The 144,179-nt window shown below is 42.4% G+C and overlaps 2 protein-coding genes and 1 pseudogene across 2 annotated transcripts; 2 read left to right on the forward strand and 1 right to left on the reverse strand.

Annotated features, from left to right (window-relative positions):
• Positions 1–313: 313 nt before the first annotated feature.
• LOC149443281 (vomeronasal type-2 receptor 26-like) lies at positions 314–93,330 on the reverse strand. The gene is made up of 7 exons (XM_089655681.1): positions 93,239–93,330; positions 91,662–91,741; positions 28,878–29,070; positions 21,315–21,606; positions 5,204–5,425; positions 2,928–3,051; positions 314–1,215 (listed from the first exon to the last, which is right to left on the reverse strand). The coding sequence occupies exons 1-7, from the start codon at positions 93,328–93,330 to the stop codon at positions 314–316; spliced, it is 1,905 nt and encodes a 634-aa protein (XP_089511807.1).
• Positions 93,331–97,687: 4,357 nt separating this feature from the next.
• On the forward strand, positions 97,688–98,619 carry LOC149443282 (olfactory receptor 13D1-like; annotated as a pseudogene).
• A 38,051-nt stretch (positions 98,620–136,670) lies between these two features.
• LOC149443283 (olfactory receptor 13D1-like) lies at positions 136,671–137,603 on the forward strand. The gene has a single exon (XM_089655682.1). It carries the CDS (start codon positions 136,671–136,673, stop codon positions 137,601–137,603), a length of 933 nt encoding a protein of 310 aa, XP_089511808.1.
• The last annotated feature ends 6,576 nt before the right edge of the window (positions 137,604–144,179 follow it).

Here is a 144,179-nt window from a genome sequence, read left to right on the forward strand (position 1 = left end):
ACTGTACAAGAGTTTACAGTATAATATTTGAATGTTGAATTTGATGTTTAAACATTTACATGCACATAAAAGTTAAATATGTTAAGGCAAACATGTGTCCAAGCTGCAGTTCTTATGCAAAACACCAGTTTAGAGCCTCTTGAGGTTTTACTGCTTTCTGTAACCTTATTACAAAAACGTAATCTAATATCCTGTCGTTTGGTTAGTAGTTAGTGCTTATAAAAGTGCCTGATTCAACTTATGAACAAATTCGACTTATGAACAAACCTACAGTCCCTATCTTGTACGTAACCCGGGGACTGCCTGTATATATTTATTTTTTTCTTTGGGCTACAGTTTCCTTCACATTCAGCTTTGGTCTGATCAGAATGATGTAACATTTGGGAATGAAGATACAGCCCATGAGTCCAGCATTGGAGGACAAGATGGCAAAGACCTCCACAGCCACCATGTATTTCCTTTTGGTGCTGAGGTAGGCTGGGATGAAGGAGATCCAAACACTACAAAAGATCAGCATGCTGAATGTGATGTACTGAGTTTCATTGAATGTGTCTGGAAGCCTCCTGGCTAAAAACGCTACAATAAAGCTCAACATAGCTAGACCACCCATGTAGCCAATCACAATGTAGAAAGCAGTGACAGAGCCCTCATTACATTGCAATATCATCTTTCCCGCCTCTACTTTGATGTTATACTCTGGGAATGGTGGGGAGAAGGTCAACCAGAAGACACAGATCAGAAATTGCCCAAAAGAGCATATAATCAGGATAAAAATAGAAAAATGTTTCCTCATCCATTCATCCAATTTACTGATAGGTCTGGTAACATGGAAAGCCAAGACAACGGTAACTGTTTTAGCCAGAACTGAGGAAACTGCAATAGAAAATATAGTCCCAAAAACAGTTTGTTGGAGAACACAGGACACCTTTGTGGGACGTCCGATGAACAGCAGAGGACATAGAAAGGACAGGATCAGTGAGATGAGGAGGATGAAGCTGAGGGTCCGGTTATTGGCTTTTACTATTGGAGTGTCTTTATATTTCACAAATATTCCAAACATGATAATAGTTCCAAAACAGAATAAGAAAGCCAAAAACACAAGAGCAATTCCCAATGTATCTCCATAGGACAGGAATTCAGTAGCTCTTTGTGTACAGTTGTCCCTTCTGTCGTTGGGCCATTGATCCTGTGGACACTCATAACACCTTTCCATATCTGAAAGAGAAAAAAAGTTATTTTATTAAAAGGTCAATTTCAGGATATATACTGTATCTGCAGTAGCTCGCAGCATGAAGGGATGAGCCGGAGAGCCGCCAAGCCACACGTTGGCAGGAATGGGGAGGCGTCCAGAACCAACGTGGTACAAAGAATCGAAAGTGATGTCAAGCTGGGGGACGATGCTTAGGTAACACATTTGGCTATCCTATTACATCTATTGAAGTTGTCTCTAATACTGCACTTAGTGGTGTCCTCTTGTGTCCTACTCACTGTAATGCTGGGCATTGGAGGGGGAGGGAGCGGCTGGCTCTGGCTCCCAACTGATCACTGAGAGGCTGAGCCAGGTGCCAGTGAAGGCTCCTGGGTGGATCCCAACTTTAAAGCCTGGATTGACTGAGTGGTCACAGGCATACAGAACGAACTGCACTCCTGTGATCCAGAGCTTCGGCTGTACTTCTTTAACTGCTTCCCACCCGCCCTATAGCAGAAGTATTGCTACAGGGTGGCACAGGTGCACAAAATAATAAATATATATATATATATATATATATATACATACTGTATGTGATTATGCATGCCCTACCCATGTCACCATTCGAGGCTGTCAATCACAGGGTCCTGGCCAGTGATTACTTGTTGGCGCCCGCTGATTGCCAAACATCTCCAATGGGGGGTAGAACTGTTTGTAAACAAAACAGTTCTCCTCCCTGTCAGCTCCTACACACACACAGCGAAGCACAAACACACAGGGTCTAGTAAAACAGCACACAGTTAACCCTTTGATCGCCCCAGATGTTAACCCCTTCCTGCCCAGTGTCGTTAGTACAGTGTCAGTGCTTTTTATTAGCACTGATCACTGACATGGTGTCACTGGGGATGTCAGGGACACCATGTCAGTTCCCCCCAGTTTCAGAATGCCTGCCGCAGTCCTGCTATAAGTCACTGATCACCGCCATTACTAGTAAAAATTTAAAAACATTTTTTTTTAAATCCCAAGTATATATACCGCCATTTGTAAATGCTATAACTTTCATGTAAACCAATTAATTTACACAGATTGGGATTTATTTTTAGCAAAGACATGTAGCAGAATACATTTTGGCCTAAATGTATGACAAAATTTGATTATTTTATTTTTTTTACTGGACATTTTTAAAAGCAAAAAGTAAAATATATTTTGTTTTTTTAAAAAAAAAAATTATTTTGTTATAGTGCAAAAAATAAAAAACGCACAGGTGATCAAATACTACCAAAAGAAAGCTTAATTCTTTGGGAAAAAAAGGACATAAATTTAATTTGGGTGCAGCATTGCATGACTGCATAATTGGCAGTTAGAATAACGCAGCACCATAAAGCAAAAAATGGCCTGGTCAGGAAAGGGGTAGAGTAAATCCTCTGGAGGGCAAGTGGTTGCTGTGCTACCATTTTATGTTAACAGGGTTTATGATGTACAACAAACACATTCCACTTATAACAATATATCCTACAAAAACAAAACATTATTGTATATATTATATGTTGTGAGTTATTTATTAAATCAAGAGAATTGCTGATTAAATCAAGAGGATTGCTGGAGCATGCCCTTTTCAGCTAAAGTCAACACTGGAGGCAGAATCCATCAGGGAGATATGGCAAAGTGGAAGTACAACTTATACATTATATAATTAAGGAGTAAGAATAAGGAAGGCCATATTATTAATGGTACCAACCAGTTTTGTTGGAGATTTCATTCTCCGGGCAGGGCACACAGTAATGACAGCATGGTTGTCCTCCTTTTTGTTGAAGCTTCTGGTATCCAGGGAGGCAGCTCTCAGAGCACAGAGAATGTGGAGTCTGAAGACAAAATCCAGTTAAAGTGATACTAAAAAGAGAAGTGTTAATTGGTATCATTCATTCACATACATCATATATAGCATGCCACTGTATTTTTTTTTCTATTTAATCCTGTAAGTACCTTATTCTTGGAGCACTGTTGTGTATCTGCAGGGTAAGATCTTTGGCAGGATCTCCGCTGATGTATGCTCTGTATAGTATGACTCTGTGGGGTTGATTTACTAAAGGCAAATAGACCAGTGCATTTGCTCCAGAGCTTAGTAAATGAGGTAACACTTCTTCACTTCAATTTTGGACTGAGCGACCCCAAGCCCGGGGACCCTTTCCTTGGAACCCAGTGACGGCACACCAGAGCTTGGTCGCAAGATTGACCTTTGCGATCCTGGTAGTTCCGCGACTAATGTCAGTAGGTTTTTATTTTGAATTAATTTTTTTACAATTTTATATGTTCTTATTTTTTTTACATTTGTAAGAAAGAAAGAAAAGAAGGGAAGGAAGGAGGGAAAAGAAGGAAGTAGGGAAATAAGAAGGGAAATAAGGAAAAGAAGGAAGGAGAGAAAAGAGGGAAAGAACGAAGGAGGGAAAGCAGGAGGAAAAGAAGGAAGGAAGGCGGGAAAGAAGGAAGGAAGGAGGGAAAGAAAAAAAGAAAGAAAGAAAGAAAGAAAGAAGGAGGGGAAGAAAGAAGGAAGGAGGGAAAGAAAGAAGGAAAGAGGGAAAGAAAGAAGGAGGGAAAGAAGGAGGGAGGGAAAGAAGGAAGATGGGAGAGAAAGAAGGAAGGAGGGAAAGAGGGCCTACATGTGCGGACCGGACCTTTTACTATTAATATATTTGAAGAATTCTTTGGGGTTGGTCCTGCTATCTTTTGCAATCTGTGGTTCGTTTTACATTTTTGCAGCCTTTATTTCCTTTTTGCATATTCTGTTATATTCTTTGTAATGTTTAAATGATGATAGTGTTCCTTCATTTTTATATTTAATTAAAACTCTTTTCTTATTATCTATAGCTTTTTTAACTTTGGCCGTAAGCCACATAGGTTTGATTTTTAGCCTTTTAAACTTGTTGCCCATGGGAGTATATTTTGCAGTGTGTTCACATAAAGTCTTTTTGAAGAACTCCCATTTCTGTGTTGTGGTTACTGATGAAAATATTCCCTCCCAGTCTAAGTCTTGGAGAACAGCCTTGGAAAATTAGCTCTCTTAAAATTGAGCGTTTTTATTTTTCCCATATGTGCTTGTTGTCTACAGCTAACAATAAATTAAATCATGTTATGGTCATGGGTCTCTTTTTTTTTTTTACTTCTCTGGTGCTTGTGATGCTATCAGGCCAGCTCTCCTGGGTGAGAAGCTAAGAGCTATGCAGGTTGACATTTCCCTTGTGTCATTGATTGTAGACTACTTGATAATCATCTGTATCTAAATGTGACAAAGGAGCTGGTTGTGGACTTGAGAAGGAGAAAGGCACCAGCAGTGCTGGAACAAGGTCATCCAGTGCCCAGGGAAAAGATGCCAACTGCGCTCCCCCCATTCATGATGCACAAGCTTAGGGGATCCTATGCCCAGCAGTCACTTGCTTGTAAAAATCACTGAGCAACTCAATTGTAACATTGGACACATGCTTGTGTCACCTCTACTCATGGCTTTCTCCTCCACTCGTAGCTTTCTCCTGGACATTTCTGTGCTCGGTGGTGTGAGCTGTGCGCTCTCTCCCACTCATCCTTCCTCCTTGTTCAGCTCCTGTGTGTCTGTGAACACTGCCACCTGCTTGGTAATACAGAAGAACTGCACTGGCTAGAAGTAGGAGGGGGAGCGGGAAAACAGCACATTCTGGCTCCCAAATCCTCTTCTTGCTGCTCCCAGCTCTGGGCTGACAGAAGTAGTGATGCCATTTTCACTACTCCTTTCAGCCTTGTAACGGAAGGAAGGTGCCCCCATCCCTACAATAAACCATTGTGCCCTATGCAGCTGCATCTCCAGACCACCCCTTGTCCTAGCTCACGCCACCGGCAACTCGTGTCTCCATCCAGGTAGCGGGCGTGGATGTAGTAGAGAACACAAGTATCTGAAGGTGCCCATAGATAATACCTGTCATGTTACCTTGAATATGAGTTTAACATGTTACTAAATGTGAACTTATCCTTTAAATCTCTGGATACCTGTTGGAATTTTGGATTCCATTGAATTGCACTTTCATTAAGTTGAAGTCTCAGTTCTCTCCCATCATTGGAAAAATATCCAACTGTAATCCTTGATAAGGATTTATTAGGTTTATATAGAATGTTTAATAGGTCAAATCTGGATGAGACTTTTCCTTTATTAAACTGGATCTCCTCTCCTCCTTTACTTGTAAGGTGCGCTGTCCTCAGATATCTGTTCATCTGAAATTATTAAAGGATACACATTTATTTTGCACTCCTCTCCAAACTATTTTCTTTTTCCTTTTTTGTATAATCTGCCATATGTAAAGCAGCTTAGCCTAGTAATTATATAAAAAAAATTCAGAGGTGATAAATATGAACTATGAATTTTGAGTAGTGTAGAATTGGGCCACCACACATGCGTCTAGGGATATTGACCCGAATGTATGAAGAAGGTATGAAGAAGGTATGAAGAATATGAAACAGGCGGCAGGTGCACTCAGTGGCACTTGCAACAGGGGGAATTTCCAATATGGCTTTAGCAATTTCAAAGTTTCAGCGGGGTAACAAAAGAACTACCATTGTATTGTGTAATGAGGCATATTTTTACTGCTTCTATTCATGGCAGCTTCCTGATGCCTCCACATGCCGCATTCCTAGCATCCAACACTGTCATAACTACATTGCTTACATGGCTGGGAATTGCTGACTATGTAAGCAAAGGGGCAGGGATAGCAATAACATCACTGCCCAAAAGTGGTCATCACCCATTGTAACATTGTGAGCACATGTCCATGGCCAATAATGTCACAACTATAGTCACTTTTTCCCTTATATACTGCAGCTGATGATTGGTCATGTGTGCCAGGTCCATCTGATTTTTCATTTCAGCAAGTTTGTGGGCATCCTGATTTATGATGTATTTACAAAAAGGGACATGTTTTGGGGATTTTAATTTTTTTTACAAAGTACTTGTCAAATGTTTGGGTGTCTTTATTTCTTGCCTACATTTTTTGTGTGCTCCCCTCCCCTCATGTCCCCATGTGCAGTATCCAGCTTCCTGATGCACCTCTAAAAAGGGTACCAAGAGTTAAAAAGAGCCTAGCGCCCATAAGCATTGGGTACCAGTGCTTTATGAGTGGGACCCAAAATATTGGGGGAACATTTCCCAAAGTGACCCCCTACGTGGACTAGTATCCAAATAGTAGCAGCATCCCTATTCTAAGCACTATTTCAAGAGCGGTCAGTTTGGTCTTCTTCTTCATGGAGGTCATGGCTCAGGTGAGTTTTCTTGGCTACTTTGACCCACTTTACATTTCAAGACTCAAGACTGTTTCTCCAGAATGAGAAACTTCAAGAGCTGGTGGAAGAGTGTGAAAAGGCAACTTTCTGAAGGAAGAACAACCATGGTCCATTTCGGTCCTTTCAACCGCTACAGGAGGTTTGTGAGATGACCCCTTCCCCCCTCAAGCTAGTGTGGCTGATTCAGCACACAGATGGTAGAGCACATTTTTGAGATCCCTGGGTGCCTTCTATGATGAAACTCGATTACTTTTGGTGGTTTAGACATTGCCCTCCAGAATTATTCTTCATCCAGACCAGAGTAACATTTTCTGCTCAAGATGTGGATGTCCTCTTTCAGTACATCAATACTATGACTGCCAAGGACATTGATTCTAAGTTCTCCCTCAAAGACTTTATTCTCTTCGGTGTCTGTATGAAGAAGACTGAAGATTCAACTGCTGTTGCGTTTAAAGAAACTGAGTCTCAGTGGGGGATTGACCATTCCAGTTTACATACATTCCTTCATGACTCTCCACTTCCCAGATGACCTTTGCAAATGTCCTAATCTCTGTGTAACCCCTCTGAGGAAATGGGGTGCTTTGCATTCATCATTACTTGGATGGTATTCTACTGTTGGCCCAGAGCCCAGATCACCTACTAGTTCAAAAGGGTATTTCATATGGCCAGCCTGAGATGTTTTGGCTGGATTGGAGCTGTCAAAACAATGGGTGCAGACCCATCTAGTCATCAATACAGAAGTCCAGTTCACTGCTTAAGTGAATACTTTTCTGCTCCTTCTCAGAATAGGCCAAGGAGCAGGGAGCATCTTCGGAATGTGAATGTGAACAGTTTTGTCAAGCTTCCCAATTCAGTGGTCTCCTGGAAACGATGATGTCTTGCATCCCTATGCTACCCTGGGCACACTAGATTCTCTGCACGTTCCAATAATTTCCTTTTGCAATACAGAGGTTGGCACTTGAACTGATTCAAAGTGCTTCTCCTCAGATGTGCAGGAGTCTCTGGTTATGGGCATGACAGGGGATCACTCGATCCTGCATGGTAGGTTCATTATCTTGGAATATTGTCACCTTTGATGCCTGTGCTACAGGGAAGATCTTCATCTGCAGTTACTATGTGCGCTGTCACCTTGCACTCAGGCTTGACTGGGTATTCTGCATGATGTTAACACAGCAGCAGTGTCATGTGTTTAGAAATAAACGAAACTCAACAGCAGGTTCCTGTGGAAGTGGAGCTATCATGTCCATGACCAAATGTAATCTTCAGAGGCTGCAGGCACACAGGATGCCAAAAGGGGCTGTGGCACCAGGTGTTTTTGGTTCCCAATGAATGGGTCCTTAATCGAAAAGATCTTGCCCATATCACTGAAGCATGGGGCCTCCCTCAGTTGATCCTGTTTGCATCACCAGCCTTTCACAAGGTGCCTCTCATGCTACCCTCACCTGTTGGTGGAGGAAGTGGATGCCCACTCAGCCAAGGAATAGTTGCCTAGCAAATGGATTTTCTCTACTGAATTTGGTCATGAAGTTCCAGGGGGGACTGTTGTCCGAGAGTCTCATTGTAATAACACGCATGCACGATTAGCCTGCAGGGCTGGGATTTACCCTAGCCATGGAACAGGAGCCTGGACAAAGCACTTCAGCTACCAGTGTTTCCACAACACTTGGCTCAGGATGGATTGGAAATTGAGAAGGAAGGATTAGGGTTATCCTATTTCAGTGGTAAATCCTGCAGGGTTTCAGGAAGGATACCAACAAATGCCATTTACTCCGATGTCTGGAAAAAGTTCAGTCTTTGCAGCTGAGCAGGATTTTGATCCTAGCAACCCAGTGGTTGCCCAGTTGCTATAATTTCTTCACACAGATCTGAATTTGGGGCTCAGCCTAGTTCTGTAAGGGATCAAATTTCAGCCATTTTAGCTTCATCTGGGAATAAGAGCGTGTGAGCTGCAAGGGAAGCATTTCAGGAGGTTGGTCCTGAGAGTTTGCCCTGAGTAGGAAAAACATTTCCCTTGTGGAATTTTATTCTGGCACTGGATTTCCTTGCCAGGTCTCTGTTTGCACCAATAGAAAGGAGTCTTCGGCAGGACATCACTCAAGAAGCGGTGTCCCTCGATAACTTCAGGGGGGAGAGTTTTGGACCTGCAAATGCTTAAAGCTACAGAGTCCTACATCTTCTTTCTTCTGAAAAAGTTGGGGCCTATGCCCCTTGAGCACTTTTGTCCCCAGGTGGCTTCAATTTTCATCTAACAAATCGGTGATTCCATCCTTTCTGGCACAGATGGTACCTAACCTACACAAGCTGGATGTACCAGGTATCTAAGATGCCTACCTTCAATCTGATTCCTAGTTTAAATCTTCTGTGAGGCTGTTCATATTTCCATCAGGCATATTCAGAGGAGGAAGCTGCAGTAAGCCTTGTCATCTTCGAGTGTCAAGGTCATCCTGAAAATATTGTGCAACCAGGCAAGAGCCTCCAGAAGTGGTAGATGCTCATTCAGCCAGGTCCATCTCTACATTTTGGGGCAACGCATGCAGTGTCTATGAAGACTTTTGCAAAGCAGCAGACTGGTTACCACAATGCATCTGCCTCAGGCATTACTGGGAAGATCCAAGGCCTTATATATCAATGGACTTCAACAGAATGGTAGTCTCGGCTTCCATGTCCATTGTAATGCAGTTTGATTATACAGTTTACAAAACACAACTAAAAACCCTTGCGCTGAATACGTGCTTAAAGAAATTACTTCAAATAATTAAATAATGATCACTGCTGCCACATTAAATAAATACATGAATAAGCTATACATAAACCTAAATAATTCAGTAGCATTGTAATCAGCTATTAAGTGAAACACATTTTCAAGTGATAACATGTGAAATAAAACACTCATGTGATATAAATCAATCAATTAATGTGAGAATAAAGTCCATAACAACATATTAATGTCACTTTCAGTGTTGCAATCTTTTAATGTTCTCAACCAAAATGACCACATGCTCATGAGATTGCCTTCCCTTTTGGGTATGCACTCACCAGACCCACATGCCTTCCACTCTCATGGTCGTCATGTATTGCTTGTGAAATCTCCAATTGTGGTATCAGCAAGTAAACTTCATAATCTCCATAACTCTCCTGACTCCTGTCCAGCAGATATCATGGTTCAGAACTAAAGAGAATTGCAATAAAGATCTGTTCCTGGGCAGCCACAGATGTCAATCGCTTCAGATGACCTTTGTTTAGCCTTTTAGAACCTGTCTAGAAATATGTCCTGTGCAGCATTGTTGTCTTCTTTCTTTCTTTATTTTATTTCAAATGTTATCACTGGAAAATTGTATTTCACTTAATAGCTGATTATACAGTTTAGCTAGTTATTTATCACATGTATGATGCCATGTTGGTATCAGGAAAATGGAAAATTGTATCATACTTACTGTAATTTTCCTTTCCTGACACCAATCCATGGCAGCATACAAACCCTCCCTTGTTTGATCTTGATTGTATGGAGAATGAGGAAGGTTGATCTCAGTCAGACTTTTATAGATATACACAGGTTCTGTGGGTGGATATAGAGGCAGAGCTATCTCACATGTATTCTGCCATGGATTGGCGTCAAGAAAGGAAAATTACAGTAAGTGTAATACAATTTTTCATTTTCCTCCCACAACTCCAACACATGCGAAAAGGTATATTTTTCCAAGTTATCCTGAGTCATGTGTTACTGTGGTGTGGTCATTAGTGTAAAATCCTCTAATCGCATTCCTTACCAGTCTTAATCATTATAATTTAACTCATGAAAGATATGATCTCATCTAATTAAATAAATTATTAAGTAAATATGTCACACAACATTTTTCTGCATATACAATATGTATTAGGTATTTTAAATCATAATGACATACTTATTTCCCACATTGAGGTTGATCATTTTAAATTGGAAACCCTACTGGCTGCTTCAGTTTTTAACTGGAGGTAGTGCCCCCTTGGAGTTGCTGAGCTTTGGGTCTCCCTATAGTTCTGCATAGCCAGGCAACAGGCATTTTCCTCCACCCTTGCACACTTGAGTCAGTAAACTGTCCTTGAGCTTGGTTTTGTGGTTTTATTTGGGGTTTTGAATTTGGGTAGGGCTGAGAGGTGTATAGGATGCCCAAGGGAACTGCAAACCTGAGGAAAAACTCATTAACAACTATGTACAAGTCTTAAGACAAAAAGTCTCTCCATGAAGAGTTCTGCAGCCCTTCTGATGTACCACTTCAGACCCTATATGAATCCTCCTCTTCACCCTGCTGCCTGAGGGAATCCCTGGGCAAGGGGACCTGGAAGCTGCCACTTTACAAAAGCAGTCCCAAATGAAGAGCTAGTTGGATTTTCCACTTGACTGCCCTCTCCCCTTATTCAGCCCAGGGGGTGTAGGATTACTTACTCTGCCTCTCCTGTAAGCTTAGTGGGTTGGTGGCTGCCTTTAGGCCTTTTCCATGGAATGGCTCCTTCCCTGCTCCACAGGCTATCCTCCCTCTGGAGACATTGAGGTAGAGAGATCCTCCTTTCAGCTCCAGCCTGTAGATAGCCCCCTCTCCTGGGCCCCCTCCCAGGCCTTACACTCCAGCCTCTCACTCCATCTTCCACCTGACACTGACCAAGTCCTCCCAGGCTCTGCAATACTTAAGGTGTAACCTTGGTCAGCTTGCATTTGCCAGGGTATTGGCCAAGGTTCCTTTAAGTATGTAGATCTGAGCTTCCTCCCCTCCTCCATCCTTCATCCAGAAAGCTTTCAGGTTTCCGGAGAGGTGGGAGGGCTCCAAAAGCTCTGACCCTCAGAACTTCTCTAGCCTGTCCTTAGGTAACCTCACTCCCAGGCTGACTTATCCTCATGCTGCTACTCAGCTTTTATCCACAGAAAACCTAGTCTAGCTCCCCCTAGCTAAACTTGAGGGGCCATGCAGTAACATAAGGGTAAAATTGTAGGAAAACTGTGGGAGACAAAAACAAAAGAGATGAGATTTCATGAGAGGGAACAAACAATTCTGTGTCAACAAATGAAATGATGAGCCAAAGCCATTATAAAATGATTAAATAAAGGAAATGTTTATTGTCAGTTTCAGTGTACACTGTCTTACCTTCTGCTGAAACATATATATAAAGACTCACGTTCATCAGACGTGGTTCAGGTGATATGCGAATGGTGGGTACAGGCAAGCTATGTCAAGTGAGCTGTGAACAAGGGGTTCAGCAGTTCAGGTGAGCTGCCTACGAGGGGTACAGGTAAGCGGTGTACAGGTATGCTGTTGACATGGAGTTCAGGGATGCAGGTGAGCTGTGAGCAAGGGATTCAGAGAATCAGGTGAGCTGTAAATGAGTGGTCCAGAGGTGAGGGTAAGCTGGGGACAAGGGGTTCAGGGGTGCAGGTGAGCTATGGACATAGCCTTCAGAGGTGCAGGTGAGATGTTGATGAGGTGTGCTGTGGATGAGGGGTGCAGGTGCTACAAGTAAGCTGTGGATGAAGAGTATAAGTAAGCTATAGATGAGGAATGCAGAGGTAAGGGGTGGATAAAGAGGTGCAGACATGAGCTGTGAATAAGGGGTGCAGAGGCAAGCTGTGCTTAGTGTGTGTGTGGGGTTGGCGATGAGCTGGGGGTGACTAATGCAGAGGTAACTGTGGACAAGGCAAGCTGTAAATGATGTATGTAGATGTGAGTGGTGAATGAGCGTAGCTGTGAACAAGGGGTGCAGAGGGAACCTTTGTTTAGAGTGGGGGGGGGTGAGCTGTGAAAAAGGGGTGCAGAGACAAGTAGTTTATTAATCATGCAGGAGCAAATAGTGGATGAGAGGTGCAGAAGCAAACTGTGAATAAGGCATTTAGAGAAAAGCAGTGCTTAGTGGGGGGAGTGGGTGAGTTGTGGAGGTGTGCAGAGCACACCTCCACTGACCATTTGGAAGCTTGGGCACTGCCCGAGGGCCCGGGGTCAGTAGGGGGCCCAATGAGATGCCCCTGGTACCTTTTTTATAGGCTTTTTTGAGTTTGGGCAAGGGCACAGGGGCCCCATGATCCCCTATTGCCCGGGGGCCCCATGAGTTGTCAGTCCACCCCTGGTGCAGAGGCAATAGGCCGATTCGTTGTGCAGAGCCAGCAGTGTGCGGAGAATGCAGAGGTGAGCTGTGGACAAAAAGGTGCAGAGGCAAGCAGTGAAAGAGCGTCATAGAGGTGAGTGGTGAAAAAATGCTGGCCAATATTACTGTACCCACTGACACCAATGTTAGGAGGTATTGCTGCACCCATTGACTCCATTGCTGCGATTGTTATTGCAGTCACTGACATCAATACTGGGGGTTAATTTTGCATCACTAACACTGATGGAGTGTTCTTTCTTCCGAATTTTTACTCACTGTACCCCCAGGCACTATTATGTCTAAAACATAACGAAGAAAAGTGTAAAGGTGCTAAACTACAAACCACACACTGTGAAGTGATATCCACTTTATTGACCATGCATACGTTTTGGCCACACTCAGATATTGTCTGCAGCATATTCTTCTTGATGTCTTTAGGGTGTCCCTTCCAAATGTTGGCAACTATGTAACTTAGAGAGTATAGAGGCTGCATTTATTGTTCAGCATACTGTATGTAAAGCTAAACTGTTGAAGAAAATGGTGGTGAGAGATTGTGGACATGCTACAGATTTGTTTGAAGAATGGAGACATGCTTTAGAAGACAGAGAAAGACTGGAGACATGCTACATGAGGCTAGTAGAGATTACTGCTATTACCCCCTACAAACCACTGCTCCCCTTGCCACTACAGGCAGGCCACACAACAAGTATCAAAGGGTCACATATGGCTATTAGGCCACAGGTTGGGTGCCAGGACATTAGTTTAGCAGTGCCAATCCAGAAAGAAAGTGAACGGAAATCTACTAGGTAGGACACAAAAGGCCAAAAAGCTAAAAAAAAAAACCTAACAAGTGTTTAATACATTCCATAGTCTATCAAAAATAACACAAAACAAAAAAATCAAAAATAATGGGATCTTAAACAATGACGATCAGGTGCAGTCTGTTTTATGTAATTATTGCCTACTCCAGAGGAACATAGGCTGAGATAGATGGGAAGGGATTTTCTGCTTCTTTAGAGCTCTGATGCTCTTGGCCACAACTGTATTTCACATTTTGGTACTTGGCTGAGAGCTCAAAGGATACGTAATCATTGGGGGTTGTGCCAGTGTGGATGCATTTTTATTTGTTTAATATACCATTTAAATAGAAATTACATATATTTGGATTTTTTTTTTTGTTTAAAGCTGAAATACAGTTTTGTGTTTGTTTTTTTTATGTAAAAAGACAACAGAGTACATTGCTAAAAAGTAAAGGCATCTATAAAAAGGCATCGGGCAACATTATTAAAAATAAAAAGCATCTGCAGTGATGGCAAAACAAATATTGGCTCCCCTTCATTTCTGTCAGATGATGCACCACTTTGCCCAGAAAATTGTTGCAATTACAAATGTTTAGGCATTCCCATGTTTATTCCTTCTGTTTGTATTGGTATGACACAAAAAAGTGGAGAAACTAAAAGCCAAATCTAACACATTCCACACAAAACCCCAAAAATGGACTGGACAAAATTATTGGCATCCTTCATTTATTATTTGGTAGCACACCCCTTTGGAAAAAATAACTGAAATGAATTGCTTCCTGTAACCATCAGTGAGTTTCTTCCACTTCTCTACTGAAATTTTGGAGTACACTTCTTTCACCAACTGCTCCAGGTCTCTCAGATTGGAAGGGTTCCTTTTCCCAACTGCTGTTTTGAGATCTCTCCACAGGAGCTCTATGGGATTGAGATCTGGACTCATTGCTGGCCAGTTCAATACTCTCCAACGCTTTATCTGAAACCATTTCTGGGGCTTTTTGACGTGTGCTTTGGGTCATTGTCCTGCTGGAAAATCAATGACCTCTGATGGTGACCCAACTTTCTATCACTGGGTCCTACATTGCACCCCAGAATTTTTTGGTAGTCTTCAGAATTTATAATGCCATGCACACAGTCCAGACATCCAGTGCCTGAAGCAGCAAAGGAACCCAAAACATCAGTGAATCTCAGTCATGTTTGACTGTAGGGACTGTATTCTTTTCTTTAAAGGCCTAATTTCTATTTCTGAAAACAGTGGAATGATGGGCTTTACCAAAAAGCTGTATTTTGTTTCATTTGTCCAAAAGGATTTTGGCTTCCTCAGGTAAGTTTTGGCAAACTCCAATCTGTATTTTTTTATGTTTCTGTGTCAGCAGTGGGGTCCTCCTGGGTCTCCTACCATAGCGTCCCTTTTCATTCAGATGCCAAGGTAAGCTGACACAGTTGTACCCTGTGCCCTCTAGGTCATCTTGATCTTGTCTGGAAGTTGATCGAGGTTCTTTAACCACCAAGCAATCCTTTGTTGCAATCTTTGATCATTTTTTCTCTTTCGTTCACATCCAGGGAGATTAGCTACAATGCCATAGGCTGTAAACTTCTTGACAATACTGCGCACAGTGAACACAGAAATGTTAAAATCTCTGGAGATGAACTTGTAACCTTCGGATTGTCCATGTTTTTACAAAATGTTTGTTCTCAAATCCTCAGACAATTCTTTGCTGCTCTTTCTCTTCTCCATGCTTTATGTGGCACGGAGACACACAACAGGGTAAATTTTTCACCATTTTAACTGGTTGCCGGTGTGATTTCTATATTGTCAGCACCTGTTAATTGATACAGCTGAGTTTAATTATAAATTACTGGAGCATCACACACTTGGAATTCAGTTATTTCTTACAATTTTTTAGAAGCTGCTAATAATTTTGTCCAGTCTATTTGTGGAGTTTTGCATGGAATGTGTCAGATTTGGCTTTTTGTTTGTCCACGTTTTTGTGTCATACCAATACAAGCAAAAGAAATAAATATGAGAATGCTGAAACATTTGTAATTGCAACAACTTTCTAGCTGAATTGGTGCATTATCTGACAAAAATGCAGGGGTGAAAATATTTTGCCCATGACTGTATAAAAAAAAGGCATTGGACAACACTATTAAAAATAAAAGGCATTTTTTTGCAATTCTCACATTTAATCTGGAGCTGCCCCATGCAGTAATTTACTACTGGACGTTTCCAGCCTTCTGGGTTGATTGAGTGGTATGTCTGGGTATGTCATCTGAAACCAGGGTGCCATGGACCCACTCCTTGGGTGCAAGTCATTATGTTGGCCTGGGCTCAGAATGAAACTGCACAAAATGGTGCTCACAAGTCAAGTGTGCACTGTCTCAATGCAGGAGTTAGCCCTGCAAGAGAAATGAAGGGCATGTGACATCACTTGACTGGAAAGAAATCTTTGGATCAAAGTAATATATAAGGGTCAGAGAAATGATACTAAGATGTTTCATCTGGACTACTCTTGCTGTATTAGTCTCTGTTTTGGAAACAGGAGAGGGGATTAGAAGTAAAAGCTAGAAAGACCAAGTACATTCTAGATAACAAATAACACTGTTGAATTCAAATACAAGAAGTATCGGTTTGCTTTTTGGGGAGACAGACATATATTTTTTTTCAGATTTGGAGCAGATTGGGCCATGTTTACAAGGTTTGTTTTGCCTTTATCTCTAAATTGGTTTATGGATTGCTAATCACCTAGACTTCCACCCCTAGACTGGTGCCCCCCCCCTTCCCCCCCCCACTTTATTTTCACATCCCTATATCTTACCCCTTCAATATACCCTACCCACCTCATCAAGGTTCAGACTGAACAAATCTCTCACCTCATGTTTATGTGACATAATTATTATTATTATTATTATTATTATTATTATACAGTATTTATAAAGCGCCAATAGTTCGCTCAGCGCTGTACATTACAGAGGGGGACAGAACATGTGACAGAACAATACCAATACAATGCAAAACATGAGGGGAGTGAGGGCCCTGCTCTTTTGAGCTTACAATCTAGGAGGGAGGGGATGGTGGCACAGTAGGAGATAGCTGTGGGGGATGGAGTGGTAGGAAGAGTGGAGGAGGTCGGCAAGTTAGCAGGGGGTGGGGTAGGCTTCCCTGAAGAGATGGGTTTTCAGGGTGCGCCTAAAGGAGAGGAGAGTAGGTGATAATCTGATGGGTTGGGGCAGGGAGTTCCAGAGGATGGGTGACACCCTGGAGAAGTCCTGGAGGCGACATAATTAAAAACATAATTACACTGTTCAACAAATTTTTATTTTTTGCCAGTTTTGGAAACAAAAGGATCCATTTCTTAATGAATTTCACATTCTGAGTTCAAATATAACAATGAAATTTGTCAATTGGCTCTAGTTTTTCTGTAAACGGAAAGTTTTCTACTATAGGCGTAATGACTACATAATGCACAATAATTATATAGATAGATGTCTTTCCACAAATATAAAGCAAGTGATATTGACTACATAACAAAGCCTAAATGGCATAATATATTGCATAGGATTACCAAGAAAAATTATAGCCATAAGCTAAGTTGAATCATTTTAATACTTAGGATTCTCACTAGTTTTGTCTTCAGTTTGTGTCGGTTTTGCTTCTCTTGGCTTTTCTCTTGTATTCGAGGAAAGGGCTATCTCTTACAACTGCACGTGACTACACGCGTCAGGTTCTTCCTCACTTGACTCAACCACGAAGCATTCTGGTGCTTTAGGAATTGGTAGCCCCTCTCCATGAGGAACTGGACGTATTGCCGATGGAATATTTGGATAGTGCACAGATAACTTTTTCTTCTTATTTAGCCCTTTTACAATTGGAGGCACCATACAAAAGTAACAATTACTAACATGATCTGTTGGCTCTCTCCAAATCATTGGCACAGCGAAAGGCATAGATGCCTTTTTTCCATTCAACCATTGCTCCAGTGCCGTCCCACAAGAATTGCAGCATATATGTGGTGTCCAGCTCTTGTCCTGGTCTCCTATCTTGCAGCCAAAATACAAGTTGTAGGCTTTCTTAATCACTCCTGTTATCCTCCTTTTTTGTGAGATAAAAGTTATTTCACCGCAGATATAGCAGAAATTATCTGCTTTATTCACACAAGTTCGAGGCATTACTGAGTAGCCTATATAAGCATAAAACGAAATGTAAAGACGCTGTCGAACTACAATCAGCTACAGATACTGCAGCTTTTATGCAGTGAAGTGATGCAATTAAAGGCTAATATTGCATCATCTCAGTATACATGCAATTTTCTATTGGTCACCAGTATCAATTGCGCAATATGCAGCTGAAGTTGCATCATAATTTTGAATGGCTTACGTCATTAGATGGGTGAATATATCATGGAAACTAGAGCCAATCAACATTTTTTAGGGTCATTTTCGTTTTCAGCACCCCAAAATTATGTAAGATTAGCTAATTTTATGCCCAAAACTTTTTACCTGTTGAACAGTGTTATTCACTACCCCCAGCCAACTGGTGGGGCTTATAACACAATAATTTAAAATGGTATATCTGTATGAATCGTATTGAAATGCATTGTTATGACAAAATCTTTTCAATAAAAATATTGAACAATAAATTGGTTTATGGATTAACTGTTTTAGGGTTCTGAGAACAAAAGAAGGTTTTATTTTTATTTTTTTTGAACCATGCACCTGTCTTTCATCATAAGTATACAACGTTACGAGAGCTTCTTGGACCTGAAATTTAGAATTACGAGGTTACTATAATTTGACATCCTTTTATATGTTGTCCAAACATATTCCTTTTACCTGAAAAGGCTGCCAATTTAGCTTTCTAGTCTCAATGACCTCTTCCTTATCAGAAAAATATGTCTTATGTAGGGCATATGCCAGTGCATGAACTGCAGAGTACACGCTGAAAGTGTAGCAAAACGTTTCAACATCATAATAGGACGGATCCACGGAATGGAAACTGTAAGACTCTCTACATGCTGGATAAATTGAGCTATTCACCAAAGATTCAGGCACACAAGAGAACTGTTGTTCCCAAGCATTGAGTAACATGGGGTTATCAGGATATTTCTCAGGGTTGATATCAAGCAGATACTCCTTTAGTCCCTGAATATTCCCTCTGTGCAAATGGACCAGCAGAGAACCGTTTAGAGCAATGATAGGTTTGTAGTTGTTAAGTATCTGAAAATCCCCAAACAATATAAAGGTTTTCCTTAAAGCTGAAAAAGCTCTGATTGTATCGGTTAGGCCAAAAGTATTTACATTATTATACATTATTACAACGCTGCTGGTTGATCTTGAGAGGCTGTTAGCTATTTTAATAAATTTATTATCAAAATCATTAGCTAGAGTGACAGCAAACTCAACACATATATTGTTCTGTATCAGAAAAGTTTTCAGATCTGTATTGACCTTCTGACTGTCCTCATCATCTGAAGACAAAATGCCAACCCAATTCCAGCCAAAATGCTTCAGTAAGAAGAAGATTGCTGTAAACTGATCCCTGACATCAGGAACGGTGCGATACAATGAGGGAAACTGGAACATATTACTGAAGCTTGGGTTCATTGCACCGTAGCTGATCTGTAATTAAAAAAAACACCATATAAGGGTCAAACCCATCAAACCTTGGGCGTATTCACTCTTTATGCACAGTCACGGCCAAAAATATTAACATCTCAGCATTTCTGTCATATAATGCACCACTTCACCCTAAAATTGTTGCAATCACAAATGTTTAGGCATTCTCGTGTTTATTTCTTTTGTTTGTATTGGTATGACACAAAAAAGTAGAGATGACAAAAAGTCAAATCTGACACATTCCAAGCAAAACCCCAAAAATGGACTAGACAAAATTGGCACCCTCAATTTAATATTTGGACGCTCACCCTTTGGAAAAAAATAACTTAAATGAATCAATTCTTGTAACCATTAATGAGTTTCTTACACCTCTACTGAAATTTCGGACCAGTCTTCTTTCACCAACTGCTCCAGTTGTCATGTACCTGATGGGAGACTGAATTGATGAGGTCGGCCTCACTTGTGTCACTAGTCCTGACCCCGCTGATGTTGGAACAGAGGGAGTCTAGGGACCAGGGGGACAAGAGTGCCAGTGGTTGTTGCTTGCGACTCTTGCAGATGATGACCTTGGTAGGCAGAGTATCCTCTGATTTGGGCACCATAGAAATAGACAAGGCAGGTTCTGTGGATTGCCAGATGTGCAGCAGAACAAGGTAGGTAGTAAGGACACAAGACTGGAGCAGAGTCATAGAATAGCCGGGGTCATCAACAGTCAGGCAGCGCGGTACAGAATCAGAAGGAAAAGCCAAAGTCAGGAGCAGAGCCGAAGTCAGGAACTGGGAGCAGGAGAGTAATCGGAGTCAGGTCAGGAACAAGCCGGGTTGGTAACGAAGGAATCGTACGGGAACAAGCAGGACACGGGGGAGCTGAAGATCAGTCAGCACTGAACCTGAGCAGAGGCACCCCTTAAATGGCCCTTCTGGTGCCAATCTTCGGCGTGCGGGTGCACATGCATGTGCGCGATCGTGCATTCCTGTGCGCCTGCGCACAACCGGAAATTCTTCTGCAGGATCTCCTTTGCGCATGCTCATTCCCGATCGCGATTCTTCTTGCCAGAAATCCTTTACACCAGTTCTCTCTTGGAAGGGTTGCTTTTCCCAAATGCTATTTTGAGATCTCTCCACAGGTGCTCTATAGGATTGAGTTCAGTCCTCTCCAGTGCTTTTTCTGAAACCATTTCTGGGTGCTTTTTGACATGCGCTTTGGGTCATTGTCCTACTGTAAGACCCATGACCTCTGATGGAGACTCAACTTTCTAACACTGGGCCTTACCTTGCATCCCAGGATTCTTTGGTAGTCTTCACATCTCATAATACCACGCACACAGCCAAGACATCCAGTTCCTGAAACAGCAAAGCAACCCCAAAACATCAGTGAACCTCAGTCGTGTTTGGCTGTAGGGACTGTATTCTTTTCTTTAAAGGTCTCATCTCTTTTTTTGGAAAAAGTAAAATGATGGGCTTTACCAAAAAGCTGTAATTGTGTTTCATCTGTCCACATCACATTCTCCCAAAAGGATTTTGGCTTCCTCAGGTAAGTTTTGGCAAACTCCAAACTGTCATGTTTCTGTGTCAGCAGTGGATTCCTCCTGGATCACCTACCATAGCATCCCTTTTCATTCAGATAGCAACATATAGTGTGAGCTGACACAGTTGTACCCTGTGCCTGGATGTCAGCTTGAAATTGTCTCAAAGTTGATTGAGGTTCTTTATCCACCAATGAACCATCCTTCTCTGTAATCTTTGATCAATTTTTCTCCAAGGAGATTGTCTACAGTGCCATGGGCTGTAAACTTATTGACAATGTTGTGCACAGTGGGCACAGAAACATTAAGATCTGTTAATTGATACAGGTGAGTTTAATTACAAATTACAGGATCATAACAAACTTGCAATGCAATTATTTCTTACAATAATTTTGTCCAGTCCATTTTTGGGGTTTTGCGAGGAACGTGTCAGATTTGGCTTTTTGTTTCTTCACTTTTTTGTGTCATAGTGATACAAACACAAAAAAATAAACAGGAGAATGCTTAAACATTTGTAATTGCATCAATGTCCTGCGTGAAGTGGTGCATTATCTGCCAGAAATGCAGGGGTGCCAATATTTTTGGCCATTATTGTATGTGAAGATAGGGTTGGGGACAATCAAAATGAACCCGTTGCTTTGCCCTATACTTAGAAGTACATGATTGTTTTACTGTCTAGTATAAATTAGAAATTACTGTGCAAGCTTTTCGATAATGTCCTATTTTCTAGACCTATTTTCTTTTTTTTACATAAAAATAAAATGGGTGTTATTCACATTACTTGAGGGTATTGATAGACACTGGTCAGTGCTGCTGATGCCAAAGATGAAGAAATGCTCTTGTGACCTATGAATCCAATCACTTTACTCTTTTTATGACAATCATAGTTTGGAAATGGATTCTCAGACCCAGATAATATGACCAGAACACTCTGTACAGCTTCAAATTCCCTGTTACATGTATCATAAATCTGGAATCCCAGTGTGGTGTTCGGCAACAGGTCTGTTCTGTTGTTAATTTCCTCTATGGCAAACATGAAGGCCAGAAGATGTCTCAAATACCTGTGAGGATATCTGAAGAGAGAAAATTAATGTTTTTTATATTCAACAAAAATGTCTATAATAATCTGTACCATAGGAAATTTGCAAACAATATTAACCACTTGTCGACCATCTCATTTAGGAGTAAGTTGGTAGAGCGGCCCTCCTGCAATGGATCACATATCTAATGCGTGATCCCGTTTTCACAGGTAGGGGGCACGCTGATCAGTGGGTCCCAGCCAATGACTGATGGCTGGGACCTGTCGGTTGGTGAAGCAGATGACAGGACTAAGGTCGGTGAATTTAAAAATCACAGAGTTCTGTCCTATCAGTGGGGATGTGTTGGTTTTTGTTTCATTGCAAAACAGGGAAAAAAAAACAGGTACATCCCCTAGTAAAATCAGCACACAGTAAACACACGAAACACTGTTGATCCTTTGATTGCCCCCTAATGTTAACCTCTTCCCAGCCAGTGTCAGCGTATATTATTAGCACTAATCACTGTGTAAGCATCACTGGAGATGTCAGTGACAGCCAATTCCCACAAAGTGTCAGTTAGTGTCATATTTCCCGCTGTAGTATCACAGTCCCGCTATAAGTCGCTGATCACCACCATTATTAGTATTAAAAACATTTAAAATAATTAAAATTCCAGTAAATATCCCATAGATGCTATAACTTTCTCATAAATCAACCAATATACACTTGTGATTTTTTTTTTTTACCAAAAATATGTAGCAGAATACATTTTGGCCTAAATTTTAAGAAGAAACTTGAGTTTTAAATTGTTTTTTATTGGATATGTTTTTTTCAAAATTTTCAGTCTTTTTTACTTTATATAATAAAAAATACAAAACCCTGTGGTGATAAAATACCAACAAAAGGGGGCGCATGCATGGCCGGCTCCCAAGATGGCCGTGATCTAGTGACTCTCCATAGTCACTGAAAACGGCAGAGTGGCTACAAACCGACACAGGGGGACCGGACCATCAAATCTCAGGGGACTAGTTCCCTACACCCTCCAGTACAATGCCAAGGCTGCAGAAAACCCCAACACAGCCGCCAAGGCTGACGAACGTATATGCAGCCCGGGACCTGAGATCCCAAGATCGCGGCCGCAACTCACAGCATGGACATGCCAGCCCTGCAGAGGGAGAAACAGTCTACACACCCAATCCCAGACTACTTGTACCTCTATACGAAGGAGACCCGGGTGAGTCAGCTTCCCTTCTCTCCCCTACAACACGGAGCCCTGCAAAATCTAGGCCCAGAATGGAAGGCCCTGCTTATACTGACACACAGCCCTCTACCTATACACATACTCCTACCCTACAACTACAGTCAGCCATTGAGGAATTTCCAGCATCAGACCAACCTGTGTCTGAAGTAACTATGAAAAATATGCTTCTCTCCCTAAGAAGGTCATTACACCAAGATATTACCAATGTAATAACTCCTATTTCTAACGCCATTTCTGACCATTAAAGACATATTCAGCATATTGAAAACAAAATGTCTGACGTGTAAGGCCCATAACACTGTAGTGGATGCACATGCGGATCAGGATTCTGAGATCCATCAACTATGGAATAAAATAGTGGACCTAGAAGACCGCTCTAGGAGAAACAACATCAAAATACGAGGCATTCCAGAAACAAGCACATGAGAAGCACTCCACCCCTACCTACTACAACTAATGCAACACTTAATCCAGTCCATCAATACAATAGAAGCTGCAATAGACAGAGCTCATCGAATTCCAAAACCAGCATTCCTACCTACCTCAGTCCCAAGAGATGTCCTAGTAAGGATACATTTTTACCATGTCAAGGAAAAACTAATGGTGGCAGCAAGAAATACCTCAGCATCCCCGAACTCCCACACAGGCCTCAAATTATCCCTATCAAAAAGAAGAAATTGATTTTAGTCACAAAGGCACTTAGAAATTATAATATAGGGTACCAATGGGGCTTCCCGATCAAACTCCTTATAAAGCTCCAAAATAAAACTTACACCATAAGAAGCCTAGATGAAGGAATTAATCTGCTCAAGGAATGGAACATAATACCAGAAGATGTCCACTGCCGTAACCACCAGCAACCCCACCAAATGGAGGGTGACTAGTCATAACCTGCAATCCATCAAACATTGGTTCCCTGAGCTCACCTACTTTAAAAGAAACTGAACCTACCTAAATTCTTTAAATGCTAACTGCAAATTACAAGACTCTACTGGGAATTACCCGGAGTATGCACGTTCCTTTCTTATATAAGTTTCCGGTGTATTACCCCTTGATCCACCCAGTCCTCCTTACTCCACTACCAAACACCACATTTTTGGAATCCACATATATTCCTCCTATCCACAGGAAACCCCAATCACGATCTCATTTTCTATCAGCACTACAGAAATCAACCTGCCGCAAACCATCAACAAAAGTTTGATACATATCATATCCACCACAAAACTGCTGATCACGTGGTAAAAGGCCGTTGTGATTGGCCATTTACCTTATCACATGGTCAGCTGTGTTCATAGGACACAGTGATCACAGAGATCGCTGGATGCATGCTGCTGGAGGCTCGTTCTCCCAGAACTGGACAACCATGTTGTAGCCATCTTTCATCTATAGCGTGGTTGGTGAGCGGTTAAAAAAGAAATTAAACATTTGTGTATGGTAATTAAAAAAATTATAAACAGATTTTCTCTTTTTTTTATAAGGGATCCTATAACCTCTGTTCTCAGCTGAATAAGAGCTAAAGGAGGAGAAACAGCAGAACACTGGTCTTCCCAGTGAATGGCTGTGCAGGGGGGGTGTCAAGAAAAGTCTGGTCCTTGGAGGGGAGAAGACTGAGTACTCCAGTACAAAACTGACCACACTGTGCTCTTGTGTACTCAGTGTGGTCAGTTTTTAATAGGAAAGCAGAGGGACTGGCAGAAACACCAGGGCTTTCACACAAAGGCAATAAAGCAATGCACAGCAATACACAGGATAACTTTTCATTCAAGCTCATGGTACTGTAGAAACATATCAGGAATATGAAATGTAAAGCATTTAAGTCAAGTTAAGCATTTTTTTAAAGGGTGTGTTGTAGGGCCAGTTCTCACTGATGCGGTGTGATGTCCATCTGTATTTAACTGCGAGCTTGGTGCAAATTCACAGTACGATTTTTGTGTATCAGGTGCGATTCTGATACGAACTGTCCAACAGTTCAGGTGTAATTCAGATGAGATTCTGATAAGTCTCCCATTTACTTCAATGCAAAATCACCTCCCATTGTCTTCAATGCAAAATCGCCTTCCGTTGACTTCAATGCAAAAGCGCCTCCCATTGACTTCAATGCAAAATTGTTTCGACTTGACTTCAATTCAAAATCGCCTCCCATTGACTTCAATGCAAAATCGCCTCAGATTAACTTCAATGCAAAATCACTTCCCTTAGACTTTAATGCAAAATCGCCTCCCATTGACTTCAATGTAAGATCGCCTCCCATTGACCTCAATGTAAATCACCTTCCATTGACTTCAAGCTGCTGGATTTGCATTGTTGGGAACAAAGGATTGATATTTCAATCTGCTCCCCATTTTTGTTGCTATGAATATTTGGTGGCTTCTATAGCTTAGGTATTTGTTATATTGTTAGATTTTTTTTTGTTTACAAACGTTTTTATTGGGAGGCAGACTACAAAAACCGCACAACGGGAGGCAGACTACAAAAACCGCACAACATCGTGAGGTAGAATACACAGTAAAAAAAGGCACATAAGTAATGGACAGTAATATGAAAAGAATCATAAAAAAATAAAGATCAAGTACATGAAAGAGGTTGGCAGCAAGATAGGCAGATCAACTGCATAACTAACAAAGAACCAACACAAATCAGCATATGATAGACAATCAATCGAACATTAAATGTCTATGTGTTTTCCAACCATCCCATTTTCTGTTGAATAAATGCATCCTATCCAACAATGTATATTGAATACGTTGAGCATGACCTTATCGACCCTCTGCAGAGCCGAGGCCAAAGGGACTACCGGTGACTTCCAATGAAGGGCAATTGTCCATAGGGTGGAAACACAAATAGTGTGAATTAGCCTCATTAGGTTGGCTGGAACTCCCAGGATGGATGCACCAGATAAGCAAATTTGCATTGACAAATCCACAGGAGAACCTGTCAAGGCAGAGGCCACCTCCAAAATCCTACGCCAGATCAAGGAAAGACCAGGACTAGCCCAAAATATATGCACAAGGGTACCAGCAAGGCCACAACCCTTAAAACGGAGGTGCGACATTCCTGGAAACATGACATGTAGTCTAGAGGGGGTATAGTACCAACGGGTTAAAACGTTAAGGGCTGTCTCATGGACCGAGAGAGAGTTAGAGCCCCTACATATATTATCCACCATGGAGTCCCAGTCCTCATCTGAAAATGTAATACCACAATCAACCTCCCATTTCAGTCTATACAAGGGAGGTGAGGGATAAATGGCATTTGAAAAAGAGCAATATAAATCTGAGATAAGACCCCTGCCCCTAGGCGAATCACGGCTGATACGTTCAAAATAAGTAATCAGGGACAAGGGTGTCAATCCAAAGTGAGAGCTAAAAAAATGTTGTATTTGTCAATATCGATAATGTTCACGATATCAAAAAGCGTACGTAACATATTAAGGGGTATAAAAGACCCACTTCTCTGAAAATCCGTCTGACAAGAGCACGATCATGCCATCAGCAAAAAGCCTGTGGACATCAAAACCCCATGGCAAAATTCGGGTCACCGAAAAATGTTGAACCCAGCGGGACTGAAGAATAAGACCCAATTTTCGATTTGTAATGGGACCAAAGTGTCAAAGAGTGAAACACAATCGAATTGTAATTCAACAACAAGCGAGGGGGAATATTTGTCCATAATAAACCCAGTAAATAAAAAGAGCGTATGGCTTGGGATTCAAATCTGACCCAAGGAGTAGAGGAGTTAATAGTCGCCCATTGTGCAAGTTGAGAAAAACGGGCAGATAGATAGTAAAGCCAAAAATTAGGAAGGCCTAAGCCCCCTATTCATTGCAATTTATATAGAACAAGCGAGGTAAAGCAGGGGCATCTATTTTGCCAGTTGAAGTTATTAATCACTCATTGAAAATGATCAAGGAATGTTTTAGAGACCAATATTGGGAGTTCTCGAAATAAATATAGGAGTTTAGGTAAAATGTTCATTTTTAGCGCCGTGACTCTACCCAAAAACGAAATAGGGTACCCATGCCAAATCGTAAGCAAAGTATGAAGACGGGACACACATGGTGGGTAATTGACTGCAAATAGCCCAGAGTCCTTGGGCGTAAGATAAACACCCAAGTATAGAATCCAGTCCGTGGCCCAACGAAATGGGAAAGAACCACGGGGGGACTCCCCCAGAGGCTCAGCAACATTGATAGGCATAGCTACAGATTTAGAAAAGTTTACGGAGAGACCTGATATGGATGCAAAATCATTCAACAGCGAGTGTCAGGAATGGACTCGCCAATGGTGGTTGGACTCACCTGCCTTGTGCGCTGCAGTACCAAGGCTGGCCAGCGGGTGCTCTCAGCAGCCAGAATCTCACTCCTGCAATCAGGCCATCACCTGAGGCTGATTGCAGGAGGTGTATTTAAGCTGGACCAGGCCTGTGATCAGTGCCTTGGTGTATTGTTTCCCATGAGCCCCTGTATATTGTTACCTGTCCCTGATCCTCTGTTCTGTGAAGTACCCTTTGTTGCCGACCCTGCTTTGATCCTGCTGACTGTCTCCTGCACTGACCCCTGGCTCTTTACCTGACTACTCTCTGCCTGCTCCTCCTGTACCTACCTGCCTGTTAGTTGCTGAACCTGGCTCATGACCTGACTAATCCCTGCCTGCTCCTCCTGTACCTACCTGCCCGATAGTTACCGACCCGGCCTGCCTGACTACTCTTGTGTACCCGCACATATTGAGACTAGCTTAAGGTTTGGGTTGGTTTTGCACTGTGTGTTCTGTGTATTGTGTAACCTTAAATAAATGATATTACTTTTACATCATACTTGAAGCCTGCTTTCCCTGTGTCAGTCCACACATCTCTGGTCATACCCAGATCCCTGACAGCGAGCATAAATTAGGTAAGGATACAAATGGGTTAGTAGAAAGAGCATGACATCATCAGCATACATATATAACTTAAATTGAGAGATCAAGAGCGGGTACCCCAAGATATCAGGGTGTGAACTTATAGCAATGGCCAAGGGTTCCAAAACAAGCGCAAACAGTAGGGGTGAGAGCAGACAACCCTGTGGGGTGCCTCTGCCCAAGGTAAAAAAGTCAGAATTACAACTGGGAAGTCTAATCCTTGTTTGGGGGGAGTTATATAAAGCCCTACACCAGAGAGAAATTCATCACTAAAGCCCAATCGCTGCAATAGCGAAAACAAAATAGGGCCAGAGGACACTATCAAAGGCCTTATTAATGTCTAGGCTCAACAACATCACCTGCTTAGAGTGCAAGTTAGCATCTTAGATAACATTCAAAGTGAGACATATATTATCTTTAATAAGCCTGTCAGGAATAAATCCCGATTGGTCAGGTGAAACTAAAGAGGATATAATAGGGGCCAATCTATCTGCTAAGATACGGCTAAATATCTTTAAATCATTATTCATAACCGAAATGGGCCTATAGTTTTGTGGTAAAAGGTGATCCTTTAAAGGTTTAGGCAACAATGACATGTTGGCCAAAAGCATCTCATCAGGAAACCTGTAAAACCTTGTTGAACATAGAGACCAAAGATGGGGCTAAAAGAAGGGCAAAATGTTTGTAATAACTGGCCGAGAACCCATTGGGGTCCGGGGCCGTGGAACTTTTCAATGTGCTAATTACTCGTGTAATTTTCTCCAGAGTACACGGGGCATTAAGAGATGAAATCTGAGAGGGCATAAGAGCAGGAAGAGGTAATGAATCCAGCCAAGAGACAGCAGGGGGAGAGGGATCCGCATGTGGAGGAGCTAATAGGGAAGAGTAAAACGCTTTAAAAATTTCCAAAACTTCGTGGGGCAGAGAGGAAATATTACCGTGCTTGTTACGTAATTTATATATATATGTGGGAGATGAATTGAATGGTTAAGTGTCCGGGCGAACATGGTCAACGCTGAATTGCTGTGTAATAAAAAAGATGCCCAAGACCAACAAAAAAGCTTTTTCAGTTTTTTTGAGAAAGTAGGGTATTCAGTTCTAAGCGCTTTTGCGATATCATGCCCCTATTTAAAAGAGTCGGGTTACCTATTTGAGTTCTATAATACATTTCCAGTTCCCTGGTGAGAGTCTGAATTTGTTTCCAATGATCCCTATTTCTGGCTGCCGCCATAGAAATAAGGCGGCCAGTGAGAACCACCTCGTGAGCCTCCCACAGCATAGCCGGGGAGGTATCAGGGGTATTGTTCAGTTGAAAATACTCTTGGATTGAAGTAGCTACTTCTTGACGGGAGATGGTATCTGTAAGCATAGAGTCATTCAAACAGAGTAGGGAGTAGACACTAGGCCTATAAAGGTGACAGACAACACCTCAATATTATGATCCGACTAAGAACACAAGTGTATCCCAACATTCGTGGAGTTGGCCAGAAGGATTGGAGAGCAATATACAGTATGTAATCCAACCTAGCATAGGAGTCATGCGGATGGGAATAAAATGTATAATTCCTAGCTCCCACATTGTGAGCCCTCCAAGAGTCAACCAGCTGGAACGACTCTAAACATTTTGTAAGAGATTTAGGGAAGGCTAGGGAAGAGGGTGAAGGAACTTATCAAGAACATCAAAAAAATTTGAAAACAAGGTTGCCTGAGCTGAATTTGTTGCATAAACATTGGCTATTGTAAGTTCGCGAGCTGAAAGGGTACCCTTGATAATAATAAACCTGCTCTCTGGGTCACGATAGACCTGTTGCACCTCCAAGAGAAATGAGTTATAAAGAAAGATCGCCACCCCCCTGCTTTTGGTGGAATGTAAAGTATAAATATGCTTGCTTATATGATTTGTGGAAAAATGTAGGATGTTTATCTGCTGCAAAATGGGTCTCTTGTAACAAAAGGATCTTCGCCCCTAGCTGCCTATACTAGAGAAAGGCTGTTTTGCGCTTATTTGGAGAATTAAAGCCTTGCACATTATGTGAAAGGCAATGAATCACCATTTGTAAACACAAAGCAAAGAGCACATTATAACATTATCGTACCAAAAAATTCTGTATCAAGAGAGGTTGGTCTAAGTGGGTGAATACCCAGCTCTACAACCAGAAGGGTGTAGTTTGACCTTATCATTTTATTCAATATCCAAGCCACATATATGGAGCAAGGAGATCCATAAAATTGTGTATGACAACAATCATGTACCAAAAGAAAAAAAAACAAGAACATAAAACGATAGAAGCAGGGCCAGAGCAACCCCTATAACTATAGATATCAAAACAAACCATGGATCAGGTAGGCAAACTTCCTCACCTGAAGAGACAGAAAACCATAATTTTAAAAGGCCAACAGGGCCCAAACCCTGTCACCACAAAACACGGAAAGTAGAGCAACCACTCCACAACAGGGCAGCGGTGCCTCTGACCATGCCTGGCAACAAGGTGGGGTAGCACATCAACAGCACCCACAGACTCAACCTTCAAGCCAAAAATAAGGGCCTAAAATCCCATATAAAACAAGTTGTACATCAAGGTATATTGGGACATAACCAGAGGCAGACTGACAACTCATGGGGCCTCCGGGCAATAGGGGATCATGGGGCCCCTGTGTCCTCTCCCACACTCAAACCACACCCAAAAAAGCCTATGAAAGGTACCAGGGACATCTCATGGGGCCCCTACTGACCCCGGGCAGTGCCCAAGTTCTCCAATGGTCAATCTGCCCCTGGACTTAACCCAAAATTAACAGACACAACTAGTGATAATGCATCAATAGCATGTCCCAATAGGTGATTAAAGATGGTGGAGAATAGACAAAAGCGAGGATTGCCATCATCCCGCCTCCTGTCTAACTCTCCTCCTACCTGGCGATGGAGTGTTCCAAATAGGAGATATTCAGGGAGTTGAGGGTAGATGTTGAGGTGTAGGAGCATCTGCTAGACCCAATTTCACCAGGATTTCTTGACCTTCAAGAGGAGTAGTAGCGGTATATGTGCTTCCATTGTGTGGTATAATCAACTTAAATGGAAAGCCCCATTTGTAGCAAATTTGAGCCGAGGATAAGACAGATTTGATCACCCTCATTTTACGTTGTTTCTCCAACGTGGTCTGAAAGATATCTGGAAAAATTTGCAGGGTCGAACCCTGCAAGGATATCACAGGGGTATTGCGAGCAGCTCTAAGGATGTCCTCTTTAATCAGAAAATCTTTCATGCACAAAATAATGTCCCGAGGAATAATGTCCAGCACAGGAAATGAGATAACAAGGGGAGGGAAAGAGGACTTTTGAACGAGCCATGTGCTGAGACAAAGACAGAGTTGTTTTGGAGAGACAAAAAAGGACACACTTATTCTGAAGACTGAGCTGGAAGCAGCTGGAATTTGGAGGAACCATGAGAAGATCCCCTCACCAGGAGAGCCCATGTTAAGTAGCTGTTTAGTATATTTATTGCACACATATTGTACATGCTTTTTTGCCAGGAAGCTTGTGCATTTTGTAGGCATATTTTATTATACTTTCCATGCGATGATTTGTGTATCCTTACATAGTTAATCTGACTGAAAAAAGACAAAAGTCCATCCAGTTCAACCAAAAAAAAAAAGTTATAATCCTATACCCATGATTGATCCAGAGGAAGGCAAAAAAAACAGCAAAGTGTGATTCAATTTGCTCCTGCAGGGGAAAAAAATTCCTTCCTGATCCCCAGAGAGGCAATCGTATATTCCCTGGATCAATATTACCTACAAATGTTAGTATCCAGTTATATTCTGTGTATCCAAGAAAGAATCCATGCCTTTTTTAAAGCAATCTACGTAGCTGACCAGAACCAACTCTTGAGGGAGTCTACTCCACATTTTCACAGCTCTCAATGTGAAGAAACCTTTCCGTGTTTGGAGTTTAAATGTCTTTTCCTCTAGATGTAAAGAGTGCCCCCTTGTCCTCTGTGATGACCTCAAGGTGAATAACTCTACACTGAGCTCACTATATGAACCACTGATGTATTTATATATTTATACATGTTGATCATATCCCCCCTTATGTATTATACATGGAGATCATATCCCCCCTTATGTATTATACATGTTGATCACATCCTCCCCTTATGTATTATGCATGTTGATCATATCCCCCCTTATGTATTATACATGTTGATCATATCCCCTCTTAATCTCCTCTTCTCAAGAAAGAATAAATTCAGTTCCTCTGATCTTTCCTCATAGCTGAGCTCCTCCATGCCTCTCATCAGTTTGGTTGCCCTTCTCTGTACTTTCTCCAGTTCCCCAATGTTCTATTTGTGAATTGGTGCCCAAAACTGAACTGCATATTCCAGATGAGGTCTTACTAATGATTTGTATCGGGGGAAATGATATCTCTCTCTCTGGAGTCTATACCTCTTTTAATACAGGAGAGGATTTTGCTCACTTTAGAAACCACAGCTTGACATTGCATGCCATTATTAAGCTTGTGATCTACCAAAACTCCCAGATCCTTCACCATTGACCCCTAGATCCTTCTCCACCATTGACCCCCCCAGTTGTACCCCCCTAGTATGTATGATGCATGCATATTCTTAGCCCCCAAGTGCAGAACCTTACATTTATCAACATTAAACCTCATTTGCCACATAGTTGCCCAATTACACAGAGCATTGAGGTCGGCTTGTAAGTTGGAGACATCCTGTAAGGACGTTATTCCACTGCACAGCTTGGTGTCATCTGCAAAGACTGAAATGGGGTTTTTAATCCCAGACCCTATATTGTTTATAAACATATTAAAAAGTAAGGGTCCCAACACTGAATCTTGGGGTACCCAGCTAATAACCCTGAACCTCAGGGTACACCACTGGCAACCCTAGACCATTCAGAGTATGAATCATTAACCACTACTCTCTGAATACCATCTTTCAGCCAGTTTTCTATCCATTTACATACAGATTTTTCCAAGCCTGTAGACTTTACCTTACATATTAGCCGTGTGTGGGGATCTGTGTCAATCAGTTTTGCATAATCCAAGTATACCGTGTCCACCGCCACCCCTCTGTCCAAGTATACTATGTCCATAGCCACCCCTCTGTCCACGTATACCACTTCCACAGTCACCCCTCTGTCCAAGTATACCACTTCCACAGTCACCACTCTGTCCAAGTATACCACGTCCACAGTCACCCCTCTGTCCAAGTATACCACGTCCACAGTCACCCCTCTGTCCAAGTATACCACTTCCACAGTCACCCCTCTGTCCAAGTATACCACTTCCACAGTCACCCCTCTGTCCAAGTATACCACGTCCACAGTCACCCCTCTGTCCAAGTATACCACGTCCACAGTCACCCCTCTGTCCAAGTATACCACGTCCACAGTCACCCCTCTGTCCAAGTATACCACGTCCACAGTCACCCCTCTGTCCAAGTATACCACTTCCACAGTCACCACTCTGTCCAAGTATACCAATTCCACAGCCACCCCTCTGTCCAAGGTTTTGCTCACCTCCTCATAAAAAGAAATCAGATTTGTTTGACAACTTCTGTCTTCATTAATCCATGCTTTCTGTTACTTAAAGTGTTACTAAACCCCAGACCCTGAATTCACTATATCCGGTCTCCCCGGACCCTGCATTCACTATATCCGGTCTCCCCGTACCCTGCATTCACTATATCCGCTCTCCCCAGACCCTGCATTCACTATATCTGGTCTCCCACATTACACAGAACATGGAAATGCAATTATTTTAGTAAATATAAACTGCTAAATACCTTTTCTCATCAGCAGTTAGAGCAGTCTTGTGACTTCAGCTGAGCACTGATTAAAGCTTGTAGGAGGAGTTTTCTTTCAGAAAACTCTCTAGGAGGATTCAAAACCCTTGACCTTTATCTAGACAGTGCTGATTGGCCCTGTGCTGATCACATGCACTCTCCCAAGAATTAAAAAAAAAACCTCTTTAGCAATACACACTAAACTGAGCATGTGCAGAAGGGCTACGGGTTCAGTCTGTCTTATTAGCGTAGACATTTGAACAAGAAGAGGGGCAGAGAAGAAAGGATCAAACAGCCTTTTTACACAATGCAGAGGATTAACCCCTTAGGTTCCACAGTGAGTATAACAAGCATGCTTTACTGCATATAAAGACTGATTTTACTGTTGTGGGTTTAGTAACAGTTTAAAATATTTTTTTTCCAGCAAGAACTCATCCATGTGGTCTTTTATTAACCATTAGCCGCCCGGCCAATGGCCGTTTGGCGGCTTCAAAACAGTCTCTGCATTCCGGGTGCACGCCATTTGGTGTGCTCCCGCACATGCGCCGTTTGCGCTAATGCAGAGCCGCGCAGCGGTGCGATCTGTCACCGGACGTGTACCTCGGACACGGCCGATGACAGATCCGAGTACCGGCTCCCGTTGCTGGTACCATGTGACCTGCTGTGACCAATCACAGCAGGTCACATGACAGTTGTATACAATGGATGGCTTCATTCATGAAGCCATCCATTGTATACTAGTGCCTAGCTGTGAATGGTCACAGCTAATCACATGCACATGTCATGTGATTAGCTGTGACCAAATCACAGCTAAGCACAAAAAAAAAAAAAAAAAAAAAAAAAAAAAAAGCTGAATGAATCTATTTCATTCAGCTAAATGCTTGCTTATAGCAAAGTAATTCTTTGCTATAAGCAAATTGTGTAAAAAAAAAAAAAAATACTGATCACTTCCCCAAAGTAGTACAATGTTACTATGGTAACATTGTACTACTTTGGTCATAGTAAAATATGGAAAAAAATCTTAAAAAAAATAAAAAAAATGTAATAAAAAATTAAATATAATAAAAAAAAAAAGTAAAAAAAAAATATATATATATTTTTTTCATACTCTCACCAGTCAGTGTCCCTGTTCACCGCCATGCCAGTTATATGATGACGCTGTACTGCACTGGTGACAGTATGTAAAAAAAAAAATAGTGAAAATAATTTTTTTAATTTTTTCATTTTCCAAAAAATTATGACAAAAAAATACAACTTCAAAAAACTCGCCATGCCTCTTATGAAGTACGTCGGACTGTCTACTCTGCAAAAAGGGGTCATTTGGGGATATCTGTACTTTTCTGACATTCTTGGACCTCAAGAAATTAGATTGGCTGTCAGTACTTCAGGATTGATCAATATTCAGATCTATACCATAGTTTGTGAACTCTATAGCTTTCCTACAAACTAAAAAATACATCCTAATTTGGGTTATTTTCACCAAAGACATGTAGCAGAATACATCTCGGCCTAAATTTATGAAGAACAATTATTTATTTGTAAACTTTTATAACAGAAACAAAGAAAAACGTGTTTTTTTTCAAATTTTTGGTCTTTTTTTGTTAATTTAGCAAAAAATAAAAACCCCAGCGGTGATTAAATACCACCAAAAGAAAGCTCTAGTTGTGTGAAGAAAATGATAAAATTTTAGTTTGGGTACAGTGTTGCATGACCGCGCAATTGTCATTCAAAGTGTGAGAGCGCTGAAACCTGAAAAATGGCCTGGGCAGGAAGGTGTAAAAGTGCCCGGTATTGAAACGGTTAAACTCTCCAGTATCTTCCCAACTATAGAAGTTAAACTAACAGGTCTATAATTACGTAGTGAAGATTTTGATCCCTTTTTAGATATTGGCACCACATTGACCTTACGCCAATCCAGTAGTACTATGCCAGTCATGAACCACTTGCCTACCGGGCACTTTTAACCCCTTTGTGCCAATGCTAATTTTCAGCTTTCAACACTGTCGCACCTTGCATGACAATTGCGCGGTCATGCAACACTGTACCTATATGAAATTTGTAGAATATTTTCACACAAATAGAGCTTTCTTTTGGTGGTATGTAATCTCCACTGGGTGTTTTATTTTTTGCACTATAAGCAAAAAAAAGAGCAAAAAGTTAAAAAAAAAAGTTTTTCTTTGTTTCCCTTATAACATTTTGCAAACAGGTTATGTTTCTTCTTCACTGATGTTTGTTGATGAGGCTGCACTGATGGGCACAGATAGGCATCACTGATGGGCACTGATAGACTGCACTCATGAGGAGGCACTAATGATGCTGCAGTGATATGCAGCAATGATGGTCACTGATAGGCGACACTGATGGGCACTGATAGGTGACACGAATGGACAGCGCTGACTAATGGCACTGACCGACAGCACTGACTGACGGCACTACTGGGCACTGATGGGTGGAACTGGTGGGCACTGCTTGGTGCAACTGCTGGGTACTGGTGGGTTGCACTTCTGGGCGGGACTGCAGGGCACTGATCATCAGTGTCTTGATTAGTGTCGATCTGCTATGTGACAGCTGCCGGTTTTTGGCAGTACCTTCCTCACGCTGTGACAATGTGAGGAAAGTGCAGCCAATAACCGGTAACTGCATTTACTCCGTGATCTGCTGAGTCATTAGACACTGCTGATCATGTGGTAAAAGGCTGTTGTGATTGGCCTTTTACCTCATCACGTGATCAGCTGTGTCCGTAGGAACTGTGTCTGGGTGCGCGCCACTGGGGGCACACGGGAAGGCGGGTTCTGGGAGGTCATCAATCGACGCCCTCCCAGAACTGGACAACCATGCTGTAGCCGTTATTTGGCTATGGCGCAGTTGGCAAGTGGTTGAAGAGTCCATAAATATTAGAAACAATGAAAAGCCCTGTGGGTGTATGCCATCCGGTCCATGTGCTTTATTCCCCTTTATTCTGTCCAAATATTTCTGGATCATATCAATTGTTAGCCAATGTGGATCATCTGGAGCTGTGTCAATACCACGCCCATTATGGACAAGAGCTCCCCCATGCTCCTTTGTATACACAGAGCTGAAGAAGGTATTTAATAAATTTGCCTTCTCTTTGTCCCCAGTCACCCACTCTAGATAATTCTGTAAAGGGCCTACATGCTCGGACCGGACCTTTTTACTATTAATATATTTGAAGCATTTTTTGGGGTTTATCCTGCTATCTTTTGCAATCTGTCGTTCGTTTTCAGTTTTTGCGGCCTTGATTTCCTTTTTACATATTTTGTTATATTTTATGTAATGTTTAAATGATGATAGCATTCCTTCATTTTTATATTTAATAAAAGCTATTTTCTTATGTATTCTTATATGTTTAATTTTTAGCCTTTTAAACTTGTTGCCCATGAGAATATATTTTGCAATGTGTTCACATACAATCTTTTTGAAGAACTCCCATTTCTGTGTTGTGTTCATTGATGCCAACATTCCCAGTCTAAGTCTTAGACAGCAGCTCTCAGCCTTGGAAAATTAGCTCTCTTAAAGCTGAGCGTTTTAATTTTTCCCATGTGTTCTTGTTGTTTACAGCTAACAATAAGTGAAATCATGTTATGGTTACAGCAACCAAGATGTTCTTTTATATGGACATTCGTAATAAGCTCTGCATGGTTTGAGATTACCAGGTCCAGCAGAGCATCATTCCTAGTTGGGGACTCTATGAACTGTACTATAAAATTGTCCTGTAGTAGGTTTATAAATTTTTGCCCTTTAACTGTTCCTGCAGTACCATTACTCCAGTCAATTTCCGGGTAGTTAAAATCCCCCATTATTATCCCTGTCCCAGCCCTTGCAATCTGTGCAAGGAGCTGAATCTTTACCTCCTCATTAACACTAGGAGGCCTATAACAAACGCCAGTGATTGCCTTTATAGTATGCACCCCATGCGCAGTTCCACCTATAATGCTTCAGCCTCATCACACTCTCCATCAACTAAGTCATCTTTCATACTTGCACTGAGACCACTTCTAACACAGAGCCAGCTACCACTACCTTTCCTTTTTACCCTGTCTCTCCAAAAGAGAACATAGCCAGGAATATTAATGGCCCAGGCATGTGAAGAATGAAGCCAAGATTCAGCAATCCCAATTAAATAATAGTTCTCGTCATGCACCAAAGCTTGCAACTCACCTATTTTGCTTGGCAGACTTCTGGCATTGGTGAACAAACACTTTAATCCAATGACACCTTGTGCACACGTATTTTGCATATTTTTTATTTTCGTACAAATGGTACCAATTCCAATGGTTGTTTGTAACATGGGCACCTTCTTATCACCTGCCATATCTCTCCCCCATCTTTCCCCATTCCACCCCCCAATAAGGACTGACCCATCCGATCTGTCTGCCCCAATATAATCTAATTCTCCCTCCCCCATTGATTCTAGTTTAAATACTCCTCTAACCATCCCTTAAACCTCTCCCCCAGCACAGCAGACCTCCTTCCATTTAGGTGCAAACCATCTCTAGCATATAGGTTGCACCCCAATGAAAAGTCAGCCCAGTGATCTATAAACCCAAATCCTTCCCTCTTACACCAGGTCTTTAGCCATGCATTTAGTTCTCTAATCTCCCCGTCTTTCCTGAGTTGCGCATGGCACAGGTAATATTTCAGAGAATATCACCTTGGAAGTCCTTCCATTCAACTTGCAGCTTAGTTCTTTAAATTGATTCTTAAGGAACCTCCACCTCCCATGTATTCTGTCATTGGTTCCAACATTATTATTATTATACAGTATTTATATAGCGCCAAAAGGTTTGCTCAGCACTGTACATTATAGTGGGGGACAGAACATGAGACAATACAGTAACAAAACAAAACACGAGGGGGTCAAGGGCCCTGCTCTTTTGAGCTTACAATCTAGGAGATTGTCTAGGTCCAACATGGACCAAGACAGCTGGGTCATGCCCAGCCCCTCCCAATAATTTATCCCAGTCCTCCACATCCTGCAGTTGCATGTGCAGCTTTTCTGTTTAGTAAAGGCTTTAATACACCACAGAGGTCTAAGCTTTCTCGGCTTTTATAGTAAGAACCTTTAAATAGACGCAAGCAGAGCACCATTAAAGTCTATAGAGATGAAATTCGCACTGCACCAGATTAAACTCACAGGACCCTTTTTTAAAGAAAAAACATTTAAATTACAACACATAGAAGTGAACGGCCCTAATTGAAAATAATGTTTTTTTTTCAGATGGCATGCAAATTCAGTTATGGGACCTTCAGCGCCCCCCCCAGCACTGAATGTATGTAATGGCAAGGGGTGCTGAAGTGTGCTGCAGGGTATATAGATGCTGGCTGCAGGGGGATCTATTGTTGCTGGAGGGGATCTTTTTCTGCCAGGATGGGTATTGCTGCTGAGGAGGTCTACTGTTGCTCTATTGTTGGGGGCCAATTGATCCTCAGATAGATCTACTGTTGAGGGAGGGGTCCATTGTTGCATGCTGTGGGGAGATTTGTTGCTGCTGTTAAGAGGTCTGTTGTTGCAGGGGGAACGGGTATTTTGTTACTGCAGGGGATCTAATTTACTGCTTTTCTTGTTGTCATTTACAAATTCCATACATTTTACTTAGCACCACAAAATAATACTTTCAAAGGGACAGTACTGGGAGGTGGGTATGGGGTGGAACCAAGGAATGGTACTCAGAGGTGGTTAGAGGCAGAGACAAGGGGTAACTCAAGGGGGAGTTCCTGCACCTATTCTCTGAGAAAAAAGTTCTGATTACTCTTATTTCTCATTCCCCGAAAAGTGAAACTTTGATAAACACACAGACTCCTGTGGTTTAATTAAAAGAAAAAAAGTCAAATGTCCCTTAATAGAAATCCAATATCAATTATGCTGTACAACCAGGGAAATCATTGTCAATCATAATGAGTTTTTTACACCCGCCACTAGCAAGGTATCCTCCTGGTACTTTTTAAATGCCTTTTTTCAACATTAAGTTTAATAATAGACTTAAATGGGTGGAAAAAAAATTTAGTTTTGTGGACCTCAGCTGGTTTTCCTGATCCTCCTGCAAGCCAGGCTTGGGTGTGTTTATTCATCCCTAGGTCTCCAGGCCTAATGAAATTCATAAAGCAATACTTTTCTTGTGAAAGAAAGTTAGAATGTTAGATTTTAATGAAAGTCAACATCCAGTCTATGCCTAGTGAAAGACATGATCCCACCCATATTTTGCATAATTTAGAATCCTATCCATGTCTAGTAAATATCAGAATCTAAGGAAAGTTAGGCTATCATAGTTATGTCTAATAAAATTCAGAATCTTTTCCATGTAATGTAAATGTGAGAAACCTTTTCAATAACTAGTGAAGCCAGGAGTCAATCCTTGTAAAATTTGGCTAGAACTCCTATTTAAAAAAAGCCAGAATATTTTTAGGGAAAGTCAGAATCCAATCCATTGCTATATAAATTCAAAATCAAAACCATGTCCAATGAAAGTCAAAATCAAAACCATGTCTAGTGAAGTCTGGCTAGAACTCGTATCTAGAAAAGTTAGAATCCATTTTGCGCTAGGTAAGTTTGAATATTGTTCATGTCTAGAGAAAGTCAAAATCCAATCCATTGCTATTTAAAATAAAATTCCCAACCATGTCTAGTGAAAGTCTAAATCCAGTCTATGTCTCATGAAACTCTGGCTAGAATTCCTATCTAGAAATGTTAGAATCCATTCCGTGCCCAATAAAAGTCAGAATATCTAGGGAAAGTCAGAAACCAATACATTTTTATTTAAATTTAAATTGAAAATCAAAACCATGTCTAGTAAAAGTCAGAACCCAGTCCATGTCTACTGAAATTTAAAATGTCTAATATCCAATCCAAGGAAGGTCATTCACACTGTAGCTAGAATCCACAGTGGAAACATACGTAAGGTTTCACTCTCCAATCCTTAATTCCAGATACTGAAATTTAATGAAGTGGATTCCCTTAATGGAGTATGATTGCATTACCTCACATCCATGGTGCCATCTCTATTTATAAACCGACATGGGACTGCTGCTTGTGCTTGCCTTTGCACGTGAACGTGGGGATGGGGGTGAATTTTTTTGTATTACTATTTTTTTGCTTTTTTTTACACTGTCTCTTTTAATTTTTTTTATCACTTTCATTGTTATCACAGGGAATGTAAATATCCCCTGTGAGAGCAATAGGCAGTGACAGGTACTCTTTTCTTAGAAATCTGGGGTCTATTAGACTCTAGATCTCTCATTTGCCCTTAAAGCATCTGATCACACCAAGATCAGTGTGATCAGATGGTTTCCCAAAATTCAAAATGGCGATGTTTATGTCCGGCAAAACGGAAATTATGAAATGCACTTAGCTTCCGATCTCTTAGACCGTAGAGATGATTGGAGGCATTCTGGTCTCTGATCAGCTCTATGGTCAGCCAGTGGAACTGCTGACTGAACAGCTAAGAAATATGTGGAAGGGGGAGGAAGGGGGAGACATCCCTTCCCGCTGTTTGTAAAAGCAATCCAGTGGCTAGTTAGCTGCTAGGATTATTTTTACATGAAAGTGGACTGCCAGGCATCTTCCTGGTATAACCACTCAACATCCAGCAATCTACCAGTACGTTGCTGGTCCTTCTTGAGCATATATGTAACAGCAGGAAACATGGGCATATGATGAATCGGGTCTGTGGAGCAATATGACCGCAGTTAATTCTTTTTTGGAATGCCCATTGTCATGGATCCGGGTGTGACCAGAAACGTGTGGACTGACACAAGGAAGTAACAGGCTTCAGGAATGATATAACAACGATATAATTTATTATTAGCCACCCAAATATATAAAACGCACAGCAAACACACCAACCTTCCACTAATATTAGTATGTGCAGGAACACAGGCGTAGTCAGGGCTGGAGAGGTGGAATGGTCAGGCCGGCCATATGGTTAACAACCGTCTGGTGGTACCTCTAGCAGTCCTCAGGACAGGATTCCCCAGGGCGCGGAGTCTAAGTCTCAGTCTGCTTATTCACCAGGGCCCCTGATGGTGGGTATGGACTTGGAGCAGACAAGAACCAGGTCGCGGCCCCTGAGTACATCTGCTCATGGTAGAGGGTACCGCCAGAGGTATATGCAGGTAGAGAGCCTGATGTGAAGAGGCAGAAGGTATGAGCCGGGATGGCTGGATCCATGCAGGATGGATGGATGGCAGAGTAATTAGAGTGGTCAGACGGGCCGGGTCGGTAACAGTGGGTCAGCGTGGTACTAGGCAGCAGGCAGAAGAGTAGTCGGGTCACTCGCCAGGGTCAGTAACAGGAGTTCAGATCAGATTAGGGATGTCAAGGAGAGGTAGTCAAACGAGCCAGGGATCAAGCAGGAGAAGTCAGCAGAGGTCAGGATCAGGCAGGGTCGGCAACAAATCAGATAGGCAGCACAGGAACACAGGATACAAGGTACAGGGGCTCATGGGAAACATACACCAAGGCACTGATCACAGGCCTGGTCCTGCTTAAATACACCTCCTGCAATCAGCCTCAGGTGATGGCCTGATTGCAGGAGTACGATTCTGGCTGCTGAGAGCACCCGCTGGCCAGCCTTGGTACTGCAGCCCCCAAGGCAGGTGAGTCCCACCACCATTGGCAAGTCCATTCCTGACACCCATGTTAAGGGTTAAGCCCTAAAAAGTTTTAAATTCGGAAACCATAATAGGTTTCCATGCGAATTGTCTGGCAAGAGCTGAATTTGAGTGGGCGGCGTTGTATTGTTGTGCATATAAATTGCTTTGACCCACAATCAATTTATACAAATCATCCATGAAAAACAGTGGAGGGGCTAAACACTTGTGCTGTAAGCAAATGGGGCCGATCCTGCTGGGGACACTATACAAAGGAGGCACTAGTAAAGTTCTGTTCATGATTAATATATTGATCCGTACAAAGACTATACTAGTAATGGCGGTGACCTATAGCGTGAGTGTGATAGTATGCGGGCAATCTAATGCTAGCTGGCCCTGGCTGGGAGAGGAGATTACAGACCCTGAAGCTATCTGATGTTGATAGTGGCAGTAATACAGTGGTCAGTGAAAACTTCTATATACTGACACTGTACTAATGGCACTGGCTGGGTGACGGGGCGATCAAAGCTGTTAATACGGGTGATAAATTGGTTAAATGTCCTAATCTAATGTGTGTGTACAATGTAGTGCTTTTACTCAGTGCCATGTTCTCTTTTCTCTCCCTGGACCGGCATAGGGGGCAGTGGGAGGTACAGACGTGTTCACACCCCGAATAGGAAGCAACCTAAGAGTACATCACTTTGCCCAGATCTGCCGTTCACCCACACATTGCGGATGGGCAGATGGCAAGTAGTTAAAACATTGTTTTTAAAGAAATCTCTTAAAATTTTTATTTTTTTAACTATTTTTTAAAAGTACTTTCATCACAGTGGTATAACATACCATAGTAACATTGTATTACTCTGGAGTGGTGATTAGGGATTTCCTTTTTTTTTTTTTACACTCTGCATTGCAGGAGCAATAAAGATCATTGCTCCTGCAATGCAATATTTGCTTTGAACTGTCATGAATGAGTTTAGTTCATAACAGTTCAAAATACAGTCATCTGTGATTGGATCCAGCTGATCATATGGTACAGGGTGCTGTGATTGGCCCCATGTACCATGTGAGAGTTGTGGGCCAATCACAGCTCTCCAGGAACAGAAGCAATCAGATTGATTCACAATAGTTTTGTTGTCATTGTAATCATGTGATCACATAGCGATCACATGATCACTGGGTCCAGATTACCAGGATCTGCATTCCCCAGGGACACAGCAGATGTTGGGGGGAGGGAGGGTTGCACGCCTGCTTAGGTTTGCAGCGCTCCCCTGTGTTGGTACAGCATCAGTGACATATGTGTATATTGCTGGTCCTGTGGCTGCTTGTCTGTACAGCGTACATTGTGGGCAGGTGGATGGAAAGTGGTTTATGTGAAAGAATAACTAGGGGTACTATATGCCTCTTATTCACTCACTTTTTGGGGGGGGGGGGGGCGCTGGATACCTAAGGGCATTCTTATTCTAAAGGGGGCTTGTAGCTACATATAGGCCCCCCCATGGGCCTCTACATCCCTTTTGACGGACAGGATGTTGGATGAGGCAGTTGTTATCAACATAGGAAGAAGGAGTCTTGAAAGAGGGAAGAGGCTGGACTGCCTCCTTGAAAGGTACCCTTCCAATGTTCAGGCATGCCATCTTGCCACCAAGTCAATATTGCTCCAGCATCACTGGAATGTAAATACAGTCCTGAGGATATCAGGTGACATCATTGAAAAAATATCTACTGGCCAGTCAAACCAAATGCTCAAGTGAGGATTTGGTAAAGATTTTCTGAGAGACCCTGTGTTTTTTTTACATATAGTTCCCCCTTAAAATGTATAAAAAATGAATCAAGAATAATGTTTCTAGTGTAAATTCTGACGTCTTTGGCATTCTTGTTGTAGGATGTAGTACAGAAAAAGTGATAGCTTATAAACAAATATTAACATTTGAACATACGCTATATTGCCAAAAGTATTGTGACACCCCTCCAAATCATTGGATTCAGGTATTCCAATCACCTCCATGGCCACAGGTATATAAAATCATCACCTAGGCATGCAGACTGTTTCTACATACAACAGACTGAGTTTGGCATAGAGGATGGGATGTAAACCCTATGAATAAGTTTGAGTTGAGACTCCATCCATTTTTCACTGGTGATCAGGTGGGAAACTCTGTTATACCCACTCAACAATTTGTCGGTAAGAGTCCAATTGGTTGCTGAGGATGAGTTGAAAGATTTTGTGAATTGCATGTTGAAAGGCCAATAGATGTCTGAGATGAAATACATTATATTGCCAAAAGTATTGGGACATCACTTTAAATCATTGAATTCAGGTGTTCCAAACACCTCCATGGCCACAGGTGTGTAAAATCAAGCACCTATGCATGCACACTGCTTCTACAAATATTTGTGAAAGAATGGGTTGCTCTCAGGAGCTCAGTGACTCAAAGCGTGGTACCGTGATAGGTTGCCACCTGTGCAATAAGTCCATTCATGACATTTCCTGGCCACTAAATATTCCACGGTCAACTGTTAGTGGGATTATAACAAAGTGGAAGCAACTGGGAACAACAGCAACTCAGCCACCAAGTGGTAGGCCACGTAAGATGACTGAGCGGGGTCAGCTCATGCTAAGGCACACAGTGTGCAGAAGTCGCCAACTGTCTGCAGAGTCAATAGCTAAAGACCTCCAAACTTGGTGTGGCCTTCAGATTAGCACAACAACAGTGTGTAGAGAGCTTCATGGAATGGGTTTCCATGGCCAGGCAGCTGCATCCAAGCCTTACATCACCAAGTTCAATGCAAAACATTGGATGCAGTGGTGTAAAGCACGCCACCACTGGACTCTAGAGCAGTGGAGACGTGTTCTCTGGAGTGATGAATCACACTTCTCTGTCTGGCAATCTGAAGGTGGTGTCTGGGTTTGGCAGTTGCCAGAGAATTGTACTTGCCTGACTGCATTGTGCCAAGTGTAAAGTTAGGTGGAGGGGGGATTGTGGTGTGGGACATTTTTTCAGGGGTTGGGCTTAGCCCCTTAGTTGCAGTGAAGGGAACTCTTAAGGCATCAGCATATCAAGACATTTTGGACAATTTCATGATCCTAACTTTGGGGGAACAGTTTGGAGATGGCCCTTCATGTTTCAATATGACTGCGCACCAGTGCACAAACCAAGTTCCATAAAGACATGGATGTGTGAGTCTGGGGTGGAGGAACTTGACTGGCCTGCACAGAGTCCTGGTCTCAACCCCATAGAACACCTTTGGGATGAATTAGAGAGGAGACTGCGAGCCAGGCCTTCTTGTCCGACATCAGTGCCTGACCCCACAAATGTGCTTCTGCAAGAATGGTCAAACATTCCTATAGACACACTCCTAAACCTTGTGGACAGCTTTCCCAGAAGAGTTGAAGCTGTTATAGCTGCAAAGGGTGGGCCAACTCAATATTGAACCCTACGGACTAAAACTGGGAGGCCATTAAAGTCCATGTAAGTGTAAAGGCAGGTGGCCCAATACTTTTGGCCAAATAATTTACGTATTTCATTGGTGTATTTAACGAATTGTCTGGATTTCAGCTTTAATGACATTAATATGAAAAACTTGCTCTGAAAACCTGTTAAAAGTTTTGTTCCCATCTTTTACAACTGAGGGCAATAAAGGGTTGTGTTGTGTGGGAGGAGCTGGGACTTTTCATAAACCCAAATTTCTTACTGTACACATGAATTCATTTCATAATTTTTCGACTTAAAGGAAGAAGTTGAAAGAGTGGTTCCAGACAGCGATATTGCTAAGATACCACCAATGATCACATCACCATCTCTAGTATGGTATCTGGGTATATTGTGGATCATCTCCAAATGACATGCTGGATTCTTCACAACATTTTCATCCTTTTTCATGGCCAGTAAAATATACTTTAACACATCTTTCTTCAACATTTGTATCTGGAAATCGGGAGAAAAATGGCTGCAGAAATGTTAAAAATTCAAGAGAAAAAAACTGCCAAGGTAATTTTTCAGAACTATAAACCAATAAATTCACCTGGCTATCTAAATAGATCTGTGGGAATCACAGCTGATAATCAACACAAGAGATGTGCGGCAATCTCTCCACGCACAGAACCCACTAAGCCCTAAAACATAACTTTTATTCATACACAGCTACAAATAACATATGTTAGGGGTATGCAAAATGCGTTTTCCAGAAAGTGAGCACCCTAACCCCAAAAGTGTTGGGGTGCTCACTTTCTGATGTCTGGGGACACAGGGCACAATTGAAACATGGTCTGGTATGGGAGGTAGACATGTACAGTTTGTTTTGTTCTGAATTTAAAATCAAAAAATTTTCTGTTGTTTGGATGCATCCGAATTACAATAGTAACGAAATTAAAGGAATCTGGATTTTGAAAACAAATTTTAATTTGAAAATGAGAATAAAATAAAATAGAATAGAAAAGAATAGGACAGAATAGAAAATTAAAGAATACAATACAATACAAAAGAATAGAGGGAAAAAAGAACATAATAGAAAATAAAAGAATAGAACAAAATACAAAGGAAAAGAATAGAATAGAAAAGAATAGAGTAAACCAGAAAACCAAATAGGATAGAAAATAAAGGAATAGAAAATAATCAATTAGAATAGAAAAAAATTGCCTAGAATAGAAAATCAAAGAATCGAATAGAAAATCAAAGAATAGAATACAAAGGAATAGAATCAATTAAAGTAGACTAGAAAAGATTACAACAGAATAGAAAAGATTACCATAGAATAGAAAATCAAAGAATAAAATAGAAAAGAAAAGAATAGAAAAGATTAGAACAGAAAATCAAAGAATCGACTAGAAAAGAATAGAATAGAAAAAGAATAGAATAGGATAAAATATAATATAATGGTCTTCTGAAAGTAAACTATTGAATATAATGCATTAGAATGGAATATAAAATAGAACAGAAAAGAATACTGTAGAATAGAAAAGAATAGAGTAAAACAGAACAAAATAGAAAATAAAGGAATAGTGTCCATTAGAATAGAAAAGACTAGAGTAGAATAGAAAAAAATAGACTAGAAAATCAAAGAATAGAATGGAAAAAATAAACTCGAAAAACAATAGAATAGAATAAAAGAGAAAGAATATAACTGTCTTCTGAAATTCAAATTTGGAATAGAATGAATTCAAATTTGAATAGAATAAATTAAAATAGAATATAAAATAATAGAATAGAAAAGAATAGAACAGAAAATAATAGAATACTTTAAAAACTAAAAATTGTGAGCTGCACTATGGTGACATGGGTAGTGATCAACAAAAAAAAGGAAATACACCTTGCCACAAGAACTATTTAATGAACATGCAAATAAAAGTGGACACCTTTTAGCTCAAGCTCTCAGCTCCAAGAAGGCCAAGACAAGGGTCCACCATCTTCAATCTTTAAAGGCAAATTACTAGAAAACAGCAAAGCTACTACTCGAGAATTCAAAACATTTTATTCCGCCTTATATAAACTCCACCCTACAGAGACACCACTTCTTTCTCCCTCCTCCAGATCAACTATCCTGAAAGAGTTCTTTGATAAACACTGTCCTAACTCCATCACTGAAAAACTAGATCGCCCTGTATCGCTCAAACAATGGGATCTTGCGCTCCACCAGCTCAAGCCTGGTAAAAGCCCTGGACCCGATGGTCTCACACAACTTAATAGAAGACATTTTCAGACATCCTCTCTTCTCCCTTTCTGAGTGCATTTAACTCTATCTCACCTTCTGTCCTTCTCTCTTCTGAGATGCTGACTGCCCACATAGCTGTTATACCCAAATTAGGCAAGGACACTACCCAAGCTGCACATTACCGGCCAATCTCACTCCTCAATGTGGACATCAAGATTTTTTGCCAAAATTATAGCTTCCCATCTACTTCCTCTCCTCCTATCTCTTATTGCGATCAACCACGTGGGCTTCATTCCCGGACAGGAAGCTAGAGACAATACTATCAAAGCCATCAATATACACCACCTTCTGGCTTCCTCAAACCAAAAGGGTTTCTTCCTTTCATTGGATGCAGAGAAAGCTGCATCCAATGACCTTTGATAGGGTCGCATGGGATTACAGAGAAAATGTACTCCAGACTAAGGGTTTTGACACCTGTATGATGGCTTTTGTGATGTCTTTATATGCCTCGCCTTCTGCACAAGTTCGAGTTAATGCCACCCTGTCAGACGCTTTCTCCATCCACAATGGTACCAGGCAGGGGTGCCTGCTCTCCCCTGTTCTATTCATTCTAACACTGGAACCCTTTCTACGCTGTCTCAGACAAAACCCCACCATCTGAGGAATTTGCTCTGCTGGCCGGGAATATAAATTGGCAGCATTTGCCAACGACATCCTGCTACATTTATCAGCTCCTCACACTACTCTTCCTGCCCTTCTAGCAGAATTCCACCATTTTCACTCCCTCTCTAACCTCTAAATCAACTTTTCAAAGTCTTATGCCCTTAATGTGACCCTCCCGTCCCAAGACATGGCTTGCTGTCAGCAGAGACAGAAGAAAAGAGACAGGATGCCCCCTTCTGAGTGTAGTAATAACACTGTATTTAATAGCAAAGGATTAAAAACACTCACAAAGGAAGTAATAAAACAAGCTCATCTGTGTATATGAGAGAAGACTCTTATAAGGATTTATTGTACACCAATTCATTTACATACCGTTTTAAGTACTTGTATGCCAATATTGCCATTATCATCTTTTACTTTATAATTTTTATCCTTTTCTGAGAGTTGTTCCTAAGCTAGAGGAGATCTGTTCCCTAGAGAGGAATTTGCTTCTATTAAAGAATTGGTGGGCTAGGATCCGCTTGGAAGGCCAATGATCCTGAAGAAATTGGGGTGTAGGCCTGGTGGGAAATTGGGGTTTTGTTGTACTGGGGTGAGAGGGCCTGGAACTGATGAGATAGACTTAGAAAGTTTGCAGATAGTGTTGAAAGTGCGAAGGGTGGTGTAAATTAAAGGGTGGCATTTTGCCTCAGGGGGGATGTGATGATCGTGCAACCAAGGTGCAGATGCGAGAGGTGTGGATAAAAAAGATGCCTCGAGAGTGATCCAGTCTTTCATGGTATCGTGGGCGTTCCAATCTACTATCCTAGAGAGGTGGCATGCATGGAGATAGTTCTGGAGATCAGGTAGACCTATTTCCCCTTTGTGTCTGGGAAGAGCCAATCTCACATAGCTAATTCTCGGACTGCGGTTGTTCCAAAGAAAGCCGGAACATAGGTTCCTGTAAGAGTGTAGGAAATTACAAAGAAGGTGAATAGTAGAGATGAGCGAATCGAACCAGGCGAAGTGGAATTCGATACGAATTTCAGGAAAAATTCGATTCGCGTCGAATCCGAATATTTGCCTACTTCGGGTGCGCGAATCGGATTTTTCCCGATCAGCCGGCAAAAGTGTCCCTGCAGAGAGCTCCGCTATTTCTGACTGTTCTCTGACAGTTCCTTCACATGTACAGCGGTTGAAACATTGTATCTATTTGTTTCCATTTAGGATACAGATGTTTTTATTCGGAAACAGATACAATGTTTCAACCGCTGTACATGTGAAGGAACTGTCAGAGAACTGTCAGAAATAGAGGAGCTCTGCAGATACACTTTTTGCCGGTTTGGAAATCTTATTTTCATCCTACTTCTTCTTCTTCTTCTTCTTCTTCATCCTCATCCTCATCCTCAGAAGAAGAAGAAGAGGATGAGGATGAGGATGAAGAAGAAGAAGAAGAAGAAGTAGGATGAAAATAAGAATAATTCCAAGCCGGCAAAAAGTGTATCTGCAGAGCTCCTCTAAGTGTATCTGCAGAATAGAGGAGCTCTGCAGATACACTTTTTGCCGGCTTGGAATTCTTCTTATTTTCATCCTACTTCTTCTTCTTCTTCTTCCTCTTCATCCTCATCCTCATCCTCTTCTTCTTCTTCTGAGGATGAGGATGAAGAAGAAGAAGAAGAAGAAGAAGAAGTAGGATGAAAATAAGAAGAATTCCAAGCCGGCAAAAAGTGTATCTGCAGAGCTCCTCTAAGTGTATCTGCAGAATAGAGGAGCTCTGCAGATACACTTTTTGCCGGCTTGGAATTCTTCTTATTTTCATCCTACTTCTTCTTCTTCTTCCTCTTCATCCTCATCCTCTTCTTCTTCTTCTGAGGATGAGGATGAAGAAGAAGAAGAAGTAGGATGAAAATAAGAAGAATTCCAAGCCGGCAAAAAGTGTATCTGCAGAGCTCCTCTAAGTGTATCTGCAGAATAGAGGAGCTCTGCAGATACACTTTTTGCCGGCTTGGAATTCTTCTTATTTTCATCCTACTTCTTCTTCTTCCTCTTCATCCTCATCCTCATCCTCTTCTTCTTCTTCTGAGGATGAGGATGAAGAAGAAGAAGAAGAAGAAGTAGGATGAAAATAAGAAGAATTCCAAGCCGGCAAAAAGTGTATCTGCAGAGCTCCTCTATTCTGCAGATACACTTAGAGGAGCTCTGCAGATACACTTTTTGCCGGCTTGGAATTCTTCTTATTTTCATCCTACTTCTTCTTCTTCTTCATCCTCATCCTCATCCTCAGAAGAAGAAGAAGAGGATGAGGATGAGGATGAAGAAGAAGAAGAAGAAGAAGTAGGATGAAAATAAGAAGAATTCCAAGCCGGCAAAAAGTGTATCTGCAGAGCTCCGCTAAGTGTATCTGCAGAGCTCCGCTATTTCTGACAGTTCTGTGACATTCACTCCATACAGCGGTTGAAACATTGTATCTATTTGTTTCCATAAATGGAAACAAATAGATACAATGTTTCAACCGCTGTATGGAGGGAATGTCACAGAACTGTCAGAAATAGCCTATTTCTGACAGTTCTGTGACATTCACTCCATACAGCGGTTGAAACCGCTGTATGGAGGGAATGTCACAGAACTGTCAGAAATAGGCTATTTCTGACAGTTCTGTGACATTCACTCCATACAGCGGTTGAAACATTGTATCTATTTGTTTCCATAAATGGAATCCATTTATGGAAACAAATAGATACAATGTTTCAACCGCTGTATGGAGGGAATGTCACAGAACTGTCAGAAATAGGCTATTGAGGTTGAAACCGCTGTATGGAGTGAATGTCACAGAACTGTCAGAAATAGGCTATTTCTGACAGTTCTGTGACATTCACTCCATACAGCGGTTGAAACATTGTATCTATTTGTTTCCATAAATGGAAACAAATAGATACAATGTTTCAACCGCTGTATGGAGGGAATGTCACAGAACTGTCAGAAATAGCGGAGCTCTGCAGATACACTTAGCGGAGCTCTGCAGATAGATACAGCGGTTGAAACATAGGCTATGTTTCAACCGCTGTATGGAGTGAATGTCAGAGAACTGTCAGAAATAGGCTATTTCTGACAGTTCTCTGACATTCACTCCATACAGCGGTTGAAACATAGCCTATGTTTCAACCGCTGTATCTATCTGCAGAGCTCCGCTAAGTGTATCTGCAGGGGAATGTCACAGAACTGTCAGAAATAGCGGAGCTCTGCAGATACACTTAGCGGAGCTCTGCAGATACACTTTTTGCCGGCTTGGAATTCTTCTTATTTTCATCCTACTTCTTCTTCTTCTTCTTCTTCTTCATCCTCATCCTCAGAAGAGGAAGAAGAGGATGAGGATGAAGAAGAAGAAGAAGAAGAAGTAGGATGAAAATAAGAAGAATTCCAAGCCGGCAAAAAGTGTATCTGCAGAGCTCCGCTAAGTGTATCTGCAGAGCTCCGCTAAGAAATAGCGGAGCTCTGCAGATACACTTTTTGCCGGCTTGAAATTCTCCTTCTTCTCATCCTTCTTCTTCTTCTCATCCTTCTTCTTCTTCTCATCCTTCTCCTTCTTCTCATCCTTCTCCTTCTTCTCATCCTTCTTCTTCTCATCCTTCTCCTTCTTCTCATCCTTCTTCTTCTCATCCTTCTCCTTCTTCTCATCCTTCTTCTCATCCTTCTCCTTCTTCTCATCCTTCTTCTCATCCTTCTCCTTCTTCTCATCCTTCTCCTTCTTCTCATCCTTCTCCTTCTCCTTCTTCTCATCCTTCTCCTTCTTCTCATCCTTCTCCTTCTTCTCATCCTTCTCCTTCTCCTTCTTCTCATCCTTCTCCTTCTTCTCATCCTTCTCCTTCTCCTTCTTCTCATCCTTCTCCTTCTTCTCATCCTTCTTCTCATCCTTCTCCTTCTTCTCATCCTTCTTCTCATCCTTCTCCTTCTTCTCATCCTTCTCCTTCTTCTCATCCTTCTTCTCATCCTTCTCCTTCTTCTCATCCTTCTTCTCATCCTTCTCCTTCTTCTCATCCTTCTTCTCATCCTTCTCCTTCTTCTCATCCTTCTCCTTCTTCTCATCCTTCTCCTTCTTCTCATCCTTCTCCTTCTCCTTCTTCTCATCCTTCTCCTTCTTCTCATCCTTCTCCTTCTCCTTCTTCTCATCCTTCTCCTTCTCCTTCTTCTCATCCTTCTCCTTTTTCTTCTTCTCATCCTTCTCCTTCTTCTCATCCTTCTTCTCATCCTTCTCCTTCTTCTCATCCTTCTTCTCATCCTTCTCCTTCTTCTCATCCTTCTCCTTCTTCTCATCCTTCTTCTCATCCTTCTCCTTTTTCTCATCCTTCTTCTCATCCTTCTCCTTCTTCTCATCCTTCTTCTCATCCTGCTTCTCATCCTTCTTCTTCTCATCCTTCTCCTTCTCCTTCTTCTCATCCTTCTCCTTCTCCTTCTTCTCATCCTTCTCCTTCTTCTCATCCTTCTCCTTCTTCTCATCCTTCTCCCACTTCTCATCCTTCTCCTTCTCCTTCTTCTCATCCTTCTCCTTCTCCATCTTCTCATCCTTCTCCTTCTCCTTCTCCTTCTTCTCATCCTTCTCCTTCTCCTTCTTCTCCTTCTTCTTCTCCTTCTCCTTCTCCTTCTCCTTCTTCTCATCCTTCTCCTACTTGTCATCCTTCTCCTTCTCCTTCTTCTCATCCTTCTCCTTCTTCTCATCCTTCTCCTTCTTCTCATCCTTCTCCTTCTCCTTCCTCATCTCCAAGGGCATTTAAATTAAAGGTACAGTGTTCTGCACTAATTTAAAGGCTCTCTGAAGCCTAGAAACCCTTTTTATAAGTTAACTTCGTAGCGAATAAATTCGCATCGAATCGAATTTCTTCCTGAAATTCGGCAAATCAGCCGAATCGAATGTTTGAATAATTCGCTCATCTCTAGTGAATAGGTATAGTCTGTAGTAGGTAAAGGATTTGCGAGAGGGCATTCATTTTGAGAATGGCTTCTCTACCGAACCATGAAAAAAGAGGTGTAATCCATCGCTTAAAATCATTTGCTACATCTTGCAGAATGGGCAGGTAATTCTTGCAGTAGAGATCTCGTAGATATGTGGGCAGCTGAATGCCTAGATAGGTGATGGCGTCATGTTTCCAGAGAAAGGGAAAGTTCTGCTGACAGCGAACATATAGTAAAAAACTAGTAACTCTGGTGCACAGGAGTAAAGTAGTGTAAGGGTTGACTAAGGAACGAATTACACTCCTTACTAATGTACCAATTTGATAGAAGTACGCAGAGATTAAAACTCAACTACTACTCTAATGGAAACAAAGCAGGGAAATACCTAGTGAATAAAATGAAATCCCTGCATACTAGAACTAAAATACCGTATCTCATCAACCCAAAGTATAAAACTAAAATCAGTAATCCTCAAGAAATAGCAAATTAATTTTGCTAGTTACTACGGTTTCGCTTTATAACCTAAATCAAGACTGATCCACTCTCCAACCTTCTATGGAAAACATACAAGCATTTATATCACAAATTTGCTTACCTACTCTTTCGAAATCACAGTTAAGTATCTCAAACTTCCCTATCACAGTAAATGAAATAAACAGAACAATAGAAAAACTACCCAATGGCAAAAATCCAGGACCAGATGGATTTTCCACCAAATACTATAAACTTTTCAAAAATTCCGAGTCCTCATCTAAACCAACTATACACTGACTTTCTTCTGCTTCATTACCTTCTGAAATGCTGCAAGCATTAATTGTAACAGTCCTCAAATCAGATAAGATGCAGACAACCCACAAAATTTCAGGCCTATTTCTTTATTAAATACTGATAATAAGATCTACGGTAAAATGATAGCGTGCAGACTGGTCAATATACTCCCAGATTTGATCAATCCTGATCAGTTAGGCTTGACTAAAGGTAGACAAACATCTGACCCAACCCCGAGATTAATCAACACAATTGCAGACTCACAAAAAATTCCCTCCTTATTACTTGCCGAAAAGGCTTTTGATAGGATACACTGGACAAACATGTTCCAAGTACTGCATAAATTTGGATTTTTAGGAACAATTATTAATACTATTTCAGCACTTTACTCAAATTATTTTGCCAAAGTCTATGTATCTAACACACTATCCAAACCATTCTTAATTACGAATGGTACCAGACAAGGATTCCCATTGTCGCCACTAATTTTTAGTCTATCAATTGAAACTCTTGTTGGGACTATAAGAAACAATCCAGATATACATGGCTTCTATAGAGGTAAAAAACAGCACAAAATAACGCTCTTTGCGGTTTACATCATTTTAATGCCAACTAATCCCTCTACTTCTTTAGCAGCAATTCAACAAACTCTCATACAATTCAGTAATATTTCATATTATAAAATAAATGCATCCAAATCTAATATCCTGAATCTAGGTGTAGATCACATTCTAAAAATGCACCTCCAAAACAAATTTCCCTACATCTGGGAAAATTAAGCCATTCCCTATCTTGGAATATTGTCTAAATTAATTCCATAAATTCAAACCCACCTTAATCAAATGGCTAACTATCCTGGTCTGCCAGACTAGCCGCATTTAAAATGTTCATATTGCCACAGATTTTATATCTATTTAGATCAATTCCAATCCCAATTAAATTTTCATATCTAACAAAACTACAATAAATACGTCTGAGGAAATATGAGACCTAGATGCTCACATAATATATTAATCAAACACAAAAAAATAGGAGGAATGGGATTTGTTGACATTAGGGACTATCACAAAGCATCATTATTAGACCAACTCAAACATTGGTTTATAGTGGAAGATGATACAAAATGGAGTGACATTGAAAAAACTCTAGCCTCTATTACAGATTTAAGCGACATACTACTAGCCAGCTCGTGGCAAAGGATTCCCACTAGTAAAACAACACCAACTATACGAGCGTCAATTGAAGCCTGGAAATCCTTAAGCTCCATGCCTATAGATCCTCTCTGAATAAGTCCTCTTCCTATACCTATAACAGCCTTAGAAGTTGTAATGCCTAGCATAGATATCTCAAATTGGAAATATAATGGCATACGTACAATACAAGATATTTGTGTTAAAAATGACATAAAAATGTTTGAATTCCTTATGAAAGAATTTAACCTCCTCCCTTCTGAAAAATCAACCTGTACACGCATCAGGCATTGCCTATTGAAACATCCAGTAACAACAATATATACACCCAAAGTATCTTTACAGTTCTATAGCTCCACTACTCCTAAATCAGGTGAAATCACCCTATTTTATAACCTTCTACAATGCAAATCAGAATTTAACAAGGCTACTCCCTTTATCAAGACTTAGGGACTGAAATCTCTAATGAGCAGTGGGAATGTGCATTCAGGAATGAGTTTTCAGCTACTAGATGTGTTAACCTTTGGGAGCTAACGCTAAATGTCCACAAGATGGTATCTAACTCCTTACCAAATGGCCAAATTCTCAGAACAACATAGTCCTCAATGCTGGAGAAACTGCGGTCAGATTGGTACTCTATTACATATATTATGGACATGTAAAAACATTAGAAGCTATTGGTATAAAGTTTTCCACATGATATTGGAAATTAATGGGATATTAAAACAACCAGATCCTACCCTAGCCATTTTGAATATAAATATAGACACATATCCAATGCATTATTGACTCTTAGGTGTCCGTTTATGAACCAGCGGTAATAGATCGCTGCTCAGTTCTCCGGCATTCTCGGAGAACACAGTTCTCCTGTGAATGCAGTTTATGAAGCAGTTCTCCGAACGAAGGGAGAACGGTCTCCAAACGCTGGAGAACGGTCTACAAACTCTGGAAAACGGCTGATTTTACTATAATCTCATGAGATTACAGTAAAAGGTCAGTTTACTAAGCAGAGGTAAGTTATCTCTGCTTAGTTTGCGTTCCCTCCAATTCTCGAGCTCTGGGCTGGAGAATCTGGAGGGAGAACACAGATCTCCAGTGAAGAGCTGACATGATCTCCTGAGTGTCATAAACTGTGAATAACCAGAGAATAGCTGAGATCCGTTGAATCGCAGCTATTCTGTGTGTCATAAACGGACACCTTTGTGACACATATTCTTCTAACATCAAGACTTACTTTTGCTAGACACTGGAAAAAAGACTTAGACCCTTCTCTAAAAGAAGTCATTGAGCTAGTCCAGACCCACTTCATCTTTAGCTTACCTAAACGATAGAATTACCAAATTTGACAAAGCTTGGACTCCCCGTCTGACTGGTTCAGAACTGTAACCTAAGATACTATTGTGTTTAACCTTTTTTTTTTGGATACTCTAAAATTATTATTTCGTGGAACTAGTAGGATTGTTAGGAATTATTCAATATTTCCTTTTTTTCTCTTTGTTAAACTTTAACGCAGCACCTATACTGTGATGTTGTGTAGCTTTTCACTGTCCTATTTTTGTTTTTTTGTTGTTGTAACTATATTTGTAAAACCAAATCAAAATGTATTATGGAAAAAAAAATATTACCGCAAATGTGTAGTGGAAAACAAATGCAATAAATTACCCACATTTTTGGTAAAATATAAAAGAAGGGGTTGCGTCGAGTAAATAGACATCCAACATGTCAAACCTTAAATGTGCATGTGCCTGTGAAATGGCGACAAACTTCAGTACCCTATATTTTCTATAGGCAACACTTCAAAAGCCCCTATAGGTCATCAGTTTAGTGTTACGGAGGAGGTTTTTTTTGCTAGAATTACTGCTCTCAGTCCAGTGTATGCGACAATATAAAATGTGTATCACAATCAATGTTTTCGCGCATAGGCTCCCCACCACGTGTGTTTATGTTCGTATGTGTGTATATGTGGGGGCCTCCACATTTTTTTTTGGGGGGGGGGGCAGTTATGTGATTAGGTGTAACTTTATTTGTTTGCAAAAAAAAATCATATTTTTTCCTTCTTTGTTTTTTATTATCACATAGGGAACAGGTTCTATTTAATTGGAGGGTCTAAATGAGCTCAAATGTCACCTCTGGGCTCCTCTGGATGTATTGCAATGGAGATTGCATTGCAATACATTCCTTCCTGGCTATTCTAACTAGTGAAAGTGACAGCGTCGACCCAGAAGTGATGTCATACACACTGCCTTCTGGATCACAGCAAGAAAGGAAGGAGAGCGGACGTGTGTAGATTCTTGATATGTTTCATCTGTCAGATGTATCACCATTTTTGAAGTCTGACATCTCTTTCTATTGTCCATGTAAAACAAATCCCAACGACCCCTATGTATTGCCAGTGACGCTACAAGTCCCAGCATCTCTATCCAATGTCTGTGATACTACGTTGTCCCAACAGCTTGAGCTAGTGGCTGAAATACTACATGTCCCAGCATTTCTACCCAATGCCTGTAGTACTATAAATCCCAACAGTTCTATTCAGTGTCTGTAACACCACAATGTCCAGCATCTCTACTCAATATCTGTTATACTACAGGTCTCAACATCTCTATCCTGTGTCTGTGATACTTCAAGTCCCAGCATCTCTATCCTGTGTCTGTGATACTACAAGTCCCAGCATCTCTATCCAGTGTCTGTGATACTACAAGTCCCAAAATCTCTAATGTCTGGTATACTATACATTCCAGCATTTATATGGTGTCTGTGATACTACAAGACCTAGAATCTCCATTTAGTGTCTGTAATACTACAAGTCCCAGTATCTCTATCCAGTGTCTGGGATACTACAAGTCTCAGCATCTCTATCCAGTGTCTGTGATACTACAAGTCCCATCATCTCTATCCAGTGTCTGGGATACTACAAGTCCCAGCATCTCTATCCCGTGTCTGTGATACTACAAGTCCCAGCATCTCTATCCTATGTCTGTTATACTACAAGTCCCAATATCTCTACCCAATGTCTGGGATACTAAAAGTTCCAAAATCTTCATCCAGTGTGTGCAATACTATGTTATACAATCCATCATCTCGATCCAGTGGCTGAAATATTGCACATCCCAACATATCTACCCAATATCTGTAATACTACAAGTCTCATCATCTCTCTCTAGTGTTTGTGATACCACACTGCCCAGAGGCTCAAGTGTCTGCAATACTACAAGCCGCATTATCTCTATCCAGTGTCCATGATACTACAAATCCCAGCATCTCTTTCTAGTTTGGTGCTAGGATTTGTGTAATTAGGATAAGTATAGTTGTGTTTCTCTGCTTAACATAGGGGCTATTAGGTAAATTCAGTGTGCTATTCTGCGTAACAGCATGCTGTAATTGATTAGTCAGGTCTGTTCATGATGTTCTGGTGCTGTCTGCATTTATCTGAGTTCCACCCGCCTTCAGGAAGCTAGGAGAGCCTTCCAGAACATAGGTAGGGGCTAGGCAAATGAACAGCATGGATATGGATACAGCTCTGGCTAATTGCAGGGGAGGGTGGCCTCATTGCATGCTGGGAATAATATTTATGTTCTGTGAGCACATGGGTTCAGCATCTTTCCCTGGAGAGGATTGCACCAAGCCAGGCTGGAGGCAAGCTTGCGTCGCTTGGCACTTGCTGCCATGCGGGCCCCAGGTTGATGACCTGAGAGCCTGAAGTTAGAGAGAGTGATCTTGGTTCTACAGTAAGCTGACTGAGGGGATCTGTTGGCCAAAGATCTGTCTGGTATCACTGAAAAGAGTCACTTGGAAGATTGAAAGGAGGTTGCCATTCTGTCCTTCGACTTGTGAGTACAGACACTGAGAGATCTTGGGGACTCTGTGAGCTTCGCCATTCCTCTGGTGCTTGATAGTCAGTGTGGGCCTGAGAAAAGAGAACACGGGCTGGTGTTCTGAAGAGCTTATCCAACTGTTGCTACTGCAAAGGACTTTGCTCAGTTCTATTACTTCTGGACTGCCACAGTCTTCCATAACAGGCCTGTACCTGAGGAGCTCGGCCCTGCAACTACTACTACTACTAAAGAACTTTGCTCACTCCTGAAACTACTTTTTGCTAGGCTTTAAAAAGAAGTCTGCTATCTGCTTTAAGCCAGGACAGTGCTCAACTAAGAGATCAGCTAGATGTCCTCAGTGTGAATAGTTCTAATCTTGGAATATCCTCCTAAATTCCCCATCCCTATCCCCATTTCTACAATAAAACTCCAAAAACAAGCGTCCCCTAGACTGATCATTGAAGACAATGAGTGAAAGAGTGTGTGTACCTGGCTGTGTAAAATACTTTGTGACTGGCTGTGGGACGAGGCAAAGGGAGACCTGGGAAAAAATATAAGCGGTTCCTCTAGGTGTAGCACTACACTACAATTCCCATCATCTCTATCCAATGTCTTTGATGATACCAGTCCCATCATCTCTATCCAGTGTCTGTGATGATACAAGTCCCATCATCTCTATCCAGTGTCTGTGATGATACAAGTCCCATCATCTCTATCCAGTGTCTGTAATATTGCAAGTCCCAACATTTCTTTCTAGTGTCTGTGTACTACAAGTCCCAGAATTTCTATCCAGCATCCATGATTATTCTTTTGATACTATCTATTGACTGTGACAAAATGTCCTGATGTCACCCTTCTCATCAACAGTATCTTCTATAACAAGGAGGCCTCTTGTGTGGGAAACTTTCACGCTGCATACATGCAGCTATTTACTAATGACTTCCATGGAGAAGCTCTTCTGCATTAGGATCTGCAGGAACACCATGGACGTCTCCCCAGTGGGAATACAGACAGAAATAAAAGTCTGATAGAGGTTAGAACACTTTCCCCTCCATTGAAGATACATTGATATTGACTGGAGCTCAGCTGCTGAGATGAGGAACTACAAATACCAACAAAGATCAGATCTCCATGTTCCTGTCTTCCCTGATCCTCAAGGGTGGCAATGTCCCAGTACAGGTCTCTGGTACAATAACCTCCTTCTGCTAGTAATGTTTGAAATCTCAGCCCAGATAATCCTAAATATTCAGTGCCTTGTCTGTGAGCAGCCCTCCCTCCCCGTGTTCTGTCTGAGGTTTCTCACAAACGTCATTGAATATTGTCTGGTTCCCTTCAATTAAAGGGGATATATCACAAAGCATGTGATAGAAATCTCAACCTTCTATTCACCAAATCTCTTCCAAGCTCCAGGACCGAAAACTGAAGTGAAATCATTGCCCTGAGACTAGTAAGTGCCATATGTCCTCCATCTTCTGATTCTATCGGAGCCTTCTCACTATTTGCTTTATGATATAGCTCAAACATAGTTCAGATGTAATATAACCTGCAAAGTGCAATGGTTTTATTTTGTTTGTTTTCTGATTCTCTGGCCATACAGTGAAAGCTTTTTTCTCATTTATCCTCAAATGAGGTGGATTGAGGGATCTCCCCTGGCCAGGACATTATATTCTGACCTCGGGAACTGCCACGACCAGAATACACTGATCATTTGCTGCAGATGAGTGACTGCAACTGCTGCAACTGCTGATCATGAAAAATTTCTAGTATGTCCTGCTGACAGATGTCAAACAATCAACCTCTTTCAGTCTGGGATGACCATACACTGATCAAAATTCATCCGATCTCTGCTTGGCCAGCCAAATTTTCATCAGTGCATGGCCAGCTTTAGTTTTTGTTAGGATCTCCTTATTCTATGACTCTCTGAGTCCCTCTAATTCAGATGTGAATGTCTCTGTGCTATGTCCCCCCTATGTTACCCTAAGATGAAGGTGACCCAGTGTGTAATATGTCAGATGAGATGACATGAAGTGATGAGCTGTGTGTATCTCTATAATGTATCTCCCCCTCCCTCCCTCCTACATGAAGGATGAAGATGATTCTACTTACAGGGCGCTCTACCGGCAGAGTGTTCGGGGATCTCCGCCACTGGAGCACACTGGCTAGAATCTGCTCTGTTTATATAGAAAAGTTCTATGTACAGAGAGGTGAGGAGATCAACAGGGGACTAAAGGGAGCGCAGATGCACCTGACAAGATAAAAACACAGAAGAGTTCTTTTTTAAATTCAGAAACTTTCTTTATTTTTTTAGGACTATACATGTGGGAATTAATCAGTAAAGTTGGATATTCAACTCAGATTGGTTAACTATTCAGACACCAAAAATAAAAAAATATTTTCTATACTGATTTGCATATAATACATTGGTTCTGATGCTGATCTGCCATTTAATACATTGGTTCTGATGCTGATCTGCCATTTAATACATTGGTTCTGATGCTGATCTGCCATTTAATACATTGGTTCTGATGCTGATCTGCCATTTAATACATTGGTTCTGATGCTGATCTGCCATTTAATACATTGGTTCTGATGCTGATCTGCCATTTAATACATTGGTTCTGATGCTGATCTGCCATTTAATACACTGATGTTTTATTTATTTTTTTTAAATGCAGGACAAAGCAACAAGTTCACTTTAATGCCCTCCTCCCCAGCAGTGTACACTTACCTTCCTTTGCTTACATGTGGTTCTGTTCAGATGTCAAGAGTAAGGATGAATGCTCAGTCTGAATGTAAGTTTGGACCAAACACTCGCTGTTTGGACATTCCCCTGAATGCCAAATGTTTGGGTTGTTTAGTATAGACAAACATGACAGCTTCCAGCTATCAGTGGTTGCTAAGGAAGCAGCAGGTGCTTACATCCATGGTATCCCTACCAACCACTGACATCATTTGGCCCATTCACGTAAATGGCCTGGAATACCCGCTCACATAATCAAAGGGCCTGGGATAGGATGCATGACATCATTGCCTAAATATGAACATAAGTCTAATATGACCATGGCCATACTTGGGAAAATATATCATTATCCCTGCCCTTTCCCTTTAATTGCCAATGACAGCCAGAGTAGCTGTCATTTGGCGAGTGGCTGTCATTGGGTTAGGGTTGTCGATTCTTTTTTTTTCTGTTAATGAACACTTTTTATTTGTGTTTTTTTTTTACACTTTTTGTGAATGAGTAGGGACACTATGTACCCTTTACTCATTTACATGGGGAAGCAGTATGTGGGTGGAGCTTGTGGGGACATATTGGAACTGCACTCACTAATACATACACTTAGGCAGGGGGCTTCCATCATGTGAAATCAACATTAAGGCAGATCTCCCAAACTTTGAAGCGGGCAGCACTTGCACAGTTAACTCTCTGTAACTCGTGTCCAAGCTGGTTACACTGTTAACACTGGATACACTAGACTCAGCTATTTCAGCATTTAGGAACCTGTACTGTAGAGCCTGTACCGGTCTCCACCAACACATCAATTCCTTGTTTAGGTCATGTAGCTTAGTATGGTTTAAGGGAGATTTTGGGGAACCTCTGTTTGTTGCTTAATATTTACATGTGATTTTGCCATAAATTTATACCAGACCTGAAGGGCCTGACATTAATTATTTTGGAACCCTTATGCCTTTTTTCTTTTTGTTTGGGGTTCTGTATTAACATTTATATCAGACTTTCATCTAAAATAAGGGTCTGGTATAGATAAAGAGAATCCCCAGCCAAGTAAACATAGGATCTGGGAATAAATTATGGGGAATTACGGGGGTTCCTCCATAATTTCTACCACTCTCTTGAGGTCATACAAAACACCATTTACATCTAAAATGCATGAGGTCTCCAACATATTCTATACCAGACCCTTGAAGTCTGGAATGGAATTTAAGGGGGAACTTGGTGCAAAATTAAAATTAAAAAGTGTGAAGTCCCCCACTAATATCGACATTAGACCCTTCTCAGAGCATGCAGACTGACGGATCAGGAGATGGGAAAGATGAGTGTGCCCCTCCTTCTAAACTATGCTAGGCCATTTACCAGAGGCATAACTAGAACCTTCAGGGCACTGGTGCAAGAAACCACGAAGTGTCCCCCTTAGTCCAGGCCAGGGCCCTTCCCTCTGAGCCCAGGACCCTTCCCCTGTATCCGGGGCCATTCCCATTGGTCCTGGGGTCCTTTACTCCCATCACAGGGACCTTTATTACAGTCTCAAAGCAGGAACCTTTCACATGTTCTGCAGTGGGCCCACTTCTTGCCATTATGAGGACCCCCACGGTGGTGGAATGCCAGAGCACAGTTTCAAGTGACCTTTGTGACCTTGGTAGTTCCGCCACTGGTGTCAGTAGGACTGTAAATTATAAATGTCATTAAAGCAGTGGACAATGTCTATATGGCAGTTGATTTTTGTTAATAATGCAGTGGAAAGGTCAGTAGGGCAGCAGACGCAGTCAATGTTTTTTTTGTAAAAAAAAAAATTAACCATTTTATGTATTGTTTTTTACAATCTTTATTTTTATATTTTTTTTACAAATTTTTTAGGAGCCCTGTTGGAGGGCTTTGGTAAAATGCTAGGACTCTAAACAGACCACCGATGTTTCACCTATGAGACAGAGAAAGGAGATTGAGAACGCAGCCCTCATTTTCCATCTCTATAGCCTCAGCAGCACAGAATAAATGGACAGGAATAGCTCTACACAGGGGAATGTAGAGGCAGGGAACCAGGTAGAGGTATGGGTTGTGCTGTGCTCTAACTCCTGTCAGTGGCGTGATTCTTTATACAGCAGATGACATAGGATCGCACTTGGATCGGGCTGTACACAGTTTTATTACCCTACCCCCTATCTCCTCCAATGACCGCTCATCTCTCAGCAGCAGACTCAACAATATACTCCTATTCATTGATAAAATGAAACATAGCACACAATGCTTACTATATTTCATTCACAAATTGAAACATAGTAAACATTGTTTACTATGTATCAGTGATTAATGAATACAGAATCAATTGGTTCTGATCACTGACTGTATTCCTTCAGGAAAGCAAAGTGGCTGGTAAAGCATATGTTTACCAGCCAAATTCCCCCCCACCACCACCACTCTCTATCCTGACAGAGATCTGACAGAGGCTGCAGGCGGTGGGATGGGGAGGAGGGAGAGTCACCTGGCAGGTGTAGGAAGGAGGCGCACGGCAATCAATGAAGTGGGGGGCAGTGAAGAGAGGTTTGGAAAAGTGTGGGGGGGGTCATTTGGCCAAGCAGATCCCTCTGTTGCCAGCAGGAGGGCAGAACAGGAAAGCTGACAGCTGCAGGGTAGCCACAAGGGGATTGGGTTTGTGAGGGGGGGAATCGGTGCTGGGGGGAAGATCAGTGCAGTAGGGTGAAGTGGCAGGGAGAGAAAGCATTAGAGTAGCCAGAGGGGCATTTTAGATGTCAGCATAGGCAGGTGCAGTGGCAGGAGACACAGGGAAGAGAAGCAGCATTTGTGCTTAAGTGCTTTTAGGTAAATAGCTCTGATTAGTGGATTGAAGTCACTGGAGCGACCATGAGCTTACAGAAGAAGGAGTAAGTCAGGTTTGTACAGTGTACAGACCTGGCCAGCTGGAAGCAGTGTTGCAGGTCCTGGCTTTGGAGTCCTTCCTTTCATCAATGTGCCTGTGCCCCTCCTTACATTAATGTACCCCCTTCCTTACATTAGTGTGCCCCTTTACATCAGTGCCCCCAATCCTCATTACATCAATGTTCTTCCCCTCTTACATCCATTGCTCCCTTCTCCTAACATGAGTGTGCCCCCCACCTCCTTACATCAGTGTGCCCTTCTCCTTACATCAGTGTGCCCCCTTACATCAATTTTCTCCCCCCTTCAATTACATCAGTGTGCCCCTCTTACATCAATGTACTTACCTCCTCCTTACATCAGTGTGCAAACTCTCTTACATCAGTGTGCCCTCTCCTTCTTACATCAATGTGCCCCTCTCCTTACATAAGTATGCCCCCACTTTACATACATGTGCCCCCATCCTCCTTACATCACTGAGCCCTCTTACATCAGTGTGCCCCATTACATCAGTGTTCCCCTCTCCTCCTTGCATCAGTGTGCTCTCCTTACATCAATGTGCCCCTCTCCTTACATCAATGTGCCCCCTTACATCCCTATCCCCCTCCTCCTTACATCAGTGTGCCTCCCATCCTTCTTACATCAGTGCTCCCCCTCTTACATCAGTGTGTTCCCCTTACACAATGTGCCCCCCTAATTACATCAGTGTGCTTCTCTCATCCTTCAATCAGGGTGCCTCCCTTACATCATTGTGTCCCTCCATACATCAGTATGCGCTCCCTCTTACGTCAGTGTACCCCCTTCCTTACATCAGTGTTTTCCCCTCCTTACATTAGTGTGCCCCAATCCTCCTTTCATCACTGTGCACTCTTACATCAGTGTGCCCCCCTTTACATCAGTGTTCTCCCCCTTACATCAGCATGCCCCCTTACATCATTGTGCCCTCCTACTTATATATGCGTGCCCTCCTTTCATCAGTGTGCCTCCCCCCCTCCTTACATTAGTGTGCCCCCATTACATCAGTGTGCCCCTCTCCTCCTTACATCAGTGTGCCCCCTTACATCAATGTACCCCCCTCTTTACATCAGTGCCCCCCTACATCAGTGTACCCTCTCCTCCTTACATCAGTGCCCCCCTACATCAGTGTACCCTCTCCTCCTTACATCAGTCGTCCCTCTCCCTCAAACTCAGGGCAGTTTAGCTCATCCCTAGTCAGGAGCACTGGAATAGTCAGATCTCCCTTTGGAGCTTACACAGGGTTTACTAGTCACCAATGTGGCAGTGCTGGCCAATTATCAAGCATTGCTGTCATAACATGGGAGGAAGGAGAGTCAGTAACATTCTCCTCCATACCTGTATATATGTATTATTTTTTTTTGCTCAAGGCATTTGAATGGAGTGATGTAGAAGTAAAGGGAAAGTGAAAATATGCTGTGGATGGACTGGACCTTAAATGAAATCTCTTGTTCTGTATGGGAAAAGCTTAGGTTTCCTTGGAGTAAAAGGACAGCTACACATGGTCCAAGAAACTCACTAAAAGAAAGTGTAATGGAAACCACCATAACCTGGGCGCCTGGAGGGGCCTGGGGGGGCAGCCCTCTTCCCACTGAGTAAGGACCCATGGCTAACTACCCTTTTCATGCAATTAGGGCTGGAAGGAATGTTTATGGGACGCCTTGGAAAACTGCTTATAGTGGAACTATGTTTAGGGGGTACATTTCAGCATATGTGGGGTTAAGAAACTTTATTTTCTGTTACATGTTTCCCGGCACCAACTGTTGTTTGCTGTATTTAGGTTTAGGTTATAAGCTCTCACTTTGTGTAATCACCGCCAGAGTCCAAGCTGCTATGTTCCGGGAAGGAATCTATTGTTTTCTTGTGTTTGATTATTTATGTAATGTAATTTTCTCCTGGAACTTGTAAGGTGGGCCATACCTGTCTAGGGGGGAAGCTTTTGTGTATATATGCTGGGCTGTTTCTTAATAAGTCAGTTGTGTGTGCAATCCAACATTGGTTCTGTCTGATGCTTGAGGGGAATTTTCTATATTCTGGTTCCAGAGTGAGGGAAGCTGCAGTTTGGTGATACCCAGTCGGGGTGTCAGGCAGTCCATCACAGAAACCATTCTAAAACTCCAAGCATATGGCCTAGTATTTTTCCAACACTGGTATACTTGTTCCCTGCAATATTTCAATTACCATCAAGAATGGGGCTGTCTTCAATTCTAAATGATTTCCAATCTTGGAATAGTGTAGAGTTGTGAAACACCCTATTATTCAGCCTGCATGGTGTTAAAAGAGACACAAGGTAGCAGTGTCCTGCAATGCAGTGGCATACATTCTGGTGAAAAGCTGCATGGACTTTGTAGGCTGACCGCAGGACTTTGCTATGAGACAGAAGATTAAGAGACTACATTTCCCAGAGGAGCTGGCATGTGGCAGAGGTAGATATATACAGAAACCCGGAAACCTGGAGTCAGGAAGTGAGGTGGGAGAGTTGGAAGGCGGGCGTGAGGAGAAGGTTGTGTGGAACAGACCAGGCCATAGAGAGAGAATGAGAGTGGAGGAAAAGGGAGGAATTGCTGACCGCTAACATCGCCAATGAGTCTGGAGGACCACCCTGTTGGTCGGCGATTGTGAGTGCTGCAGGTAGCAATCACTCTGAGAAAGTATTAAACTCTACAAAAAACTACAAAAACAAACCACAATAAAGGAAACAGGAGAGAGTAGGACTGTAATAATCCTAGAAGATTGTTGATGTTTGATATATGAGATATCTAAATTGGGACTGAGTGTGATAAATTATCCTACTCAGTATCTGATGAAGTTCCTACATAGTCAAGCTAAGCCTTGATTGTAACCTGTGATGGGCTTGATGTTTGAGTCGAAAAAAAAGTTCAACTCGAACATCGACCATTCTTGTGTTCCGCAAACACACAAACGGTATGGGCGTTCGGTGGGCTGTCCTCCCGTGGTGTCCCAGAATCCTCTGCAATCTAACAGTGTATTGTGATTGGCCAAAACAATGTACCTGACCAAAGGTCAGGTGCAATGCTTTGACCGATCACAACACAATTGTCCATGCCCCTCTTGTGACGTCATTGACCGAGGCATGCTGGGTTGATGATGTCATGAAGGGGCGGGTTCACCCAGTTGACATCACTGGGTGGCCCCACCGCTTAGATATTTAAGAACTGTCAGACCGGCGTAGCAGTTAGATGGCGAGAGCCAGTATCGAGAGCAGAGCCTTTTTTTTTCTTTTTTTGGGTAAGCGATGGCAGCAGGCATCTACTTCAGGGGATTCTTTTAAAATTGTTGTTGTTTTAATAAAGGACTTGTCAAAGACTGTCTACTGTCAATAAGTCCCACACTTATTCAAATGGGGGGATGGGATCTGGGGGCCCCGGTTGTGGAGAAGAGGCCCTTGTCACCATCAACATGGGGACAAGGTGCTTTGGGGGGAGCTGTTCGTCCACCTCTTTAATGACCTGCTGGGCTGCATGCTCAGATAAGGGTCTGGTATGGATTTGGGAGGGACCCCACACCATTTTTGTTTTAATTTTGGCATGGGTGTTCCCCTCAAAATCCATGCCAGACCCAAAGAGCTTATTATGGATGGGGGGACCCCACGCCATTTTCTTTGCTGAATTTTTAATTGCTGCCAATTCTTTTTACATTTAGCTGTCAGTGGGGATCTCCACTGACAGCTGAAACATTAACACATTTTCACTACTAAAATACTCCATGACTCCTGCGGTATTTTAGTAGTGGTTTTAGTGAATGGCAATTTTTTGGGGGAAAATGCTGTGCAGGCTCAGGCAGGGGTGGACTGACCATTTCGAAAATCGGGCACTGCCCGAGGGCCCGGGGTCAGTAGGGGGCCCCATAAGATGCCCCTGGTACCTTTTTTATAGGCTTTTTTGAGTATGGGCAAGGACACAGGGGCCCCATGATTCCCTATTGCCCAGGGGGCCCCATGAGTTCTGTCTGCCCCTGGGCTCAGGTGAGTATTTAGGGGGGCTGTAGGGGAAGCTGCTTGCAATAAAGTTTTTACCTTATTTCATAGAATACAGTGAGGTAAAAAAAAAAATCTGCATTTAAATATACTTTAAGGATGTACAGTAATGCTCGAATTTATTTATTCTAAAAAAGAATGGTTCTACTTAAATAAGTGTTCAAGTCTTGCACATTTTGTTTATAGCCACCCCGAAATAGAATCCTTGCATGACTTGGGAGTCAAAAAGTAATAGTGAGTATTTCTATAGATATAGTATTGCTTGAAAAGAGAATAATAGAAAGAATAGGCAGAAAAATGAGTTGATAAAGGAAATAGAAGAACCTGATTAGGGTTTAGCATGCACTGTATGTACAGCTCTACATATCTGACCTAACAGGTTGACCAGCTGGAAAAGATGCCATCTCTGAAGGCCTTGCTGTTGATCCAATTTGATACTCATCAGGTCCTAGCTAGCGGGCTCATGCCTGCAACTACAGATAAACATCACCCTCGAGGATCCCGTCTGCTATCACTTCACTAGAAGTCAGCAGGAAGCTAAGTCTGGTCAGCTATTCCCTGGCCTTGTGAGTAAAAGACTGTTTGCTGATCTTGGTGATGTTTGGTGTTGAAAGGACATAAGTGCCAGTTTAGCTTTCTGAGGTACAACTCACACAGTGTCCCCTAATCTGGCCTTTCCTACCAGTCTCAGTGGTCAAAGAGTTCTATTTTAAAGACAGTGACATTTGTGTCCTCTTCTTTAAAACTTGCATTTTGCAGAGTATCCTATGCCCTTTACTCTTCCCCATTTACAAGTTTATTCAGCAACAAAATCTTTATAGACATCCCCTAGACTGGCTAGTGGGTCAGTGTGCATGGAGTTGCTAATGAGTGTTTGCTGGCAGATTCTGCTCAATCAGGAGAAATACTCTGACCATCCTTATCATCATCTGTGTGAGACATCCTGATCACCTCCATACCCCATTACCAGCATCCTGATCACCGCTATATCCCATACCAGAATCCTGATCACCATCATTCTCCATACCAGCATCCTGATCACACAATATGCCATACCAACATCCTGATCTCCGCCATACTCCATACCAGCATCCTGATCACGACCATACCCCATATCAGCATCATGATCACCACCATACCGCATACCAGCATCCTGATCACCACCATACCCCATACCAGCATCATGATCACCGCCATACCCCATACCAGTATCCTGATCACCACCATACCCCATACCAGCATCCTGATCACCGCCATACTCCATACCAGCATCCTGATCACGACCATACCCCATATCAGCATCCTGATCACCACCATACCCCATACCAGCATCATGATCACCGCCATACCCCATACCAGTATCCTGATCACCACCATACCCCATACCAGCATCCTGATCACCGCCATACTCCATACCAGCATCCTGATCACGACCATACCCCATATCAGCATCATGATCACCACCACACCAGCACCCTGATCTCCGCCATACCCCATACCAGCATCCTGATCACCACCATACCAGCGTTCGGATCGCCACCATACCTCATACCAACGTCCTAATCTCTGCAGTGTCCTGGTATGGGGTATGCCAAATGTCATAACAGCATCTGGCATTTTAGGGTCTCAACTGATCAGTTTTCAGATATATATCCCATAGTTTGTAGACTCCATAACTTTCACACAGACTAAATAATAAGCACTATTTTGGTTATTTTTACACCAGAAAGGTAGCAGAATACATCTTGGCCTAAATTTATGAAGAAAAATTATTTGCAAAATGTTATAACAAAAATAAACCAAAAAAATGTTGTTTTTCAAAATCATGGGTAATTTTTCATTTATATAGCAAAAAGTAAAAAACCCAGTGGTGATTAACTAGTTCCCTACCACGCTATAGCCAAAAGATGGCTACAGCATGGTTGTCTAGTTCGGGGATGGCGTCCTTGGACCTCCTCCCAGAACACGCCCCCTGCACCACCGGTGATCGCTGTGTCCTACGGAGACAGCTGATCATGTGATACAGTAAATGGCTAATCACAGCAGCCTTTTACCACATGATCAGCTGTGTCCAATGACTCAGCAGATCACCGGGTAAATACAGTTGCCGATTATCGCCTGCCACACACTGTCACAGCGTGAGGAAAGTACTGCCAATAACCAGCAATTGTCAGAGAAGTGATTGACTCTGATCATCAGGGCCCACCTGTGCCTCCCACCTGTGCTGCCCACCTGTGCCCATCAGTGCCGCCCACCTGTACCCATCAGTGTCACCCACCTCTGCCACCCACCTGTGCCTAGCAGTGCCACCCTACTGTAAATATGGTTGGTGTTCCTATATCTACTTTCATATTTTTTCATCTTAGCTAATAGCATGAATACTTCTATAATGCAAGAATGGATATTTGTAAAACAATTGTAAAAAAAAAACAAAACAAAAAAAAAAGATTGTGGACTTGTACAGCCACAGCCTATATGGCCTAGACCAGTGGTGGGCAACCTTTTTTTTCAACTGAGCCAAATCTCGCCAAAGCCACGATTGAAATTTATTTTGAGAGCCACATTTTTAAAACTGAAAATACATCCCCCATATAGTAATTCATCCCCCATAGTAATTCATCCCCCATATAGTAATTCATCCCCCATAGTAATTCATCCCCCATATAGTAATTCATCCCCCATAGTAATTCATCCCCCATATAGTAATTCATCCCTAGTAATTCATCCCCCATATAGTAATTCATCCCCCATATAGTAATTCATCCCCCATAGTAATTCATCCCCCATAGTAATTCATCCCCCATATAGTAATTAATCCCCCATATAGTAATTCATCCCCCATAGTAATTCATCCCCCATAGTAATTCATCCCCCATATAGTAATTCATCCCCCATATAGTAATTCATCCCCCATAGTAATTCATCCCCCATATAGTAATTCATCCCCCATATAGTAATTCATCCCTAGTAATTCATCCCCCATATAGTAATTCATCCCCCATAGTAATTCATCCCCCATATAGTAATTCATCCCCCATAGTAATTCATCTCCCATATAGTAATTAATCCCCCATATAGTAATTCATCCCCCATATAGTAATTCATCCCCCCTATAGTAATTCATCCCCCCTATAGTAATTCATTCCCCATATTGTGTCAATTCACTTACCTTTGCTCCGCGCGTTCTTCTCGCCGTGTTCCCGTGCCGTTCTGGTCTTCAGGGCGGACTGTGAGAGGAGAGGAGTTCGTCACGCTGCCCCGCCTACATCCTGGCTGCCCCGCCTACATCCTGACAGCTGCAGAGTCCTGACTTTTGGGGCGGCCGCCCGAGAGGAGGGAGGGGAGCGGGCGCCCGGCACACAGAAGAGCCGCATTTAAGTTTGTAAAGAGCCGCATGTGGCTCGCGAGCCGCGGCTTGCCGACCACTGGCCTAGACTAAAACAGGTAGTGCAGTGGTTGGGATTCAAACCCACGCCCCATGGCCCATTTAGCCACTGTGCTGCCCAATACTGGATTAGTATGTATCAAAGTAATTGTAAAAGAAAAAATCTAATTTCCACAATGAAATATGTGCTGCTAAAGTATGCTATTGATGAGGCTGTCTCGCCAAATCATACTGTTCCACAATATCATATACAGCCATTAGGTATTTCACAACCCTGTAAATCAAATTATATGTGTGTGATGGACTGCCTGGAACCCCCGCCTGGGTGCCTTTGCCAAAGAGCTGCTTCCTTGTCACTGGAACACATAAAAAAGGTATTATAGCAGGAGACTGCACCCAAGAAGTAGACAACACTAGCTTAGGTGCAAACAGGAACTACTTTATTGAACAGAAATACAGGTTTTTAAACACTTCAAACTAGGAGCAGTCTCCACATGAATAATAACAAATATTACACATTAGGATAAACATCCCACAATGATTAGGTAAGGAGGTAAAGTTGAAACAAGACTAATCCCACCATGTAGAAAAATCGAGGAGGAGTAGCCAACAGACAGAAACAATAGGTGACTCAATTAACTAAATTAACAATGGGAGAAAGATACAACAGTAAACACATAACACCTTAATAAACAGATTACAGCAAGAGACCTCAGCATCAGGTTGTTTTTAGCTGATTATATTAACCTCTGCTCTGAGTCCAGGAGGGGGATGAAGCAGTCAATGCTGGTTTTGGCTGTCTATACCCCAACAAAACACAAAGGCCCCAAATCCGTATCCGGGTCTTCCAGTTCTCAGAGTCTTTGTATTTCGGGGAGACCTGGACTTGAATCCAAAGTAAAACTACTCCAAAGGTCCCCCAGGCACACACCTTCCAAAGAATAAAGCCCCCTTAAATACCAGGGCTCGTGGTCAGTAGGCAAGAGACTAGCCTGCAGTCCTCTCCAAATTCCTCTGTCCCGGTTCGGTCTGTCACAATGTGTAATACCACATCTCCTTTAAATCCAAATGGGCAGCACATTGGCTAAGTGGTTAGCACTTCCGCCTGGCTGCACTAGGGTTGTTGGTTCAAATCCCAACCACTGCATTATTGGCTCCTTCCTACATTGGCCCTAGTATGTGTATACTGTATATCCTCCAGTGGGGATGGTCCTCTTCAAGGCTCAGTCATGGCCGTATGGTTCTGTAATGTACCGCCTGGCGGTACCTCTAGCAACCCATGGAATAGGATTCCCCAGAGCGCGGAGTCTAAGTCCCAGTCTGCTTGTTCACCAGGGCCCCTGATGGTGGGGATGGACTTGGAGCAGACAGAGACCAGGTCGCGGCCCCTGAGTACACCTCCCCGTGGTAGAGGGATCCGCCAGATGTATATTCTGGAGGAGAGCCTGACGTGAAGAGGCGGATGGGTCCATGCAGGATGGATGGATGAGCAGAAGCGTGGTCAGACAGGCCGGGTCGGTAACGGTGGGAACAGTGCGGTACAAGGCAGCAGGCACAGAATAGTCGGGTCACTCGCCGGGTCAGTACCAGGAGGTCAGATCCAATGGGGGTATCCAAAGAGAAGTCAAACAGGCCAGGAGTCAGGGCAGAAGAAGACAGCACGGTCAGGATCAAGCAGGGTCGGCAGCAATCAGATAACGGGTATACAGAAGCAGGAACAGGTAGATAAGACCATACGGCAACCAGTGTAAGTGCAGAGCGGATTTAAATAGCGCGCCCTGCACTGTCATTGGCATGCGCCCGCAATCCCGAGTGTGCATGCGCGAGTGCCGTCGCGGCCGCCCACAACGTAGTGCCCGCACGCTAGTGCGAATCGGCATACTGCGCCTGCGCCGAGCTGCGCGCCGTGATGGATCCTGACAAGGGTCATCTCGCCAGTCTGGAACTACTTGGAGTGTGGCCCTGTACAAATCTATGAGGTTTTATTCCACAGGTGCAGCCAGCAAAGAATAAGATCTCAGATGGAGGATGCAAAGCCCAATTCCAGCATAGCCAACAGCAAACAAACATGTGACCCCCAGAACTCTTAAAACTTAAAACAGCTCAGTCTGCTATACTCACTGTTACAGTATGATAGTTTATGTGAAATATCCATTAACAGATATAAATTATATTGGAGGGGTGTTGTGCCTGCACATGGCTTATCTGAGCAGACAGGATCTTGCTTGAGCTCCACATTCCCCATGGGATTTCTGAAGCATAGCAGCAGCCTGACCCGTCGAACACAGCTCTAGACACAGGACTTTAGCTGCCCGACCTGCATGGAGAGCTTCCATGGTCTCCAACACCTCTAAAACTAAACACAAACTGAAAACAATCCATGGACCATTTGCTCGGGCTTCCTCAAAGATGGCACCACTCTGTCCCCCAGCCCTTTCTGGGTCCAACACAGTTGCAGTTAGCTACACAGGACACTGCTAAGGAGGATGAAAACATCTCTCAAGTGATTAGTGGTCCCGGCCTACCTTTTATCTTCTCTTGCTTAGAATGATTTTCTAAAGCAGATTGAGTCCATGCTACAGAAATCTCTACGCTCTACATCGGTCTCTTGAGATCAGGGAACTGGGCCAGAGGACATCATATCTGAACACCTGCATGGACAACATAAAAATGACCACACAAGAACAGGCTCAACCTCTAGAGGTACTGCAAGATGAAAACAGTATTCTCATACCCTATCCCATTTGGAAGATGCTGAAAACAGGTCTTGCAGTTCCAGGGTTACAAGTTACATTGCTTTTCTTTCAAAATAATTGTCTATGAATTGTAAGTAATGGACGCCAGTTCTAGATGCTATTTTGTTTGTATATTTTCTATGTTGTGTACTTAAACTATTTTTGTTATATCGTAGAGATGTGATATCCTCTAAACCCCTGAAGAAAGAGTAATAAATCTCTGAAATGAGTCGGGTGAATAGAAATACATCATTAATCACTTGCCCTCCAGAGGATTTACCCCCCTGCCTGACCAGGTCATTTTTTGCGATATGGCGCTGTGTTACTTTAAATGACAATTGCGCGGTCATGCAACGCTGCACCCAAATGAAACTTACATTCTTTTTCCCACAAATAGAGCTTTCTTTCGGTGGCGTTTGATCACCTATGTGTTTTTTAATTTTTGTGCTATAAACAAAAAAGACCAACAATTTTGAAAAAAAAAACAATATTTTTTACTTTTTGCTATTAAACATGTCCAGTAAAAAAATTTTAAAAATCAAATTTCCTAATAAATTTAGGCCAAAATGCATTCTGCTCCATGTCTTTGCTAAAAAAAATCTCAATACGTGTAAATTAATTGGTTTGCGTGAAAGTTATAGCATTTACAAATGGCGGTATATAGTATATACTGGGATTTTTTTGCTTTTTTTAATAGTAATGGCGGCAATCAGTGACTTATAGTGGGACGCGGTGGGCATTCTGACATTGTGGGGAACTGACTTGGTGTCTCTGACATCCCAAGTGACACCAATACAGTGAGCAGTGCTAACAAAAAGCACTTATACTGTACTAATGGCACTGGGAAGGAAGGGGTTAACATCTGGGGCGATCAAAGGGTTAACTGTGTGCTGTTTCACTGTGTGCTGTGTGTCTGTGCTTTACACTGTAAGCACACTACTTTGTATGGCTCTGCTATGCAGAGTCATACAAAGCAGTGTGCAGGAGCTGACAGGGGAGAGATCTGTGTTGTTTATACACAGGTCTCTCCCCAGTCAGAGATACTTGGCGATCATCGGGTGCCGCCAAGAAGTCACCATCCAGGACCCGATGATTGACAGCTGAGGCTGCGAATGGCGGCGCGGGTAGGGCTCACATGCAACACACTTGCCCCCTACCAGGAACTATCCTCAAATTAAAGCTGACAGTCTGCAGTTAAAGCACATCTTGTTTGTTTCATTTCAAATCCATTGTGGTGGTGTATAGAGCCAAAAATGTTAGAATTGTGTTGATGTCCCAATATTTATGGACCTGACTGTACATGATTTTGCACAGCCGTGCCACCCTGTAGCAGTATTTCTGCTATAGGGCAGAGCGTAAGAGGTTAATTTGTAGAAAACATTTTTTAGACAGTGCCTTGTTATGCTACGTGCTACAATGTTGTGTTACAAGCTGTATTGTGATGATTTTAGATGTATTTTGTACAATAAAATTTGGATAAAGTTTATGTGATGGAACGTATGTCACCCCAATTGGGTGATTCTGTCAGAGAGCCACTTACTTGCCACTGGGACACAGGAACAATGTATTATAGCCGGGCATTGCACACAAGACTAGACGAAACTAGCTTGGATGCCAAAGAGGAACTCCTTATTGAACAGAAAACACAGGATTTTATACAATCCAGAAATAGGGCCCATCCCCTCATGAACAATAAAACAAATATTACACTTTGGGGTAAAGATCACACACTGATTAGGTTTGATCACATTATCCTAAACAGTGTAAACTGTAAACGGTACAGCTATCAGTGATCTAATTAACAGTAAGCTAATCAACAGTCAGGCACCCAGCCAATGCTTTGCTTAATCAGGGAGCCCACCGCAGACAGCCCGGCAACAAACCCACCCTTGAATACACAAAGTCCATTAGGCTTGCTGTCTTTCAGCTGTTTGCTTTCACTTGTATAATCTGTCCATCATAAGACAAAACTCATACAATATTCCAACAGTTTGAACAGTGAAATTAATTTATCTTCATAGATATCTTGAGGGAGATTGTTGATAAATATTTCTGTCTCATATAGAGGAGCTTCTCCAACCCAGTCTTCATGAGGGCCACCATATTTCCTCTGACCATTAACCTGTACAAGGTTGATATTACATCTTTCCATCCTATGCTTTATGTGCTTCCCATATCGTAGCCATCAAAACTCCTTCAGTCTCATTTCTTTAAAAGTCTCATCTTTTATTTTTAATTCCGTCTCATGATCCTGAAGGAGTGTCTCATTTAATTTCCACATGTTTCTTTTATCCTGCTCTCTTCCCCAGAGTAACTTCATTGTGACAAGTGCATGGTCTGATATAGTTGTAATTTCTATATTTGTTTTAACCACTGACTCCAGGATTCTATGTTCTACTAGTATGTAGTCTAATCTAGAATACGTCACATGTACTGGAGTAGAACGTATAGTCCCTATCTCTGGGATGTTTCGCCCTCCAAACATCTAAAAGTTGGCAATGAAATAAAACTTTCCACATAGCTTTCAACCATCTACCTTCCTCTCTCTGCCCATGCGACGTCATATCAATCTGGGGATCCATGCAAAAATTAAAATCTTCTGTCACAATCAAATCACCCATTATGAAATCCATAAACCTCCTCAGGACACTTTTCAAGTAGGTCAATGGGTTTCTATTTGGACAATAAATATTTGCCAATGTACACTCTATTTCTTGTAATCTCCCCTTCAAAAATAAAAATCGCCCTACGGGATCCACCACCTTATCTTCCAATTTGAATCTTACATGCTTTGCTATACCAATTGCCACACCTTTAGCACATTTATATGGTGAATCTGCATAATACCAACTTGGGTAGCTCTTAGAGTAAAGTTTTATATTTGTTTCCTGTGATAGGTGGGTTTCTTGTAGGAACGCTACTATAATCGATCATTGTTGTAGTTCTCTAAGGATCTTATGCCTTTTCCCCGGGCTATGCAGCCCTTTAACATTATAGGTCATAAAACTAACTTCCTCCATTTCTGGTGTATATATGTTTTTTCTCAACGTATCATCAATCCTCCAGAGGAACAAAGGGATAACTCTTACATATATTTTCAAATACACAGCACAAAAAATTCCCAGAAAAGTAGTCCACCTCCACCCTTGAAGGTTAATCAAAAATCGTGTACAAAACTTTTCTTTAACATAACCACATCAAGTGTCCAAAACAAATCCCTACTCGTGTAAACTAAATGTTCAGCAAAGTCTCTTTATTTTCTTCTTTCAACGACAAATCTTTTTCTCAACACCCGCAAATTCTGATGACAATATCCCTCAAAAGAAAAAAACTTAACATAGTGTCATACCTTTTTAAAGGTTAAATACACACGTGCCCCTTCCAGTGCAACATGCAATATTAGTGAACAAACAAATACCCACAAACAAAAAAAAAAAACTAATATAGATATATAAAATTTTCTCCCCTTATTCAGTGAAACACTCACAAAACGTGTACACTCTCAACTCTGTGTAGGCAACTCAAAAAGATATCACTGCAAATGTGTAACACCACACTAAATATGCATCAGTGATCACCTTATCCTCTACACATCCTCACACCCAAAAAAAATCTCCAACTCGTGTGCTAATGGATAATTACCCTATATACCAAAAGATAGGGCATAACAGAGATCTGGATTCACTTCTTAGCTGTCGAATTCCATCCAATATTAAATCCAGTATTAAAGTTTTTCTTCCATTCTCCTCGTAAGAAAAACTGCAATTATATATAGAAGTTTCAATAAAATACCATTCTTTATTCAATAACTCACATTACAATTCGGATAAGGCAGCTCCTCCTCATAAGAATGCACATGCAGACTAACTAGGGAACACTGGCCACATGTTCCCACTTCCAAGATGGCCGCGATCGCACTTCCTGTCAACGTCGATGCGTCTGACGTCACGTGTCACTGACGCGTTTCGTCACTTCCTGTGACTTTTTCAAAGGGATAAGGACGTCTGCGCATCAGCTCCTTAAATACCGCCCTTCATCCCTTAAGAGCGCCACGGAACGCCATCTTGGAAGCTGGAAAACGCCGCCCATACCTATCTCTATACAGCCTCACTAGAATAACCGATCAAACAACCGATCAAAAGACTATTATGAACTATTTTGAACATCTCATCACAGTCTATAACCCTCTTTATTCCCCTATTCATGGAATATCTACTAATAATAATCCCCAATACAAAGTACAACATACAATGTGCAAATATAAATAAAACGATACTGTACAAAAATATATATCAATACAACATACATATGCATATATTCATTTCTTTTACAGTATCCTACATACATATAAAATATAGCTAACCCCATATTTATATACATATCTATATCCATATATAGTGTATTATCAAAATCCCTAATACTCCCTCTGCTGGTCACCATTTAAACAACCACCTTTTATAAATATTCCCTAAACCTCTCATAGTCTTCTAAAACAGCCCCTCATTATCATTCATAGCAACTCAATGTATGGATACATCATACTCCTCTATTATTTATTATCAATACCGGCATCTATTAGTTTATTCAGACACATTACCTAACTTTTTACCTCTCTCATAGTATCCTCTAATAAATTACCTAAAATTACATAACTAAAATTCATAAATACAATAACTCAATAAAATTTATAAATAAGATTACAATAAACATTAATTCATTAATTACTCAAATAGTCAATTTAATACCTTTTGGGAAATGTTTTTTTTGTATAAAACTTGTATAACATTACCTCCATATGTCCAAATATTAATTTCATGATTCCATCCATACTTCCCTCACTAAATATCAATTTATAAAATTTTCCTATAAGGTAAATAACATCAGATTAAAACCCATCTCCAATATTAAAATATAATCCAATTAAAAATCCGAAATAAAACAGTTTAAGTCCAAATCTATATTTAAACCATTCGGCTTCAAGGTATTCAATTTAAAAATCCAAAACGTCTCATTTTGTGAAATGCTTTTTACCCTATTGCTTCCCCTCCAATGGGCATCTACTGTATCTATACCATAAAACTTAATTCCCTTTGGGTCCGAATTATGGTATTCCTTGAAGTGTCGTGAAACACTATGGTCCTTTTTACCTTTAATTATATTGGCCACGTGTTCCTTTAATCTGGTACCTAAATTTCTTTTAGTTCTTCCCACATATTGTAATGGGAAAGGGCACTCCAACACATAAGTAACGTATTTTGTATTACATGTAATAAATTTTTTAATTATAAATTCTTCTCCCGTACAAACAGATTTATAACTTGTTATTTTTCTATCCTTAACACCTGTTACCCTACAAATTTTACATTTTTTACAAGGATAAAATCCCTGTAGATCAAACATCCTTGTTTTTTTCGGGGGAGAAATAACCCTCTTCACTAACAGGGTTCTCAAGTTACCACTTTTTCTATAAATAAACTGAGGTCGAGTGGGTAACACATTACTTAAAACTTGATCTTTTTTCAAAATAGGCCAATATCTTTTAAAAATATCCTCTACTTCTTTATACTGACAATTAAATTTGGAAACAAAAGCATACTCAGCTCTATTTTTGTCCTCTTTCATCTTAGTTTTAGCCTTCATCCTTGTTCCCCCTATATAATTTTTACTAACTTTAAATCTAACTTTTTCTAATTCGATTGGATTATAACCTTTCTTTACAAATCTTTGTTTTATCAATTCGGACTGGGCAATATAATCCTCTAATTTTGAACAATTCCTCAATATTCGCGTAAATTGTCCAGTGGGGATTCCACGAATCCATTGGGGATGATGGCAGCTAGTGGTGGGAATAAACCCATTCCTGTCAGTTTCCTTAAAAAAGGTTTAAAGCAAATTCTATTTTCACATTTAAAAATATTCAAATCTAAAAAATTGGCCGATACCCTATTAATATTACATGTAAGTCCAAGCCCATATTCATTATTTTTTATAAAATCTAAAAATATTAATAAGTTCTCTTCAGTGCCCTCCCAGATTAGTAAAATGTCATCAATATATCTTCTCCAAATCCTAAGGCCTTCCCATTGCTTTCCAAAAATGACCTTATCTTCCCATTTGGCCAAAAAAATATTGGCCAAACTTGGGGCGAATTTGGCGCCCATTGCCACACCCTTCTTTTGTTCATAAAACTCCCCTTTGTACCAGAAAAAAAAAATTTTCATACTAAATTCAAGCAATTGGATAATGAACTTCCTCTGTTTCAAATGCAAGTCTGAAAATTCCCTTAGACCCCATTTAATAGCTTTAATATCATCTTGGTGCCTAATATTGGTATAGAGGGAATTTATATCTATTGTAACAAAAAGAGTATTGTGTGAGATCTCCATTCCTTCCAGAAGATCTATCACATCTCTACTGTCCTTTAAGTATGACGGCATTGCCTTCACAATTGGTTGCAGATAAAAATCTGCATATTCCCCAATTCTTGAATGTATAGACCCAATGCCGTTAATAATTGGCCTCCCTGGCGGTTTCATCAAACTTTTGTGTATTTTTGGTAAAATATAGATAAACGGAGTTCTACAATGTGAGGGAATTAAATATAACGCTTCTTTCTCATTTAAAATTTTATTTTCTTTCGCTTGATTCACTAATTTTTTTAGCTGTTTTTTATATAATGAAATCGGATTATTTAAAATCTTAACATATGTGTCTGAATCACTTAAAATGAGTTCCAACTCTTCCTCATACTGTTTTCTATCCATCACCACCACCCCTCCACCCTTATCTGCCGGTCTTATCACTACATTTTTTTCTTTTTTTAGAGTATTTAAACCCTGAAAAATGGATTTTTCTTCTCTAACCTTAGATATATGCAATTTATGAAGGTCCTCAATCACCATTTGTTTAAAAACTTCTACATTTTGGTTTTTCGAATTGACCGGGCTGAACGTGGATTTATTTTTGAGATTACTATGGATGAAAGCTGAACCACTATTTCTATTCATCAAGGTAGTGGGTCCAGGCAGAGACGTAAAGTATTTTTTTATATTAAGTTTTCAAATGTATTTATTGATATCAATATAGGTATCAAATATAGGTATCTAAATAACTATGGAAATGGATATTCAAATAACCCCAGAGGAAATAGGGGGAGAGGAGGTTTTCAAAGGAATTTTCTTCAGAGGGAATTCAGAGGTCGCCCTCCAGGTCCGGGCCCACAGCAAATGGTTCCATATTACCCATATCAATGGGAAAACAGGGAACCAAGGGAGCAATCCCCTTACAGGAGGGAATGGGAGGGCAGACCAGCCCCAAGAAGAGAGGAGGAGGGAGGAATGCCGTATCAGAGAATAGAAAACCATATACAAGAGATGGGAAACGAAAACAAGAGGAAAAGGCAGGAAACATAGGGGAAGGAATATATAATATTAGTTCTGTGACTTTAACAGAAAATGAAATAAAGGTGCTTGACAAAGGTTTGAAGTTTGCCCCTAAAGGTAATTTGAATAAATTTGATACCTATATTGATATCAATAAATACATTAGAAAACTTAATATAAAAAAATACTTTACGTCTCTGCCAGGACCCACTACCTTGATGAATAGAAATAGTGGTTCAGCTTTCATCCATAGTAATCTCAAAAATAAATCCACGTTCAACCCGGTCAATTCGAAGAACCAAAATGTAGAAGTTTTTAAACAAATGGTGATTGAGGACCTTCATAAATTGCATATATCTAAGGTTAGAGAAGAAAAATCCATTTTTCAGGGTTTAAATACTCTAAAAAAAGAAAAAAATGTAGTGATAAGACCGGCAGATAAGGGTGGAGGGGTGGTGGTGATGGATAGAAAACAGTATGAGGAAGAGTTGGATCTCATTTTAAGTGATTCAGACACATATGTTAAGATTTTAAATAATCCGATTTCATTATATAAAAAACAGCTAAAAAAATTAGTGAATCAAGCGAAAGAAAATAAAATTTTAAATGAGAAAGAAGCGTTATATTTAATTCCCTCACATTGTAGAACTCCGTTTATCTATATTTTACCAAAAATACACAAAAGTTTGATGAAACCGCCAGGGAGGCCAATTATTAACGGCATTGGGTCTATACATTTAAGAATTGGGGAATATGCAGATTTTTATCTGCAACCAATTGTGAAGGCAATGCCGTCATACTTAAAGGACAGTAGAGATGTGATAGATCTTCTGGAAGGAATGGAGATCTCACACAATACTCTTTTTGTTACAATAGATATAAATTCCCTCTATACCAATATTAGGCACCAAGATGGTATTGAAGCTATTAAATGGGGTCTAAGGGAATTTTCAGACTTGCATTTGAAACAGAGGAAGTTCATTATCCAATTGCTTGAATTTAGTATGAAAATTTTTTTTTTCTGGTACAAAGGGGAGTTTTATGAACAAAAGAAGGGTGTGGCAATGGGCGCCAAATTCGCCCCAAGTTTGGCCAATATTTTTTTGGCCAAATGGGAAGATAAGGTCATTTTTGGAAAGCAATGGGAAGGCCTTAGGATTTGGAGAAGATATATTGATGACATTTTACTAATCTGGGAGGGCACTGAAGAGAACTTATTAATATTTTTAGATTTTATAAAAAATAATGAATATGGGCTTGGACTTACATGTAATATTGATAGGGTATCGGCCAATTTTTTAGATTTGAATATTTTTAAATGTGAAAATAGAATTTGCTTTAAACCTTTTTTAAGGAAACTGACAGGAATGGGTTTATTCCCACCACTAGCTGCCATCATCCCCAATGGATTCGTGGAATCCCCACTGGACAATTTACGCGAATATTGAGGAATTGTTCAAAATTAGAGGATTATATTGCCCAGTCCGAATTGATAAAACAAAGATTTGTAAAGAAAGGTTATAATCCAATCGAATTAGAAAAAGTTAGATTTAAAGTTAGTAAAAATTATATAGGGGGAACAAGGATGAAGGCTAAAACTAAGATGAAAGAGGACAAAAATAGAGCTGAGTATGCTTTTGTTTCCAAATTTAATTGTCAGTATAAAGAAGTAGAGGATATTTTTAAAAGATATTGGCCTATTTTGAAAAAAAAGATCAAGTTTTAAGTAATGTGTTACCCACTCGACCTCAGTTTATTTATAGAAAAAGTGATAACTTGAGAACCCTGTTAGTGAAGAGGGTTATTTCTCCCCCGAAAAAAACAAGGATGTTTGATCTACAGGGATTTTATCCTTGTAAAAAATGTAAAATTTGTAGGGTAACAGGTGTTAAGGATAGAAAAATAACAAGTTATAAATCTGTTTGTACGGGAGAAGAATTTATAATTAAAAAATGTTTTACATGTAATACAAAATACGTTACTTATGTGTTGGAGTGCCCTTGCCCATTACAATATGTGAGAAGAACTAAAAGAAATTTAGGTACCAGATTAAAGGAACACGTGGCCAATATAATTAAAGGTAAAAAGGACCATAGTGTTTCACGACACTTCAAGGAATACCATAATTCGGACCCAAAGGGAATTAAGTTTTATGGTATAGATACAGTAGATGCCCATTGGAGGGGAAGCAATAGGGTAAAAAGCATTTCACAAAATGAGACGTTTTGGATTTTTAAATTGAATACCTTGAAGCCGAATGGTTTAAATATAGATTTGGACTTAAACTGTTTTATTTCGGATTTTTAATTGGATTATATTTTAATATTGGAGATGGGTTTTAATCTGATGTTATTTACCTTATAGGAAAATTTTATAAATTGATATTTAGTGAGGGAAGTATGGATGGAATCATGAAATTAATATTTGGACATATGGAGGTAATGTTATACAAGTTTTATACAAAAAAAAACATTTCCCAAAAGGTATTATATTGACTATTTGAGTAATTAATGAATTAATGTTTATTGTAATCTTATTTATAAATTTTATTGAGTTATTGTATTTATGAATTTTAGTTATGTAATTTTAGGTAATTTATTAGAGGATACTATGAGAGAGGTAAAAAGTTAGGTAATGTGCCTGAATAAACTAATAGATGCCGGTATTGATAATAAATAATAGAGGAGTATGATGTATCCATACATTGAGTTGCTATGAATGATAATGAGGGGCTGTTTTAGAAGACTATGAGAGGTTTAGGGAATATTTATAAAAGGTGGTTGTTTAAATGGTGACCAGCAGAGGGAGTATTAGGGATTTTGATAATACACTATATATGGATATGGATATAGATATGTATATATATATGGGGTTAGCTATATTTTATATGTATGTAGGATACTGTAAAAGAAATGAATATATGCATATGTATGTTGTATTGATATATATTTTTGTACAGTATCGTTTTATTTATATTTGCACATTGTATGTTGTACTTTGTATTGGGGATTATTATTAGTAGATATTCCATGAATAGGGGAATAAAGAGGGTTATAGACTGTGATGAGATGTTCAAAATAGTTCATAATAGTCTTTTGATCGGTTGTTTGATCGGTTATTCTAGTGAGGCTGTATAGAGATAGGTATGGGCGGCGTTTTCCAGCTTCCAAGATGGCGTTCCGTGGCGCTCTTAAGGGATGAAGGGCGGTATTTAAGGAGCTGATGCGCAGACGTCCTTATCCCTTTGAAAAAGTCACAGGAAGTGACGAAACGCGTCAGGGACACGTGACGTCAGACGCATAGACGTTGACAGGAAGTGCGATCGTGGCCATCTTGGAAGTGGGAACATGTGGCCAGTGTTCCCTAGTTAGTCTACATGTGCATTCTTATAAGGAGGAGCTGCCTTATCGGAATTGTAATGTGAGTTATTGAATAAAGAATGGTATTTTATTGAAACTTCTATATATAATTGCAGTTTTTCTTACGAGGAGAATGGAAGAAAAACTTTAATACTGGATTTAATATTGGATGGAATTCGACAGCTAAGAAGTGAATCCAGATCTCTGTTATGCCCTATCTTTTGGTATATAGGGTAATTATCCATTAGCACACGAGTTGGAGATTTTTTTTGGGTGTGAGGATGTGTAGAGGATAAGGTGATCACTGATGCATATTTAGTGTGGTGTTACACATTTGCAGTGATATCTTTTTGAGTTGCCTACACAGAGTTGAGAGTGTACACGTTTTGTGAGTGTTTCACTGAATAAGGGGAGAAAATTTTATATATCTATATTAGTTTTTTTTTTTTTTTGTGGGTATTTGTTTGTTCACTAATATTGCATGTTGTACTGGAAGGGGCACGTGTGTATTTAACCTTTAAAAAGGTATGACACTATGTTAAGTTTTTTTCTTTTGAGGGATATTGTCATCAGAATTTGCGGGTGTTGAGAAAAAGATTTGTCGTTGAAAGAAGAAAATAAAGAGACTTTGCTGAACATTTAGTTTACATGAGTAGGGATTTGTTTTGGACACTTGATGTGGTTATGTTAAAGAAAAGTTTTGTACACGATAACTCTTACATAATTCCCTTTCCTTCTTATCTCCCCCTGGCCTTTATTTTCCTTTGGATCATTTGTGGTCTTGGCCCTACGTTCGATCCCATGCTAGGGTGGAGCTCTGAACACACATGCCTCTCTAGACCGTGTTCCTCTACCTTGGAGAGCATGTCTGGGTATGTATGCTACTTCCTTTTTTCACCGCCTTTCATCTAAAAGGGTTTTTCCTGGAAGAAGAAGAAGGGATGAGAAGAGAGAGGAAACAAAAAAAAGGAACCCCTTTCTCATTCCTCCCCCTCCTCCACTATTTCATCATTGGTGCCTTTTCCCCCTAGTGGTCAACTGCCAGTTCTCATGTTCTACAATCCTGTCTTCCTTTCTCCCTTCTCCCCTCCTGGAACGTCTATTCTCTGTAATGCAAGTCTCTCGCAGAAGTCTCTCAAATCTTCTGGAAATCTCAGCCTTGCAGAGTGGCCATCTTTCCATCTTATCAGACATGCTGGGAATCCTCAGCTGTATTGTACGTTCTGTTTCCTCATTTGTTCCAATAATGGTTTCAGAGCTCTTCTAGTTAATGTTTCTGCTGATATGTCAGTAAAAATCTGTAGGTTTACTTCTCCATAATTTATTATCGGTCTTCCTTTTATTTTCTTCCATAGCGCCAGTTTGTCTCTGTAGTGATGGAAACGTACAATCACGTCTCTGAGATTGTCTCTTCCATATATATATATATATATATATATATATATATACAGTATATATAATGTTTCGGGGTTCTAAGACATTTTCAGCAAAAAATACCAATTTTAAAATGTAAACAAATAGTGTGAAAAATGTATTGAGGTGAAGTGTTTTAAATCTTCAGTCTGAGTGGCCATGTAGTATAGTAACATGTAAGGGATTGCCAATCCTTCTTGATCTAAGGGTCTTTGTAAAACGTCTAACCTTGCTCTTGGTGATCCTCCCTTCAATTCCAGCTCCCGTAATAAAGTATCAACCATTCTAAACCTAAACTTGGGAGTCCAGGTGGTAGCATTCTGTAACAAATATAGCAACTGGGGGAGCCAGATCACTTTAATTAAGTTGGTGCAGGCAGCCACAGAAATTGGGAGATGGCTTCAACTATTGCCGCCAGGTCCGTACGTCGTACAGACTTGACAGCGGGGGCTTTTATACACAATCCGGTGGCTGCAACCACCAGAATTGTGTATAAAACTAACAGGCAGACTCTTGGCTATCAGGTGGAGGCAGTTGAGTAGCTGTGCTGCAACCCAATTGCTTCCACAGCCCCCAGTACTGGTGCCCCCCCCCAGGCGCATACACTCCCTCCATGTATCCGCTCTCCTCTCCTTCTTTCTGTGTCCGCTGTTACTTTTCCCGACTCAAAAAATTCAGGGCTGCGGAAACTTGTACTCTGCTCAAAGAAATTAAAGGAACACTTTGAAAACTCATCAGATCTCAATAGGGAAAAATCTCCTGCTGAATATCTATACTAATGTGGACTAGGTAATGTGTTAGGAATGTTAGGATGTCCTATCATTTGATGTAAATGAAATTGATCAGCCTGATTCAAAGACACCCCAAAAATCAAAGTGAAAAACTGATGCAGGAGGCTAGTCCATTTTGCTGATATTTCATTGCAGCAACTCAGAATGGTCTCAATAGTTTGTATGGCCCCCATGTGCTTGTATGCATGCCTGACAACATTGGAGCATGCTCCTAATGAGATGGTGTCCTGGGGTATTTTCTCCCAGATCTGGACCAGGGCATCACTGAGCTCCTGGACAGTCTGAGGTGCAACCTGGTGGCGTCGGATAGACCAAACTTGATATCCCAGAGGTGTTCTATTGGATTTAGGTCAGGCGAGCGTGGGGGCCATTCAATGGTATCAATTCCTTCATCCTCTGGTAACTGCCTGCATACTCTCACCACATGGGGCCAGGCATTGTCGTGCAACAGGAGGAACCCAGGACCCACTGCAGCAGTGTAGGGTCTGACAATGAGTCAAAGGATTTCACCCCGATACCTAATGGCAGTCAGGGTGCCATTGTCTAGCCTGTAGAGGTCTGTGCATCCCTCAATGGATATGCCTCCCCAGACCATCACTGACCCACCACCAAAACGGTCATGCTGAACTATGTTACATGCAGCAGAATGTTATCCATGGCTTCTCCAGACACTTTCACGTCTGTCACATGTGCTCCGGGTGAATCTGCTCTCATCTGTGAAAAGCACAGGGAGCCAGTGGTGGACCTGCCAGTTCTGGTGTTCAATGAGAAATGCAAATTGAGCTCTATGGTGCTGGGCAGTGAGCACAGGGCCCACTAGAGGACGTTGGGCCCTCAGGCCACCCTAACAAAGTCTGTTTCTGATTGTTTGGCTAGAGACATTCATGTCAGTGGCTTGCTGGAGGTCATTTTGTAGGGCTCTGGCAGTGCTCATCCTGTTCCTCCTTGCACAAAGGAGCAGATACCGGTCCTGTTGATGGGTTAAGGACCTTCTATGGCCCTGTCGAGCTCTCCTAGAGTAACTGCCTGTGTCCTGGAATCTCCTCCATGCTCTTGAGACTGTGCTGGGAGACACAGCAAACCTTCTGGCAATGGCATGTTTTGATGTGCCATCCTGGAGGAGTTGGACTGCCTGTCCAGGTATGGCCTCATGTTACCAGTAGTGACACTGACCCTAGCCAAATGCAAAACTAGTCAAAAACAGTCAGAAAAGATGAGTAGGGGAAACATGTCAGTGGCCTCCACCTGTAAAACCATTCCTGTTGTCTCTTTGTTACCCATCTAGTGCACCTGTTGTTAATTTAATTAACACCAAAGCAGCTGAAACTGATTGACAACCCCCTCTGCTACTTAACTCACCAGATCAATATCCCAGCAGTTTAAGGATGCTAAGGGCCAGATAGTGGTACTCTGATCTTATCAAAGGCTTGCCCTCTTAGAACTTAAAGTATAACTAAATGCAAAACTTTTTTAGATTTGGATAAAGCGGGAGAAGTTAGAACCCCTATCAGGTGTTTATTGCTGTCTGTGTCCCAGTTAAGCAGATTCAGTCTTTCTTAAATGTCATGATTTCCAATGCCAATTAGAATGAAAGTAAAAAAAAAAATCACAAATTTTAGTTGCCATCAGAACAGGATTAGAGGGGAAATCTTCCAATGGGGACACTTGTTCCCATGAAAATGACTAACAGAACTAGAAAAGAGGGAACATCTAGCGAATGAATGACAATGAAAAAAAAAAACAATGAAAACGGTTTGCTACTTCACCACTCTAAAATAAAAAAATGGCTTTAGTTATATTTTGATGTCACACTTTTTAATACACTTTTTCCCCAAAAAAACAATGATAATGTTTAGAAACGCTTTGTTAATCAATTCCCTAATATGCACAAAATATGCCACAAGGACACATAGGACTTTGGGGACTTTGGGGAACTAAGCAACACACACTCATGAGACGCTGAATACTAACATAAAAACCGCTTTAATCCATGTATTGCTGCACTATAGTGCAATCTGCAGAAAGACACGGATCTAATGACATCTTTTATTGAAATATTAAGACAAAAGGAACAATTATGAGCAGCATTATTATTGTTATCATTCTGATTATCATCATTTTTATTACTTTTTTATGTTAAAAATCAAGTAAGCTTAAAAACATTTTTTTACAATTTTCTATCTATTTCTAAAATAAGTCTGTCATTAAAAATGTATTATTCACAATAAAATGCCTTCAGGTGATTTTAAATACTTATTGAGCAATTTTTAAAATTGTCATTTAGTGCTATGATGGGGCTTGTAAAATGGTTTGTTTACAACATGAACTTATTTATGTTATATATCATTCAGAATAAAATGGTTGAGAGTAAGGTAGCCTATATGTACCTCAATGGTTGCAAGCAAACTTGTGAACTTGAGCTTTCCCTATAGGTAATTAGCTAAATGGAGGCTGAAAATTATAACTTCTGAGTGTCGTTATCACACAAAGATTTTTATAAAGTTCTAAAATTTAAAACAGTTCAATTGTTATGTTTGCTATAGAGAACACTGGACAAAGCTTTCACAATCTGTTTTGTACGAAAAATTAAAATTGAAGCGTCACATCCTTGATAAGAGGTCCAGATACAACTTTATTCCATTAAATGTCAGGGGTATAATTTGAGAAGAAGCAACGTGTTTTGGGGGTCCAAGTGCCCCTTTGATCAGGGCTTGACTGGCAATAATGTGAACAGACCAGGAGTGAACTGGACCTACAATGGTATTTCTTCCATTGTGAAGTAAAAGCAAAGGCCTAATCAGCAGCTTGTTTGGCAGCCAGTAGTGTGGTGCTTCAGTTTCTTTTCAAATCTTTTTTTTATTAAAATTTTTAAACAATTACAACAACATAGAAGGTTTCAGAGTAGGAAATAAGTACAACTTTTTCTTAGCACCATGACTCAAATACGGTCTAAAAGTTGTGATATCAAACATAAGTTGGCCTGTTGGCCATTAAAGATATCCATTAACTATACAATGCAATGGTTGTGGATTTTGTTTCCAGCCAAATTAGTTACAAATAAGGCATACTGTATTTGCATCGTGCAGGGGTCTACAAACATTTCAAACAAAGGGCCAGTATACTGTCCTTTAGAATTTAAGAGGGTCAGATTAGGGCCAGTGAGGATCGAAAATGCCCTGGCTCCAGCAGCAGTGAGAATAAACATGGTCTTAGGGTTGATGGTCAGTAGGGGGAGTAGTGCCCCATCATTGGTATTAGTGGGAAGAATAGTACACCATCATTGATTGTTTTCAATGGAAGAAGTGCTGCCCCATTGTTGGTCTCAGTGGGAGGAATAGTGCCCCAAGGGCCAGATAAAGGGTATCAAAGGGCCATATCCGGCACTCGGGCCGCAGTTTGGAGACCCCTGGCATAGTGCATTATTATACAGGATTTATATAGCGCCAACAGTTTGCTCAGCACTTTACAATATAACGGGAGACAATACAGCAACAATACAGTTCAACAAGAGGGATTTGAGGGCCCTGCTCCTTGGAATTATATGGCCAATTATCATTCTAAATTTGCCATGGAAAAGGTTTAAGGTAATATCAAGTAATGCCAGGTGCGGTGCCGGGCTAGTCAGTGTTCCAGACACCAGCGAAAAAAAGTGCAAAAACTTCTTGCCAAAAATTGTGCAGGCAGGAACACTTCCACATGATATGAAACAGGCTACCCTCTCCGCCACAGTTCCTCCAAAACAATGATGACACATTAGGATACATTTTAGATCATTTGTATGGGGTAAGGTAGCTGCAGTTCAATATTTTTAAGGAACAATCCCAGTGACTGGTACATTTTGTAATACTCAAATTATTGCTCAAGGCAGCATCCCACTCATCTCGGGTGAAGGATCTTTGTAGATCCCTCTCCCACTTTCCCACGCAGCTTAAAATAGAAATATCATTATCATAGTGCAGAAACATGTAAAACCATGAGATACCATTTCTTATTCTAATAGGGTTAGTTAAAACATGCCATATTATAGAGTCAATTTCAAGCCATTTCTTCAGATTAACGCTGTGAAATCCTTTTATTTTCAAGAAAGGGTGTGAGACTTTACTCGGGATAGAATTTCCTATTTCAGCAAAAGTATTGTAGCCTAGGTCCCTAAAGGTTTGGTATTGAGATTCGGAATAAAGTATTCATAAGCAGATAGTGGAATATCAATTTGAAGCTTGGGAGAGGAATTAGGCAATTTATTCAGACATATTATCCAAGCTTCCAATGTTGCGGTGATGGATGGAAGACATGTAGTTAAAAGTTTAGATGTAACAGACCTAGCCAATAGTAGTGCCCGTAGGTCTCTATTGGGAACCACATTCTGCTCTATTTGTACCCATAATTTATCTGATGGGACAAACCACGCCGGTAGTTGATCTAGAATTGATGCATAATAGAAAGTAGAAAATACTGGAAGACCGATCCCTCCTTTAGATTTATGTTTAGTAAGGCACAGGAATGGAATCCGCGGTTTCTTCCCCCTCCAGATGTCTCTTTTTAGGGCCACCTCCAGCTTATGGAAATAGGCATGAGGAATAAGAATCTGGATCATTCTAAAATAATATATTATTTTAGGAAATATAAACATCTTAAATGCTGCTATTATACAGGAAACGAGTGCTAGATCTATATGGATAGAGAGGCTAGCATGAAAAGGTAATAACCTCAAAACCTTCTGTGTGCAATATAAGTAAAATACCATGCAGCGCTCAAATAATAATATTAAACCTAAATATATGAAATAATACAATACAAAATAAGGATGATCTTTATGAATTAGAATTGTTCAGTAATTCAATACTTCATAGATAAGTTGGTGGTAAAAGGTGACAGTCTATATCTGACGAAAAACAGTAATCGTGACACTGGTGGTAGGTGTAAGAGTGGGTTGCACTAACCAGATAGCGCTATATTAAGCGCATGTAAGTGATGAAATCCTCTGGATAAGGACATCTGGACCCAGGTTTTCTGATGAACATTCAATACATTTACCTTTTAATATTACTGCACTATGGGCACTCTTCATGGTCTCCTTTGGGGAGCTATTTGTTTATAGAGCCCTGCTGTGATCCAGTCATCCATCCACCGTATCCAGAGAGGGGAGCACCTGTAAGCAGGCACCTGTACCCATCCATCCCTTAAAGGGACCTCTGGCCAGCTGGATCTTCTTACTCTTCTGAGGGCTCATAACAACACCACCCTGAGGGAGGATTACTCATGTTCCAGACCAGACCTATATCTGTTAAGGAGACCTTCATTGATTCATACACTGCGTACTTAAATTACGCATCTGTCTGTTCTTTCTAAGGAAAGCGTCGGATGCACCTCCAGGCGCAGTCTCCCTCTGGTGGTTTTTTGAGCTTACTATACTCATTTGGATACCTGGTTTTAAGAAGGTTTGATGACATCCCGGTTACTGGCTCCCTTTGGTGGTCTTCGATCAGAATTCGGTCATTCAGAAGCCTGGCTGACATGCTGTGATTCCTGTCGCTGCTCGTCAGAAAACCTGGGTCCAGATGTCCTTATCCAGAGGATTTCATCACTTACAAGGGTTACCGCTTGTGGTACTGAAACTTTACCCCGAGCTACACTTGGGAATACCGCAAGGGAGGTTAAGCCCCTCTAATTTTTGTTGTGCTAATTTAGGCAGCTGGAGTTTATCTAAAAATCGATGAATCAGCTCTGGGGTAGGTTGAGGAGTATTAGGATCATCTTTAAGGTTATATAATTGAGAGTAGTAGGATCGAAACGTTGCCACCATTTTATTGGGATGATAAGTAAGTTTATTCGATAAAGGGTCCAAAATTGATGATAATTTAGATTTGGATTGTTTAGCAGCAAGATATCTCGCAAGTATCTTACCCGCTTTGTTCCCCTGCGTATAAAATGTAGCTTTAGCCTTTTTCAAATTTTGTCAATGACGCCATAATAAGAGGGTCCTAAGTTCAAGTCTAGTTTGGAGTTCCTGCAATACAGCGGGGGATAAGGATTATTTGTGGAGATGTTCTAATCTAGCTATCCTGTCAACCGTATCTGAAAAGGATTGATTCCTGTCACACCTCGCCTGCGAGGCCAATTTCAATAGTAAACTTCTACAATATGCTTTGTAGGCACACCACGTGCTAAATACATTTGTATCAGAAGAGGAGTTGATATCAAAATATTCCTGTAAAGCTGTAGTAAGAGTAGAACGAAAAGCAGGATTATAAAACATAGAGATATCATTACGCCATAAAAATACTGGGGACAATTTTAAGGTCTTTTCAATAGTCAAGGAGATAGATGCGTGATCCGATCACGTCATTGGATGAATTGGGAGACATTTTGCAATAATTGAATATCCGTTAGAAAAAAGTCAATTCTTGAATAAGATTTGTGAGGTGCTGAGTAATACGTAAAATCTCTTTCAGATGCATGTAGACATTCAGGGATCATACAGATTGGCTTCAGATAAGACATGAACTAGAGAATGTCTCAAACTGCGAGAAGGGTGTGAAACATCTAGTGAATTATTTATAATAGCGTTAAAATCTCCACAATATAGTATGAAACCCTCCTGAAGTTTTGCTACTTTTTTCCTTAAAGAATTTAGAAAGTTAACCTGGTGGATATTGGAAGAGTAGAGATTCACAATGGTATATACGATATTATTAATTTCACAAACAATAATTAGAAATCTGCCTTTACTGTCAGTCACTTGAGATAGCAATGAGAAAGCAACAGAATTTCAGACAGCAATAAGAACACCACATTTCTTATCAGGACCATTAGTCATGAAAATATGTGGGAACAAGCGATGTGAGCAGTGTGGTGTTTTAATGGAGGAAAAATGTGTTTCCTGAACACAAATCACATCACCACGTAACCGTTGAGCCTCTTTCCACATTGATTGTCATTTAATCGGAATGTTAAGACCATGGGCATTCATAGAGACTAACTTCAGGACCATGGTGGATTTAGTAAATATGAGGTGAGGTTGCCCTCAAGTGGTATAAGTAGGAAATGTATATCAGAGGAAATAATCGAAATGGGTAGGCTTACAGTATCCATGGAGTTCCAGCGAGGATAGAAGGGCTCCGACCCCCTAAGTCAAACGGAAAGTATCATACTGAGTTCCAGTGGAATACTGGTATTGACGCTCTGTAAGAAAAAAACTGAAAAAAAGGAGAAAAAACATTTGGAGAAAAACAAGATTAACAGTTAACATATAGGTGAATGCCAAGAACCGCAGCTTGAATAACTGCTGTCCAAGTGCACAGCGGGTTGAGCAAAAAAGAACTAGGAAGTGTAGGAGTATATTTAGTAATTCACATCATCCTGCGACTTGTACCCATTCAGAGGTTATTTTTCTGGGCGAAGCTTTATTAGGTGTAAGTTCTTCATCTGTTGGCAGAAGGCCCCAGTTTTTAGCTAATTGGAATCCTTCCTCTTCAGAATTGACCGTAATCACACGGTTGTCCTTGGTAATAAGCAATTTGGTAGGAAAGCCCCACTGATATTTGATAATATTGTTATGCAGCAATTTCGTGAAGGAAAGCAATTTTTTTGCGGGCCAATATGTAAATAAGTCGGTAAATAAGGAGATCCCAGTGTAGGGTACGGGTTCTTCTGAGCGAATAACTTTAATTCCTCCTTAACATGGTAAAAATGAATTCTCGCTATTATGTCTCTAGGGATATGGTCGGGAAGGAAAGAGGGCTTTGGCAGTCTCTGGGCCCTATCCACTACTACTTCGCTATTTGGAGTATGTGGCAGCAGTGTAGAAATCATTTGCTGGATATAGTTGCGAAGATCTGCAGCAGGAACATTTTCTCCGACTCCCCTGAATTTTACATTATTTCTGGGGGAGTGGTCCTCCAGATCCGCCATTTTCACTTTTAGAGCTTTCAGATCCTCCTCTGCCTCGTTGTGTGCATTGACTCATTCGTTATGAGCGGTAGCGAATTCGCCCATTTTAGTTTCCACCTAAATTTTCAACTTCTTTGTTAACTTGCATCACAAAACTCAACATATCTTTATGCAGGGAACCCTTGAGGGTAACTAACATATCCTTCATAACTGTGGCAGTAAGTGGTAAGGACTCTGCAGGGTAATCCTCCAGATGTTCTATGAAATCTCTTATAGTGTTATGTGTAAAAGAATCAGTAGATTGCTCACCCATTGGATGCACATCTGGAGAACAGCACTGTTTGTTCTTCTGAGGACTGCTTGTAGGTGAGGATAATGCAGAGCCTGCAGTCGCTGCTGGGCTGGGGGTGTGCAGGGGAGAGCTGTGCCTGTTTCCCTCCACATCTCCTTGCAGGGCCGAAGAGGAGCAGGGACCAGCGCCATCTTAGGAGAAGGGGGCACCCGCCGAAGTAAAGAACTCCGTAAGTTTGCGGGGCCCCTCCTTTATTTTCCTCTTCCCAATCCTGCCATTGCCATGCCCCACACAACTAGGGGGTAAACTGTAGTGTCGGTTTTCCCACTGCCTCCCGTCACTTTAGTATGCTGCGGTTCTCGGTAGCTCTCCGAGCTATGCTATTGAGCGGCCACCCCCCCCCCCCCCGGCGTTTCAATTTCAACTTTTCTTACAATACACTACAAGCCAGGGAGACTGTGGAGATGCTATGGGGTGTAGAAGCCACCTGCCCAGGAACCAGATCATTTACACCAACATGATATCTTAAGATAACAATACCAGTGGAGTGTACATGCGGCTCCAACGCTGTCTTTCCACTTTCCACAACTATCTTTTTTGACAAAGGTCAAGATAGATGTCAGAGTAAATGTGATGCAGAAAAAGGACAAGAAGGTTCTCTTACCAGCTGTACTACCCATCTATTGCACAGGGAATAATTTAAAACTAAACTCTAGGCAGACATAATGCAAGTAGTTAAAGCAGATATGACCAAGAATCAACCTATTGCTGGATTAGATTGTGAGAAGAAGCAGCCAATCAGTGCATGTACTGAGAAGAAGAATGGAGGTGGGAGGAAGGATATGAAATTGGAAGGGATTTAGTGAGCGATAGTAATGAGATTGGTAGTGATCTTGTACTTATCCTTACATGATATCCATCAGGATTTGGTTATTTGTTCCATAGGTTAGAGATTTTGGTCAGTGTCATATAGTGAATATATCTTCTCTTTAGTGGTGGTGGGTTGGCTGGATGGCTACAGTCTGCATCTCCTCTTTTTTTGGTCCAGTGCCTCCAATGCTGTTCCCTGCATTTTTGTGGAAGTCTTGGTCTGTGTATCACTTCGGGTGGCGGTCTTGTAGAGATTGTGGGGTTCATGCATGCCCAGCACATCAAAACTGTGTGATAAGCTGTATATATGTACTCTATGTCATGCAAAATTTCTGTTTATGTATTCTGTGAGACTACCATGTATTATAGTGATTTTTGTTTTAATTTTGTAGATGCTCCTGTTAGGTCCCTGAGGAAGCAGTTTTTATGCTGCAAAACATGTTGGCCTAAACCATCAGGAATGCACAAGCGTCCATGTAAGGGTTGCAAAATCCTTCTATGCTAATAATGGTATTTTGTTCAATCTGTGGAAGCATCTATGATCATTTAGACTAGAACTTTTTATATTTATGTTTGTTGTAATAAAATAATATATATTATGAACATTGATTGTGTTACTGCCTGCAGTATAAAGCCTTTAGAGTCCCCGTGTTTTTACTAGGAGTGTTTCATCCCAATTGTGGTTTGACATTCATCCATAATAATTTTAGAGGTAAAAAGTTTCTTGAATGATCTATGTACCAGACAATGAAAAATACAAAACAAATGATAACGTTATAAGAACCAAAAATATCTCTTCATCTCAGTTTGGAGTGATTGATATGTACACCCAAAACCAAAGCACTGTGACGGAGTTCATTCTTCTTGGCCTCTCATCGGATCCTTTTATACAAGTCCTGCTGTTCCATATGTTCCTGGTAGTATACATGATCACACTGACTGGGAATTTCCTTCTCATTCTGGCTGTGAAGACTGACAAACGTTTGCACACCTCCATGTATGTCTTCCTGTCTAGTCTCTCTTTAGTGGACATCTGCTACATTTCCACCATTGTACCCAAAATGTTAGTAAATTTTCTTTTATCTAAAAAGAGTATTTCATTCACTGGCTGTGCTGTCCAGTTCTGTGCTGTCCTGATCTTGGGAGAAACTGAGTGTCTTCTTCTGGCATTCATGGCCTATGACCGATATGTGGCTATCTGCATCCCTCTGCATTACAATATGATCATGAACACAACGGTCTCTTTTCGTATTGTCAGCATATCATGGTTGACTGGTTGTGTCCTTTCATCTATTTGCACATATTTTACATTCAGCTTAACCTTCTGTGGCCCTACACCATCAACCACTTTTTCTGTGAGCTCCCTCTGTTGCTTCGGCTCTCTTGCAGTGACATCTCAGTAATCGACATGATAAAACTGGTTAGTCTGCCCTTAATGCTTTTCATCCCACTTTCACTAATCTTCATTTCATATATCCGAATCATAATTGCTGTCATGACAATTCGTTTGGGAAAAAGGAAAGTATTTTCCACATGTATTCCCCACCTTGTGGTGGTGGTCATGTTCTATGGATCGGCCATGTTTATGTATGTTAGACCTGAACATTTGGTTACAGGAGACACAGACAAAAGGGTGGCAGTGTTTTACACAGTGATCACCCCGATGCTGAACCCCTTGATCTATAGCCTGAGGAACAAAGATGTTCAGAAAGCCATAAGGCAGCTGATAAGAGCTAAGAAGGATTGCAGTTGATTAAGTAAAATTGGTGCAATGTTCCAAGCTCAAGTTCTGTTCTTGATCAATCATTTTTATTGAATTTCCATTTTTCAGAGGTAACATAGATGTAACCATGGCATATTTCAGCAGGAATGTGGGGGAACGCAGTTCCAGAAACCTTCCACAATTAATGTATGTAAAGGTTGGGGTACTGCGGTGTGTTGGAGGGTCTACTGATGCTGGCTGCTAAGGAATCTGTTGTCACTTTTTTCTTGTGTAAGATCTATTGCTGCTGGTAGGGGATATATTGTTGTTGGGGGGGGGGGTCTACTGTTGAAGAAGGGGTTTACTGATGCTGGCTTCTGGAAGAAATATTGTTCTTGGCAGGGATCTATTGTTGTTGGGTTGGTCTATTGCTGCAAGAGGGTGTCTATTTTGATGGGGGTTCTATCCCAATTGCATAAGTTGTTTTTGAATTGGGGGGTACTTTGGTTTTCTATACCCCAAAGAAAAGAATAGGCTCCAGTTCCAATTATCATTTAAATGTGATGCAGTAAAAGGAATCTGTAATACACAAAGCAGAAAAATGACCAGCAACCTAACAAAGCTGTGTAAAGGTTTGTGGGTCCATTGTTCACTATTACACGGGGTCTTTAAATAGTTTCCACACTTTTTTGTACTCTATTTATTAAGAATTTCATAAACAAGTCTCGTGACTTTTCTGCATACTTTCCTTGCTTTGTGAGGCAGACAGACTAATCACATGATAATCCCAGACATGACCAATTACCATTCTGCCCACCCTCACCGTTTCCAACAAAAATATAAAAGTGCAGAAACTTTTTGAAAAAACCTCATATATTGATACCACCTAATATTTTTCTTGCAAATTTATTTTTAGTGTATTTTTACTCTTTCCGTTACCGGACAACCTAGTGAACATCCAGTAGGTTAGGCAGAGTTATTATTAGATTAAGTAAATGATTAGAATAACAGGGAGAGAGGAGGTGAATTAACCACTTGCCCTCCAGAGGATTTACCCCCCTTCCTGACCAGGCCAATTTTTACTATACTGCGCTGCATTATTTTAACTGACAATTGCGCGGTCATGCAACCTTGAACCCAAATTAAATTGGGTACAGCGTCTTTCCCCCAAAAGTTTGAGAACTCAGCAATCACATGACTCCTGATTGCTGAGTTCACACCACTGCTGTGAGCAGAGAGCGGTGTCTGTCAGTCACCATTGTCTGCTTTGCCCCCCTCATGCTTACTGGAACGCTGGGCTGAGGAGGGGGAGGGAGCGATTGGCTCAGGTTTTTAGCAGGTCCTATGTGTATATCTTTTCTTACATATACCATCTTATGTTTAGGATTATGATCTTTAATTGGGATCTCCATCTCCCTTTCCTAAGGTTCTTTGGTGGCACATTGGTTCCGCATCTTTTTTGATTTAAGTAAGTTGCTTGGGGGACTTTAACGTTATGCCTTTTATTATCCTGTCTTCCTACTTACTGTATTTTCCAGCGTATAAGACGACCCCCTACTTTTCCTGTTAAAATGTAGTGTTTGGGCTATACTCGCCGTATAAGACTACCCCTCTTCCAATGCACACCAGTGGGAGGAATAGTGCCCCATCATTGGTGTCAGTGGGAGGAATAGTGCCCCATCATTGGTATCAGTGGGAGGAATAGTGCCCCATCATTGGTATTAGTGGGAGGGTTAGTGCCCCATCATTGGTATCAGTGGGAGGAATAGTGCCCCATCATTGGTATCAGTGGGAGGAATAGTGCCCCATCATTAGTATCAGTGGGGGGAATAGTGTCCCATCATTGGTATCAGTGGAGGAATAGTGCCCCATCATTGGTGTCAGTGGGAGGAATAGTGCCCTATCATTGGTATTAGTGGGAGGAATAGTGCCCCATCATTGGTGTCAGATGGACGAATCGTGCCCCATCATTGGTGTCAGTGGGAGGAATAGTGCCCCATCATTGGTGTCAGTGGGCGGAATCGTGCCCCATCATTGGTATCAGTGGCAGGATTAGTGCCCCAATATTAGTATCAGTGGGGGGAATAGTGCCCCATCATTGGTGTCAGTGGGAGGAATAGTGCCCCATCATTGGTATCAGTGGCAGGAATAGTGCCCCATCATTGGTATCAGTGGGAGGAATCGTGCCCCATCTTTGGTGTCAGTGGGAGAAATCGTGCCCCATCATTGGTGTCAGTGGAAGGAATAGTGTCCCAACATTGGTGTCAGTGGGAGGAATAGTGTCCCAACATTGGTGTCAGTGGGAGGAATAGTATCCCATCATTGGTGTCAGTGGGGGGTGGAATGGTGCCCCATCATTGGTGTCAGTGGGGGGGGAGGAATAGTGCCCCATAGTTGGTGTCAGTGGGGGGGAGGAATAGTGCCCCATCATTGGTGTCATTGGAGGTATCAGTGACACCAATGATGGGGCACTATTCCTCCCACTGACACCAATTACACTTGCTGACCCCTGTTCTAGTATGGTGCTGCTGCAGCCAGCATATGTGGTTGCAGCAGCACCTCTGCACGGCACACTTACCGGCCGCTCCTTCACTCGATTTTCGCGGGGCCGCTCGGCTCCGCCTCCTCACCGGTGATTGGCCGCCTGTGTGCCTTTCCTGAGCTACAGTTCTGGTGGCCAATCACTGGTGAGGAGGCAGAGCCGAGCAGCCACGCAAACATCCAGTGGCCGAACTGAATGAAGGAGCAGCCGCGCTTCCTGGTCCGGATCGTCGTGGGACCGGAGCCACTGTACTTAGTGTCGCTTCCATTGGAAGGGGGGGCGGCGGCGGCACCGCGCCACCCCCCTATAAAGTGTCAGTATGCCGTATACCGGCGTATAAGACGACCCCCGACTTTGAGAAGATTTTCAAGGGGTAAAAAGTTGTCTTATACGCCGGAAAATACGGTATTTTTATTGTATACTGATGGGAGATCTTGGCATGTAATTGTAGCCCTTTAGGAAGAGCTGTTGGTCTTGTCCTCCTGGCCTCTTTGTAGACCAGGTGCCCGCCCGGGGACTATTTGCTTGCATATACTCATTTAGACAGGCAAGGTGTGTAAACATGTTTGTATGTTCATGTTCATGTAGTTATATATGTGTATGCATATGTTCCATGCACAATTATGCCTTATTTTTCTATTTATATAGCAATCTTTGGTAGTTTCTTCATGCGTCCTGAGGAAGCAAATATGTGAAACGCGTTGACTCATGAAGACTAGCTTGCATATTCGTCGCCAACAGAATGAGCTGAATGCTGTACTTTGCATGCATTGCTTTATACATTTGACACGTTTACCGTGGATTGTTTTTAGAATGCATTAACAAGCATGCTTTTATGCTTTTTGGTTGTAAATAAAGTTTATTGATTCATTTTGCCCCATGGGTGCCTCTAAAGTCCAGCTAGATTTTTCTACATATGTTTTCCTGTTGATAGGGATGTGGCACAGGAGTGATCTATATACTAGTTTGTGAGCTCTAAGTTATCAATCCAACACCTCCCCTTCCCTCCCCCTCTCTGTTGGGGTCCCCCAGGGCTCTGTCCTTGGACCCCTTCTCTTCTCCATCTACACCTCCTCCCTTGGCAAACTCATACACTCCCACGGCTTCAATTACCACCTCTACGCTGATGATACTCAAATCTACCTATCCACCCCTCACCTCACCCCCACATTCTCCGCCCGCATCACTCACCTCCTAAAAGACATCTCTGACTGGATGTCGCTCCATTTCCTCAAGCTCAACCTCTCCAAAACCGAGCTTCTCGTCTTTCCCCCTTCCCGCGCCCCCCCCCATCCTTTCCATCACTACCAACAACACCACCATCAATCCCGCCCCGCAAGCCAAGGTCCTTGGCGTCATTCTGGACTCAAACCTTTCCTTTCAACCTCATGTCAAATCACTTACAAACACATGCAGGCTCCACCTCCGCAACATCGCCAACATACGCTCCTTCCTTACCCCAGACACCACTAAACTACTCGTACACTCCCTGATTATCTCACGCCTTGACTACTGCAACTCCCTCCTCACCAGCCTACCCCAGTGCAAACTCTCCCCGCTTCAGACCATCCTGAACTCAGCGGCCAGACTCATCCACCTCACCAGCCGCTCCACCTCTGCCACCCCCCTCTGCCTCTCCCTCCACTGGCTCCCCATTGCCCAATGCATTAAATTCAAACTGCTCACTCTGATCTATAAGGCCATTCACAACATTGCCCCTAACTACCTCACCGACCTGATTCCCAGGTACCACCCTACCCGTACCCTTCGCTCTTCACAGTACCTCCTTCTATCTTGCTCCCTGGTCTCCTCCTCCCATGCACGACTGCAAGACTTCTCCAGGTCCTCCCCCATCCTCTGGAACTCACTACCCCAATCCATCAGACTGTCACCTTCCCTCCTCACCTTCAGGCGCTCCCTGAAAACCCACCTCTTCAGGGAAGCCTACCCCACCCTCAACTAACAGCCGCTGCCCTTCCCTCCTCCTACCACTCCATCCCCCACAGCCATTTCCTCCTGTACCTCTACCCCCTCCCTCCTAGATTGTAAGCTCGAAAGAGTAGGGCCCTCTTACCCCTTGTGTGCTGTATGCTGTTACTGTACTGTTTCATGTATTGTCCCCCCCTCTATTGTACAGCGCTGAGAAAACCCTTTGGCGCTATATAAACTCGATAAAATTAATAATAAATAAATAATAGTGAAACCCAGTAAAAAATAACTTTATTGAGTTAAAATATTCTACTTACATTCGGTTTGAGCAAAGGAAGCAAAGAAACAAATTCAAATCAGCTGCGGTGTTAGTGCGCCAGTTGGTGCGTGGTCACAAGAAGACTCCGACACATTTCCCCACAACTGGTGTCCTGTTATTGGAGATCATTCGTGCAACGTCAGCAGTCGCCATATTTATAGGAAAAAGGACCCCGGAAGATTTTGACACACAAATGTGATCACCTGATGGCCAATCAACATGCAGAAAACCCACAGAGGCTCAATCTCCAAATGTGGAAAATACTAAACCAACAAAGGAAAAAAAGAAGAAGGAAAAGAAAAAATACTAAACTAAAATAATCATAAATTCAATAAAAACTGGTTGAGAATGTATAATTCTCTATCTCCGAATTGAGCCAAGTTATATAAAAATGTTTATATGCCATCTAGTGGACAAAAGTGCACATCAACCTTGGCAAATATAACAAATGTAGACATATATATACACCATGGTACACCTGCAATGTACCGTATTTTTCGCTCCATAAGACGCACCTGACCATAAGACGCACCTAGGTTTTAGAGGCGGAAAACAAGAAAACAAATTATTCTGAACCAATGGACTGCAGACAGGACTGCAGACATAGTACAGGAGATGACCAGAGACTGCAGACATAGTACAGGAGATGACCAGAGACTGCAGACATAGTACAGGAGATGACCAGAGACTGCAGACATAGTACAGGAGATGACCAGAGACTGCAGACATAGTACAGGAGATGACCAGAGACTGCTGACATAGTACAGGAGATGAACAGAGACTGTGGACAGTACAGGAGATGTCCAGAGACTGCAGACATACTACAGGAAATGACCAGAGACTGCAGACGTAGTACAGGAGATGACCAGAGACTGCGGATATAGTAAAGGAGATGACCAGAGACTGCTGACATAGTACAGGAGATGACCAGAGACTGCTGACATAGTACAGGAGATGAACAGAGACTGTGGACAGTACAGGAGATGTCCAGAGACTGCAGACATACTACAGGAGATGACCAGAGACTGCAGACGTAGTACAGGAGATGACCAGAGACTGCGGATATAGTAAAGGAGATGACCAGAGACTGTGGACAGTACAGGAGATGACCAGAGACTGCAGACATACTACAGGAGATGACCAGAGACTGCAGACATAGTACAGGAGATGACCAGAGACTGCAGACACACTACAGGAGATGACCAGAGACTGCAGACACACTACAGGAGATGACCAGAGACTGCAGACACACTACAGGAGATGACCAGAGACTGTGGACACAGTACAGGAAATGACCAGAGACTGCAGACATAATACAGGAGATGACCAGAGACTGTGGACACAGTACAGGGGATGACCAGAGACTGCGGACACAGTACAGGAGATGACCAGAGACTGCAGACATACTACAGGAGATGACCAGAGACTGTGGACACAGTACAGGGGATGGCCAGAGACTGTGGACAATGTACAGGAGATGACCAGAGACTGAAGACAGTACAGGAGATGACCAGAGACTGTGGACAGTACAGGGGATGATCAGAGATTGCGGACAGTATAGGGATGACCAGAGACTTCGGACAGTATAGGGCAGCAATGGGCAAACTACGGCCCGCGGGCCGTATACGGCCCGGCGGACCTTTTAATCCGGCCCGCGGAGCTAGGCTCCCGCAAGGCCAGTGGTCGGCAAGCCGCAGCTCTTTACAAACTTAGATGCGGCTCTCCTGTGTGCCGGGCGCCCGCTCCCCTCCCTCCTCTCGGGCGGGCGGGCGGGCGGCCTCCTCTCCTCCTCTCCCCTCCCCTCCTCTCGGATGGCCGCCCCCCCTCTCGGATGGCCGCCCCCTCCCTCCTCTCGGGCGTCAGGACTCTGCAGCTGTCAGGATGTAGGCGGGGCAGCCAGGATGTAGGCGGGGCAGCGTGACGAACTCTTCTCCTCACAGTCCTCCCTGAAGACCAGAACGGCGCGGGAATACGAGAGGAACGCGCGGAGCAAAGGTAAGTGAATTGACACAGGGGGGACTTACTATATGGGGAACTTACTATATGGGGGACTTACTATATGGGGGATGAATTACTATATGGAGGACTTACTATATGGGGAATGAATTACTATATGGGGGATGAATTACTATATGGGGGATGAATTACTATATGGAGGACTTACTATATGGGGGATGAATTACTATATGGAGGACTTACTATATGGGGAATGAATTACTATATGGGGGATGAATTACTATATGGAGGACTTACTATATGGGGAATGAATTACTATATGGAGGACTTACTATATGGGGAATGAATTACTATATGGGGGACTTACTATATGGGGAATGAATTACTATATGGGGGACTTACTATATGGGGAATGAATTACTATATGGGGGACTTACTATATGGGGAATGAATTACTATATGGGGGATGAATTAATATGGGGGATGAATTACTATGTGGGGGATGAATTACTATGGGGGATGAATTACTATATGGGGGATGAATTACTATATGGGGGATGAATTGCTATATGGGGGATGAATTACTATGGGGGACGAATTACTATATGGGGGACGAATTACTATATGGGGGATGAATTACTATGCTTACTATGGGGGAATATTACTATACTTACTATGGATGACACATACACATCATTCATCTACTCTTGGTCCGGCCCCCGGGTCCAATATATGAACCCATTGCTGCCCTCAAGTCAAAAAGTTTGCCCACCCCTGGTATAGGGGATGACCAAGAGACTGCGGACAGTATAGGGGATGACCAGAGACTGCGGACAGTACAGGGGATGACCAAGAGACTGCGGACAGTATTGGAGATGGCCAGAGACTGTGGACACAGTACAGGAGATGACCAGAGACTGCGGACAGTATTGGAGATGACCAGAGACTGTGGACACAGTACAGGAGATGACCAGAGACTGTAGACACAGTACAATAGATGACCAGAGACTGCAGACAGTACAGGAGATTACCAGAGACTGTGGACAGTACAGGGGATGACCAGAGACTGCAGACAGTATAGGGGATGACCAGAGACTGCGGACAGTATAGGGGATGACCAAGAGACTGCGGACAGTATAGGGGATGACCAGAGACTGCGGACAGTGCAGGAGATGACCAGAGACTGCGGACACAGTACAAGAGATGACCAGAGACTGCGGACAGTACAGGGGATGACCAGAGACTGCGGACAGTGCAGGAGATGACCAGAAACTGCGGACACAGTACAAGAGATGACCAGAGACTGCAGACAGTACAGGGGATGACAAAGAGACTGCCGACAGTATAGGGGATGACCAGAGACTGCGGACAGTACAGGAGAGTGGGTACCTGAATTTGACAAAGTGCAGCGCTTCTCGCGCATGCGCACTGGGCACCCAGCTATCACAGCCGAGAGCCCACACTAAAGAAGCCAGCGTGGGAAGACTGCACAGCGCTGAACCGAGGAACAGGTACAGGAACAGGAGGCCGGCCCGGTATTCTGACACGGCGGCGGTGGAAATACCGGACCGGCCGCTCCATATTCACTCCATAAGACGCACTGACATTTCCCCCCCTTTTTTGGGGGGAAAAAAGTGCGTCTTATGGAGCAAAAAATACGATAATACTGTTCTACAAAGATAATGAATTTTATGAATAATTATCCTTCAAAAAAAAATATTCATTAAAAAAGGGAGGAGAATAGAAGTTTAAAATAATATCCTGACAAATAATTATAATAAAAAGGGAAAAAAAATTATGATAAAAAAAAAATAAAAATGGAAATAAAACTAGAAATAAACCCATGTCAAGTGTTATTAATAAAGGAATTAATATCCCATTCAACATTAAGGCCCCAAGGTTGATATGTTTTTTTAGGTCAAAAATCCATTGTGTTTCTCTAAGGGAAATTTGTCTTCATATTACTTCCCCTCCAATCGGGGGTGAATTTCTCTATACCTATAACTTGCAAAGAGGATGGATCTCTCCTACGATGTAAAGCAAAGTGGGCAAACTATGTGATGGAAACCCCTTTCGTACATTAGCCAGATGTTCTCCAATACAGACATTCAAATAATGTGTGGTCCTTCCAACATACTGGAAGCCACACGTTCAATCCAAAGGTATATAACCCCTTTAGTGCCACATGTAATAAATTCTTGTATTTTATAATTGTTTAAAGTAACATTAGATGCAAAAGAAGATGTACGAATGGTTTGTGCATTTTTACAGATATTACATCTTTTGCAAGGGTAAACGCTAGAGATGAGCGAAGTATTCAAAAATTCGATTCGGCTGATTTGGCGAATTCGAGGAATAAATTCGATTCGAGTCGAATATATTCGCTGCAAATTTAACTTATAAAAGGGTGTTTCTAGGCTTCAGAGAGCCTTTATATTAGTGCAGAACACTGTACCTTTAATTTAAATGCCCTTGGAGTCTGCTGGGGAAGAGAAATAATACTGTCAGTCAGTATGACATGCAGATGAGTGCCGTCGATCTTAGAATCACCGCACACTTCACTCATTTGGGCAGTCACGGGGCCAAAACCAGAGTGTGGAGCCACAGTGTGGCGGTGGAGGCAGCAGCAATGGGAGGCCATACAGCAACCTATGACAAAATGGAAACCAGCAGGAGTGTGAGGAGACCTGAAAGTGGCACATGGCAGAGTGTGGCGATGGAGACAGCAGCAATGGGAGGCCGTACAGGGACCCATGACACACTCTGGACCTGGCAGCAGCATGAGGAGGCGGTACAGGGGCCCATGGCAGATTACGGGCCTGGCAGCAGCAATGGGAGGCCGTACAGGGACCCATGACACACTCTGGACCTGGCAGCAGCATGAGGAGGTGGTACAGGGGCCCATGACAGATTACGGGCCTGGCAGCAGCATGAGGAGGCGGTACGGGGGCCCATGGCAGATTAGGGGCCTGGCAGCAGCAATGGGAGGCCATACAGCACCCTATGACAAAATGGAACCCATCAGCAGTGTGAGGAGACCTGAAAGTGGCACATGGCAGAGTGTGGCGATGGAGACAGCAGCAATGGGAGGCCGTAAAGGGACCCATGACACACTCTGGACCTGGCAGCAGCATGAGGAGGCGGTACAGGGGCCCATGACAGATTACGGGCCTGGCAGCAGCATGAGGAGGCGGTACAGGGGCCCATGACAGATTACGGGCCTGGCAGCAGCATGAGGAGGCGGTACGGGGGCCCATGGCAGATTAGGGGCCTGGCAGCAGCAATGGGAGGCCGTACAGGGACCCATGACACACTCTGGACCTGGCAGCAGCATGAGGAGGTGGTACAGGGGCCCATGACAGATTACGGGCCTGGCAGCAGCATGAGGAGGCGATACGGGGGCCCATGGCAGATTAGGGGCCTGGCAGCAGCAATGGGAGGCCATACAGCACCCTATGACAAAATGGAACCCATCAGCAGTGTGAGGAGACCTGAAAGTGGCACATGGCAGAGTGTGGCGATGGAGACAGCAGCAATGGGAGGCCGTAAAGGGACCCATGACACACTCTGGACCTGGCAGCAGCATGAGGAGGCGGTACAGGGGCCCATGACAGATTACGGGCCTGGCAGCAGCATGAGGAGGCGGTACAGGGGCCCATGACAGATTACGGGCCTGGCAGCAGCATGAGGAGGCGGTACGGGGGCCCATGGCAGATTAGGGGCCTGGCAGCAGCAATGGGAGGCCGTACAGGGACCCATGACACACTCTGGACCTGGCAGCAGCATGAGGAGGCGGTACAGGGGCCCATGACAGATTACGGGCCTGGTAGCAGCATGAGGAGGCGGTACGGGGGCCCATGGCAGATTAGGGGCCTGGCAGCAGCAATGGGAGGCCATACAGCACCCTATGACAAAATGGAACCCACCAGCAGTGTGAGGAGACCTGAAAGTGGCACATGGCAGAGTGTGGCGATGGAGACAGCAGCAATGGGAGGCCGTAAAGGGACCCATGACACACTCTGGACCTGGCAGCAGCATGAGGAGGCGGTACAGGGGCCCATGACAGATTACGGGCCTGGCAGCAGCATGAGGAGGCGGTACAGGGGCCCATGACAGATTACGGGCCTGGCAGCAGCATGAGGAGGCGGTACGGGGGCGCATGGCAGATTAGGGGCCTGGCAGCAGCAATGGGAGGCCCGTAATCTGCCAGCACCCTATGACAAAATGGAACCCACCAGCAGTGTGAGGAGACCTGAAAGTGGCACATGGCAGAGTGTGGCGATGGAGACAGCAGCAATGGGAGGCCGTACAGGGACCCATGAGACACTCTGGACCTGGCAGCAGCATGAGGAGGCGGTACAGGGGCCCATGGCAGATTACGGGCCTGGCAGCAGCAATGGGAGGCCCGTAATCTGCCAGCACCCTATGACAAAATGGAACCCACCAGCAGTGTGAGGAGACCTGAAAGTGGCACATGGCAGAGTGTAGCGATGGAGACAGCAGCAATGGGAGGCCGTACAGGGACCCATGAGACACTCTGGACCTGGCAGCAGCATGAGGAGGCGGTACAGGGGCCCATGGCAGATTACGGGCCTGGCAGCAGAAATGGGAGGCCCGTAATCTGCCAGCACCCTATGACAAAATGGAACCCACCAGCAGTGTGAGGAGACCTGAAAGTGGCACATGGCAGAGTGTGGCGATGGAGACAGCAGCAATGGGAGGCCGTACAGGGACCCATGACACACTCTGGACCTGTCAGCAGCATGAGGAGGCGGTACAGGGGCCCATGGCAGAGTGGCGAAGCGTAAGCAGCTTAAATTGAAGGCCATACAGAGGCCTATGTTAAAAATAATAACATGTTTGGGGCATGATTCATGGCGGATTTAGTCAGTTGTGTCAGGAACTGGTGGTTTGAAATCCAGACTAATCCACGCCTGATTCATTTTCACAAACGTGAGTCTCTCCTCACTTTGGGTGGACAGTCGTGTCCTCCGCGGAGTTACAATACCTCCTGCCGCACTAAACACGCGCTCCGATGCCACGCTACTGGCCGGGCATGACAGCCTTTCAAGGGCAAATTCAGCTAGTTGGGGCCAAAGGTCAAGTTTCATTGCCCAGTAGTCAAGGGGATTGTCTACCTCAGTTGGCAGGGTGCTGTCCAAGTAGGCCCAAGCCTGTTGTTTGAGGTCCTGCTCCAGGTCCACCTGATGCTGCTGCTGCTGCGGCTGGTTAGTAGTTTCCTCACTGCGCTGGTGAAGAAAGCTACTCATCATCCACTGCAGACTGAGGCAGCCGCTGCTGGTGGAGCTGCCACTGCTCCTACCACCCCACCCCTCCCCTGCTGCCATGGCAGCGGAACGCGAGTGCACAGGGCCCACAGTGTCTGAGGATGGACGTTGGCGCAGAAAGGCAGAGACCAACTGACTACATAGGTGGTTTTTATAGTACGTTATTTTGGCCTCCCTCTCAGCAGGTGTGAAAAAGGCCACCATTTTTGAACGGTAGCGAGGGTCCAACAAGGTGGACAGCCAAAAGTCATCCCTCTGTCTGATGGTTATTATTCGGCTGTCGCTACGCAAGCAACCGAGCATGCTATGGGCCATTTGTGCCAAGGAATGCGAGGGACTCCCTGCCTCCATCTCCACAGCATACTGCCACGGTGCGTCTGGGTCCTCTGTCTCCTCCTCCTCCTCTACCAGATGCTCCTGCTCCTCCACTCCTGTCCGCTGAGTGGAAAAACCACCCATTTCACTCAATAATTCCTGAGCACCAATGTCCTCCTCTACCTCCTCCTCTTCTTCCTGTCCTGCCCCCACAGGGGTCATGTGGCGTTGAGATCTGTGCGCCACGTCTACCGCACCCTGACCAGCCATTGTTAACAGCATTTGTTCCAGGACGTGCAACAGAGGAATGACGTCGTTCCTCCCATAGTCCTGCCGACTCACGAATAGCGTGGCCTCCTCAAAGGGCCTGAGCAAGCGGCAGGTGTCACGCATGAGCTGCCAATGGCTGACATCTAAGTTACACAGGGGAGTACCTTTATCCGCTTGTAACATCAGGAAATCGGTGATGGCCTTTCGCTGTTCGTAAAGGCGGTCTAACATATGTAGGGTTGAATTCCACCTTGTTGCAACGTCACAGCATGAGGTGTCGGTACGGGGGCCCATGGCAGATTACGGGCCTGGCAGCAGCAATGGGAGGCCCGTAATCTGGCAGCACCCTATGACAAAATGGAACCCACCAGCAGTGGAGCTGGTGCTCTACTCCGTGGCCGTTTGCCTCCACTGACACTGCTGCGACCCTGCTGCCTCCTGGGCAACTGTTTTGCTCGCTGTCAAGCTGGCACCCTCTTCTCCTGATGAGGCGGAAGCAATAGCCTGATGACAACGAGGCTGCCAAGTGCGATCAGCCTCATCATCATCAATTAGGGTCTCCGCCTCAATACTAGCCCCCTCGGCTGCGTGTGGGTCAGGAGACAGACCTGTCTCTAGACCGGCTACCGAGCCACTCTCCTCGCCAGTACTTCTTCGCCTGGCTGCTGAAGAAGCGGATGTCTCCCCCCGTTCCTGACCGCCCTCTGTTAGCTCTTCCTCACTGTACAGTGGGGCTGAGCCCACAGCATGCGATACTTCGCTTGGTGAGGGAACACCAAAGGACAGGGGCAGGTAGAGGACACGTGATTTCAGTGTGCTTGCTCCCGGGCCATGCCAACTAACGGTTGTGTCTGACGTACCCACCGACCGTTGGCTGTAGGTGTCAGAGGTGACCTGGGAAGAGGAAGACAACCGAGTCAACCAATCGATGACGGCAGGGTTGTCAGTGGAGACACGACCACTGGATGACACCGGGAGCACTGGCCTCTGGCTGCTACTAGTGCTGCCTCGACCAATTCCTCTGCTGCCACGTCTGCTCGCTCCTAAAACATTGCCTCCTCTGCCACTCCTCTGCGTGTTATCTGACATACTCTTTAATTCAACGATTCTGTGTCCCTGAGTAACGATTCTGTGTCCCTGAGTAACAGTTCTGTGTCCCTGGGTAACAATTCTGTGTCCCTGAGTAACAATTCTGTGTCCTTCAGTAACAATTCTGTGTCCCTCAGTAACAATTCTGTGTCTGTCCCTGAGTAACAATTCTGTGTCCCTCACTAACAATTCTGTGTCCCTCAGTAACAATTCTGTGTCCCTGAGTAACAATTCTGTGTCCCTGAGTAACAGTTCTGTGTCCCTGAGTAACAATTCTGTGTCCCTGAGTAACAGTTCTGTGTCCCTGAGTAACAATTTTGTGTCCCTGAGTAACAGTTCTGTGTCCCTGAGTAACAATTCTGTGTCCCTGACTTACAATTCTGTGTCCCTCAGTAACAATTCTGTGTCCCTCAGTAACAATTCTGTGTCCCTCAGTAACAATTCTGTGTCCCTCAGTAACAATTCTGTGTCTGTCCCTGAGTAACAATTCTGTGTCCCTGAGTAACAATTCTGTGTCCCTCAGTAACAATTCTGTGTCCCTCAGTAACAATTCTGTGTCCCTCAGTAACAATTCTGTGTCTGTCCCTGAGTAACAATTCTGTGTCCCTCAGTAACAATTCTGTGTCCCTCAGTAACAATTCTGTGTCCCTCAGTAACAATTCTGTGTCTGTCCCTGAGTAACAGTTCTGTGTCCCTGAGTAACAGTTCTGTGTCCCTGAGTAACAGTTCTATGTCCCTGAGTAACAATTCTGTGTCCCTCAGTAACAATTCTGTGTCCCTGAGTAACAATTCTGTGTCCCTCAGTAACAATTCTGTGTCCCTCAGTAACAATTCTGTGTCTGTCCCTGAGTAACAGTTCTGTGTCCCTGAGTAACAGTTCTCTGTCCCTGAGTAACAATTCTGTGTCCCTGAGTAACAATTCTGTGTCCCTCAGTAACAATTCTGTGTCTGTCCCTGAGTAACAATTCTGTGTCCCTCAGTAACAATTCTGTGTCCCTGAGTAACAGTTCTGTGTCCCTGAGTAACAATTCTGTGTCCCTGAGTAACAATTCTGTGTCCCTCAGTAACAATTCTGTGTCCCTCAGTAACAATTCTGTGTCTGTCCCTGAGTAACAATTCTGTGTCCCTGAGTAACAGTTCTGTGTCCCTGAGTAACAATTCTGTGTCCCTGAGTAACAGTTCTGTGTCCCTGAGTAACAATTCTGTGTCCCTGAGTAACAATTCTGTGTCCCTCAGTAACAATTCTGTGTCCCTCAGTAACAATTCTGTGTCCCTCAGTAACAATTCTGTGTCCCTGAGTAACAGTTCTGTGTCCCTGAGTAACAATTCTGTGTCCCTGAGTAACAATTCTGTGTCACTCAGTAACAATTCTGTGTCCCTCAGTAACAATTCTGTGTCTGTCCCTGAGTAACAATTCTGTGTCCCTCAGTAACAATTCTGTGTCCCTCAGTAACAATTCTGTGTCTGTCCCTGAGTAACAGTTCTGTGTCCCTGAGTAACAGTTCTGTGTCCCTGAGTAACAATTCTGTGTCCCTGAGTAACAATTCTGTGTCCCTCAGTAACAATTCTGTGTCCCTCAGTAACAATTCTGTGTCTGTCCCTGAGTAACAATTCTGTGTCCCTCAGTAACAATTCTGTGTCCCTCAGTAACAATTCTGTGTCCCTCAGTAACAATTCTGTGTCTGTCCCTGAGTAACAGTTCTGTGTCCCTGAGTAACAGTTTTGTGTCCCTGAGTAACAGTTCTGTGTCCCTCAGTAACAATTCTGTCTCTGTCCCTGAGTAACAATTCTGTGTCCCTCAGTAACAATTCTGTGTCCCTCAGTAACAATTCTGTGTCCCTCAGTAACAATTCTGTGTCTGTCCCTGAGTAACAGTTCTGTGTCCCTCAGTAACAGTTCTGTGTCCCTGAGTAACAGTTCTGTGTCCCTGAGTAACAATTCTGTGTCCCTCAGTAACAATTCTGTGTCCCTCAGTAACAATTCTGTGTCCCTCAGTAACAATTCTGTGTCTGTCCCTGAGTAACAATTCTGTGTCCCTCAGTAACAATTCTGTGTCCCTCAGTAACAATTCTGTGTCCCTTAGTAACAATTCTGTGTCTGCCCCTGAGTAACAATTCTGTGTCCTTGAGTAACAGTTCTGTGTCCCTGAGTAACAGTTCTGTGTCCCTGAGTAACAGTTCTGTGTCCCCTAGTAACAATTCTGTGTCCCTCAGTAACAATTCTGTGTCCCTCAGTAACAATTCTGTGTCCCTGAGTAACAGTTCTTTGTCCCCGAGTAACAATTCTGTGTCCCTGAGTAACAATTCTGTGTCCCTCAGTAACAATTCTGTGTCCCTCAGTAACAGTTCTGTGTCCCTCAGTAACAATTCTGTGTCTGTCCCTGAGTAACAATTCTGCGTCCCTCAGTAACAATTCTGTGTCCCTCAGTAACAATTCTGTGTCCCTCAGTAACAATTCTGTGTCTGTCCCTGAGTAACAATTCTGTGTCCCTGAGTAACAGTTCTGTGTCCCTGAGTAACAGTTCTGTGTCCCTCAGTAACAATTCTGTGTCTGTCCCTGAGTAACAATTCTGTGTCCCTCAGTAACAATTCTGTGTCCCTCAGTAACAATTCTGTGTCCCTCAGTAACAATTCTGTGTCTGTCCCTGAGAAAAATTCTGTGTCCCTGAGTAACAGTTCTGTGTCCCTGAGTAACAGTTCTGTGTCCCTGAGTAACAATTCTGTGTCCCTCAGTAACAATTCTGTGTCCCTCAGTAACAATTCTGTGTCCCTCAGTAACAATTCTGTGTCCCTCAGTAACAATTCTGTGTCTGTCCCTGAGTAACAATTCTGTGTCCCTGAGTAACAGTTCTGTGTCCCTGAGTAACTGTTCTGTGTCCCTGAGTAACAGTTCTTTGTCCCTCAGTAACAATTCTGTGTCTGTCCCTGAGTAAAAATTCTGTGTCCCTCAGTAACAATTCTGTGTCCCTCAGTAACAATTCTGTGTCCCTCAGTAACAATTCTGTGTCTGTCCCTGAGTAACAGTTCTGTGTCCCTGAGCAACAGTTCTGTGTCCCTGAGTAACAATTCTGTGTCCCTCAGTAACAATTCTGTGTCTGTCCCTGAGTAACAATTCTGTGTCCCTCACTAACAATTCTGTGTCCCTCAGTAACAATTCTGTGTCCCTGAGTAACAATTCTGTGTCCCTGAGTAACAGTTCTGTGTCCCTGAGTAACAATTCTGTGTCCCTGAGTAACAGTTCTGTGTCCCTGAGTAACAATTTTGTGTCCCTGAGTAACAGTTCTGTGTCCCTGAGTAACAATTCTGTGTCCCTGACTTACAATTCTGTGTCCCTCAGTAACAATTCTGTGTCCCTCAGTAACAATTCTGTGTCTGTCCCTGAGTAACAATTCTGTGTCCCTGAGTAACAATTCTGTGTCCCTGAGTAACAATTCTGTGTCCCTCAGTAACAATTCTGTGTCTGTCCCTGAGTAACAATTCTGTGTCCCTCAGTAACAATTCTGTGTCCCTCAGTAACAATTCTGTGTCCCTCAGTAACAATTCTGTGTCTGTCCCTGAGTAACAATTCTGTGTCCCTGAGTAACAATTCTGTGTCCCTCAGTAACAATTCTGTGTCCCTCAGTAACAATTCTGTGTCCCTCAGTAACAATTCTGTGTCTGTCCCTGAGTAACAATTCTGTGTCCCTCAGTAACAATTCTGTGTCCCTCAGTAACAATTCTGTGTCCCTCAGTAACAATTCTGTGTCTGTCCCTGAGTAACAGTTCTGTGTCCCTGAGTAACAGTTCTATGTCCCTGAGTAACAATTCTGTGTCCATCAGTAACAATTCTGTGTCCCTGAGTAACAATTCTGTGTCCCTCAGTAACAATTCTGTGTCCCTCAGTAACAATTCTTTGTCTGTCCCTGAGTAACAGTTCTGTGTCCCTGAGTAACAGTTCTCTGTCCCTGAGTAACAATTCTGTGTCCCTGAGTAACAATTCTGTGTCCCTCAGTAACAATTCTGTGTCTGTCCCTGAGTAACAATTCTGTGTCCCTCAGTAACAATTCTGTGTCCCTGAGTAACAGTTCTGTGTCCCTGAGTAACAATTCTGTGTCCCTGAGTAACAATTCTGTGTCCCTCAGTAACAATTCTGTGTCCCTCAGTAACAATTCTGTGTCTGTCCCTGAGTAACAATTCTGTGTCCCTGAGTAACAGTTCTGTGTCCCTGAGTAACAATTCTGTGTCCCTGAGTAACAGTTCTGTGTCCCTGAGTAACAATTCTGTGTCCCTGAGTAACAATTCTGTGTCCCTCAGTAACAATTCTGTGTCCCTCAGTAACAATTATGTGTCCCTGAGTAACAGTTCTGTGTCCCTGAGTAACAATTCTGTGTCCCTGAGTAACAATTCTGTGTCACTCAGTAACAATTCTGTGTCCCTCAGTAACAATTCTGTGTCTGTCCCTGAGTAACAATTCTGTGTCCCTCAGTAACAATTCTGTGTCCCTCAGTAACAATTCTGTGTCTGTCCCTGAGTAACAGTTCTGTGTCCCTGAGTAACAGTTCTGTGTCCCTGAGTAACAATTCTGTGTCCCTGAGTAACAATTCTGTGTCCCTGAGTAACAATTCTGTGTCCCTCAGTAACAATTCTGTGTCTGTCCCTGAGTAACAATTCTGTGTCCCTCAGTAACAATTCTGTGTCCCTCAGTAACAATTCTGTGTCCCTCAGTAACAATTCTGTGTCTGTCCCTGAGTAACAGTTCTGTGTCCCTGAGTAACAGTTTTTTGTCCCTGAGTAACAGTTCTGTGTCCCTCAGTAACAATTCTGTCTCTGTCCCTGAGTAACAATTCTGTGTCCCTCAGTAACAATTCTGTGTCCCTCAGTAACAATTCTGTGTCCCTCAGTAACAATTCTGTGTCTGTCCCTGAGTAACAGTTCTGTGTCCCTCAGTAACAGTTCTGTGTCCCTGAGTAACAGTTCTGTGTCCCTGAGTAACAATTCTGTGTCCCTCAGTAACAATTCTGTGTCCCTCAGTAACAATTCTGTGTCCCTCAGTAACAATTCTGTGTCTGTCCCTGAGTAACAATTCTGTGTCCCTCAGTAACAATTCTGTGTCCCTCAGTAACAATTCTGTGTCCCTTAGTAACAATTCTGTGTCTGCCCCTGAGTAACAATTCTGTGTCCCTGAGTAACAGTTCTGTGTCCCTGAGTAACAGTTCTGTGTCCCTGAGTAACAGTTCTGTGTCCCTGAGTAACTGTTCTGTGTCCCCTAGTAACAATTCTGTGTCCCTCAGTAACAATTCTGTGTCCCTCAGTAACAATTCTGTGTCCCTGAGTAACAGTTCTTTGTCCCCGAGTAACAATTCTGTGTCCCTGAGTAACAATTCTGTGTCCCTCAGTAACAATTCTGTGTCCCTCAGTAACAGTTCTGTGTCCCTCAGTAACAATTCTGTGTCTGTCCCTGAGTAACAATTCTGCGTCCCTCAGTAACAATTCTGTGTCCCTCAGTAACAATTCTGTGTCCCTCAGTAACAATTCTGTGTCTGTCCCTGAGTAACAATTCTGTGTCCCTGAGTAACAGTTCTGTGTCCCTGAGTAACAGTTCTGTGTCCCTCAGTAACAATTCTGTGTCTGTCCCTGAGTAACAATTCTGTGTCCCTCAGTAACAATTCTGTGTCCCTCAGTAACAATTCTGTGTCCCTCAGTAACAATTCTGTGTCTGTCCCTGAGTAAAAATTCTGTGTCCCTGAGTAACAGTTCTGTGTCCCTGAGTAACAGTTCTGTGTCCCTGAGTAACAATTCTGTGTCCCTCAGTAACAATTCTGTGTCCCTCAGTAACAATTCTGTGTCCCTCAGTAACAATTCTGTGTCTGTCCCTGAGTAACAATTCTGTGTCCCTGAGTAACAATTCTGTGTCCCTGAGTAACAATTCTGTGTCCCTCAGTAACAGTTCTGTGTCCCTCAGTAACAATTCTGTGTCTGTCCCTGAGTAACAATTCTGCGTCCCTCAGTAACAATTCTGTGTCCCTCAGTAACAATTCTGTGTCCCTCAGTAACAATTCTGTGTCTGTCCCTGAGTAACAATTCTGTGTCCCTGAGTAACAGTTCTGTGTCCCTGAGTAACAGTTCTGTGTCCCTCAGTAACAATTCTGTGTCTGTCCCTGAGTAACAATTCTGTGTCCCTCAGTAACAATTCTGTGTCCCTCAGTAACAATTCTGTGTCCCTCAGTAACAATTCTGTGTCTGTCCCTGAGTAAAAATTCTGTGTCCCTGAGTAACAGTTCTGTGTCCCTGAGTAACAGTTCTGTGTCCCTGAGTAACAATTCTGTGTCCCTCAGTAACAATTCTGTGTCCCTCAGTAACAATTCTGTGTCCCTCAGTAACAATTCTGTGTCCCTCAGTAACAATTCTGTGTCTGTCCCTGAGTAACAATTCTGTGTCCCTGAGTAACAGTTCTGTGTCCCTGAGTAACAGTTCTGTGTCCCTGAGTAACAGTTCTTTGTCCCTCAGTAACAATTCTGTGTCTGTCCCTGAGTAACAATTCTGTGTCCCTCAGTAACAATTCTGTGTCCCTCAGTAACAATTCTGTGTCTGTCCCTGAGTAACAGTTCTGTGTCCCTGAGCAACAGTTCTGTGTCCCTGAGTAACAGTTCTGTGTCCCTGAGTAACAATTCTGTGTCCCTCAGTAACAATTCTGTGTCTGTCCCTGAGTAACAATTCTGTGTCCCTGAGTAACAGTTCTGTGTCCCTGAGTAACAGTTCTGTGTCCCTCAGTAACAATTCTGTGTCTGTCCCTGAGTAACAAATCTGTGTCCCTCAGTAACAATTCTGTGTCCCTCAGTAACAATTCTGTGTCCCTCAGTAACAATTCTGTGTCTGTCCCTGAGTAAAAATTCTGTGTCCCTGAGTAACAGTTCTGTGTCCCTGAGTAACAGTTCTGTGTCCCTGAGTAACAGTTCTGTGTCCCTGAGTAACAATTCTGTGTCCCTCAGTAACAATTCTGTGTCCCTCAGTAACAATTCTGTGTCCCTCAGTAACAATTCTGTGTCTGTCCCTGAGTAACAATTCTGTGTCCCTGAGTAACAGTTCTGTGTCCCTGAGTAACAGTTCTGTGTCCCTCAGTAACAATTCTGTGTCTGTCCCTGAGTAACAATTCTGTGTCCCTCAGTAACAATTCTGTGTCCCTCAGTAACAATTCTGTGTCTGTCCCTGAGTAACAGTTCTGTGTCCCTGAGCAACAGTTCTGTGTCCCTGAGTAACAGTTCTGTGTCCCTGAGTAACAATTCTGTGTCCCTAAGTAACGATTCTGTGTCCCTAAAGTATCTGTGGCCCTAACTCTGTCCCTTATACAGAGAGGCATGTCTCTCTTGAATGACCAGAGGCAAATGGAGAATTGTAAGATGGCCGCAATTTATAGCTCCATCATTACACAGTGCTGGCTGGCTGGCTGCTGATTGGCTAATGCAATCACATGTCATGAATGAATGCATTATGGGTCAGCACGCCTTGTCTGCGCGCCTTCCCAGAGATCCCCGCTCCGTCGCCACACATGTCGCCGCCATTTTTGGGAAAATTTCGATTCGCGCATCCGAAGTTGGCTAATCTTCGAATTTGTCGCAAATCGAATATTTCCCAATATTCGAAACGAATTCCACTTCACCATGTTCGATTCGCTCATCTCTAGTAAACGCCATTGAGGTTCTCAAACATTTTCTACTTAGGAGGTTGTTCAACTAAATTGGGTGCTAAAATATCCCTTAGAGCCCTAGTCTTTTTGAAAATTAATTTGTGGTTGCATTGGAAGGATCGGACCCAAAATATTATCCTCCCTAAGGATGTTCCAGTGTTTTTTTAAAACAGTTTTAATCCAATTGTATTGTGATGAGAAAGTAGTAAGAAAGGCCCATTCATGTGTATTAATATTAGGTCGTCTCATTTTTGTGATTTAGTGATAAGAGATTCTCTATTCAGTTGAGAAACTGCCTCTACCTCCTGATCAAGAACATCAGGAGAGTAACCCTTCTCCAAACATCTATTCTTAAGGATCTCAGCTTGTGCAAAAAAATTTTCCTTCCTGGAACAGTTTCGATGAAACTGACCCTTTGGGATACTCCTAAGCCATGTAGGATGATGACAACTTTCTACTGGGATAAAACCATTACAATCTGTGGTTTTGAAATGTGTTTTAGTTAAAAATAAATGATTGTTTCGATAAATAGTAAAATCCAAAAAATGTATGACAGAGTCCCTAATATGAAACTCGAATCCCTCATGAGTTAGAATTAAGTCGCGACATGAAAGAATGTAAAGGTGACATTCCCGCGCCACAGAAAGAAGGCATCATTGATATATTGATGCCAAAAAATTAAGTTATCACCTCTATCTGTGTAGACAGCTTCCATCTCCCAAAACGCCATAAATAAATTGATGAGACTAGGAGCAAATTTTGCTCCCATCGCTACACCCGTACGCTGCCGAAAAATGTTTCCTCCATAATAAAAATCATTGTGTTCAATTCCAAATTTTAACAAATTCAAAATAAATTACATTTGTTTAGAAGAAAGATCCTTGTTCAAATTCAGGAAAAATTCTGCAGCATCCTACCACCTCTCATGGGGAATAATGGAGTACAAAGAGGAGACATCAGCTATTACCATCAAAATGGACCCTTCAATGCTCAATCCTGTCAGTTCATTAATAATCTGAGTGGTGTATTTCAAAAACGCAGGGGTTTTGTCAATCAATGGTTGCAAAAAGAAATCAATATATGTACCTACGTATACGTGAGGTGACAGAATCTTTTCCATTCACTATAGGTCTTCCAGGAGGCTTGTGAACATTTTTATGAACTTTAGGGAGGTAATATATGATGGGAATTCTAGAAGCCAATGGCAATACATATTGCTTTTCCTTTTTATCTACAATACCATCTTTAAATCCTCCCTGTACAATTTTGATGTCATATTTTTTTATAAGCACAAGTGGGATCCTTTCTCAAGATTTCATATGTATTGGTATCAGACAAAAGATTATTCATTTCCTCAAGATAATCCTGTTTCCTAAGGAGGACAATTCCTCCTCCTTCAGCGGCAGGTCGAATAACCAGATCCTTACAGTCAAAGGATTGAATACCCACCAATAAGACCTTTTCTTGAATTTCGCTCGTTCTAAATCTTTCAATACCATATTCTTAAAAACCATGATATTGGCATTATTCTGCCCTGAGGGACTGAATAAAGATGCATTCCTAAGCCCAGTATGGACCACATTCTCAGTCTGTGGTATGGGAACCCCATTTGTAACAAGAGGATTGGAAAGAAAATAATGTTTGATATTCAATTCCCTAACAAATTTGTGTATATTGATAAAGGTTTAAAATTTATTAAGTGACCTAGTAGGCGCAAATTTGAAACCCTTATCCAAAATAATTTTTTCCTGTACCGTGTGGTCAACTATGATGAGATCAAAAATACCCTTACCACTTAACGTTTTTTTTTGGCCATGTTTTTTACTTCCTCCTCTGCATCCTCTGGCTTTTTTTCCATTTCCTTTTCCTGTTCCCTTGACTAAAAAACTATTGGTTTTAAATTTCAAAGGGGCCGACTGTTGAGAATTCCCTCTCAAGGGAACATAGGCCTTCTGGGGTTCATGATGATGGTAATCAACTTTTTCCTCTCTCTGCTGGTACAAAAGTTCAAACCGATTATGGAGAGGAACTTGGGGTGCTCCATACTGGGAGGGTCCACCATAAGCTCTCATGTAATCTACTCCCCTCCTTCTCATAGGGGACCAATAGACACCTCCATGTCTACTCGCCTGTGGTGATGGGAATACAATTCCCTTTCCTCATAGCCTAAACTGTAATAATCACATGTGTGACTACCCAAATGAGACATGCCCCCTCTTCCTCATTGATGACATTAGAGGGTACCATAATCCCCCCCCCCCCAGATCTTTAAGACTGTTTAAACTGAGGACAATGTCACTGATAGTCTCCCTGGGGATAGGCCATTTTCTCCTGTGAACCCACAGGTCGATCCACAGAAACAGCTGCAGGGGGGCCAGAATTCTCAGCTGATGGTTTATTGGATCTATTCTCCTGATTCTCCCGCCATTTAAAAACACATCCTAACTTATAATCCTCAACGTTTCTAAGGTACTTTTTCTGTTTCTTGTTCCTTTGTTCCCCTTCCTCACCCACTAATATTTCTTTAAGCTCCTTACTGTATATAAAATAAATCTCTTCTTTACTGTGAAGTGCTAATTTCTCTTTAATTTCATCAATCTCTTTTTTAAGTTTATTAACTTTTTTGTGTTTCTCAGAAACAGTGTAGAGCATAGCTGAGGAAAGCCTTTCACTTGCAGGACACTTGCTTCTTTCCACTTCTTCTTTCTTCTTCAGTATTCTGTTCCAAAAAAGAAAAAACTGCTATTGATTTGAAAAACAATTTCAAACAATTTAGAAATCTTATGGAAAAACAGATACAAGTTTGGTGGGATGTGAGCTGGAAAGGTATATTAACAATAGGATTACCCCTAGAAGATTAAGATGGCTTAGTGAATAAAGAATTGATTGAAGAGTGCTTTATGTTTTTCAATAGAAATGAAAGCAGATTATTAGAACTGATTATTAAAAGAAAGCAAATTAAACTTAGAAAAGTGGAAAACAACATCAAAGATCTAAAAAATATTATGCCACCCAGATACCAATGAATATAAAGAAAGATCAAAGACAGTACAAGATTATATTTCTAAGGTTGACAGAGACACTAAAAATAAAAAAGTGAAAAAATATCAGTCAGTGCCCATCAGTGCTGCCTGTCAATGCCCATCAGCAGTGCCAGCTCATCAGTGCCACCTATCAGTACCCATCAGTGCCACCTATCAGTGCCACCTAACAGTGCCCTTCAGTGCTGCCTATCAGTGCCGCCTATCAATGCGAATCAGAGCTGTCTATCCATGCCACCTCATCAGTGCCGCCTATCAGTGCCCATCAGTGTCGCCTATCAGTGCCCATCAGTGCTGCTTATCAGTGCAGCCTCATCAATGCACATCAGTGAAGGAGAAAAATTACCTGTTTGCAAAATTTTATAATAAAAAGAAATACAACCTTTTTTAAAAAAATATTTTTGCTCTTTTTTTTGTTTATAGCTCAAAAAATAAAGCACCCAGTGGTGAGTAAATATCACCAAAAGAAAGCTCTGTTTGTATGAAAAAAATTACAAAAATTTAATATGTGTACAATGTTGCATTATCGCGCAATTCCCATTCAAAGTGCGACAGCGCTGACAACTGAAAATTGGCCTGGTAAGGAAGGGGGTATAAGTGCCCAGTAGACAAATTGTTAAAGGTTGTCATAATGGAAGAAGATGGTTTCTATGCATTTAAATTTGTGTGTTAATTTGTGATCTGTCTTCCCATTTTTATAAAGCTACAATTTTACTATGCTCTTATATTTGTATGACTTACTTAATTTTTCAATAAAAAATGTTATTGTGAAAAAAATGGTGCAATCTGCACCATTAATAATAAAAATATGTCAAAAGAAAATCATGAGTCAAAATATTACAAATACAAATACAGACATACCATAAAATTTGCAATAAAAGAAGAAATATTTAAAATGAAAATAACACAAAAATCATGAAAAATGGATATCATATCTTGCAGCAGAATTACAGATCACTAATTAAACAGTTTAAGTGTATGTCTACATTAAGACCATTCGGTACCAGGGTGTTGGCTTCATGTATCACCATATTTCCCTTTAAAAATTACCCCCATCCTGTGTCTGAGAGTTGTAAACCTTGGGGGGGGTCCCTATTATAGTGGAATGCGAAAATGCTTTAACAGTATGCCCCTTAAATCCCTTCTTAATATTGTAGACATGTTTCCTTATGTGAATAGCTAATTTTCTCATGGTCCTCCCAATATACTTGAGGCCACAAGGATATTGAATTAAATATGCTACGCCTTTTGAATCACAAGAAAAATTCCTACAGAAAATTCTTGCAGAACAGAGGATAGACCCTGCTTTAACCAACATTCAAGTGCAACTGTAACATAGATGGAAAAAAAAGTCTTCTGGGGAAAGGGAACAGAAAGAGGGGTGTTTTAAAAGTTATAGTTGCATTTTAAGGCTTACCTACAGTGTCTGTGTTAGGTTTGTCTGGCAAAGAGTTCCTTAGTTATTCACAACCTGCAGTTTGCCATGGCATGATCAGACACCTGTCTAGTGATAGTTTTTTCTTGTTTTGTTCTCCGATTGATTGATTGATTTCATTTTTTTTGTTCTATCTTCATTATTCCTCCTGTCCTTTCAGAAATGTGCTTTTTACAAGTGGTTAATTTTCTGCTTGATCAATCTCTTGCCCTTCCGTCTGGCTTTTCTGGTTCTCCAAGTAACTGATGTGTACCCCAGTTTGGACATATCTTCTGATTCAGATGAGCTGTTCCCATAAAGGGATTTGCTGAGGTGATGATCATTTGATTAGTCTTGAGTGTTCCTTGTTACTGTAATTGCCAAGTTCCAGTTTCATTATGCTTTATTTCTGACTCTCTCTTAGGTTGTCTTAATCCTAGGATTTCCTGTTCTCATTTTGTGTAGACCCTGCTACCTCTTTAAACCTGATTGTTCTTGAACTATAAGGCTTCCCAGATCTGACTTTTTTTATGTTTTGACCAGGGGTGGACTGACAACTCATGGGGCCCCCGGGAATAGAGGATCATGGGTCCCTGTGTCCTTGCCCAAACTCCAAAAAAGCCAATGAAAAAGGTACCAGGGGCATCTCATGGGGCCCCCTACTGACCCTGGGCCCTCGGGCAGTGCCCACGTTTTCAAATGGTCAGTCCGCCCCTGGTTTTGACCAAGGTTTTCTCTTGCATGTTCTGACCTATGCTGTGTTCCTGACTATATATTTGTTCCAGGTTTTGTTTTTGCTGCTCAGATTTTATTACTCCCAAAGAAAAATCTTAGGCACTAAAGAACACCCTTCTTAAAAAGACCAGAAACTACACCTTCCTAAGTACTAGTGCATGCACACTGCTCAAAACAATGAAAGGAACACTTTGAAAACACATCAGATTGCAATGGGGAAAAAATATGCTGGATATCTATACTGATATGGACTGGTTAATGTGCTAGTAATGCAAGGATGCCCCATATTTTGATGGAAATGAAAATTATCAACCTACAAAGAACTCAATTCAAAGATACCCTAAAAATCAAAGTAAAAAAAATGATGCAGCAGGCTAGTACATTTTGCTGACATTTCATTGCAACAACTCAAAATAGTACTCGGCAGTTTGTATGGCCCATGTATGCATGCCTGACAATGTCGGGGCATGCTCTTAATGAGATGATGGATAGTGTTCTGGGGTATTTCCTCCCAGATCTGGACCAGGGCATCACTGAGCTCCTGGAAAGACTGAGGTGCAATCTGGCGGCGTCGGATGGACCAAAACATGATATCCCAGAGGTGTTCTACTGGATTTAGGTCAGGCGAGCATGGGGGCCATTCAATGGTATCAATTCCTTCATCCTCCAGGAACTGCCTGCATACTCTCGCCACATGGGGCCAGGCATTGTCGTGCACCAGGAGGAACCCAGGACCCACTGCACCAGTGTAGGGACTAACAATGGGTCCAAGGATGTCATCCCGATACCTAATGGCAGTCAGGGTGCTATTGTCTAGCCTGTAGAGGTCTGTGCATCCCTCCATGAATATGCCTCCCCAGACCATCACTGACCCACCACCAAACTGTCATGCTGAACGATGTTACAGGCAGCATAATGTTCTCCATGGCTTCTCCAGACCCTTTCACATCTGTCACATGTGCTCAGGGTGAGCCTGCTCTCATCTGTGAAAAGCACAGTGACGGACCTGCCAATTCTGATGTTCAATGACAAGTGCCAATCGAGGTTTATGGTGCCGGGCAGTGAGTACAGGGCCCACTAGAGGATGTCGGGCCCTTACTCCACCCTCATGAAGTCTGTTTCTGATTGTTTGGTGAGAGACATTCACACCAGTGGCCTGCTGGAGATCATTCTGTAGGGCTCTGGCAGTGCTCATCCTGTTCCTCCTTGCACAAAGGAGCAGATACCAGTCCTGCTGATGGGTTAAGGACCTTCTAAGGCCCTGTCCAGCTCTCCTAGAGTAACTGCCTGTCTCCTGGAATCTCCTCCGTGTTCTTTAAACTGTGCTGGGAGAGACAGCAAACCTTCTGGCAATGTCACGTATTGATGTGCCATCCTGGAGGAGTTGAACTGCCTGTGCAACCTCTGTAGGGTCCCGGTATTGCCACATGCTACCAGTAGTAATATTGACCATAGCCAAATGTGAAACTAGTGAAAAATAGTCAGAAAAGATGAGTAGGGGATATAAAGTCATTAGACTCCACCTGTAAAGCCTTTCCTGTTTTGGGGGTCATCTCATTGTTGCCCATCTAGTGTACCTGTTGTTAATTTCATTAACACCAAAGCAGCTGAAACTGATTAACAACCCCCTCTGCTACTTAACTGATCAGATCAATATTCCAGGAGTTTAATTGCCTTGATGCTATACTCTGATTAAAAAATGTTCCTTTGGGGGGGCGTGGTCTGCCGCGGCTGGAAGATGGCCGCATAGAGAGGGAGCTCCCGCCGGCCGGATCCCTCTATATCGCCACACGACGGAGCGGGGTGAGAGGGTGCTGTCACGTCATGGGGAAGACTGACCGGACCTCATCCGGTGCCCGATCGCGCTCAACACGGGGCCAGGGTGTGCAGGGGAGACACATAAAGGAGCTCTTCCGCTCCCAGCAGCAAAAGGGAAGGGCCGCAGCCATCTCCTTCTCCTGCTGCATCCCCCTCCCCCCCCTCCCTACGGCTGCTGATACAATTAACCCTCCCTGCTCTGACATACAGGCAGCTCCAGACACAGTGCCTCAGCATGATGTCCCCTCTGCCTCACAATCTTTGTCCCTGAGGGATCTTCAGGCTGTGGCCGCTGACATTAAGGCCACCCTGACAGCCACACTCACTGCAGCATTAGGGGATCTGCATAATGATTTAAGGGCCATGGGTTCACGATTGGATCACGTGGAATCCGCATCCAGGCAAAATGGTTCCGCAATTCTTGATTTACAACATCAGTCAACGATACACGCGTCAACTATCAGAGAGCTACACAGGCATATTGAGGATTTAGATAACCGTGGCCGCAGGCGTAACATCAGAATCTGTGGTCTCCCAGAATCAGTAGAAAATACCGATATTCCCAAGGCAGCAATGGCCATATTCAATAACCTCCTTGGTCGCCCGCAAGCAACCCGATTGACATCGAACGTGTGCACAGAGCGATCCGCCCCAGGAGGGGAGATGCAGACCCACCCAGGGATATCGTTTGCTGCCTAGTCAGTTTCCCGCTCAAAGAAGATGTCCTCCGATGTGCTAGAGACAGAGGGCGCCTTTTATATGAGGGGACAGAAATACAACTGTTTCAGGACTTATGTAGCACCACCCTGCGCCAACGGCGCGCCTTACGCCCTCTTCTGGATACGCTCCGATCGCGTAACATTCCGCACAGATGGAGGTTCCCCTTCTGTCTCTCTGTACAAGTTAGTGGCCGTTTTTACAACCTGCGAACCCCTGAAGAACTGCCCTCTTTCTGTGCCTCCATAGACATCCCGCTGATTGACCTGCCTGATTGGTTCAGCTCCATGAGATTGCCGCTATCCCAGGATTTGGTAGCCGAGGATAGTGCTATGGATTGGCGCGGTCAGTCTTCTCGTAGAGGGCGGATGGCCCCATCGACCCCTCCGAGACCCCTCATGGGGGACGCCACGACTACCTTCAGTCCGACGGCCTCGCCAGCACACAGGAGGCCAAGACGCGAAACCTAATGGTCCCTGTTCTTCCCTCAACATTGCTACTTTGATGCATACCCTGCTGAGTATTTACGTTCTGCTGTTACTGCACACCTTTTTTCGTCCACCCGCCCCATATGTTCCAGTTGCGCACTTGCGCTCTCTGATCAATGCTCGTCGGACTCCTACTTTACTACCTTTACTACTTGTCCGTCAAGATTGCAGCCTGTGATTCATGGAACTCTGTCACTGCCCCATGCGCAAATAGTGGGCCTCCACAGTTCCTTCATGCCTTACAAGGGGTTGGGAGTTGGCCCCATTCTAGCTGTCTCGTCCTCATACAAGGGGGATCAGTTTTTTCCGACATCGTCTTACTGACAAGCTCTGAACTTCGCCCTCACATCTTTGCGGATGTCCTGCTGCTCGCTTGGGGCTGTTCGGTGATGAATTGTTCACCCCCTCATCCTCTCCGTGTACATTGGAACGCTTGGCCTTCCCGACCCTCTGGAAGTGATCCCTGCTCAATTTGTAATGTATAATTTCTGCGTGAATATGTTAGTGTCTCTAAATTTCCACCGGGGGGTGGTTTGAGGGGAGGTGGTTATTGTATGCGAGGACGGATAACTGCTTTTTTTGGGGAGGGTAAATGTTCGTACAGTCAGTGGAATCTGATTATGTGGACGAGCATCACCTCTCCCCGCTACTGGCTAGACATTTCAGAATGGAACCGTGTCATTCTGATCACTCCCATGCTCACTTCCCTCCTCCTCCTCCTCCCCACCCCTACGCCATTCCGAGAGAGGTGATGCTTGTACCCTTTGTTTCCCTGGGGACGCTAGCTACTATCCTTGTGTGGGGGGGTAGGGGGAGGAGAGTTTTCTATGTCTTATTTAGTCCCCTTGATACTCATATATTTGTGGGATGATGACGGGCCTTGATCTTAGGGGGCTTCATTAGTAACGGCTGAACAGGGGCTTATTGACGTTTTATCTGTTTTTGTCATGCTCCTTCATGTTTTGATATTGTTGACTTGCTATGTTTGTGCCTTGTGATGTGGTTTGCCTGAAAAGCGTTCCATGCTCCTCTCTTCCTTACACAAACAGAAAGCGGATGTGGTCTTTTTACAAGAAACGCATCTTCGCCAAGACTCCATCCCAAAGCTTTACAATTTCTACTTCCCCACGGTCCTCCATGCCGCCAACCCCCTGGCTAAGTCTAAGGGGGTTGCAATACTGTTCGCCAGACACCTCCAGTTTCATATAACGGATTCCATGGTGGATCCTGAGGGTAGATATCTGTTTATAAAGGGAGTATTCGCTAACAGACCTATCACATTCGCCAATGTCTATGCCCCCAATGTTCAACAGGTCTCCTTCATGCGCTCAATCGTTTCTGCCCTAGCTGCTTTCCAGGAAGGGTTACTGGTACTTGGAGGCGATCTGAATGTCCCTTTAAGCCCTCTGCTAGACTCCTCCTCGGGAAGTTCTTTTCTACCCTACAAGGCTCTCAGGCAAATACATATACAATTACAGCTTCTACAATTACATGACACCTGGCGTACACTTTACCCCACTGTTAAAGATTATACTTTTTTTTCCCCACCACACAATAAGTATTCTAGGATAGACTACTTTTTTTTGTCGCAACCAGATCTCCCTCTCCTCCATGCTGCTACCATTGAACCGATGGTCCTTTCCGATCATCATCCCATCTCCATGACGCTGTGGTTCCCCATTTCGCACCCGCGCTCCAAATACTGGCGTTTGGATGCTTCCCTTCTTCCGGATGCCGCTATTGTTCAAGAGCTCCGCTCTAATATGGCTGAATATTTTTCCTTGAATAGCTCGTCAGACACCTCACCCATCACACAATGGGAGGCCCACAAGTGTGTCATACGGGGTAGCCTCATAGCCCTTGCGACAAGACGTAAGAAAGCCAAACAGGAGCGTCTGAAGCTCCTCTCAGATAGGATCCGCTCTTTGGAGAGAGTACACAAACGGACTCTGGCTGCGTCGACTCACGCATTTCGGAACTCACGCATGCACGCACACAGCTTCTCATGGAACTGGGTAAAGTGGTTAGAAAAAGATACATTCTTACACATAAGCTCTATTACGAGTTCGCAAATAAGAGCGGGAAATTTCTAGCAAGAGGAGAAACGGGCTAGTATGACGGTTCATTAAATCAGAGGCTCTGATGGCATTGAGGCTACATCTAACCCCAATATTGCCGCCCATTTTGAACGCTACTATAAATCTTTGTACAACCTCCCTCCGGAACGTCCCCCCATACATTCGGACAAATCTAGAACTACCTTGATCTCTGAATTTCTCCATCTCTACGGTTCAGCCGCCCTCTCCGAGGATCTGGTGCGCGCTATGGAAAATGATCTCACCCTACTTGAACTGCAATCCGCAGTAAAACAGATGAAACCGGGGAAGAGCCCGGGCCCTGATGGTTTTTCAGTAGCCTATTACAAATCCTTTTTAGATATACTGGGTACTCCATTTCTTGCTGCTTTTAACACTCTCGCTCAACCTTCAGGGCCGCCTAACCACCTGTTGGAGGCTCACATTACAGTTATCCCTAAAGACGGGAAGGACAGCACCCAGGTTTCCAATTATAGACCCATTTCCTTGCTGAACGTGGACGTTAAACTATTCGCGAAGATCATTGCTAATCGCCTTCTTCCCTCGCTTCCCTCCCTGGTCGATTTGGACCAAGCAGGATTTATCCCTGGTAGAGAAGCAAGGGACAACACTATCAAGACCCTTAATCTCCATCACTGGCTTCGCAGGTCTAACACGCCGGGATTTTTCCTCTCCTTGGATGCAGAAAAGGCCTTTGACAGGATTGCCTGGGATTACTTGAACGCGTCTTTTGTGGCACTGGGTTTGGGTGAGAAGATGCTCAACTTTATCATGGCCCTCTATTCTGCCCCCACTGCCTGGGTCCGGGTGAACGGCCATCTGTCAAACTCCTTTCATTTACGGAACGGCACGCGTCAGGGATGCCCCCTCTCCCCACTTTTGTTTGTCCTATCCCTTGAGCCCTTGTTGCGGAAAATTTGTTTAAACCCTGATGTTAAAGGAATCACGGTGGCAGACAAGGAATACAAGCTTGCAGCTTATGCGGATGATATTCTTTTGTTCCTGGCGGACCCTCACATCACTCTTCCGAACCTACTGAAAGACTTTGCCCTTTTCAGATGTTTGTCGAACTTTAAAATTAATTTTTCCAAATCTGCCGCCCTTAACATTACCTTATCTGCTGAGCTAGTCTCTGCTTGTGAGGCCCAATTCCCATTTCACTGGGAAAGGGATTCCCAAACTTATCTTGGTATCCAGCTCACCAGCAACCTTGATGACCTTTACGTGAAAAACTTTCTTCCCGCTCTTCGCTCTATGCAAGAAGACCTCAATAAATGGCACCGTCCTTGTTTCTCGTAGTTTGGAAGGGCAGCGATCATTAAAATGAATGTACTTCCCCATCTCCTGTATCTCTTCCAAACATTACCAATTCACTTACCTCTTGCTTTCTTTGCTTCTTGCAAAAGACTGTGTTCACTGTTCCTTTGGAGCCCAAACGTCCGCGTATTGCCTACTCCCAACTAACCCTCTCTAAACTTAAAGGGGGTATAGGATTCCCTGATCTTTACCGCTACTATTGAGCGTGTCATCTCTCCCGGATAGTTGATTGGCACGTTCACACTGCCTCTAAAGACTGGATATCTATAGAGAATGCTTGCTCGCCCTTCCCCCTGGCATCGATTCCTTGGCTTTCGCCGAAACACACGCCACAAGTTCTTCTCACCCATCCTTTGGTGGGACCTACGTTAAAAATTTTCCATTCGGCTTGTAGATCTGCAGCCATTTCTGGCACACCCAACCCCCTGACCCCCATACGCCTCAACCCTGACTTTCCCCCTGGAATGCATAAAGACTTTTTAATAAAACACTGGCCACACAAACAGATCTTAGTGAAACATTTTCTCCACAAGGGCAGGGTGAAAACACTCCGAGAATTGCAAGAAAGCCTGGGTGTTCGCGAATTCCCTTTCTGGGTATATTTCCAGATCAGACATTACCTGCTCTCTCATAAACCCCCTCATAACTGGCATTGCTCTCTTACCCCATTTGAATCTGCATGCGCGAAGGCTGAACCGCGGAAACATCTGATCTTGGAGATCTACCCACTTCTAGTGGAGAGCCGGTCTTATGACTCCCTCCCCGCATGTCGGGCTTGGAAGAGAGATCTTAATGCTGAGCTGTCGGACTCAGACTGGGACCTGGTCTTCCAATACTCTCATAAATGTTCCCTCAATGTCTCGACACAAGAAAAAAGCTACAAAATAGCCTCTAGATGGTACCAAACTCCCTCAAGAATTCATCATTTTAACCCCGCCTTCCCCAACAGCTGCTGGAGATGCGGGACCCCGGATGGGTCCTTTCTCCACATTTGGTGGATTTGCCCGATTCTTCAACCATTTTGGCAGGAGGTCCATAGGTTAGTAGTGTCTATAAGTACCTTACCCTTAGCTCTCTCTCCTGCTCAATTCCTCCTCCATCATTCTTCCCTTCCCAGAGCTCAGTACTTTAAATCATTAGCCATGCACATGATCAACGCAGCCAGACTCTGTATTCCGGTTCTGTGGGGCTCCACTCGCTCTCCCTCTATACGTGAATGGCTCACCCGAGTGGGTAAGACGGCGGACATGGAAGAACTGGTTGCGACTGCCTTCGACACTCCTACGAAATTCTCACACGTATGGGCCTGTTGGACCCATTTTCTGACTACCCCGGAGTATCGATCCCTCATGGACCAGCCCATCTGAACCTGATTTGGACTTCTCAATAGTGTTATTTAGTAGTATTTGACGCGAGGGTGCTATCATACTCCCCCCTGTGTTACACGCGCATTCTTTCGACGCCGATGAAAGCGTAGGTTCCACCCACTCCCGCTACTGTTTGTATTGAGGATAAGATATTTTTGACGGTTGTCCCCTCTCTTATTATACCCTCCATATTTGCTTCCCTTCCTCCATCCCCTCCCCCCCCCTTTTTTTTTTTTCCCTTCCTCTTTCTTTCCCTTTTTTCTTGCCTTCTCTTTTCTTTTCATATGCTTATACACGTTTCGGACAATTTTTCCAATAGAACATTGAGTAGGTGGTCAGCATCACCTCCCGCAATTCGTCAGCGGTTCACACGACAACTATTCCTACATTCGCACAATTCCATCATCGTATTCTGTAGTATTGACTTCTACTTAGGCATCGTATTTGCTCGTCTCCCCCCTACAGATTTTTACAGCAAGACAATATGGTAGGAGGCCAAACGTCTCTTTCTTTTTAGCACTTGACAAGCATACCTAAATATTACAGGCACAACCCTGTCGTGGCCTAGTTCATCCACAATGTTTGGTTTTACGTTGGACCTCATTTGCCTCTATATGATACATGCTTTGCTGTATGTCCTATGTACACTTCATCTGTACATTTTCGTGTGATAATTTGTATCTTGTTTTCAATAAACTTTGTTTTTTGGAATAAAAAAAATGTTCCTTTATTTTTTTTTGAGCAGTGTATATAAATTGTCCCTAAAAGGTGGATACTAAGGACCAGGTAGTGGTACTCTGATCTTATCAAAAGCTTGCCCTTTTAGAACTTAAAGTATAACTAAATGCTAAACATTTTTAGATTTGAATAAAGTGGGAGACGTTAGAACCCCTATCAGGTGTTTATTGCTGTCTGTGTCCCAGTTAAGGAGATTCAGTCTTCCTAAAATGTTATGCTTTCCAGTGTCAACTTGAATGAAAATAAAATAAATCCCAAATTTTAGTTGCCATCAGAACAGAATTAGAGGGGAAATCTTCCAATGGGGACACTTGTTCCCATGAAAACTGACTAACAGAACTGGCAGAGAGGGAACATCTAGCGAATGAATGACAATGACAAAAAAAAAAACAATGAAAGTGGTTTGCCACTTCCAAAATTAAAAAAAAATAGCTTTAGTTATATTTTTATGTCACACTTTTTAATATATTTCCCCCCCAAAAAAAAACTATTTTTTTTTTTAAACCAATGATAATGTTTAGAAAATGTTTGTTAATCAATTCCCTAAAATGCAAAAAATATGCCGCAAGGACACATAGGACTTTGGGGACGTTGGGGAACTAAGCAACACACACTCATGAGACGCTGAATACTAAATAAAAACCGCTGTAATTTATGTATTGCTGCACTATAGTGCAATCTGCAGAAAGACACGGATCTAATGACATCTTTTTTTGAAATATCAAGACAAAAAGGAACAATTGTGAGCAGCATTATTATTGTTATCATTCTCATTATAATATTTATTACTATTTCATGTTAAAAGTAAAGTAAACTTCAAAGCATTTTTTTTATAATTTTCTATTTCTAAAATAAGTCTGCCATTAAAAATGTATTATTCACAATAAAATGCCTTCAGGTGATTTTAAATACTCAATGCTCAATTTTTCGAGTTGTCTTAGTGCTACGATGGGCTTGTAAAATGGTTTGTTTACAGCATGAACTAAACATTATTTATCATTCAGAATAAAATATTTGAGAGTAAGATAGCCTATATGTGCCCCAATGGTTGCAAGCAAACTTGTGGACTTGAGCTTTTCCTATGGGTCAATTAGACTAAATGGAGGCTGAGAATGATAACTACTGAGTGTCGTTGTCACACAAAGATTTTTTGAAAGTTCTAAAATGTAAAACAAGTCAATTGTTATGTTTGCTGTAGAGAGCCCTGAACAAAGCTTTCACAATTTTTTTTGCAAGAAAAATTTAAATTGAAGCACCACACCACTGTTAAGAGGTCCAGATACAACTTTATTTCATTAAAGGTCAGGGGTATAATTTTAGAAGCAGCCAAAGTGTTTTTTAGGGTTCAAGTGCCCCCTTCATCAGGGCTTGACTGGCAATAATGTGAACAGACCAGGAGTGAACTGGACCTGCAATGGTATTTATTCCATTGTGAATTAAAAGCAAAGACCTAATCAGCAGCTTGTTTGGCAGCCAGTGGCGTGGCGCTTCAATTTCAACCTTTCTTACAATACACTACAAGCCATGGAGACTGTGGAGATCCTCTGGGGTGTAGAAGCCACCTGCCCAGGAACCAGATCATTTATACCAACATAATATCTTAAGATAACAATACCAGTGGAGTGTACCTGCGGGTCCAGCGCTGTCTTTCCACTTTCCATAACTTTTCATACAATCTCCTAGATTGTAAGCTTGAAAGAGCAGGGCCCCCGAACCCCTCGTGTATTGTTTTGTTACTGTATTGTCTCTTGTACTGTCCCCCACTATAATGTACAGCGCTGAGCAAACCTTTTGGCACTATATAAATAATGTATAATAATAATAATAATCTTTTTTGACAAAGGTCAAGACAGATGTCAGAGTAAATGTGATGCAAGAAAAGGACAAGAAGATCCTCTTACCACAAGCTGTACTACCTGTCTATGGCAGAGGGAACAATTTAAAACTAAACTCTAGGCAGATATAAAAGACAGAAATTAAAGGCAGCTCCATAATCAATAATAAATAATTACATGTATTTTTTAAATGCAAGAAGTTAAAGCAGATATGACCAATAATCAACCTATTGCTGGACTGGATTGTGAGAAGAAGCAGCCAATCAGTGCATGTGCTGACAAGAAGCATGGAGGTGAGAGGAAGGATACGAAATTGGAAGGGATTTAGAGAGAGACAGTTATGAGATTGGTAGGGATCTTGTACTTATCCTTACATGATATCCATCAGGATGTGGTTATTTGTTCCATAGGTTAGAGATTTTGGTCAGTGTCAAATAGTGAATATATCTTCTCTTTAGTGGTGATGGGTTGGCTGGCTGCAGTCTCCATCTCCTCCCTATGTGGTCCAGTGCCTCCAATGCTGTCCCCTGCATTTTTGTGGGGGTCCTGGTCTGTGTATCGCTTCGGGTGGCGATCTTGGGGGGTTGTGGTGTTCATGAATGCCCAGCACATCAAAACTGTGTAGTAAGCTGTATATATTGTGTAATGTATTCTATGTCATGCAAAATTTCTATGTTTATGTATCTGTGAGACTACCATGTATTATAGTGATTTTTGTTTTAATTTTGTAGATGCTCCAGTGAGGTCCCTGAGGAAGCAGTTTTTATGCTGCAAAACCCGTTGGCCTAAACCATCAGGAATGCACAAGTGTCCATGTAAGGGTTGCAGAATCCTTCTATGTTATTAATGGTGTTTTGTTCAATCTGTGGAAGTATCTATGATCATTTAGACCAGATCTTTTTATATTTATGTTTGTTGTAATAAAATTCTATATTTATTATTTTATGAACATTGATTGTGCTACTGCCTGGAGTATGAAGCCTTTAAAATCCCTGTGTTTTTATTAGGAGTGTTTCATCCCAATTGTGGTTTGACTTTCATACATAATAATTTTAGAGGTAAAAGTTTCTTGAATGATCTATGTACCAGACAATGAAAAATACAAAACAAATGATAACGTTATAAGAACCAAAAATATTTCTTCATCTCAGTTTGGAGTGATTGATATGTACACCCAAAACCAAAGTACTGTCACAGAGTTCATTCTTCTTGGCCTCTCATCGGATCCTTTTATACAAGTCCTGCTGTTCAATATTTTCCTGGTAGCTTACATGATCACACTGACTGGGAATTTTCTTCTCATTCTGGCTGTGAAGACTGACAAACGTTTGCACAACTCCATGTATGTCTTCCTGTCTAGTCTCTCTTTATTGGACATCTGCTGCGTTTCCGCCATTGTACCCAAAATGTTAGTAAATTTTCTTTCATCTAAAAAGAGTATTTCATTCACTGGCTGTGCTGTCCAGTTCTGTGCTGTCCTGACCTTGGGGCAAACTCAGTGTCTGCTTCTGGCATTCATGGCCTATGACCGGTATGTGGCTATCTGCATCCCTCTGCATTACAATATGATCATGAACACAACGGTCTCTTTTTGTATTGTCAGCATATCATGGTTGACTGGTTGCGTCATTTCATCTTTTGACACATATTTTACATTCAACTTAACCTTCTGTGGCCCTAACACCATCAACCACTTTTTCTGTGAGCTCCCTCTGTTGCTTCGGCTCTCTTGCAGTGGCATCTCAGTAATGAACATCATAAAACTGATTTTCCTGCCTTTAATGCTTTTCATCCCACTTTCACTAATCCTCTTTTCATATATCCGAATCATAATTGCTGTCATGACAATTCGTTTGGGAAGAAGTAAAGCATTTTCCACATGCATTCCCCATCTTGTGGTGGTGGTCATGTTCTATGGATCGGCCATGTTTATGTATGTTAGACCGGAACATTTGGTTTCAGGAGACACAGACAAAAGGGTGGCCGTGTTTTACACAGTGATCACCCCGATGCTGAACCCCTTGATCTATAGCCTGAGGAACAAAGATGTTCAGAAAGCCATAAGGCAGCTGATAAGAGCTAAGAAAGATTGCAGTTGATTAGGTAAAATTGGTACAATGTTCCAAGCTCAAGTTCTGTTCTTGATCAATCATTTTTATTGAATTTCCATTTTTCAGAGGTAACATAGATGTAACCATGGCATATTTCAGCAGGAATGTGGGGGAACGCAGTTCCAGAAACCTTCCACTATTTATGTATGTAAAAGTTGGGGTTCTGGGGTGTGTTGGAGGGTCTACTGATGCTGGCTGCTAAGGAATCTGTTGTCACTTAGGGGAATTTATTCTTGTGTGAGATCTATTGCTGCTGGTAGGGGATATATTGTTGTTGGGGGGGGGGTCTACTGTTGAAGAAGGGGTTTACTGATGCTGGCTGCTGGAAGAAATATTGTTTCTGGCAGGGATCTATTGTTGTTGGGTGGGTCTATTGTTGCAAGAGGGGGTCTATTTGGATGGGTTTCTATCCCAATTGCATAAGTTGTTTGTGAATTGGGGGGTACCTGGGTATTGGTGGTAATTTGTCATGGGTTATAGCATCTTATTTGGTAATTTGGTTTTCTATACCCCAAAGAAAAGAATAGGCTCCGCTTCCAATTATCATTTAAATGTGATGCAGTAAAAGGAATCTGTAATACACAAAGCAGAAAGATGACCAGCAACCTAACAAAGCTGTACAGGTTTGTGGGTCCATTGTTCACTATTACACGGGGTCTTTAAATAGTTTCTGTACTTTTTTTTACTCTATTTATTAAGAATTTCATAAACAAGTTACATGATTTTCTGCATACTTACCTTGCTTTGTGAGGCAGACAGACTAATCACATGACAATCCCAGACATGACCAATTACCATTCTGCCCACCCCCACCGTTTCCAACAAAAATATAAAAGTGCAGAAACTTTTTGAAGAATCCTCATATATTGATACCACGTATATTGATACCACCTACAGTATATATACCACCTAGTATTTTTCTTGCAAATTTATTTTTAGTGTATTTTTACTCTTTCTGATTTACCGGACAACCTAGTGAACATCCAGTAGGTTAGGCAGGGTTAGTATTAGATCATGTAAATGATTAGAATAACAGGGAGAGAGGAGGTGAATTAACAACTTGCCCTCCAGAGGATTTACCCCCCTTCCTGACCAGGCCAATTTTTGCTATACGGCGCTTTGTTATTTTAACTGACAATTGCACGGTCATGCAACGCTGTACCCAAATTAAATTGTGTACAGCGTCTTTCCCCCAAAAGCTTGAGAACTCAGCAATCACATGACCGCTGATTGCCGAGTTCTCACCACTGCTGTGAGTAGAGAGTGGGGTCTGTCAGTCACCATTGTCTACTTTTCCCCCCATCTCATGTTTACTGAAACTCTGGGCTGAGGAGGGGGAGGGAGCGATTGGCTCAGGCTCTCAGCACGTCCTATGTGTATACCTTTTCTTACACGTACCATCTTATGTTTAGGATTATGATCTTTAATTGGGATCTCCATCTCCCTTGCCTATGGTCCTTTGGTGGCACATTGATTACGCCTCCTTTTTGATTTAAGTAAGTTACTTCGAGGACTTTAATGTTATGCCTTTTATTACCCTGTCTTCCTACTTATTTTTATTGTTTTTTTTTTATTGTATACTGATGGGTAATCATGGCATGTAATTGTAGCCCTTTATGAAGAGCCTCTGTTGGTCTTGTCCTCCTGGCCTCTTTGTAGCCCAGGTGCCCGCCCGGGGACTATTTGCTTGCATATACTCATTTAGACAGGCAAGGTGTGTAAACATGTTTGTATGTTCATATTCAAATGTAGTTATATATGTGTATGCATGTTGTATCTTTGCTATGCCATGCACAATTACACCTTATTTTCTATTTATATAGCAATCTATGGTAGTTTCTTCATGCGTCCTGAGGAAGCAAATATGTGAAACACGTTGACTCATGAAGACTAGCTTGCGTATTCGTCGTCAAAAGAATGAGCTGAATGTTGTACTTTGCATGCATTGCTTTATACATTTGACACGTTTACCGTGGATTGTTTTTAGAATGCATGACCAAGCATGCTTTTATGCTTTTTAATTGTAAATAAAGTTTATTGATTCATTTTGTCCTGTGGGTGCCTCTAAAGTCCACCTAGATTGTTCTACATATGTTTTCCTGTTGATAGGGATGTGGCACAGGAGTGATCTATATACTAGTTTGTGAGCTCTAAGTTATCAATCCAACACCTACTCTACATGACCTTTGGTGTGCCTGTCCTACGTTTATTTTGTTCTCTGATTGATCACAAAAGTCTATATTTTTGAAGGCTTCACAGAATATATGTTTTCCTGTTACTTAGGCCCCTGCTACTGACTTCTATGATCTGGTCATCCTTAGATATCTGCTATATTTGATTGTCCTTTGTTAAAAATTAGAATGGATTTTGTGTTTATAATTTCTGTTTTCTGCCTGCCCTGCCCCTTTTTTTTCATCCTTGACCACACATGTCTGCAGACCTCCGACCTATTCTGACTTTTCCTAATGTTATGGCACTTTTCTTCAGTCCTGCCTGTACTGAGAACTGTCAGTGGCCAGGAACTGCTGAGATTTGTGCCCTAATTATCTATCTGCAATAGGGGTGATTGTTATTAAGAGTTTTTGCTTTTTTGGCAAAAGAAAAAAAAGACATTTTGGAAACTTTTCTGTTTTTAAAGTCAATGGAGAATTATAAGTTAGGTTGGATTTTTGAAGTTTTTAGAATGCAATTGACTACAATTTTTTTTAAGGTTTATTTAAACATCTTTCAATTATAATTGATCTGTTTTTTAGCCCAAAAATTGGCCCAAATCAGCTAGGAATAGGAAATGCAAATATCGCGTATAAATTATGAATACGGTGCAAAGAGTTCAAATAGTAATGTACTCCAGACTAAAGTGAATCTTGTGCTCTGATAATTAGGGGGTCCAGTAACCGTGTGATAGTGGTGAAAGTAATGCGCACTCACCGGACGCGCATTATTATGTGCTTTGTATAAATTAAAACAGATGTCATCCGGTGTTGGGAGGTCCTCCTTCTAATATAAGGTGGTTTGGCAACGGTGTAGGTAATCCTTTTCCCTTGAATGGGTTCCCCTGTGCTCCTGGTGGATGGTATCCCTCTGGACAGACCTTCTCTGTACTGCAATGATCCGTCCAGGGAGCAGGTCTGTGGACTAAAGCACTCCCCCAGGGGGTAATAGAGAGACTCCCATAGTGTAGTATGTATTAAATTCCTCTGAACTCTTCTCTCAGCCCAGCTGAACGGTCACCTATCAGCTGCCCACAATGAGTCCCGTCAGGGAAAACCCATTAGAAGAATAGGCACTTCACTTCCGGGACGTTTGAAAACCACGCCGTGCCAATGCTGCGTGCGTCCCCTAGTGATCAAAATTCATGTCCCCGCTTCAGCCGCCATTTTCTTAAAAAAGTAGAAAATGGTGGCTGAAGCGGACACATGAATTTTGAACCCATTCAAGGGAAAAGGATTACCTACACCGGTACCACACCACCTTATATTAGAAGGAGGACCACGCAACACCGAATGACATCTGGATTATTTTATACAAAGCGCATATTAATGCTCGTCCGGTGAGTGCGCATTACCTTCACCACTATCACATTGATACCGGACCCCCTAATTATCAGAGCACAAGAGTCACTTTAGTCTGGAGTACATTACTATTTGAACTCTTTGCACCTTATTCATAATTTATACGCTATATTTGCATTTACTCTTTTTTAGCGCTGCACTCTGGTTTAGATTATTATTTTGGGGTGATATCGGTTACCTTTTTTGTGCATAACAGCTTACATCCATATCAAGGCGCTTATACTCACAATTATTTTTAGGAATAGGAAATGAAATATTGAGGAACAGAAATGGATCGTACCTTATGAAATGTATATACACTTCATTTTCTGGAAAATGTTTATTATTACAAAGAGAGATAATTGCTTCCTCACCTCTGGGACAAAGGACCAAGGTATTATGCTAAACATTGCACCCAAGACTAGATGACACTAGCTTACATGCAACTGGAACTATTTTATTGAACAGAAATACCAGTTTTTATACATTTCAGAAATAGAGGCAGTCCCCAAATAAGCAATAAAGCAAATATTACACATTAGGATAAACATCTCACACTGATTAGGTAATTTGACAACAGACTAATACCATCATGTAGGAACCTTCAGGAGGACCAAACAATAGGTGACTCAATTAATTCAATTAGCAATGGGACAAATACATGACAGTAAATGTTTTAATAAACAGATTACAGCAAGAGTCCTCAGCATCAGGTTATTTTGAGCCGATTATATCAACATCTGCTTAGAGTCTCTAAGTCTAGGACGTGTGGGGGAGTTGAAGCAGTCAACGCTAGTTTTATCACAGTCCCCACACGCATACCCAAATTATATATCCTGGTCCTCCAGTTCTCAGTCCTCCCCAGGCACACACCTGCCATGAATCGAGCCTCCATGATCAGTAGGCAAGAGTCTAGCCTGCAGTCCCTTCCAAAAGACCTGGTTGGGTCTGTCACAAATATAATATATGAAATGTTATATTTCCACCTTATTTGCTAGAAATTTGACAAATCATAGTTAGGGCAATTGAGATGGGCATTTAATATGGTCCTTGTACAGTATCTTCTCCTGTATTTATAATGTGATGGGTTGCTCTCTCTCTCTCTCTCTCTCTTTCTCTATATAATATATATATATATATATATATATATATTTATTTATTTGTGTGTGTATATATATTTAAATTAATGTGTCATTGGGCTATAACACACTCAAGTAGAAAGTGTCCCAGTAAAGAGATCTGATCTCTTTGGTTAAAATTTATTATTGCTACAGTTCCTACCACGCTCACATCTGTGCATGACCTTTGTATCTCCCATTAGAGTAACCAGTGCATAAACCCCAGACCTGTAAGTATGAGCAAGAACAAAAAAATAAATAAATATAAACAGAACTGGAAATAGCATGGGCTTCACTTTTTCCCCATGGATGCCACGAAGTATCCCGGTCTCCAATCAGGCCTGAACTCAATGAAGCACAGAGACAGATGGTAACAGAAGCATAAGCAGAGCCATCTCTCTAAGGAGTTAGAACCACCATTGCCGCATCCCTCCGCTACCTTGAAGTTGGTCATTTACCATACAGAGCAACATAGACAGACATGTACTGCTTTGCCATGTATAGCCAATCAGCAAAGAACAGATACATTATATGACAAGAAAAACATTGTGAAAACTCCCAAACAAAACACACTTATCTCCCAATAAGACCCCCTAGTTCACATACGTAACTCAAGAGGAGCAGAATAAGAGCAGCATCCTATGTGGGACTCAGGTTAGTAAACTAGTAAACACTTCCTGACTAGGATGTGCTCCAAAATGGACTTTCTTCGAGACTTCTTTTTGAGGGCTGCGTTGTGCTTTGCAAGAGCTGAAGGCCTTCAGGGTAGGAGAGTTGTATACAAGCATGGAGATTTGAGTAGCCTGGAGAAATTGTTCAGCATCCGCAGGAGAATGGAAGGTATGTAATTCACCATCCAGAGTGCTGAAATGAAGAATGGGATATGCGAGCGTAGGCTTAGTACTGCGGACATAGTACAGGAGATGACCAGAGACTGCGGACATAGTACAGGAGATGACCAGAGACTGCAGACACAGTACAGGAGATGACCAGAGACTGCGGACATAGTACAGGAGATGACCAGAGACTGCAGACACAGAACAGGAGATGACCAGAGAGTGTGGACAGTACAGGGGATGACCAGAGACTGCGGACAGTACAGGAGTTGACCAGAGACTGCGGACACAGTACAGGAGATGACCAGAGAGTGTGGACAGTACAGGGGATGACCAGAGACTGCGGACAATATAGGGGATGACCAAGAGACTACGGACAGTATAGGGGATGACCAGAGACTGCGGACAGTACAGGGGATGACCAGAGACTGCGGACAGTATAGGGGATGACCAGAGACTGCTGAAAGTACAGGGGATGACCAGAGACTGTGGACACAGTACAGGAGATGACCAGAGACCGAAGACATACTACAGGAGATGACCAGAGGCTGCGGACATAGTACAGGAGATGACCAGAGACTGCGGACACAGTACAGGGGATGACCAGAGAGTGCAGACATAGTACAGGAGATGACCAGAGACTGCGGACATACTACAGGAGATGACCAGAAACTGCAGACATACTTCAGGAGATGACCAAAGACTGTGGACACAGTACAGGAGATGACCAGAGACTGTGGACACAGTACAGGAGATGACCAGAGACTGTGGACACAGTACAGGAGATGACCAGAGACTGTGGACACAGTACAGGAGATGACCAGAGACTGCGGACAGTACAGGGGATGACTACGAGACTGCTGACCTTTGGGGAGGGAGGGGTACCTGAATTTGACAAAGTGCATCGCTGCTCGCGCATGCGCACTGGGCACCCAGCTATCACAGCCGAAAGCCCACGCTAAAGAAGCCAGCATGGGAAGACTGTGCAGTGCTGAACTGAGGAACAGGTACAGGAACAGGCGCCCGACCCGGTATTCTGACACGGCGGCGGTGGAAATA

Source organism: Staurois parvus, unplaced genomic scaffold, assembly GCF_062004578.1.
Source record: "Staurois parvus isolate SC_StPar_1 unplaced genomic scaffold, SC_StPar_1.0 ptg000860l, whole genome shotgun sequence".
NCBI lineage: Eukaryota > Metazoa > Chordata > Amphibia > Anura > Ranidae > Staurois > Staurois parvus.

Excerpts from the sequence above, each read along its gene's own strand:
- LOC149443281 (XM_089655681.1), bottom strand. The coding sequence starts at position 93,330 with ATGTCAGCCAGGCTTCTGAATGACCGAATTCTGATCGAAGACCACCAA. Across the intron at positions 29,071-91,661 it reads TGCCTTGAGCAATAATTTGA|ATACCATCTCCCGTCAAGAA; the intron begins GTATTACAAAAT and ends CTATGCTTACAG. Across the intron at positions 3,052-5,203 it reads GGAATCCAAAATTCCAACAG|ACTCCACATTCTCTGTGCTC; the intron begins GTATCCAGAGAT and ends TTTTGTCTTCAG.
- LOC149443283 (XM_089655682.1), top strand. The coding sequence starts at position 136,671 with ATGTACACCCAAAACCAAAGTACTGTCACAGAGTTCATTCTTCTTGGC.